The 144179-nt window shown below is 38.5% G+C and overlaps 1 protein-coding gene and 1 pseudogene across 3 annotated transcripts; both read right to left on the reverse strand.

Moving 5' to 3' along the window:
- Positions 1-36954: 36954 nt before the first annotated feature.
- On the reverse strand, positions 36955-115688 carry SLAIN2 (SLAIN motif family member 2). 3 transcript variants are annotated; one of them, XM_032135454.2, is made up of 9 exons: positions 114969-115686; positions 88858-89006; positions 81299-81463; positions 79417-79575; positions 76285-76644; positions 75447-75584; positions 63838-63915; positions 41094-41412; positions 36955-39538 (listed from the first exon to the last, which is right to left on the reverse strand). In XM_032135454.2, the coding sequence occupies exons 1-9, from the start codon at positions 115355-115357 to the stop codon at positions 39472-39474; spliced, it is 1824 nt and encodes a 607-aa protein (XP_031991345.1). In that variant the 5' UTR covers positions 115358-115686; the 3' UTR covers positions 36955-39471. The 3 variants fall into 3 exon arrangements, with proteins under 3 accessions (XP_031991345.1, XP_058286028.1, XP_031991346.1); XM_058430045.1 differs by lacking the exon at positions 41094-41412 and having other exon boundaries at positions 114969-115688; XM_032135455.2 differs by lacking the exon at positions 63838-63915 and having other exon boundaries at positions 114969-115682.
- LOC116456689 (U6 snRNA-associated Sm-like protein LSm2) lies at positions 47178-47786 on the reverse strand (annotated as a pseudogene).
- Positions 115689-144179: the final 28491 nt, after the last annotated feature.

Here is a 144179-nt window from a genome sequence, read left to right on the forward strand (position 1 = left end):
GGAAAATGAAGACTTTTTTAACAGCAGGATTAAAAATCGTTATATAACTTAAATGATTATATGCTGGGGATATGGTTTGGATCTGTGTCTCCAGCCAGATCTTCCTCACTGCAACCTCCACCTCCCAGGTTCAAGTGAATCTCATGCCTTAGCCTCCTGAGTAGCTGGGACTACAGGTACCTGCCACCAGGCCCAGCTAATTTTTGAATATTTTGTAGAGCAGGGTTTCACCATGTTGTCCAGGCTGGTCTCAAACTCCTGGCCTCAGGTGATCCACCCGCCTCGGCCTCCCAAAGTGCTAGGATTACAGGTGTGAGCCACCACACCCAGCCTAAACCTCTTTTCTTCGTAAATTATCCAGTCTCAGATATTTCTTTATAGCAATGCAAGAATGGACTGATACAGCTAGTCAGATTCTGAGTTGAAGCAAGACTTAGACGACTAATAAAAATCAGATATGTTGGAGTGTAGTTGCAGTTTCTCTAAAAAGGCAATATATTAGTCAGAACAGGCTAATTGCTTTAACAAATAGCCCTGAACTCTCAATGGTTTGAGATAGTGGAAGTTTATTTCTCACTCATGTGAAGTCTGGTGTGGATGTTTCTGAGCAGTTCATTGAACAGTTCATCTCCAGGAAAGGACTCAAAAATTTAGTCCCCTACCACTTGTAGCTCCATCATCTTCCCTGTGGGGCTGCCAAGCTCTGAGGGAGTGAACGAGTTAGGGAGGAGGAGGCCTCATAATTGCTTGCCTAAGTCACACGTCGCTTCTGCTCAAATTCCTTTGCTAAGAACGAGTCACCATCTCAGTGACTCCAGGTGTGCTGGAACCTGCTGGTCCCAGCTTCACAGAGTCACTTTTATGCATTTCCTCCCAATTCTACTTTAGTGATGTCATATTGGTGGTTTGAAACTGGCCTTTGTGTGAATATTCACACCATGCAATAGTAGGCAAATTCTACAGATGAGGCCTTTGTTCATCTAGAGAGCCAGGTGTTAAGCATTTACCAACACGCCAGAGTCACAGGGTACCACCTAGGTGCAAGAGGCCTGGGAAAGGGATTTAGCTGTGTGTCTAAGAGGAAGGAATGTATTTGGTGAGTATCTAGTCTCTCTCTATCTCATGAAGTAAATAAGGGAAACAGATAAGGAAAATGAATGAGGATAACTCATTCCATTTGACTTTGGAAATGGTCTCCTTATGTGGTTCTTTGCAAAGGAACATTGCATAGTTTTGGTTATCATGTCTCTATGCCATTTATATTATTTAAAGTCAAGGAAATTGTTTATGAATTGGCTAACCAAAATTATACTGTGTTCGATAAGTAAGATGCCATCTTGTCCATGGGCTTTTCTTCAAAGAGAGTTCTACTCTCTTTTATTTGCAGTTTCTGGTCTTCTCTTCCTCACTCAAAATATTACATCCCTAATGCACTCCCTTAAAATATTTACGGACATTTCCTTCTGATCTTTTAAATAAGTTGAAACATATCAAATCACAGTTTTTGTAGGTAATAAATGTTCACATATCAGCAACTTCATATGGCTCAACCATATATTTTTTTAAAGTCCCATTAGGGAATTACTTTCATGTTATGTCTTATTTGGTAAAGTTTATTGGATCACTTCATGGGGCCACTTATTAGCAATATACATGATCAGAAATTAAAGATTTGTTCTCGTTCTCTCAGTTCAAACCTCTCTAACTTCCTGAAACTTCCAAATGGATTATCTTCACAGTCTCACAAAAATCCCTGCAATGATGAAATTGATCTTTTTAAGAGAGAGACCATGTTTTTGCTGCGAAGGCTACTGGCCATGTGAAAAAGTGTTTTCTCCTTGAGTAAGTGAGGCTGCTTTTCTGTGGCCCTCCCTACCTTTGCCACCATGACAAAGGGAACTTGGAGAATTCTTGGGAACTGCATTGGGACTTTTTGCAAAGCAGTAAGTGATATGTAAAAAGCCGTATTCACTGTGTGGTGGGCTGCAAGGTATGAGTTATGAGTCAGGTGTACCAAAGGGGCACAGAACCCTGCTGGGCAGTCCAAAAGAGCCTTTGCTGCTCTCTCTCCCATTCCATGCTTCTCCTCTTCTCTGTGCTCCCTCTGGTTTCAGGCCATGTTCTCTAGGGTTTTGTGATATGTGGTAATCCCATCCCCAAGATGATGGGGAGTATTATGCTTATCCTACCCCTTCCCAGAGACATAGCATGAGAAAATGGCAAAATCATTCTATTTGCTTTCCCAGGATGATAGCCCTGGGGTCAGAATGGAGGTAAGGTGGGTTACCCTTGGACGGTGTCAAACTCTTTTAAAAGGGGCAACCCTTTAAAAGTGTGCTGAAGTGCGTAGTCAGAAAGGATTGGACATTTTCAAGGCCCCACAGTTAATTATAACTGATGACTCCTGACTAAGGACAGGGGAATAACTTGAACCCAGGTTCAAGGGCTTCTAACTTCAAGTCTAAGATGCATTCTCTGACCTGACTTTGCCTCTTCCAGTGTAGACATTTAGACAGAGTGTTAATTTCTATTAGCCACTGTTTGATACTACATTTAGTTTTAGGGTTTTTGTTTTGTTTTGTTTTTTGTTTTTTGTTTTTTTTTTTGAGACGGAGTTTTGCTCTTGTTGCCCAGGCTTGGGTGTAGTGGTGTGATCTCAGCTCACTGCAACCTCCGCCTTCTGGTTTCAAGCAGTTCTCCTGCCTCAGCCTCCCAAGTAGCTGGGATTACAGGTGCCCGCCACCACACTCAGCTAATTTTTGTATTTTTAGTATAGATGGGGTTTCACCACGTTGGGCAGGCTGATCTCGAACTCCTGGCCTCATGATCTGCCCGCCTTGGCCTCCCAAAGTGTTGGGATTACAGGTGTGAGCCACTGTGCCGGGCCTACATTTAGTTCCTATCATTCTCCAACACACATCCAAGCAAAACACATTTGAGAGGTGTTACTTCACAGTATCCCATGCATTCTTGGTGACTTGTTATTTTTTGTGACTGTTTTCAGTTCTAATAACGTAATGCAAATTATCTGTATCAGAAGTTGTGTTAGTAATTCTAAGGTTTCCCTTTATTTTTATTGTGATTTATTTTCTTCATAATAATTTAATTATCTCAGGAAATATACACGTTATTCCCTGACTTTGGGATTATTACAAAGATGTCTTCATCATTTTTTAAATCACACAAACATGAGCGTTCATTGACCTCTTTGAAACTTCTGACAAACTTTGAATCTGTGACCAAAACCTCACACCATGGTAGACTTTTTATCTATTTCTCTTTGTAATGTGCCTGTGTTTGTTTTATTTTGAGGGTCTTCATCTCTTCACGATGACTTGACTTAATGTCATTTTGAAATGACTCCATCTCTAATATTTTTTTTCTGATAATAATATAGCTACTAAATAATTCTTTTGATTAATATTTTTCATCCTTTTACATTTAATTTTTTAATATTTTTATATTTTAGATGTGTCTCTTGCAAATAACTAATTATTTACCCACTCAATGCTTCTTTGTCTTTTAATTAGAGTATGTTGTCTGTCTGTAAATATATGATTATTGATATACCTGGATTTAAACCTATCATCTTATTTTTTGCTCAACTTGTTATTTTTGTTTCCTTGACTTCCTTTGAATTCATTATTTGATCATTCAATCTCTTGGCCCTCTAGCAATAGTTTAAAAGTATATACTGTATCTCTTTTCTTTTGTTATTTTGTTTATTTATTTTGCTTCTCAGATTCTTTAGTGAAACTCAGACGGTCTATCTGAGACCTTTTTCCTTCTATCTGAAGTATATCCTTTAGAATTTCTTTTGGTGATAAAATGCTGGTGATGAGCTCTAGTTTTGTTTTAATATCTTTTCTTGGCTTCCATGCATTTTTTATTTTTTTTAGAGGCAAGATCTCACTCTTTCACCCAGGTTGACATGCAGTGGCATGATCATAGCTCACTGCAGCCCCAAAATCCTAGGCTCAAGTGATCCTCCTGCCTCTGCCTCCCCAGTAGCTGGAACTACGGGCATGTGCCACCATGCCCAGCTAATTTTTTAACAAATTTTTTGTAGAGATGAGTTCTTACTATGTTGCCAAGTCTGGTCTCGAACTCCTGGCCCCAAGCGATCCTCCTGCTTCAGCCTCCCAAAGTGTTGGGATTACCGGTGTGAGCCACCGTGCCTGGCCAGCTCTCATTCATGGAAGATATTTTCATTGAGTATGGAATTCTAGGTTAGCAGTTGTGATGATCTTTTGATATGTCAAACTGGCTAGTCTACAGACTCCAGTTATTCAATCAAACACTAGGGGTTGCTGTGAAGGGGTTTTGTAAATATGATTAAAGTCCATAATCAGTTGACTTTAAGTAGGGAAGATTATTCTAGATAATCTGCATGGGCATGATTAATAAGTTAAAAGACATCAAGAGCAGAGTTGAAGCTTCCCAGAATAAAGTAGAAATTCTGCCTGTGGATTGTCTCTTTAACCTGTACCCGAGAGTTCCAGCCTGTCCTTCTCACAATTGTGTAAGCTAAGGTCTCTTAATATGTATCTCCTGCTGGTTCTGCTTCTCTGGTTGAACACTGACTGATACAGCAGTTATTTTCTTGCAGCTTATTTAAGACATTATGGCATTGTCATCTGCCTTCCATTATTTCTTTTTTCTTTCTTTCTTTGAGACAGGGTCTTGCTCTGTTGCCCAGGCTGGAGTGGAGCAGCGTGATCTCGGCTCACTGCAACCTCCACCTCCTGGGTTCAAGCGATTCTCCCACCTCAGCCTCCCGAGTAGCTGGGATTACAGACGTGAGCCACTGTGCCTGGCCTGCCTTCCATTATTTCTGTTGAGAACTCAGTTGTCTGTCTAAATGCTTCTACTTTGAAGACATTCTCTCTTTTACTTCCCCTCTGGCTACTTTTAAGACTGTCTCTGTTTTTGTTTCCTCTATGATGTATTCAGGTGTGAAAATCCCAAGCAGCATAAATAAAAATATATTCTGAGCCTTTGGAATCTGTGGATTAGGTATCTCACTTTTTTCTGAGAAATGTTCTGCTATTATCTCTTCAGATATTCTCTCTGCCCCATTCTCTCTCTCATCTCCTTCTGGGATTCCAATCACAAATAGTTAAGACTTTATCTTGATACTTCTCTGCTGTACTTTTTTTTCTTTTTTTTTTCCTTTGAGACAGAGTCTCACTCTATCTCCCAGGCTGGAATGCAATGGTGGCCTCCCAGGTTCAAGTGATTCCTGTGCCTCAGCCTCTTGAGTAGCTGGGATTACAGATGTGACCCACCACGCCCTGCTAATTTTTGTATTTTTAGTAGAGACAGGGTTTCACCATGTTGGCCAGGCTGGTCTCAATTTCTTTACCTCAGGTGATCCACCCACCTCAGCCCCCCAAAGTGTTGGGATTAACGCATGAGCCATCGCTCCCTGTGCTGTATTTTCTATGTTCTCCTGTTACACACTCTGAGTGATTTCTTTTGCTCTATCTTCTAGCTCACTAATTTTCTACTACCAAATATGTCTTTTGAGTTTTTATTTTGGTTGTTGGTATGTGTGTGTGTGAGTGTGTGTGTCTGTGTGTGTTTTAAGAGACAGGGTCTTTCTCCGTCATTCAGGCTGGAGTATAGCAGTGCAATCATAGCTCACTGCAGCCTTGAACTCTCTGGTCTCAAGCAATCTTCTCACCTCAGGCTCCCAAGTAGCTGGGGCTACAAGCACATACCATCATGCCAGCCTTTTTTTTTTTTTTTTTTTTTTTTTGTAAAAATGGGTCTTGCTATGTTGCCCAGGCTGGTCTTGAACTTCTGACCTCAAACAATCCTCCTACCTCAACCTCCCAAAGTGCTGGGATTACAGACGTGAACCACCATACTTGGCTTATTTCTAGAATTTCTATGTTGCTTTTTCTTAAATCTGCTGTATTTAGGATTTCTTAGAGAAATCTTATTTAATGGTCTCTTACAGGGATTTTCTGTATTTAATGGTTTCTTACAGAGATTTTCAAACTTGTCATTTATATAATTTGTGCCTGCTAATTTGAATAGCTGAAATTTAGGTAGTCTCTTTTGTTCTACCAATTTTCATTCATGCTGCCTTGCTTTCTTGTGTGTCTAGTATTTATTGCTTGCTGGTCATTGCCCTTAAGAAAAATTTGGTGGGTCCCCTGGTGCCTAGGATAAATTATTCCTATTTCATAGAGGTTTTGCATTTGTTTCTGCCAAGTGCAAGGGCACACTGGTTGTGGATGGTTTCAACTTGAGATTCTCTGTTCACCCAGGCTATGTTTATCTAGAGTACAAATACTTATGAGGACCAATCTATGCCCATAACTTCTTAGGGATTTGATTCTTTTTTTCTTTCTTTCCTTTCTTTCTTTCTTTCCTTTCTTTCTTTTCTCTTTTTCGTTTTCTTTTCTTTCTCTTTCTTCCTTTTCCTTTTATTTCTTCTTCTTTTCTTTCTCTCTCTTTCTCTCTTCCCTTTCTTTTCTTCTCTTTTTTTCTCTCTCTCTTTTTTCTCTTTTGTTTGTTTTTCCCTGTTCCATTACTACTGGGAAGTAGGAGGAGTTCAGTTCTGTTTATAATTTATTTTATTATGTAGTGTTTTGGTGTTCATTTGACATAGAAAATGTTATCCCCAAGTTTCCTCTTCTTGAGTGGCCCTGGGCCTTGACTCTGTCCTTTTTGCCACATGAGGCTGGGGAACTCAAGACTAAGTGATCAGTGTCAGTAAGCCCCCTTAGAAAGGTTTTGTTGCTCAGATACTTTTTTCCTTGTCTTCCAGGTTCAGGCTTTTCCCACCAAAATGTGGCATGACATGTGGTAATCCTTCCTTGTCTTTTCTTTTTTTTTTTCTTTTTTCTTTTTCTTTTTTTTTTTTTTTTCTTTTGAGACAGGGTCTCGCTCTGTTGCCCAGGCTGGAGTGCAGTGGCACAATCACAGCTCACTGCAGCCTTGACCTCCAAGGCTCAAGTGAGCCTGCCACCTCAGTCTCCCTAGTACCTGAGACTCTAGGTGCCCATCACCATGGTCAGCTAATTTTTGGATGTTTTATTGAGGCAATAATCTCACTATGTTTCCCAGGCTTGACTCCTGGGCTCAAGTGATCCTCCTGCCTTGGCCTCCCAAAGTGCTGGGATTACAGGCATAAGCCACCATGCCCAGACCTTCCTTGCTTTTAATGTGACTTTAAATATATTTTATTCAGTGTTTTAAATATATTTTATTCAGTGTTTTTCATTGTGGAGAAAAGATTGATTCTTAATAATTTCCACTAATGTGAACTGAATTCTTGTTTGTATAGAATGTCACAACACACAACCTCTCTTTCTACTTCCTTTTGGCAATCTAGTTAGCTAGCCCAGTAGTGGAGAATCTCAGACCCACATACTAGATCTGGACTTCATTATTTTGTCCAATAGCCAATGCATTTTCTAAAATTGGCTCCCAGGTGCCCAAACTTCCACCATTAAAATGAACAAATTCAATTATGAGCGCATCTGCAAGCACGTACTGGCAGGAAAATACCATGCAGGGCAGGGTTTCTCTGGAAGCTTCATTCTGAGATAGTTCAGAACTTGCAGAGGTAGATGAAGCGGGTGGGGGACAGAAATAGAACCTGGGCTGAGAGTCAGTTCCCAGCAGGTGATTTTGCTGGTGATAGAGGCAGTTAGAGGGAGCCCTAAATATCCAGAAATTAGATCACGTTAGCTAACTTTAGCTGGTATTGGGGATATTGGTTTCAGTTCAAGCTAGGCTGAACAAGCAGAGGACTTAAGCTTTCTTACACAGAGAATAAGATTTCTTAGAGAGGAGGAATAAGACGCGGTGGGAAAGAGCATGTGGGCATGGTTAAGAGAGCAAAGGATGGGCCTGCAAGTGATATTTGCTGGTGGCAGGGGTGGAATCCTGGGGGAGTATTTTGTAGTGTTTTCAGGAGCAGAGGATCTGGGCTGGAGACTGAGGGTTTGGGTAGGCCAGAACACTTCACCTATATTTCTCTTCTGGCCACTATTCTCATCTGTCAATAGCTTTTCCTGTCGTTTCTGTTATCTACCCACATATGCCTCTTTCTCTGTGGATATAGAAGGGGTGAGTTTTGGTGATGAACCTTAATAATTAGTGTACTCTAGTATCATGCTTCTTATAGTATACGAAAAATTCTGCTGAGAGCTAGAGAAAGCCATAGGATAATGGAACATTCTCTATGAGTTTTGCTTTTGTTTGGAAATTTTGGAAAACAACATCGTTTCTTCATTCAAAGAAACCATGGACTTTACCGCCCTTTACTACCCACTTTCTTTTCTTTTCATTCCATATACCTTTCCAGGGAGACCATATCACCACCAGGGCTTCAAATACCAAATATATGCAGTTACCTCCCTAGCCTACATTTGCAGCCTTGATATATTTCTTGGGTCTAGGCTCTTACATACAATGTACACCTTAAGCTTGGCATCCCCAAAGCTCAGCTGAATATCTTCTTCCCAAAGCACTCATGTTCTTTCCTGCATTCATTCATTCATTAATTCACTCATTCAAATAGCTATTGGGCTGCAGGTACTTCACTAGGCACCATAAAAGAATCATGAGCAAGATTCACATGGCTCCTGCCTTGACAAAGCGTATTATGGTCTAATGAAGTACATGCATGAGGAAAGAAGAACATTTCCAGAATAGAAGAATAGGAGCTCGTGAGTTTCCAGCCTGAAAAGGCCTGTTGAGGGCCTGGAGCAGCATGTTTCTATTTACTTGTAATAGTTTTTAGTTTTTAGAATAGTTTCAGGTTCACAGCAAAACTGAGTGGAAGGTACAGAGATTTCCCATGCATCCTCTGCCCCACACAGGAATAGCCTCCCCGACTATCAACATCCCCCACCAGAGTGGAGGATGTTGCAGTTCAGGAACATACATTGACACAGCATATCACCCAAAGTCCACAGTTGACATTAGGGTTCACTCTTGGTGTTGCATAGTCTATAGGTTTGGATAAATGTATAATGACATGTGTACACCATCATGTTATCATACAGAGTATTTTTACTGTCCTAATAATCCTCTGTCTTCCGCCTATTCATCCTTCCCTACCCCTTAACTCCTGGGAGCAATTGAGATTTTTGCTGTCTCCATATTTTTTGTTTTTTTCCAGAATATAATACAGTTTAACTCACACAGTTGTAGCTGTTTCAGATTAATTCTTTCTTTCAGTAATATGCCTTTAATTTTTCTGTTTATCTTTTCACGCTTGAGAGCCCATTTCTTTTTAGCACTGAATAATATTTCATTACCTGGGTATATTTGCTCATTCACCTACAGAAGGACATCTTGGTTGCTTCCAAGTTTTGGCAATTATGAATAAAGCTGCTATAAGCATCCATGTGCAGGTTTTTATGTGTAGATACGTTTTCAACCCATTTCAGTAAATATCAAAAAGCCCAATCGCTGGACCATATGGTAAGAGTACGTTTAGCTTTGTAAGCAGCTACCAAACTGTCTTCCAAAATGGCTGTAGCATTTTTCATTCCCAACAGCAATGAATGAAAGTTCCTGTTACTCCACACCCTTGTCAGCATTTGATGTTGTCAGTGTTCTGCATCTTGGCCATTCTCATGTGTGTAGTGGTATCTCATTGTTTTAATTTGCATTTCCCTGATGACATATGATGTGGGATGTATATTCATATACTTATTTGACACCTGCGTATCTTCTTTTGTGAGGTATCTGTTAAGGTCTTTGTCCCATTTTTTAATTGGGTTATTTCCCTATAATTATTATTATTATTATTGTTGTTGTTGTTGTTGTTTTCCCACCTTTTATTTTACAGAGGGTACATGTGCAGGGTTGTTACATGGTTAAATTACAGGTCAGGAGGTTTGGTGTACAGACTCCCCTCCTCCCACCCTCCACTCTCAAGTAGAACTAGTATCTGTTGTTCCCTTCTTTGTGTCCATGTGTACTCAATGTTTAGACCTCACTTATACAAGAGAACATGTAGCATTTGGTTTTCTGTTTCTGTGTTAATTTGCTTAGAATAATGGCCTCCAGCTGCATTTATGTTGCTGCAAAGGACATGATTTCATTCTCTTTTATGGCTGCATAGTATTCCACTGTGTATATATACTGTATTTTCTTTATCTAGTCATCTGTTCATGGACACTTAGGTCGATTCCATGTCTTTGCTTTTGTGAATAGTCCCATGATGAACATAGGTCTGCATGTATCTTTATGGTAGAATGCTTTACATTCCTTTAGGTACATACCTCATAATGGGATTGCTGGGTCAAGTGGTAGTTCTGTTTTACATTCTTTGAGAAATCTCTAAAATGCTTTCCACAGTGACTGAACTAGTTTCCATTCCCACCAGCAGTGTGTGTTCCCTTTTCTCCACAACCTTACCAGCATCTGTTAATTTTTGACTTTTTATAATGGCCATTCTGACTGGTGTGAGGTGGTATCTCATTGTGGTTTTGATTTGCATTTCCCTAATGATTAGTGACGTTAAGCATTTTTTTCATATGTTTGTTGGCTGTGTGTATGTCTTCTTTTGAGAAGTGTCTGTTCATGTCCTTTGCCCATTTATTAAATGGGATTATTTTTGTTTAATAATTTGTTTAAGTTCCTTATAGATTCTGGATATTAGACCATTTTCAGATGCATAGTTTGAAAATATTTTCTCCTATTCTATAGGTTGTCTCTTTACTCTGCTGATAGTTTCTTTTGCTGGACAGAAACTCTTCAGTTTAACTAGGTCTCACTTGTCAATTTTTGTTTTTGTTACAATTACTTTTAGAGTCTTTGTCATGAAATCTTTGCCAGGGCTCATATCCAGAATGGTATTTCCAGAATAGCACATTTAAAAAAAGACCTTAACAACAACAACAACAACAAATGTGTGTGTGTGTGTGTGTGTAACGATTAAATATCAAAACACTTGAGACACACACAAAAAAATCCTTTTCATTTCCCCAGAAAGAGTGGGCAAAGAGCTGCATTCAAAGCTACAGTAATAGAATGACAAAAAGACTTTCAGTACCAACCTAAAATATTTGAAGACCATGGAGGAATACCCTCAACATTCTGAGGAGCTATTATTTTGGGGAGAGAATACTATATCCTCTGAACCGTCACTTATATGAATTATGTATGAGTCAGGTTCTCCACAGAAACAGAACCAACAGGATGCATATATAAATATTTATGAGATTTAAGGAACTGTCTCACACAATTAAGGAGGCCAGCATGTCCAAAATCTGCAGGGTGGGCCTGTAGACTGGAGACCCAGGGAAGAGCTAATGCTGCAGTTCAGGTGTGAAAGGCATCCACTGGCCGAATTCCCTTTTGCTCAGGGCAGGTCAGTCTTGTTCTACCCAGGCCTTGAAATGATTGGATGAGGTCCACCCACACTATGAAGGGCAACCTGCTTTACTCAAAATTCACCTATGTAAATGTTCATCTCATCCCAACATCCTCACAGAAATATTCAGAATAATTTTTGACACATATCTGGGCTCTGTGGCCCAGCCAAGTTGCCACATAAAATTAACCATCACAATGGTTAATATTTTTAAACTTTCAAGGAAATTTAAAATATAATATTTATATGTAATTTTATATCATATTTATAAATTTATATTGTAGTTATAATTTATATTATAAATCTGTTATGTAATATATATTTATATTATAAATCTGCTATATAATATATACTTATATTATAAATCTGTTATATAATATATATTTATATTATAAATATGTTATATAATATATATTTATGTTATAAATATGTTATATAATATATTTATAATATAAATATCTTATATAATATATATAATTTATATTATAAATATATACTTATAAATTTATTGTAACTATTATATATATTTTATGTATTTATATTATATATAAATAAAACATTGTATATCTATTATATAGTACATGAATATATATTTTATTTATATATTTATATTATATATAAATATATCCTCTGAACTATCAATTATGAACTGTGTATTAGTCAGGTAATATAATATTTATATTATAATAAACATATTTATTATAATATAATCAGTAAATATAAAAAATTATTACCTAATACACTCATACACAATTGTATATTTAATATTTTAATATAATTATAAATCATATATTTGCTATATTTAATATATAAATATATATTTACTATAATATTTAATATATTAATTATATTAAATATATAATAAATATATAACCTATTAATATTATATATTAATATGTTATATTAATTATAATATATGACAAATTTGTATATAGTTATACATTTATATTTATAATAAATATATAATATTTATATATAATTTAAAAGTATAATATAATCTTCTTAAACTTTCAAGGAAGGCTTCAAAAGTTTACCTCTCATGCATCCTTTCCTGTGAGCCACTTAGGAAGCTTCAGCAAAACCCTGTCTTTTGTGGCAACATGGATGGAGCTAGACGCCATCATCCTTTGCAAAAGAACGCAGGAACAGAAAACCAAAGAAAGAACACAGATCCAGGGAAAGGTTCTAACACAGGTAAGTTTCAGGACATCTACCTAGCAGGCCTAGGAAACCACCCAGGCAGATGGGAGTAGCAGTCGGCCCTGGAGTGGGGAGGAAAGGCAGGGAGGACGGTCCCATGCTTTCTTGGTCTTCTTTGGAAGTCTTTAGGGGATGGTGTGAAAGCACAGGCTCTGGAGCCGGACTTCCTGGATTTCAATCCTGGCTTCACGATTTTGTAGCTAGGTGATACTGGGCACGTGACTCAACCTCCCCGTGGTTCAGTTTCTTCACGTGTAAAATGAGGGAGCTCATTTTTTAGACGATGTTTTGCTTGGAGGTATGGTGGCTCCATGATAGTTAGGATGAACTATGTTATGTTATATGCAGCAACAACCCCCAAAACTCAGGGGCTTAAAAGCACAAAGACATTTTCCTTTCTCCTTCTATATGTCCCTGTGGTTGGATGGAGGGCTTCGCGTTTTTCCACTCAAGGAAGCACGCTGAGGGAAAGCACGCTGAGGGCGGCTCCACCACCTGGAATGACAGTGTTTGCAGAGGGAAGGAAAGGTCAGGAGTCACATACCAGCCCCTGAAGGCTTCTGCCTAGAAATAACATGTCATTTCTGCTCATGTTCCATTGGCTGAGGCAAGAGAATGGCCAGGGATGTTAAGTCCTACCTCATGCTCAGGCGGAAGAGAACCAGAGTCTTGGTGGATGGACACCCTAACCACAGACCCGTAATCCCTCCCACCGCAAAGAAGGGACCATGGCTCTGAAGAAGTGGAGTAGAGCCACTTGGAGGAAGGAACGAGTGGATTCTAGGGGCGGGAGTAAGGAAAAGAACAGGAGAGGGGAAGAGAGCAATGAGTCTAGGGGCAGCGTGTTTTGGATTTGAGAGAGGAGAGAAATGAGAGAGTTCCTGTGAGGAGTGGGAACATGAGAGTGTGAGAGAGGTCTGAGTGGATTTGGGGGAAATTTTGTTAGGTATTGTGACCCATAAACCTCTGTGATGGCTCCTTAAGAAACATTAACAGACTTTTGTCACTTTTCAATGCTTTTTAGAATCAGTTTTATGTTTTTTCCAGATGGAACGCCAGGCTAAGACAAGCCTCAAGGTAGCCTATACACGTGAGTTACCATGAGGACCCAAGTAACTTGCCAAACACTTGGCACTTGAAGCAGGCTTCCCTGGACTCAGTCCCCAGAGCCTCTTCCCCCTTCACCTCCTCTGCTGACAGGGGTTCTTTGGTAGGAGGTGGAGAAGTTCAAATAACACATATTTTTATATTTAAGTATTTTTACTTTATCTAATCCTATTTGATTATATCTTCAGATACTTACAGTTCATTTAGCAAACTCCTAATAGTCAACTTATTCTTTGAATATAGTCTTTTCAAAGTATTTTTATGGTTTCAGAAAGAAATAAGATGGGAATTAGGTTCTAGTCTCAGTTTTTGAAAAAATATTTTTAAATAAACATTTCATTTTGGAGTAATTTAGACTTACAGAATAATTGCAAAGATAGTTCCCATAGTTCAGAGAGTTCCCATATACCCTATATTCATTTTCCCCTAATCTTACATGAATTAGTATTCTATGTTTGTCACAACTAATGAACCAACATTGATATACTTTTATCAACTAAATTTCCAAAGTTGATTCAGATTTCCTTAATTTTTGCCTAATGTTCTTTTTCTGTTCCAGGATCATGCCCAGGACACCACATTACATTTACTTGTCATATATCCTTTTATTTTGATAAATATGCAAATCTCACACTGATTCACTTGTACTGAAAATAGAACAAATTTAATTCAGAGCAAGCTGAGGGAAAGATTTAAAATACTCCAAGTGCAAATTAGTTCAACCATTGTGGAAAGCAGTATGGCAATTCCTCAAAGAGCTAAAAACAGAACCACCATTCCACCCAGCAATCCCATTACTGGGTATATACCGAAAGGAATAGAAATCATTCTACCATAAAGACACAAGCACATGAATGTTTGTTGTAGCACTACTCACAGTAGCAAAGACATGGAATCAACCAAAATGCCCATCAATGACAGACTGGATAAAGAAAATGTGGTACCTATATACCATGGAATACTGTGAAGCCATAAAAATGAGCAAAACCCTGTCTTTTGTGGGAACATGGATGGAGCTAGACACCATCATCCTTTGCAAAAGAACGCAGGAACAGAAAACCAAATACCACATGTTCTCACGTATAAGTGTGAGCTAAATGATGAGAACACATGGACACAAAGAGGGGAACAACAAACACCGGGTCCTACTTGAGGGTGAAGAATGGGAGGAGGAAGAAGATCAGTAAAAATATCTACTGGGTACTAGGTCTAGTACATAAGTGATGAAATAATCTGTACAACAAACCCCCATGACACAAGTTTACAAATATAACAAACCTTCATATGTACCCCTGAACTTAAAACAAAAGTTTAAAACAAACAAACAAATGGAATCAATCCACTTGATGAATGGATAAACAAAATGTGGTATATCCATCCATACCATGGAATATTATTCAGCCATAAAAATGAATGAAGCACTGATAAAGGCTACAACATGGATGAAGCTGGAATATGTTAGGTGAAAGAAGCCAGACACAGAAGGTCACATATTGTATGGTCCCACTTATATGAATTGTCTAGAATTGGCAAATTCATAGAGACAGAAAGTAGATTAGTGATTGCCAGAGCTGGGGGGAGGGGAAATTGGGGAGTGACTCCTTTTGAGTATGGGTTTCTTTTGGGGGTGATGAAAATGTTCTGGAATTAGATAGTCATGATGGTTGCACAACCTTGTGAATACACTACAAACCTCTGAGTTGGATACTTTCAAAAGATAAATTTTATGGTATATGAATTATATCCCAATTTAAGTTAATTTTAAGTCTAAGTTCATGATTATGGTATTTCTGACTTCATAAAAGAAACTGGTAACTCAGTGTGGGTGGAGTAGGCCTTTATATGGTTTTTTACTTGTTTTTTATTGCTCTTGAGAATATTTGGTTAAGCTATGCTAGTGTGAATATGCTTTAAGCACTAGACTAATGCAAAAGACTTCTGTAGAAGACATTGGAACAGTGAATCATTCTATCAACATTTATGATCATCTATTATAGGTCATGCCCTATGCTGGGCATAAGAAACAAAAAGATGAGAATACATGAATTCTTTTAGTGCTCATAGTCTAATGCAAAAGATGAGCAGGTAATTATGGTGCAGAACAAGTGCCGAAGGAGAGGCATGAACAAAATGCTGTGCTCAGAAAATGAAGTGGCACCCAAGGATTCCTTAGGAAGATATGAAATCAGCATACAGGGCTGGTTGAGCTTTTCAAGACCTTAGAGTTAAAAAACAAACTTCGAAGAGCTCACCTGGAAGGGCTGAAAAAGCTGGTGCTGGGAGGTGTAGTGGGGGTGGGAGAGACGGATGTGGAGGTGGTTAATGGGTACAAAAAGTAGAAATAGTGAATAAGGGCCAAGTGCTGTGGCTCACGCCCGCAATCCCAGCACTTTGGGAGGCCGAAGCGGGCGGATCACTTGAGGTCAGGAGTTTGAGACCATCCTGGCCAACACAGTGAAACCCCGTCTCTACTAAAAATACAAAAATTAGCTAGGCCTGGTGGCATGCACCTGTAGTACCAGTTACCAGGGAGGCTGAGGCAGGAGAATCACTTGAACCTGGGAGGTGGAGGTTGCAGTGAGCTGACATTGCCCTACTGCACTAGGGCCTGGGCGACAGAGCAAGACTGTCTCAAAAGTTAAAAAAAAAAAAAACAGTGAATAAGACCTAGAATTGATAGCACAAAAGGGTGACTATAATCAATAATAATTTAATTGTACATTTTAAAATAACTAAAATAGTATAATTGGATTGTAACACAAAGGATAAATGCTTGAGGGGATATCCCATTTATTATGATTATTACACATTGCATCCGTGTATCAAAGTATTTAATGTACCCCAGAAATATATACACCTACTACATGCCCACAAAAATTTAAAAATTAAAAATTAAAATTAAAAAAAGCTAAAAATAAAATAATAAAACACTCCAAGAGAAATCAAGATCTCCCCCTAGTGTTTAGATAAATAATAGCACTTCGACTTTCCAATGTGCTAACGCTGAAGAACAAATCTTCGACTTAAAAAAAATTTGTTTGAATAGGAGTGGTGAGAGAGGGCATCCCTGTCTTGTGCCAGTTTTCAAAGGGAATGCTTCCAGTTTTTGCCCATTCAGTATGATATTGGCTGTGGGTTTGTCATAGATAGCTCTTATTATTTTGAGATGCGTCCCATCAATACCTAATTTATTGAGAGTGTTTAGCATGAAGGGTTGTTGAATTTTGTCAAAGGCCTTTTCTGCATCTATTGAGATAATCATGTGGTTTTTGTCTTTGGTTCTGTTTATATGCTGGATTATGTTTATTGATTTGCGTATGTGGAACCAGCCTTGCATCCCAGGGATGAAGCCCACTTGATCATGGTGGATAAGCTTTTTGATGTGCTGCTGGATTCGCTTTGCCAGTATTTTATTGAGGATTTTTGCATCGATGTTCATCAGGGATATTGGTCTAAAATTCTCTTTTTTTGTTGTGTCTCTGCCAGGCTTTGGTATCAGGATGATGCTGGCCTCATAAAATGAGTTAGGGAGGATTCCCTCTTTTTCTATTGATTGGAATAGTTTCAGAAGGAATGGTACCAGCTCCTCCTTGTACCTCTGGTAGAATTTGGCTGTGAATCCATCTGGTCTTGGACTTTTTTTGGTTGGTACGCTATTAATTATTGCCTCAATTTCAGAGCTTGTTATTGGTCTATTCAGAGATTCAACTTCTTCTTGGTTTAGGTTGTTGGACATTCTGGCCAGGGCAATCAGGCAGGAGAAGAAAATAAAGGGTATTCAATAAGGAAAAGAGGAAGTCAAATTGTACCTGTTGGCAGATGACATGATTGTATATCTAGAAAACCCCATAGTATCAGCCCAAAATCTCCTTAAGCTGATAGACAACTTCAGCAAAGTCTCAGGATACAAAATCAATGTACAAAAATCACAAGCATTCTTATACACCAATAACAGACAAACAGAGAGCCAAATCATGAGTGAACTCCCATTCACAATTGCTTCAAAGAGAATAAAACACCTAGGAGTCCAACTTACAAGGGATGTGAAGGACCTCTTCAAGGAGAACTACAAACCACTGCTCAATGAAATGAAAGAGGATACAAACAAATGGAAGAGCATTCCACGCTCATGGATAGGAAGAATCAATATCGTGAAAATGGCCATACTGCCCAAGGTAATTTATAGATTCAATGCCATCCCCATCAAGCTACCAATGACTTTCTTCACAGAATTGGAAAAAAACTACTTTAAAGTTCATATGGAATCAAAAAAGAGCCCGCACTGCCAAGTCAATCCTAAGCCAAAAGAACAAAGCTAGAGGCATCACGCTACCTGACTTCAAACTATACTACAAGGCTACAGTAACCAAAACAGCATGGTACTGGTACCAAAACAGAGGTAGAGACCAATGGAACAGAACAGAGCTCAGAAATAATACCACACATCTACAGCTATCTGATCTTTGACAAACCTGACAGAAACAAGAAATGGGGAAAGGATTCCCTATTTAATAAATGGTGCTGGGAAAACTGGCTAGCCATATGTAGAAAGCTGAAGCTGGATCCCTTCCTTACACCTTATACAAAAATTAATTTAAGATGGATTAAAGACTTAAATGTTAGACCTAAAACCATAAAAACCCTAGAAGAAAACCTAGGCAAGACCATTCCTGAATGGGCAAGGACTTCATGTCTAAAACACCAAAAGCAATAGCAACAAAAGCCAAAATTGACAAATGGGATCTAATTAAACTAAAGAGCTTCTGCACAGCAAAAGAAACTACCATCAGAGTGAACAGGCAACCTACAGAATGGGACAAAATTTTTGCAATCTACTCATCTGACAAAGGGCTAATATCCAGAATCTACAATGAACTCAAACAAATTTACAAGAAAAAGACAAACAATCCCATCAACAAGTGGGTGAAGGATATGAACAGACACTTCTGAAAAGAAGACATTTATGCAGCCAAAAGACACATGAAAAAATGCTCATCATCACTGGCCATCAGAGGAATGCAAATCAAAACCACAATGAGATACCATCTCACACCAGTTAGAATGGTGATCATTAAAGAGTCAGGAAGCAACAGGTGCTGGAGAGGATGTGGAGAAATAGGAACACTTTTACACGTTGGTGGGACTGTAAACTAGTTCAACCATTGTGGAAGTCAGTGTGGCAATTCCTCAGGGATCTAGAACTAGAAATACCATTTGACCCAGCAATCCCATTACTGGGTATATACCCAAAGGATTATAAATCATGCTGCCATAAAGACACATGCACACGTATGTTTATTGTGGCACTATTCACAATCGCAAAGACTTGGAACCAAGCCAAATGTCCAACAATGATAGACTGGATTAAGAAAATGTGGCACATATACACCATGGAATACTATGCAGCCATAAAAAAGGATGAGTTCATGTCCTTTGTAGGGACATGGATGAAGCTGGAAACCATCATTCTCAGCAAACTTTCGCAAGGACAAAAACCAAACACCGCATGTTCTCACTCATAGGTGGGAATTGAACAATGAGAACACATGGACACAGGAGGGGGAACATCGCACACTGGGGCTTGTTGTGGGGTGGGGGGGAGGGGGGAGGGATAGCATTAGGAGATACACCTAATGTTAAATGACGATTTAATGGGTGCAGCACACCAACATGGCACATGTATACATATGTAACTAACCTGCACGTTGTGCACATGTACCCTAAAACTTAAAGTATAATAAAAATAAATAAATAAAATTTTTTTTGGAAATAAACACCTCAGTTTCAATATCACCAACAGAAAGGGTAGACACAGTCAATTACTAACAAAAATGGCAAACAAATTCAATAGCGAAATGCCCTTGAAGAGAGAGATGGAGTCTCAGACCTGGGAGGTGTTTATGTAAAAAACCTGTGGAGCTGGAGTGCATTAATCAGGATTAAGGAATCTAAAAGATAAGGTATTCAATCTCCATAGATATTAATATTCTAAATGGCTATCTATTAGTTTTGATGAGCAGTATAGTTGGCGACACTTCCCCCCTCCCACTTCTCACTCTCACCTCTGAGTTAACTGGGCATCAGATTTCTGACTACTAAAACCATTGAATGTAGTGAAAAATCAGGAAGTATGCAAAAACAGCCCTGTGAAATAACTATCACAAAGACAGGCAAAAAGAAACTAGGTATCCATGTAGAAATAAACACAGTTATGAATTTACTGACTATTACTACTTAATATGAAATTCTAATAATTTGGATTGATTTGGGTTGGCAGAAAGAAAAGAGCACATTTGTAAAGACAGCTTCAACACCGGATTTCTGGCAGCATGACTGACAACTGGTAGCCAGGGAAGAAATAAATCTACTGAACGCAGAGTATAGTCCTTCAATTTATTGACGAGCCTATATTAACAACATTCACATCATAATCAGCATCTTCTTTTTATGAAAGCATCTGAAAAAGAATTTTATTAAAAATGACTAAAAAATGTTTAAAAGTTTTTGAAAGTTAGCTAAGTTTCTGTGATTTAGTAAATTCATTCATTATTTGGGCAGACCCTGTTGATTGCTAATCCAACATCCATTCCCCCTCTTCTACAGCTAACAGAATTCATTTATTTGGAAAGATAATGAACTCAACTAAATATTTCTCCAGCTTCCTTTCAGCTAGAAGTTGCTTTGTGACAGTTTTGGTCAATAAGATACAAGCAAAAATCTGCTGGGCCCCTTGGGAAGCTTTTGCTTTCCAGACAAAAGGGAACACATACCCTTGGCACTGCCCCATATTCCTGCCTTGAGTAAAGATGTGCTGGCTGGATTCGCAGCAGCGATAATGAACCACAAGGAAACTCTAAGAATGGTGGGGCAGAAAGTTAGGAAGTGCCTGTATCCTCAAAATTATTGTTGAGCACTAAACCAACATCACCAAAAACCTAATATGGACTTCTTCCACACTTGTTTATGCCCCCTGAAAATCAAGTTTTCTGTTACTTTCAACACATTATATACCGACCAATTATTCCTAAATACTCTCTTTAGTATTAATAAAAATAATTAATGTTTATTGAGGCCACCATGTAAAGCTCTTTTAATCCACACAGCACGTCCATTATGTAGATTTTACCATCAAGCTCTTTTTTTCAAGGGTGAAGGAGGGATTCTAAAATGTAATGACGTGAGCTGCTAAGGATCACACAGCTAGTAAGTGGTGGAACAAGGGTTCAATTCAGGTCTGACCCCAGATGTTTTCTTTTTTTTTGAGACGGAGTCTTGTTCTGTCACCCAGGCTGGAGTGCAGTGGCGCGATCTCGGCTCACTGCAAGCTCCGCCTCCCGGGTTCCCGCCATTCTCCTGCCTCAGCCTCTCCGAGTAGCTGGGACTACAGGCGCCCGCCACCACGCCTGGCTAATTTTTTTTTGTATTTTTAGTAGAGATGGGGTTTCACTGTGGTCTTGATCTCCTGACCTCGTGATCCGCCCGCCTCGGCCTCCCCTTCAGATGTTTTCTTATTCACTCTGCCATGCAGTTATAGTATCATTTCCACAACATTGCTGGAAGACTTCCATTTAGAATTTTTGCACATACATTATGTCTTCAGGATCTAGTTTTCTATGTCTTTTGTCTGATATTTTTCTCAAACCTTCACTCAAAAATGAGAATTACAGTATTAGATTGTTTTAGTCCATTTTCACACTGCTATAAAGATACTACCTGAGACTGGGTAATTTATAAACAGAGGTTGAATTGACTCACAGTTCTGCATGGCTGGGGAGGCATCAGGAAACTTACAATCATGGCAAAAGGCAAAGGGGAAGCAGACAACTTCTTCACAAGGCAGCAGGAGAGGGAGAAGTGTGTGGGAAGGAGGAACTGTCAACCACTTATAAAACCATCACATCTCGTGAGAACTCACTGTCATGAGAACAGCATGGGGGAAACTGCCCCCATGATCCAATCACCTTCTACTAGGTCGCTCCCTTGAGGTGTGGGGATTATGGGGATTACAATTAGAGATGAGATTTGCGTGGGACATAGCCAAACCATACCATAGATTTTTGTAGAGCAGGCTGGTCTGATAGCTCTTGGGTTGTTCCAGTGATTTTCTGCATTATAAATACTTTTTTCATCACTCTACTTACCACTTTTCTGTTTCAGTTTATTATATTTCATGGATCTTGCTGGCATACATTTTTATGCTCAAGTCAGTAAATTTGTATTGGTAACTGATATCTAAATGATGATAGACTTTAAAGTTCTAGAAACTTGTAATAACTACCATTAAATGTTAATGAATTTCAAAGATGGCCAAAACCAAATAGAACACTCCAGCGATGATCTCCCACCCACTCCCCCATGGAACACCAAATTGAACAGCTATCCACAAAAAATAGCACCTTTATAAGAACCAAAAATCAGGTGAGTGATCACAGTATCTACTTTTAACATCACATTAAAGAGGCACTGAAGAGGGAGGAAGGACAGTCTTGAATTGCTTACACCATTCATTCCCCATCCCCTGGCAGCAGAGAGAGAATCTCTGTGCTTTGGGGAGGGAGAGCACAGTGACTGTGGGACTTTGCTTTGGAACTTAGTGCTGCCCTGTCACAGCAGAAAGCAACACGGGGCAGAACTCAGCCAGGAACATGGAGGGAGCATTTACACCAGCCCTAGCCAAATTACCTATCCCACAGAATGTGAGTTCCAGCAAGGCCCACCACCGCAATATAAAGTTCTTTGCGGTTCTAAATAAACTTGAAAGGCAGTCTTGGCCACAAGGACTGCAAGTCCTGGTGCTGGACTGGACTTGGAGCCAGTGGATTTGAGGGGCATGGGACCAAGTGAGAAACTAGTCAAGGGCGTGCTTGTGCTACCCCTCCCCCAGCCCCAGGCAGTGCAGCTCTGGGAAAGACTCCTTCCTTCTGCTTGAGGAGAGGGACAAGTAAAAAGGACTTTATCTTAAAACTTGGATACTGGCTCAACCACAGTAGGGCACCAGATATTTATAGACACATCCTGGGCCAGAAGGGAACCTGCTGCCTTGAAGAGAAGGACCTAGTCCTGGTAGGATTAATCACCTGTTGATTAAAGCATCCCTGAATAATCAGCAGTGGTAGCTAGGTAGTACTCACCAGGGAACTTGGGTGAAACTCAGAGATGTTCTGGCTTCAAGTGTGACCTAGCACATTCCCAGCTGTGCTGGCTATGGGGCAAGACATTTTCTGTTTGAGGAAAGGAGAGGGAAGGGTAAAGGGAACTTTGTCTTGCAGCCTGGGTACCAGCTCAGCCACAGTGGTATAGAGCACCATGCAGGCTCCTGGGGTCCCTGATTCTATTCCTTGGCTTCTGGTGACATAGTGGTGCTTGTGTCACCCCCTCCCTCAGCTCCAGGCAGCTCAGGACAGACAGAGAGAGAGACTTATTTGTCTGGGGGGAAGTAAGGCAAGAAAATAAGAGTTTCCGCCTGGTAATCCAGGGAATTCTCCCAGATCTTACCCAAGACCACGAAGGCAGTACCTCTACAAGTCTGCAACAGCCATAGCATTACTGGGCTTGGGGTGTCCCCAATACAGATATGGCTGTAGTGACTAAAGCCTTAGATCACAACACCCAAGTCCTTCAAGTACTTGGAAAGCGTTCCCAAGAAAAACGGTATGAACAAGCCCAGACTGCAAAGACTGTAATAAATACCTAACTCTTCAAAGCCCAGACACCAATGAATATCCACAAGCATTAAGACCAGCCATGACCTCACCAAATGAACTAAGTAAGACACTAGTCACCAATCCTGGAGAGACAGAGATATGTGACATTTCAGACAGACAACTCAAAATAGCTATTTTGAGGAAGCTCAACAAAATTCAAGATAACACAGAGAAAAAATTCAAAATCCTATGAAATAAATTTAACAAAGAGCTTAAGATAATTAAAAAGAATTAAGGAGAAATTCTGGAGTTGAAAAATGCAACTGACATACTGAACAATGTATTAGGGCCTCTTAACAGCAGAATTCATCAAGCAGAAGAAAGAATTGGTGAGCTTGAAGACAGGCTATTGGAAAATACACACAGGAGACAAAAGAAAAAGGAATAACAAAGAATGAAGTATACCTACAAGATCTAGAAAGTAGCCTCAAAAGCACAAATCTAAAAGTTATTGGCTTTAAAGAGGATGTAAAGGGAGAGACTGAGGTAGAAAGTTTATTCAAAGGGATAAAAAGATAAAATTTCCCAAACCGAAAGATACCAATATTCAAGTACAAGAAGGTTATAGAACACCAACCAGATTTAACCAAAATAAGACTATCTCAAGATAGTCAATAACCAAACTCCCACAAGTCAAGGATAAAGAAGATTCTAAAAGCAGCAAGAGAAAAGAAATAGCACACAAGGCCGGGCATGGTGGCTCACACCTGTAATCCCAGCACTTTGGGAGGCCGAGGTGGGCGGATCACGAGGTCAGGAGATCGAGACCATCCTGGCTAACACAGTGAAACCCCGTCTCTACTAAAAATACAAAAAATTAGCTGGGGGAGGTGGCAGGCACCTGTAGTCCCAGCTACTCAGGAGGCTGAGGCAGGAGAACGGCGTGAACCCCGGGGTGGGGTGGAGCCTGAAGTGAGCCGAGATCGCATCACTGCACTCCACCCTGGGCGACAGCGAGACTCTGTCTCAAAAAAAAAAAAAAAAAAAAAAAAAAACGCGAAGGAGCTCTATTATGTCTGGCATCAGTCTTCTCAGCAGAAACCTTACAGGGCAGGAGAGAGTGGCATGACATATTTAAAGTACTGAAGGAAAAAAACCTTTTATTCAAGAATAGTATATCCAGCAATCCTTTCAAACATGATGAAGAAAAAAAGACTTTCCCAGGTAAACAAAAGCTAAGGGATTTCATTAACATCAAATCTATCCTACAAGAAATGCCAATGGGAGTTCTTTAATCAGAAAGAAAAGGATATTAATGAACAATAATAACTCACTGATAATAGTAGGTATACAATTATAACACTGTATAATTGTAGTGTGTAAACTACTCCAATCTTGAGTAGAAAGACTAAAAGATGAACCTATCAAAAATAATAACCACAGCAACTTTTCAAGACATAGACTATGATATAAATAGAAAAAATCTGGCCAGGCATGGTGGCTCATGCCTGTAATCCCAGCACTTTGGGAGGCCAAGGTGGGCAGATCACTTGAGGTCAGGAGTTTGAAATCAGCCTGAGCAACATGGTGAAACCCTGTCTCTACTAAAAATACAAAAATTAGCTGAGTGTGGTGGCGTGCACCTGGAATCCCAGCTACTCAGAAGGCTGAGGCAGGAGAATTATTTGAACCTGGGAGGTAGAGGCTGCAGTGAGCTGAAATCATGCCACTGCACTCCAGCCTGGGTGACAGAGCGAGACTCTGTCTTAAAAAAAAAAAAAGATACAAACAGAAAAAACAAAAAGTTAAAAGCAGGAAGATGAAGTTAAAGTGTGGAGTTTTTATTTGTTTTCTCTCTGCCTGTTAGTTTTTTTGTTTCTGCAGTCAGTGTTAAGTTGCCATCAGGTTAAAATAATGGGCTATATTATTTGCAAGCCTCACGGTAACCTCAAATTTAAAAGTATACAGTAAAGACACAAAAAATAAAAAGCAAGAAATTAAAACATACCACCAGGAAAATCATCTTCATGCAAAGGAAGACAAATAGGAAGGAAAGAAGAGAAGACCAGAAAACAAATAACAAAATGGCAGGGATAAGTCCTTACTTCTGAGTAATAACATTGAATGTAAATGAACTAAACTTCCCAACCAAAAGACATAGACTGGCTGAATGGATTTAAAAACAAACAAACAAACAAAACAAAAAAACAAGACCCTAACAATCTGTTGCTACAAGATACACTTTGCCTATAAAGACACACATAGACAGAAAATAAAGGGATTGGAAAAGATATACCATGCCAATGGAACCCAAAAAAGAGCAGGAGTAGCTATACTTAGACAAAATAGATTTCAAGAAAAAACTATAAAATGAGATAAAGAAGGTCATTATATAATGATAAAGGAGTCGATTCAGCAAGAGGATATAACAATTGTAAATATATATATACCCAACACTAGAGCACCGAGATACATAAAGCAAATATTGTTAGAGCTAAAGAGAGAGAGAGAGAGAAAGATTCTGATACAATAATAGCTGTAGAATTCACCACTCCACTTTCGGTATTGGACCAAAATCATCCAGACAAACTCAACAAAGGAACATCAGATTTAATCTGCACTATAGACCAAGTGGATCTAACAGATATTTAAAGAACATTTCTTCCAGTGGTGGCAGAATGCACATTCTTCTTCTCAGCACATGGATCAATCTCAAGGATAGAAAATGTGTTAGGCCACAAAACACATCTTAAAAATTTCAAGAAAATTGAAATTATATCAAGTATCTTCTCTGATCACAATAAAATAAAACTACCATTATATTTTACCAGTTTTCTGCTTGGAACTTTCAACTGTGCAGGTGGGTGTAGTGGAAAGGGCTTTGTACCTTGACTGTGGGTCAGATCCTGAGTTTGCTACTTGCTAGCCACGTGTTGCCAGGGCAAGTTGTTTGCCCTACAAAAGCCAAAATTTCCCTGTATTAAAATTGGGAAAAATATTAGTATCTACCTCATAGTTTTGAAATTATGCACGTACATGCCCAGCAAACACATGGTAAGCACTTCACAAATTGCTGCTATTGTTAGCATTGTCATCTCAGCTGACCACACCTGTTTAAGACCTTTGCTCTGCTCTCTTTTGGACAATGAAACCAAAATAACTTAAGTCTACAAGAGCAAAATGCTTCAACAAATGAAAATCACTATTACAACCAGGCATTCTTTCTTTCCCTACCAATCCTGGTGATTTGTTCTTGTTTACTCTGTTATCAGGTGGGTTCATCAGCCCTGCAATATAATCATTGCTCCTTTATAAGGAATTCAAAAATCTGTTTGTATGACTTAATACTGAGTCCACTTGGAATGTTCTAAACATTTAAAATAATTTCTTAAATGCTATATTATTAAATGTATCAAACTTTTCCACTCAAACTATTGATTTTTGATTAATTTATTTACCCTAATTAGGAAGTCTATGAAATTGACAATAGGATATTAGTCAAAAATTATTACTTCACATGTCTATGACCAAGGATGCCATCTCAGTCAATTTCCAGAGAAGCTCTATCGTAAAGGCTCATGGGTAAGAATGTCAGTTTCAGTTTTGGTGCTGCTACCCTGAGAAGTTATCCCCTTGTATAAAACATGTCTGAAGACTGGCTTATTTCTTCCAGGTCAAGGAGAGTGTATCTAGTGTTGCTTCTTGATAATGTGGTGGGCTTAATCACTATCAATTTCTTAGTGAAACGTGAGAATGTTTGGGGAAAATAAATTAGGATGTGAATTTAATAATGTAAGTGTTCCTTATTTTATGAAAATTGCACATAGCACAGGTACTGACACACAGAAGATGCTAAATGATAATTGTCAGATGAATACATTTTTATCATTCTTTCCTGATTCTGAGATTTAGACATTTCAAAATCATGTTCTTCTCTCTCAAACATTAGTAACGTTCATCTTCTTCTGGAGATTCACAGATCTCCTTTTGAGGTTTGGTGAGAAGAAAACCTAGGCCTCAATGAAAATTGGTTGCGCTTCAGATTATGGTAGAAACATCTTGGATTTAAAAGAAAAAGCATTAAAAGAACTCTTTCTAGATATCTGGTTTGGTGGCATCTTACAAAAAAAATAAGTAGATACCACCTTTTGTCTAAAAGATGTTTGAAATGTACATATCTTAAGTAGCTGCTGGCCAAATTTCCAACTCTCAAATATAGCATTTTTTCCCCTTCAACTTTCTAAAAGTGTGGGGAAAAAAAGTGTCTACCACAGAAACTTGAGTTTTGTAATTAAAACTGCATTTCATGTTATTTACAAGTAATGAAGATGAAGAAACTCTTATAGAAACACTTTTTGTAAAAGACTAACAGATTTTGCTTACATTTACTTAGTAGTCATAATCTCCTTTATTTCCTGGAAAGCTAATATTTTAACTTGATTATAAAATTACATTATTAGGAGTGGTTTTGTTCTCAGTCCATAGCATAGGGCTGTGCAAAATAAGTTAAACCTACAGAAGCCTTGCTAGCTTGCTGAGAATGAAAATACGTGAAAAAATCTGATATGTATATTAAAAATGTAAATATAAAAATTCTATTTTTAATTTAGTTCTATTTTTAATTCTTTGACAAATCTCCATACTGTTTTCCAAAGAAGTTGAATTAATTTGCATTCCCACCAACAGCGTATAAGCATTCTCTTTCTCGGCAACTTCACCAGCATCTGTTATTTTTTGACTTTTTAATAATAGCCATTCTGACTGGTGTGAGATGGTATCTCATTGTGGTTTTGATTTGCATTTCCCTAATGATTAGTAATGTTGTTTTTTCATGCTCATTGGCCACTTGTATCTATTCTTTTGAGATGTGTCTGTTCATGTCCTTTGCCCACTTTTTAATGGGTTTTTTTTTTTTTTCTTGTTGATTTTAAGTTCCTTATAGATTCTGGATACTTGTCCTTTGTCAGATGCCTAGTTTGCAAATATTTTCTCCCATTCTGTAGATTATCTGTTTACTCTTTTGATAGTTTCTGATGCTGTGCAGAAGCTCTTTAAGTCACATTTGTCAATTTTTGTTTTTGTTGCATTTGCTTTTGAGATCTCAGTCATAAATTCTTTGCCTAAGCCAATGTCCCGAGGAGTTTTTCCTAGGTTTTCTAGGATTTTTATAGTTTGATTCAATCTGGCAGTCCCACTACTGGGTGTCTACTCAAAAGAAATCATTCTCTCAAAAAGATACATGCACTTTTATGTTCATCACAGCACTATTCACAATAACATTTATATTTTAATATATTTCTATTATTTATATTATTAATATAAATTATATATACATAAATGAAATCAACCTAAGTGTCCATCAACAAATGACTGGATAAAGAAAATGTGATACACATACACCACACAATACTACACAGCCATAAAAAATAAAATGTCCTTTGCAGTCACATGGATGCAGCTGGAGGCCATCATCCTAAGTGAATTAACGCAGAAACAGAAAATACTGCATGTTCTCATATATAAGTGGGAGCTAAACAATGGGTACATATGGATAAAAAGATGGGAACAGCAGACATTGGGGATTCCAAAAGGGGAGAGGTTGAAAAACTACCTACTGGATATTATGTTCGCTATTTGGGTGATGGGTTAAATAGAACCCCAAATTCCAGCATTATGCAAGACTCTCATGTAACAAATCTGCGCATGTACCCCCTGAATCTAAAATGAAAGCTGAAATTATATAAATAAGTATATAAGCAAACAAGACACCTTGGCCAGGTGCAGTGGCTCATGCCTGTAATCCTGCAACTGGGGAGATTGAAGTGAGAGAATTGTGAGCCCAGAAGTCCAAGGTTACAGGAGTTATGATCGTGCCACTGCACACCAGCCTGGGTGACAGAACGAGACTAAAAAAAACACACCTTCATCTCATATTTCTATAAACCACCCATCCTTTTGAGGACAAAACCGGCTTAAAAAATAATAAATTCAGTTGCTGCAACTGAGCGTAATATATGGATCTAAACTTTCTGGCAACAGGGACAAAAACGCAAACATGATAAATCACATAGGTCTTGTATCGAAGGAGAGCCCCAGTTCCTCAAAAGAGACAATGATTTTTCCAGATACTGCATTCTAGAAAAAAATTCTCACATGGGCCTTTATATAGGGGATATTGAGTCACATAATGAACAATGCTCCTGATAATTTTACACCAGAGGCAGAAGCAGCTTTTGTTCTTCATAAACCCTTGATAAAGCCAAACGCATATTACAGTAAAATTCATGAAAATGCTTCTTGTGGTGCAAATATAAAACTTATGATGCCATGATGGAGAAGACTGAAACAATGAAGAGTGCATTCACAGACTAGATTGAACTCATTTCATGAAGTAAAACAAGTTTTTTGAGGGGAGCAAGGAAGACAACAGTTATATTTCTCTTTTACTGTTTGAAAAAGCAGTGGGTATACATGTGGATGTGATAAAGAATTCAAACAGGGCTAGGTGGGGTGGGTGTGCGCCCCTAGTCCCAGTTACTCAGGAGGCTGACATGGGAGGATCACTTGAGCCCAGGAGTTCAAGGCTGTAGTGAGCTATGATCATGCTGCACTCCAGCCTGGGCAACAAAAAAAAAAAAAAAAAAAAGAATTAAAATACTCAGGTAAAATGCTGGTTCCTTATCTCCTTACCACTGTTAGCTGTGTCTCCCACTCCCCTCTTCACAGGTAACCAGTTACCTGTTTCTTTTGTATCCCTTCAGAGGCAGTCATTGTTAACAAAGCAAATATGACACACAAACCTTTTTATTCCAAATGGCATTTTGGCACCTTGTTTTTACTTTTCATGATGCATCATGGGTCTTTCCACATCATTACACATAGAGCTATTATATCTTGATCTTGGTAATGGGTGCCTAATATTTCAGTGAATAATGTTTCATAATTTAACCAGTTTCCTATTGAGGGACATTTAAGTCCAGTCTTGTTTGTCCACAAATAATACTATATACATATTCTTATCTACACAAGCACATATGCAGGTACACCTGTAAGATAATTAGAAGTGGAATCAATGGGTCCAAAAAGGTACATTTTTTAAATTTATTTTTTTGTAGAGATGGGGTCTACTATGTTGCCTAAGTTGGTCTCAAACTTCTGGCCTCAAGCAATCCTCCAGCCATGGCCTCTCGAACTTGGGATTATAGGTGTGAGCCACCGTAGCCAGGCCAAAGGTACATCTTAAATTTTGTTAAGTGTTTCAAATTGCTCTCTAAAGAGACTCCCATCAGCAATGCTTTCATTCAGTAAATATTTGTGTGCCTAACATGTGCCAGGCACTGGTCTAGGTATTTGCCAAGAATTGATAAACAAAAATGATCTCTGCTTTCGTGAACCATATATGGTATACATGCATGCAGGTGTGTGTGCCCACATGCAAGGGCATGCACACAAGTGGAGGGAGAAGAGAAAGTTGGCATAATAATGAGTTAATTATATGGGCTGCTAGGAGGTGATAAGTGCTATGGAAAAGAGAGTGTGGTTAAAAAAAAAAAGATTAGAAGCTGGGGGAGGGGCCGAGTCAAACTTTTCACTGAGGTGGTGACACGAGCAGACTTGAAGCAGGTAAGGGATTCAACATATGGCATCTGGGGCAAAGAGCGCCTCAGCAGAGAAAACAGGCAGTGTTTTCTCGTCTGTGGTGGGAATGTGCCTGAGGCCAGGAGCCAGGGAAGCTGAAATGGAGTGGGGTGAGGGAGGAGATAAGGCCAGAGAGGTAAGTGGGGGGGCAATAGACATTCTGGCTTTTACAGGAAATACTTGGTGAGCCCCTGGAGGATTTGAGATGAGGTTTGACATGACTGAATTACATTTTAAAAGGATCACTTGTGGCTGTGTGGGAGTGAGGGTTGAGGCAAGGAAGTGGTTAGAGTCTGGATATATTTTGAAGGTAGAATCAATGAGATTTATTTACAGATTGGTTAGGTGTGTATGGAGAGAGAGGAAGAGAGTGAGTGAGGGAGAAGAGATACCAAGAATAACTCCAAAATTGCTATTAGCTGAGATGAATGAAGCAGGTTTGCAAGATCAGAATTGCGGCTTTGCACAGGTACACTCTGAGCTGTCTGTTTAATATCCAAATGAAGACACTGAGGAGGCAGTTTGGTATATGAGTCTGGAGTCTCCAGACATATAACAAACGGTTTCTAAGCCATGAAACACTGCAAGAGTGTAGACAGAGAGGTGGACCAAGGACTGGGTCCTGGGACACAACAAATTAATAGCTACAACACTAAACTTAAGAAACCCCAGGTGGAACTGATAAGAGAAGAGGTATGAAGGAGAAAGAGGGAGGGAAGGTGACAAAGAGAGACAGATCCAAATACTAACACATGGAATTAAGGGGTTGTCACTTCAGATCCTGCATTCATTAAAAAGGGTTACAAACAACTTTACTAAAAACTCTCTCTCTCTCTCCCTCCCCACAATACCTACAGAACTCCTACAAATGAGTAAAAGAGACACCTCAATATAAAATCAGACAAATGATTTGAAAGAGACTTCACAACAGAGAATATCCAAATGGATGCACTTGGACATTGGAAAACAATACAAATAAGAACCTTTTGAGAGCCCATTTACCATGGATTCCAATAATGCAACTGTTAGATCTTCAATATTGTTGTCAGGTTCCTGAGGCTCTGCTCATTTTTTCAATTTTTTGTCTCTCTGTTCTCCAATTTAATAAATTATATTGCTCTCTTCAACTTCATTGACTCTTCTGCCATCTTCAGTCAGCTGTTGAATCCATCAAATTTAAATACTTTTTTCAGTTCTAAAATTCCTATTTGGTTCTTAAACTTATTTTTTTCTACTCTCCTAAGGACTTCTATCTTTCCATTCATAAGAGTGCTTTATTTCATGTTATAACAGCTGCCTTAAACTTGTTAGTCCAACATCTGGATCATATTGGTGTTGACATCTTTTTTCTTGACAATATATCACATTTTCCTGGTTCTTTGTATGCCAGGTAATTTTAGATTAAATGCTGCACATTCTGAATATTATAATTTAGACTCTAGGTCTTGTTAAAATATTCTGGAGAATGTTGATTTTTGTTTAACAATAAACCCATATAGGTTCATACTGAAAGTTTTCTGCCATCTTCTGTGGCTGTGGTTCCCAGTTGTTTTCAAAGGGTTATATTATATTGGATCAAGCTTATCATGTACTGCTCAGTAATCTGTGTCTTGGCCAGTGGTTTAAATTGTACTTTAGTTCCTAAAGCCTCTAGTGTGCTGCTTTGGGTCTGTCCTGAGGATGTAATCTTAGAGCTTGTACTAATTAACACATACAATAAAGGGATTCCTTCTGCTTTGTTCTCTCTGGTTCCCCCCATCATGCCCTAAGACAGCCCATTCCCCTGTCCTCTGGCCAGAAACAAGGGTTTTTCTTGGAATTTTAGTTCCACCATTATTACTATGGAGTTCCCACAACTCAGGCCACCCTCAGAACAGAGAGTAAATAGAGAAAAATGCAGATGACCTCCAGTCTTCAAGACTGCAAAGGCTCTTTTCCCATTTCCTTTGCCCCGAAAGAGTGCTTCCATCAATTTTAACTGTTGGCACCACTTGCTAGCACAGCTTACCTGAGGGCTTACCCAAGACAAGCCATGAGAGAAAACGTAAAAACCTGGGGATTTCCCGACATTCTCTAGCTTCCAGGAACTCCTTTTTCTGATCTTTTGGGTTTTTCCTCAAAGTTTATCTGCCAGAGGGGCCTCTGTGACAGCTCTTCTGGGTGCTCTCCCTTGGCTCAGCGTAAAGAAAGAAGAGGGGAGAAATGAGTTCACCCTTGTTTGGGTCTTTTCTCCAGGTTTGACTCCGTCTTCAATCCTACTGTTAGCCCCCACCCCACCCCCAGTGTTTTCAGTTGTCTTTTACATTTTGTACAGAATTTTTAGTCAGTGGGAGAGGCTTCAGTGGGCTTATGCCATTTTGACTACACTGAAATCCAAAACTGCATTACTTTAAGAGCTCCAAACTGGAAACACAACTGTCCTTGAATTAGAATGGACAAACTGTGATATATTTATACAACGGCATGTAACAGCAGCAATGAAAATGAACAAATTACAATGACATCAGCGACATGGGTGAATCTCACATTATTTTTGTTTAGTGACTAAGAGAAAATCATTTTTAGCTTTCAAAGAAAAAAATTACCCTCAAAGAAGAAAAAATACAAATTGTATGGTTCTACTTATATAAAGTTGAAAGGTAGGCAAAACTAAATTACATTCATGTGTCGCTTGACACAGATACATCCTGAGAAATGCATTGTTAGGTGATATTACAGTCATGTGTCGCTTGACACACATACATTCTGAGAAATGCATTGTTAGGTGAGTTCACCCTTGTGGGAACATCAGAGTGTACTTACACAAACCTCGATGACTGCCCACTACACACCCAGGCAAAATATAGCCCTAGGCTACAAACCTGTACAGCATGTTGCTACACTAAATATCGTAGGCGAATGTAGCACAATGGTATTTGCATATCTAAACACAGAAAAGGTACATAGAAAGGTACATAGAATGGTAAGCATTTGCATATGTAAACATAGAAAAGGTCGGGAACACAGCACAGAAATCTGTTTTAACAGCCCTTCGGGTAATCAAGTTTAAGAACTCTACTGGAGACTAGCTTAACTCTTTATTTGGTTGTGCCTGTTATTTCTTTAAAGGTAGTTTAAAACTGGCATTGTACTCAATCAATACTGTCAATTCATGGTAGATGGAAGGCGGGGTGGTGGTGGGGGGCATTCAAGTATCAGTAAAGGATACGATATGAAGGACTACAATGACATAGTTTGGTAAAGTTTTAGAATATTTATAAACTCTTTCCAGAACTAAATGGCTTTTTTTTTTGTAGCAGCAGAATCCATCTAAATCATGGTAGTTATGAATTCAGACTTAAGAAAAAGTTACTGTCAAGCATAAATGATTACAATTTTTTTTTTTTTTTGAGACAGAGTCTCGCTCTGTCGCCCAGGCTGGAGTGCAGTGGCGCAATCTCGGCTCACTGCAAGCTCCGCCTCCCGGGTTCAAGCAATTCTCCTGCCTGAGCCTCTCCGAGTAGCTGGGACTACAGGCGCCCGCCACCACGCCCGGCTAAGTTTTTTGTATTTTTAGTAGAGACGGGGTTTCACCTTGGTCTCGATCTCCTGACCTCGTGATCCGCCCGCCTCGGCCTCCCAAAGTGCTGGGATTACAAGCGTGAGCCACCGCGCCCGGCCAATGATTACAATTTTAGAAGGAAAAAGAAACAAAGACATTATCTTCAAATTCAAGTTGCTGACTACCTATTGAATTAAGTACTTTTTCTTCTTTATAATTTATTATATATTTCTCAAATTTCAATATGTATAGAGGCTGGGCGTGGTGACTCATGTCTGTAATCTCAGCACTTTGGGAGGCTGAGGTGGGAGAATCGCGTGAGCCCAGGAGTTCGAGACCATCCTGGGCAAAATAGTGAGACCCCCATCTCTTAAAAAAAAAAAAGTTTTTTTCTTTAGGAAACTAAAAGTCAATAGTCTGTGGAAGTACAACAGCAGGTAAAAAACACAACAGCAGGTACAACAGTGGGTAGATCATATGGAAGTCAGGAGTTTGAGACCAGCCTGACAAACATGGTGAAACCTGGTCTCTACTAAAAATACAAAAATTAGCTGGACATGGTGGCATGCGTCTGTAGTCCCAGCAACTTGGGAGGCTGAGACAGGGAAATTGCTTGAACCTGGGAGGCAGAGGTTGCAGTGAGCCGAGATCATGCCACTGCACTCCACCAGCTTGAGCAACAGAGCAAGATTTGTTTTAAAAAAAAAAGTATAAATTGTAAAAAACCAATTAATGTTATAAACAATACAAACAATCCATGATACTTTTATCAAGAAATATCTAAAATCAGGAATTAAGATAAATGCCAAGCTTTCAATAGCAGTTAATGTATACTTCTGTGCAAAAGCAAACTCATGTCAACATTTTTACATAAGAAACATTTCTTATTTAAAATAAACATTTTCTCAAAAAAAAAAAAGACCTTCTACCCTTCCACTTAACATGTTACAACCATGTTAAGGACAGTACTTCAATATTTCCAGATTATGGGATTGCAGACAACTATCATTTTTCACCTTTATACTTTTTAATATTTTTAGTTTATGTTCTACAGCAATGAATTTCTATTACTTTCGAAATCAGAAGAAACAGATTTTTTTCTTTCTTTTAAAGAGAAAACATTAAGATGACTTAATGTAGATAATTTGTTTCAAACTGGCATTCAGTTAACATAGTTTTAACCAATTTGTATTATAGTAAATAAGGCCAATGAATATAATCAGTTTCATTTTCAGGCTGGTAAAGCAGAGGGCCATTTAGCCACCCAAGACTTATATTTAGGATCATTCAAAATACATTAGTGGTTGAACCTCCATATGGGTTTTTCTGTTGCACTGAGTATGTAACAGGTTTAAACTTATGTATTGATTTATAATACAAATATAGTGACATTTAATTTTAAATGGCTCTTCAAGTTTTTAGACTGGCTTGAGAGAAAAAAACAGAAGGGTGTCTTTTTTCCCTCTCATCAGTATTAATCTAATTGTCACATGTAATATTATTTTAATTGTAATTATTCTAATTGTAACATGTAATTGCAAAGCAAATATCTCCTAAAGGAATATGGAGAACTCATTAAACGGTGTACAATTCTTGATTTTTCCATCCATACAAGGAAAGATGCATGTGATCACCTAAATATTCGCATTTGGTATGAAAATGCAATTAACTGTCCCTCTTGGAAACTCGTAATAGCTTTTTGCTTGTTTTTTTCTAACTAGATATCATATATAGTTATGATCTAGGCAAATGCTAGCTTTTTATAACTAGGTATCAATTCACAGCAGGTGAAAAAGTTCCAAGAACAAATCAAGTTAGAGTAAACTATAAATTTCCTTCAAGTAAAATCCATATATGAAATAACTCTGACAGAGAAATATAAGACATAATCCGACCCCACGAAAACTAAATCTGAAAGGGCAATATGATTTGGGTTTCTGTGTTTAAAGAAAAACTCAACTAAGTAATTTATTAAAACCAAGTTGTAGGCAACTGAGAGGAAAAAAGGAATCTTACCATATCCAGAGATTAATTAAACACTTAAAAAAAGAATATAAATTTAATAATAAACATTATGGTCAGGCTGTTTATTAAGGAGGCAACCACATATACAAGTTCGGCTATAGAAATGTTTGCAAATCAAACGTCATGTGATCTAAAAGGACCATGCGTAACGTCAAAAATGGACACCTGTACATTCAATAAAAAGTTAATTTAAACATACATAGTCTAGATCATTCTAGAGTTATACAAACATCTGGGGCCACATATGTATCTAATTTTCTTTCAAAAAAACTTTTTTTTTTATAAAAGTGATGTATTGAGATAATTGTAAAAAGTATCTGACAATTATGAATGGTCCCCAGTTTTACAAAATGTGATTTCCAGGATACGAAACTGAAAAAAAGTCAACTCTTCAGAGAGTGTTTTATATTGTACAAACAAGTTTTGTAGAAAAATGATCCAGCAAATGCTTGAGTTAAGAATATTTATATTTTCCAATTCTTTACACTTTTATTAACACACTTACAAAAAATAACATTCAAACACTGAAAAAATTAAATAACTTTGGAAGCAGAGCTCATTGTTTTCTGCTTACATATAAGTGACAATTCTGGGCTGTTGGCACAAAATAATCAACATTCATAAAACCCTTACTACTATATATATATCAAACATAAGTTAAAATCATAGGCACTAGTTTATCAAATCCACATTTCTTCTGTAAGACTAACCACAGTAAATCCTTAGATTTTCCCAAACAGAAAAACTGCGATATACAAAGGCTTTCTAGTAAAAAGGCAATTTTTCTCTTTAAGAAACTAAAAGTCAACAGTCTGTGGTAGTACAACAGCAGGTAAAATAATACTTTACCAAACTCAGATCCAAAATGCGTTTTAACAAGTGATGAAATATTTTAATAAAAAAAAAATAGACTTTTTTTTCTGATGCAGCCATTTAAAAACAAAGTTAAATAACCTGAATACTCCTTTTGAAACTGATTATCTAACTTAAAAAATGTAATGTGTTTCACAATAGGTAAAATTCCTTTTAATTATTAGATTGCAGCATATATATTTTTTGAAATGTTGCACTGAAAACTGAGACTTGTTTTGTTTTGTACGTGGTTTTTAAAAGAGACAGTAGCTACTTCTTTCTTTTACTTACTTAGACATGAGATACCCCCCTCCCAAAAGAAGATGCTTTATCTTCCTCTGAAAAGCAACATTTTTCAGTTCATTATCATGTAGAATTCTGGCGCCATCCTTTCCTGACCCACCCCATCACCCTCAAATTCAAAGATAACGTTTCTTCCTTGCATTATACACCAAATACATAGTACTGGCAGTTTAAATCTCCAGCTGCTTGTGCTAAATGAATGACTCTCCACTGGTCAAGCTGACAGACTACCATGGTGTCAGTCATGACAGAATGGAGGTCCTGGTTTTAAGTTTTTATCATTCTCTCAACCTATCAACCTTAATGCTGTCCTGAATATCAAGCCTTCTATTTCTCTCTCCCAATTTCTTTTGCCAACTTACGGAATGTCTTTGATTAACAGGAAATGAACTTATGTTCAAATCTCTAAAAGCTTTTAGATGACCTAAGTGACAATATCTTAGAGCTGTTCAAATTGGGTATTTAAAAACAGACCTCATAATAAAAAATGAGAGGCCTGCTACAGAAGGAAGTTTTACTCTGGTAATAGTCTGATAAAACCGAAATAGCCGATTTCGAGGATATATTAAGAGCCATTAGAGAGCAAGTATTTATCAGGTTAGAGTTATATGTAGTAGGGTTACCAAAAATGCAAAAATTGATGTAAGGCAGAATCTAAGTCAAAAGGAAAAGAATTTTCAATAGGTGTTTTATACAGTTACTCAGTTTAAAGTGGATCAACTTAAGTAGGATTTAGCAGGCTATATTTTCCTACCACATAATAGACCGTTATGCCATGTAATAGCAACAATACAACTGTCATCACCAGAGATTTTGTAGGTTAAGTGCATAGATTTTTTCCCCCTCTCTCTCATTGCATGGTTTTGTTCCAGGTTGCAAGCACTGAGGTGGTGTTGTATCAAGAATAAAGACACACACTACTTGTTCTTTCCTATCATGAAAACCTGCTAATAGAAAAAGATCTCTTAGTTCTGTAAAGATAACAGCATGTGAAGAAGTTGGCTTCAATAGCAAAGGCCATCTTTCCTGAGCCAGGAACTATAAAGTTTAGAAAGATTGTACAACTGATTTTAAGCCCTTTTGGCAATCAAAACAAACACACACAAGTTTGATGTGTCAATGCAACATGATGGATGCATGCTGTAACACTATCTGGTGGTGGTGATATGTGAGCTACATCCAAAACTTAAGATTAAATGACAATTTTTCTAATGAACCTGCAAACATAATTTCTGAAATTCTCCTAAATTTAGTAATGTTTCAAATCTCTAGCCCAGGTTTCTTTCCTCCCACCCCCCAATCTCAATCTGTAGTTTCCTGGTGTACTAGTGAAACACTTTAGATAATTAGTCAGAATATTAGTTCTCATTAACACAAATATTTATTGATACTATTTATACAGTAAATTAGGTTGAATGTGAAGTTTTGGATAGCCTGAATTCGCCATTTTCTTGTGCACAAATAGGCATTTTTCTCATTTACAAATGGGCATTTCTCTTTGGCATCCATTAAGTATTTGCCCAGATATTGGCCTCTGTCAAATATTTTTAAAAAATCAACCTAGTTTCTATTAAACAAAACTAAAAGTGATTCTATGGAGAGTGATTGTATGATTACCAAACACATCTGATGTTAAATGTCATTAAAGTGCTGTTTGATGATCTCTGTCGGTTTGTGCTAATTAAGACAGAGAGGGCTGGGATTTTATAAATCCCAAGAGTCTTATCTGAACAGTCTGCATATAAAAGTTGTTTTTTAGCCTGGTGAAGGGTATCCATGAAGCCGTGGACCTCTGCATTCTTCTTTGCTGGTCAGTAACAGCCATCTTTCCAACTGTCATCTTTCATGCTACCATAGGTTTTAGGAGCTGGCAAGGATCTGTAATAAAGCAATTTTGTAATTAAAATTTGATAAATGTCTTTATGAAACATTACCATACTATCTCACACATATATTAATTACTCTTCAGGTGCCATCACGATCCCATGGAGGCTGTACCAAGGCAAAAGCTCTAAATAGGTACTAGTACAACCTCCCCACACTCTGCATTTTCACAACTTCCAAGTTTTACTGGGCACCAGATGACTTCCCATTTTGTTAACATAGCTATTAGATCAAAGAAAGGAAAAGATGGTCTCACCTTTTCCAAGCACACAGATAACCAACCTTATCATTTACTTATTATTTTGAGAGGCAGAATGACGAATGTGGTATTAGAAGCTCAGTGTCAGCATCACTAGAAAGGCAGTATGATGCAGTGATTAAAAGAGCTCCGAAGTCAGACATACTTGCAACTCATAGTTTTATAAGCTATGTGGCTTTAGGCAAATTACTTAATTCCATTACATTTCAACATCTTCTTTTGAAAAACAGAAATAAGAATACCTACTCATTTAACATTATGAAGATTAAACAAAGCAAGCATTTACTTATTTAGCACAGTGATACTTCCAGTTTAATTATATTTGACACCAAAGTTTACTGATGGCGGTAATCCCATTCTTGAAAGGTTACAGATGCATCATTCCCAACCTGTCTGATTCAGAATCATCTGAAGATTAAGCAAACAAACAACAAACAAAAAAACCAGCACCTGTAATCCCAGCATTCTGGGAGGCTGAGGCAGGCAGATCACTTGAACTGAGGAGCTCCAGACAAGCCTGAGCAACATGGTGAAACCCCATCTCTACAAAAATTAGCCAGGCATGGTGGTGCACGCCTGTAGTCCCAGCTACAGGGGTGCTGAGGTGAGAGGATTGCTTGAGCCTGGGAGGTCAAGGCTGCAGTGAGCCGAGATAGCACCACTGCACTCCAGCCTGGGAGACAGAGCAAGACCCCGTCTCAAAAAAAAAACAAACAAAAACAAAAACAAAACAAAACAAAACAACAACAAAATACCTAGCACACCCACAGATTCTGGGCCTCATACCAGATCCACTAAGTTAGACTCTCTGAAGGTAAAACTTAGACCCTACATTTATATAAATCTCAGATAATTCTGAATTGTAGAATAAGGGTTTGAAAACCATGCTTATAGATTATACTCAGACTTGGTAGCTAGAAGTTTTATCTTAAATATCACTCTATATTCTAATATACCTTTATCATCTTTATTGAATATAATTCTATTCAAAATGAATGAATATCACAATCAAATTGAGTGGCTCTAACAATTTTTTTTCTAGGGGTCCTCTGAGATGCTTACTCATGTCAGGCAACTGGACAAATTTAACCTGAACCAAACTGGTAAAAGTCCCAAATGAGGATTTCTTAAAAACAATGTAGTAATGTTTTATTCAAATGGTACTAGAACTCTGGTGGGAATCCACCATGACTTTCTGTTTACTATCAAACATAGGGATGAAGCTAATTCATTCCAATCTATCCACTTTCAGGTACTCAAGAATGCTGAAACAGAACATCTGCCACTTACCTGCGAACAGGCTGTGCAAGTTTGCTGCGAGGCACTGGTATGCCCCCAGCAGAAGGGGCACTGGGTCTGGGCAAGCCACTTCTCATTGCAGTTGTCCCTGCGGGTCTGGTTAGAGTAGCGCTGTTGATATTGCTGGGAGGATTTGCTGAGACTGTGTTCTGAACCATAGGAGGCCCAGGTGAGGAGGTGGTTTGTGTGAGCTGTGTTATTTCTTGGCTACCAGGAGAACCAGAACCATGGTTACTAAATGCTTTCACTGGTTGCCGAAGAGCCAAAGGAGATGGTGCTGCGGGGGAACGGAATTTGCCTGGAGAAGGTACTGTGGAATGGCAAAGAAAAACCAATTTTTGAGTGGAAATCTGTATATATGAAACCACTGCTTTAAATTACAACTGATGATTGGGCACTAGCACATGTGTATTCAGGAAACTTGACAGCAATGCAAAGAATAAACGCTATTCCTGGGCTACTAAAAGAAAAAAGGTAACTGAGTTCTAAATAACCAAGTACTTAGAGGATTACAACTGTCTTTGACAACAGTATTTTAAATAGGCCAGCTTGGAATCCATAATACCAGAAGAGAAAAGGCGCTGCAGGATTCTGTCTCACTGTAGCAACTAATCTGGGCCACATGTGAACAAACATTCTAGAGGTGAAAAACAGGTTGACTACCCAATTGTTGTCTAGAATTTGAAACATATTTCCCCCGAAAAGAAACATTCACGTAAACAGGTATCAAGTATCTGGAGGCTCTATGTCCAAATCCCATATTATTGACACTGTAACTAAAAATTTAGAAACTAAAAATCATTTTTAAAAAGTGCTTCCATTGCTGTGCTTCACAAAGCACAACATGATGAAAAAACAAACAAAAAGGCAGCCGGGCATGGTGATATGCACTCATAATCCCAGCTACTCAAAGCTGAGGCAGGAGAACTGCCTGAATCAGAGATGCAGAGGCCGCAGTGAGCAGAGATGAAGCCACTGCACTCCGGCCTGGGTGACAGAGCAAGACTCTGTTTCAAAAAGAAAAAAGAAGATCAGGCGCAGTGACTCACACCTGTAATCCCAGCACTTTGGGAGCCTGAGGCGGGCGGATCACCTGAGGTCAGGAGTTCGGGACCTGCCTGGCCAACGTGGTGAAAACCCATCTCTACTAAAAATACAAAACTTGGTCAGGGGTGGTGGTGCGTGCTTGTAGTCCCAGCTACTTGGGAGGCTGAGGCAGGAGAATTGCTTGAATCCAGGAGGCGGAGGTTGCAGTGAGCGGGGATCGCACTACTGCATTCCAGCCTGGGAGACAGAGCGAGACTCTGTCTCAAAAAAAAAAAGGAAAACAGAAAAAAGCTTATGTCCACACAAAGACTTGACTACAACTTTGTAACAGCCAAAGATTGAACAAAGCTCTAATGTCCATCAACAGGTGAATGGATAAACAATTTGTAGCATATCCACACAACAGAATACTGCTCAGCAGTAAAAAGGAGTAAACTACTCATGTATACAAAAAAGATGAATATCAAAAATTTTGCTGAATGAAATGAGTGCCGGCCACAAAACAATCCGAGTGTATACACACACACACACACACACACACACACACACACACACATTGTAGAATGTCGTGTTATAAAGAAATTTGAGGAAAGTCATATCTAATTTATGGTAACAAGAAGCAGAACAAATGTTTGTTGGAAGTTGGGAGCAACCTTGGGAAATTCTACCTAATGTTTAAGAATGAACACAAATTCAACATAATCTCCATCACAAAATAGGAGAGAACATGTCCCAATTCATTTTATGAAGCCAGTATTACCGAGATACCAAAACTAGAAAAGGGCAGTACCAAAAGAGAAAACTTCGGATCAATATTGTTTACAAATATAGATGTAAAAATCCTTAAGAAAATATTAGAAAATAGAATCCAGCAATATATAAATAGATTTATATGCCATGACTAAGTAGGATTTATTCCAAGATGCAAGGTTGGTTCAACATTTGAAAATCAATCAGTGTAATCCACAGTAACAGGATAAAGAAGAAAAATCACAGAATCGTAATAGTGGACTCAAAAAAAGCATCTGACAAAATTCAACAGTCATGAAAAAAGTTCTCCGAAAAATAGAAATAGGGAAGACGAGAAAGAGGAAGAGAGAAGAGGAAGAAAGAAGAAGAAGAGGAGGAGGAAGAGGAAGAGGAAGAAGAGGAAGAAGAGGAAGAGGAAGAAGAGGAAAAGGAAGAAGAGGAAGAAGAGGAAAAAGAAGAAGAGGAAGAGGAGGAAGAAGAAGAGGGAGAAGGGGGAGGGGGAGGGGGAGGGAATAGTAAAAGGCACGGAGGTTAGAAACTGTCCCCATGATTGTCTACACAGAAAATCCCAATGAATCTACACACACACACACACACACACTTCTAGAAATAATAAGTGAATTCAGTAAGGTCACAGAACTGGATAAAAATACAAACACTGATTATGTTTCTATATACCAGCAATGAACATTAGAAATCAAGATTAAAAATACCATACCAATTGCATTGCTCGAAAAGAAAACCACTTACATATAAATCTAATCTCAGTCAATATTTTAAGTTTGCTGTAAAGAGCAAACGAGTAATAAATGTATAAATTGTTAGTAAAAAGTAAAATCTTAAACAAATTGTAAGGCATTCTTATCTGTGGCTTTCTTATCTAAAGAACAGGCCTCTGTTAGCCTGCTACAGATGAGTTTCCTAGAAAGATATTAAACAATGCCACTCAGAACAGTCTCCTAGGCTTTTCCTATAAATTAACTCAAAAGTAAATATTAAGTTATTACCCAAAATGTATTACCCAAATTGATATTGACAAGTTATAATTTCTCTTTACTCTTTTTGAATACCAAGAATTACACTCAAGTCAGACATAATGTGAAGGAGAGCTATCTGCTCTGAGCAAAAATTAGAACTCTGTTTATAAAAATGACATGACTAAGAATCCTAACCTTAGTGTCTAAGTTATCTCCAAATTAGGATGATGGGTAATAGAGAATTTGTATCTTAAAATATTTTTTTCTTTTAATAAGTATTTAATAATTGTGCTGTTTGTTTTCTAATTAAGGTTTCTATAATTCAGGCATGCACTTAACCCTAAAATGAAAAACCTGAATAAATTATACATATCTTTTTAGCTTGATATTCACTGAATATAAAATGTTTTATAAAAATATATCCAACATGTACCTAGCAATACAAAAGTTAGATATTCCAAGTTGTCTTCACAGAGCAGTCTTCCTTCAAACTACAACTTCCCTTAGCTGCATAATTTATAAAAACTATAAATGCCCAGTAAGTATATAGTAATAAAAATAAACACACTGCCAAACACTGGTCATCATGACCAATGGGAAACATCATTTATTAAAACACATATGAATTCCATTATTAACAAATGAAGGACAAAAATATCTCCTTATCAACGCTCCCTTACTATATTGTCATTTCAATTATTCAATGGTCTCTACACTATCAATGATAATCACAATTTACTGACACAGTAAGTATTCAAAAATAAGTTCTGGCTGCTAAAGAACAAAAAGATGAATTAAATATGATTCTCTCACTACAGAGTTAAAGAATCCTTGTAAAAAAATTTATTACTGACCATGTACTCTAACCCTCTCACTTCATGGACAAGGGAAATTACCACAACCACAGAAGTCAACTGAGCAAATAGGAAAGTCAGGATGTCGTGTTATAACTGAACTGAACCCAGGTCTCCTGATTCCCAGATCAGTATTCTTTACCAGGAACCAAAAGAGAAACATCTCTGGGGGTAGAAATTAAAGTGTCATTATCAACATTTTTTTTTTTTTTTTTTTTTTTTTTGAGGCAGAGTCTCGCTCTATCGCCCAGGATGGAGAGCAGTGACACAATCTTGGTTCACTGCAACCTCTGCCTCACAGGTTCAAGCGACTCTCGTGCCTCAGCTTCCCAAGTAGCTGGGACTACAGATGCACGTCACCAGGTCTGGATAATTTTTGTATTTTTTGGTAGAGACGGAGTTTTGCCACGATGGTCAGGCTGGTCTCAACCTCCTGGCCTCTCAAGTGATCTGCCCATCTCAGTCTCCCAAAGTGCTGCGATTACAGGTGAGCCACCGTGCCTGGCCAAAGTGTCATTATCAACACTTTAATTTTCAACCAGACTCAGAAAGTTTGTTTGTGGGATTACTAACCTAGGCAGGTTTTATAAGGTATGACTCCAAAGCATATAAAAATGTCAATTGCTGACAAGTAACCATAAAAAAAAGACATAGAAACCTTTGATTTCTTCTTCCATTAACGTACATGACTATTATTTTTGTAAGCATACAAAAATTTTGTTAGTTATTAGAAAAATGTATTAAACGTAAGAGGCAGAAAATGCCCCGAGAATAGGGCTTCAATATCTTTTCTTCCATAAATACAAAAAGATATATATGAATGCATAAGCTACCAGCAAACATTTACAGCTTAATCTTCCAATTTACTCTAAATAGAAAATAACTTTGGAACTGATCCTCTTCAAGATAATTGCCCCAACCTCAATAATGACTTTTAGAAATAAACTTTTTAAAAAGAAATATTTTTATTCAACTGAAAACCTTAGCCACCCTTTGGGTGCCAAAGCTGAGAGAGAGAGAGAGAGAGGGAGTGTGTGTGTGTGTGTTTGTATGTATATATACAAACATACAATACAGGAACTATTAAGATTCATTAGATATATCCACCCTGGTAGGGGAAGTTTTTAACAAAATAGCCATATTTCCAAAATTAGGGAATTGATTAGGTATCAAAATATATGATATGAAGAGACACATTAGTTTTAGTACACAGTATAAACAGCTGTACATCTATACCTATATAACTTACTGTATTTTAGTTTAATAAATTAACATATAACTAACCTTAGAGTGTCTAGTGAGGAAAGCGGAAAAATGTCAATGTCAAGATTAAGAAACATAATTATGAGGATTCTTGAAAGATGGTACCGGCATTGGTGTAACTTACGAATTTCCTCAACTCTCTCCATAAAAACATACAGAGTAACTAGGAAGGTCAAACCAAAACCCATTTACAACAGCTACAATAAAACCAGGTGATGGAGTATCTCCATGAGCCCCAAAATACAAGTGGGTAGTAAGAAGCCACTGACAACTACAAGACCGTATGAATTATCAGCATCTGTGCAGAAGGAAGCAGAGGAATATCTCGATGTCCTGAAAATTCCAAAACAACCAACAAGTACTCATACAAAAAAAAATGCTGAACAGAAGCTGAACTGGGAGGGATTTGCACACTCCAATAGTGAGTGAGTACAAGAGGTCTACTGTAAGGTCTAAGAGGAACATGAGTGGCTATGAATTCTTAATATTAACCAGCCAAATCCCTCTCCCAGGTAAAACTTCATGCTAAGGAAAAAAACTCAGAAGATAATCCAAATAGAGCAGAACAGGGACATTCCAGATAAAGGAAAATGAAGTCCAGATAAAAGCAGGGAAGAGTTCAAAATGCTGCTAGGACAACTGGATATCCACATACAAAAGAATGAAGTTGGACCCCTATGCTTCACACTATTAAAAAAATTAACTCAAAATGGATCACAGACCTAAATGTAAGAGCTAACCCTATAAAGTTCTTAGAAAAAAACACAGGAGTGTTTGTTTTTTGCATCGTAAATTTTATTCCTGATGTGGTACAGATTTCTTCCATCCCCAAAATGAATCACATGCTGCCCTGGAAAGACCTAGGAAACTCTCCCACCATCTCTAGGGAAGTAGTGAGAAAGGCAGATGCTGAGGACTAGGAAGGCTTTGAAATTTCCCAGCCTAATTATCCTCCCCTTCTCAACAGGGAGAGCTGTTCCCTATTATCCCTTTCATCCAGTCATCCCTTAAACACACACACACACATACACACACACTCACTAGTTAAAACAACAACGACGAAAAAACACCAACGAAACAAAATTGCATCAAGTATTCACGGTCAGGGGTCCTAGGCTGGGACTTGGGGTTATGGGTCAGCAATGGAAGAGGGAAGGGAAGAGGAGGAGGAAGAGGAGGAGCCATCACTGTTTCTGCTATAGGGCTTCCTTCCTTGCTGCATTCTGCAGCAACTTTGTCAACCTTGTCTGCTGGCAACTGCACATATTGAACCACTAAGCCCCGAATGAAGATGTGAGGGTATTTATCAGGGTCTGTAATGCTGATGTTAGTTAATCTGATGTTGAGATACTGATCCACAGAATGGAGGGGTCCACAGATATGCAAGTCATTCTTGAGTTCCAGGTCCACATCCTTGCCCACAGGGATTGAAAAAGGAATAGAAGAGCATGGTCCTGGTGCTGCTGCTGCAGGCCGGTGGGGGAGGAGGGCAGGATACTGCAAGCGGAGCTGGACCTGGGGAAGGGAGGGGCCGCAGAAAGCTCCAAGTACCGAAGGGGAAAGAGCAGCGGATTCGTGTCTGGGAAGAGCAAGTGGGGTAGAGGGGAAGGGACAGGAGTAATGACTAAGGTTAGGCACTGATTTCTTATGACACCATGAGCATGACCCATAAGATCAAAAAAATGATACTTCATCAAAATTAAGAACGTTTGTGCTTCAAAGGATACCATAAAGAAAGTGAAAACTCCACTGAGTAGGAGAAAATATTTACAAATCATGGATCTGATATGGGACTTGAATCCAGAATATATAAAGGAATGTTATTACTCAATTAAAAAAAAAAAAAACTAAAAAAACAGAGACAAAGAATTTGAATAGACATTTCTCCAAAAAAGATATACAAATAGGCAATAAGCATATGAAAAGATGCTCAACATTAGTCATGCAAAATAAAAACCACAACAAGATTCCACTTTACAAAACTTAACCAGAATCGCTAAAATAAAAGACAAGTGTTACTGAGGAGATGGAGAAATTGGAACCCTCATACAGTGCTGCTGACACTGTAAAATGTTGTAGCCACTCTGGAAAAGTTTAGCGGATCCTTAATAGGTTAAACATAAAGCTACCATATGATCCAGTATTTACACTAAGTATATAATCAAGAGAACTAAAACATGTCTGTCCATGTAAACACTTGTGCATGAATGTTCACAGCATTATTATTATTATTATTTTGAGATGGAGTCTTGCTCTGTCGTCCAGGCTGGAGTGCAATGGCACGATCTCAGCTCACTGCAACCTCTGCCTCTCCGGTTCAAGCAATTCTCCTACCTTAGCCTTCCGGGTGGCTGAGATTACAGGCGCCCACCACCACATCCAGCTAATTTTTGTACTTTTAGTAGAGACGAGGTTTCACCATGTTGGCCAGGCTGGTCTCAAACTCCTGACCTCAGGTGATCTGCCCACCTCGGCCTCCCAAAGTGCTGGGATTACAGGCGTGAGCCACCGGGCCTGACCACAGGATTATTCACAATAGACAAAAAGTGGAAACAACTCAAGTATCCACCAAGTGATGAATGGATAAACAAAATGTGGTACATCCACGCAATGGAATATTTGGCAATAAAAAGGAACAAAGTACAGTTTATGTGTCACTTAACGATGGGGCTATGTTCTGAGAAATGAATCGTTAGGCAAGTTTGTCCATGTAGGAACATCAGAGTGTACTTACACAAACCTAAGTCATTTAGGCTACTACACACCTAGGCTATACGGAATAGCTGATTGCAGGGTCGGGGGAGGTGGAGATGGTTAATGGGCACCAAAAAAAATAGAGAAAGACCTACTATTTGATAGCACAACTGGTGACTATAGTCAACAATAACTTAATTGTATATTCTAAAATACCTTAAAGAGTGTAATTGGATTGTCTGTAACACAAAGGATGAATGCTTGAGGGGACGGGGACCTGATTCTCTGTGATGTTATTATGTCACGTTGCTTGCCTGTATCAAAATATCTCATGTGCTCCATAAATACACACACCTACTATGTACACACAAAAAATTTTAAAAAACAGCCTATGGCTCCTAGGCTACAAACCAATACAGCTTGTTACTGTACTGAATACTGTAGGCAACTGTAACACAAGGGCATTTGCATATCCAAACATATCTAAACATAGAAAAAGTACAGTAAAAATGTTATAAAAGACAAAATATGGTACATTTGTATAGGGCACTTGCCATGAATGGAGCTTATAGAACTGAAGTTGAGTGAGTGGTAAGTGAATGTGAAAGTTTGCAGTAGGGTACACCCTACTGCAAACTTCATAAATACTGCACACTTAGGCTACACTAAATTTATTTTTCTTCAATCATAAATTAACCTTAGCTTACTGTAACTATTTTACTTTATAAGCTTTAACTTAAAAACTTCTTGACTCTTTTGTAATAACACATAGCTTGTAACACAAACATGTTGTACAGCTGTCCAAAAATATTTTCTTTCTTTATATCCTTATTCTGCAAGTGTTTTTTAATTTTAAATTTTTATTTTACTTGAAATTTTTTTTTTTTTTTTTTTTTTTTTTTTTTGCTAAAAACTGATAGAAACACACACATGAGCCTGAACCTAAGCCTATACAGGGTTAATCATCAATATCACTATCTTCCACCTCCACATCTTGTCCTACTGGAAGGTCTATGATGTTACTAGGTGACAGAAATTACCACCATTGTATATGCGATCCATTGTTGACTGAAATGTCGTTTTTTTTTGTTTTAGATTTTTTGAGATAGGGTTGTCTTGCTCTGTTGCCCAGGCTGGAAGTGGTGCAATCACACCTCACTGCAGCCTCAACCTCTCAAACTCAAGCAATCCTCCAACCTCAGCCTCCTGAATGGCTGGGACCACAGGTGCATGCCACCATGCCTGGCTATTTTATTTTTTCTGATGTAGTCTCACTATGTTGCCCAGGCTGGTCTCAAACTCCTGGGCTCAAATGATCCTCCTACCTCAGCCTCCCAAAGTGCTGGCATTATAGGCATGAACTACTGTGCCTGGCCCTGAAACTCTGTTACGCAGCAAATGACTATACTGATAACATGCTACAAAATGATGAACTTAGAAAACATTATGCTAAGTAAAAGACGCCAGTCACAAAAGATCATATATTGTATAATTCCATTTATATCAAATGTCCAGCATAGGCAAATCTAGAGACAGGGTAGATGAGTGGGTGCCAGGGGCTGGAAGAAGTGAGGAATGAGGAGTTCTATTAATAAGTATGGTGTTTCTTATGAGGGTGATAAATATCTTCTAAAGTAAGATAGTGGTAATGGTTTCTCCCTCTGTGAATATACTAAAAAACACCAAATAGTACACTTTAAGAAAGGGTAATTTTGAAAGTGGAGAGAGGGAATAAAGGAAAGAAATCTCAGAAAATAAGCAGCCATGTTTCTGAACACTTCCAAATACAAGAGAGAGCTATAGAACCATAAAATTAGTAAGTCTTAAATCAAGCTCTCTACGTGTTTAGAAAAACCAATTTCATGGAAAAATGTGCAACAGAAAAGGACTGAAGTCAAATCGCACATAAAGTTATTACAAGAAAAAAAAAAGAATAAATAAGGAGTAGAGTAACACTTCTACAAGAAGTGAAATCTTACCAGAAATCATGGTAAGAAATCATACACACAGAGATGAAATTATCTAATATTTCACATTTTAAAAACATTTTAATATTGCTACAAGATATGAAAGAATAGCATAAATCAGAGTGAGAAACACTCGGAAATGAGCTGATGGAACTCAGGAAGGAATCAGCTATAAAATGAATCATTTTAAGACGAAGTCTAAGGAGAAACATAAGAGTCAATATACACAATACATCATGTTGTAAGAGAAACAGACAATGAAAACAAACTTTTATAGAAGAAAGAAAAAAATAATTCAAGAGAAGGCAACAAATATAGAAACAAGAAATGAACCTCGAACATGTGCACAACAGGAGTCCCCACAAAAAAGAAAACCAAAGCAAGAGAACAGAATATAAAAAACTATAATTCAATAAAACTTTTCTGAAAAACAAAAAAAGTTTGCTACTCTATAATGAAAGAACATACCCCGAATCTGGGAAAATCAGCTCAGAATGATCAATACTAAGACATATTCTAGTAAATTATTATAAAGAAAAAGAAAATATCCATTGTACATCCAGATAAAAAGACCACATGATTATAACAGAAACAATTCTTTATTCCTGCAGAAGGTGGAGTAATACATTTAAGTTAAAGAAAAAGTGAGCCAAAGATTTCATATCTAGACAATGACTTTCAAGTATGAAAACAAGAGATAAGCTATCATCAACATGCAAAAATTGAAAGAATGAATACTGTTCTCATAATTCCTTAAGGAATCTATTACAGAATAAGCTTCAGACAAGAAAAATGACTGATGAGACAATGACATATAAACTGGCATTAAGCATCAAATATGTATTTAAACGGAGAGCCTAAACTAAATGAGGTATGCGAAGGAGAAAATAGTATGTAACAGGTATGTGACAATGTAGATATAGCTTAACTTTAAAAAAAAAAAAAGAGCATAACCAAAAGTTGTAAAAATTGTTTTCAGTAAACATGCTAATGTTATTCCAAGAACACTTTATGTGAAATATGGGACAAAACAAATTATTATGATATTCTAATTCTATGTGTTCCTAAGAAATAAGATTCTCAGGATGAGAGAATGCTACAAGAGGTTAAATAATTGCCCAGAACCTCTGCATTTAATCTTAAAAAAATATACAAACACAAACGTACACATATGTTTCCTAGCTCTAGTAACTAAAAAGACCTGGAAACAATGACCAACCCAGCAGCAGTAAGTATAGCCAAACACACAGATTTTGGTCTTGAAATACCATTGCCTACCAAAAGCAAGCAGGACTTTTTGGAGAAATGCCTGACTCCAGGTCTCTGGCAAGAAATGCACAAGACCAGCCAATCTTGTCATACCAGTTAGCAAGATGGTATTGAAGACTACTAGAGTTGTGTCAAAAAGACTTGGAAGCCAACTTGTAGAGGCTTCCAGCAAAGTTGGAAAAACATCTAGAATGACCTGAAACGTATTTAAAAATATGTTTCATCTGTAATTTCATAATGAAAAACATTTTTTAAAACTGGCCACCTTTCGGCTGGGCGCGGTGGCTCACGCTTGTAATCCTAGCACTTTGAGAGGCCGAGGCGGGCGGATCACGAGGTCAGGAGATCGAGATCACGGTGAAACCCCGTCTCTACTAAAAATACAAAAAATTAGCCGGGCATGGTGGCGGGCGCCTGTAGTCCCAGCTACTCAGAGAGGCTGAGGCAGGAGAATGGCGTGAACCTGGGAGGCGGAGCTTGCAGTGAGCTGACATTGTGCCACTGCACTCCAGCCTGGGTGACAGAGCGAGACTCCGTCTCAAAAAAAAAAAAAAAAAAAAAAAAAAAAAAAAAAAAAAAAAAAAAAACTGGCCACCTTTGGAAGGTGCCACGTTGTCATTTTTTAATTTTGTAAACTAGTAAATAAAGGGAAAGAACAAATATTTGGTCTGAATTTCCTAAAGAAACTACCACTGGGTGACCAAATAAGGAAAAAATTATCTTTATACAGTACTTTGACAAATAAAAAAAGGAACACTGGAATTAAAATTCCCAATTCTGTAATAACGAATGAATTATGAATCTAGGCATTATACATCAATGACTGCTAACATCATGAAAAGAGGAAACCCCACTTTATGCACCTTTGGATAAAGAAGCACCACTACCTGTGCAAAAAAAAAAAAAAAATAGTTTTGCAAAAAATAGCAAAACAATTTAATTAATTGCCTAGATCCAACTATCACTTTATAGAAAATACAAGGGAACTTGCTAAACAAAGCCATGAAAAAGTAATCAGCAAAATCCAGCCTGTAAGAACCTCTGCAGAACAAATGATCTGGTGGTTTCTTCAAAGAAACAAACAACAAGAGCGAGAGAGAGAAAAGAAATGGAAGAAAACTATAAAGTAAGAGAAACTTAAAAAGACATATCAAAAAGGCAAAACTAGTTTCAAAACGTGGATGATAAAACTATACAAAAAAGGACGTGACTGCTACAAAAGTTCAGAAGAGTAGATACTTTTTGGGGAGGGGTCAAGAGAGGGTTGTGTTTGGAAGCAGACAGGTGGATGATGTCTGAGGTGCCAAGTTCTAGTCTCCTGATACAGATGGTAGTTACAAGGGCGTTTGCCTTGTAAGAATTAATTCAACTGTGTATTGGTTTTCTGATTTCATGTTTTATTTTAAAATAGCAAAGTTTAAAACCGGATTTATAAATCAGCAATCATTATAAATTTATTAATCCCTAAATTATTAGATAAATGCAATACAGCCTATGAAAGAACAAGTAAAGCCCTACAACATCAAGGTTTGGAGAGAAATACTTTAACAAAGTTAATGTATATATAAGTGGAGGGGAAACTAGAAAGGATTTGAAGAGGTATACTAAGCTGTAGTTATACTACTGGAAAAAATGTTTCATGGCAGCAGCATTTTGACTCATCTATAAACATGTGGGCCAGGGAACAATAAAAATATGAGGTTGATTGGACACAGGTGACCTTTAAAGAGTTTTGACTTAGGACTTTCTCAGCAAAGGAAATTGACAGCTGTAATCAAGATTTAACTACAGAGAAAGACAAAGGCCTTAGAAAACCATAAAAACATTATTAAGTCTAAATGTAAAATAAAACCTATAATATTATCATTCCAAAACTGGCATGAAATGGTCTAACAGGAATGTGTGTTTGGAGGGAACCTCAAGAACAGCCTCCATGCTCTTTCTTCTCTCATTCTCCAAATTTTACATATCAAAATCATAGGAGGGGAAACAACTCCTATCATTTTAATTGTTTCTAAGAAGTCTGTGTATGTCAGAAGCTAGTTTTGAACACAACTGTAAGAGGAGAAAGCAAAGAGGGGCTAGAATAGAGAAGCAAAGAGGAAAGGATATAATGAATGTGTCTTGTTTATGATACAGATTCAATAAATACTTGTCAGCTGATAGAAAAGAGAAGACAAATTTGTAATTTTGAATCCTAGGTAATCACAAAATTCTTTCATTCTCCATTTTCAGGTAGTCTAATATCAACAGGCATTTTAAAATCTAATCATTAGAAATGCAAAAGTCGGAGGGTGGGCCAAGATGGTCAACTGGAAGTAGCAGTGGTCTGCAGCTCTCACAGAGAGGAATGAAAAGAGGAAAGAAAGAGTAAGTTTATTCTGCACCTTCAACTGAGGTATCCAGGTTCTTGCACTGGGACTGACTAGGCAAACAGCTTGACTCATGGAGAGCGAGGAAAAGAAGCAGGGTGAGGCAATGGCCCACTTGGATGCAGCATGGAGCCAGAAGAGCCCCCACCACCAGCCAAGAAAAGTGATGAGTGATTGTGCAACCCTGCCCTGACTTGGGAAACCACGCTTCTCCCACGGATCTTTGCAACCCACAGATCAAGAGATTCTCTCACAAGCCCATGCCACCACGGCCTAGGATCCAAAGCACAAAGCTGTGTGGAGGCTCCTCAGAATGGCCACTCAGGCACTCACGGAGACCCAGTAGTTCTGCATACTCCAGTTCCGGGAATTCGTGCAAGGCAGGAGATCCCTCCATGCATTACCCTGGGAAGGGGGCTGAATCCAAGGAACCAGGCAGCAGTGTTCTCTGGGCTCCATTCCCATGGCACCTCACAAGACCCACTGGCTTGGAATTCCAGCCAGCCAGTGGTAGCAGGCTGGAGACTGCCTGACATAGACCGAACTCCTGGGAGGAAGGGTGGCTGCCATCTCTGTGGTTGGAGTCAGCTGTGCTAGCCTGCTGGCTCTGGAAAGTCCAGGTGGTCCAGACCAGGAGTTCCCCACAATGCGGTACAGCTGCTGTGCCAGATCGTGGCCAGACTGCTTCTTTAAGTGGGACCCTAATCCATCCCTCCTCACTGGGCAAGGCCTCCCTGTGAGAATTTCAGCAACTCCAGCCAGGGTTATATGAACAGAACTCTGATGACGGAGTCCCTGGAGGAGGACTCGCTGTCTCTGTGGTTCAGCCAACAGCCTTTCCAGCCTGCTGGCTCTGGAGAGTCAGGGCAGTCTGGACAAAAGGGGTTCCCCCCAGAGCACCACACCTGCTCCACCAAAGGGCAGCCAGACGTCTTCTGTAAGTGGGACCCTGATCCCATTCCTCCCAACTGGCTGAGACCTCCCAACAGGGGTCTCCAGATACCTCGTAAAGGAGTGTTCGCGCCAGCATCAGGTCAGTGTCCCCCAGGGATGGAGCTCCCAGAGGAAGGGGCAGGCTGCCATCTTTGCTGTTCTGCAGCCTTCACTGGTGATACCTCCAGATGCAGGAGAGATTGAGGTGATTAGGATCTGGAATGGACCCCTGGAAAACCACAGCAGCCCTATGGAAGAAGGGCCTGACTGTTAAAAACAGAAAGCAACAACGACATCGACAAAAAGGACCCCACAAAAGCCCCATTCAAAGGTTAGCAACCTCAAAGATCAAAGGTAGATAAGCCCACAAAGATGAGAAAGAATCAAGGCAAAAACACTGAAAACTCAAAAAGCCAGAATGTGTCTTCTCCTCCAAATGACCACAACATCTCTCCGGCAAGGGCACAGAACTGGGCTGAGGCTGAGACAGCTGAATTGACAGAAGTAGGGTTCTGAACTTTGCTGAGCTAAAGGAACATGTTCTAACCCAATGCAAAGAAGCTAAGAATCATGATAAAACAATACCGGAGCTGACAACCAGAATAGCTAGTTTAGAGAGGAACATAACTGACCTGATAGAGCTGAAAAACACAACATGAGAACTTCACAATACAATAACAAGTATCAACGGCTGAACAGACCAAGCGGAGGAAAAAATCTCAGTTTGAAGACTATTTTCTGAAAGAAGACGGGCAGAAAATAATAGAGAAAAAAGAATAAAAAGGAATGAACAAATATGGGATTATGTAAAAAGACCAAAACGATGAATGATTGGGGTACCTGAAAGAGATGGGGAGAACAGAACCAAGTTGGAATGCATACTTCAGGGTATCATCCAGGAAAACTTCCCCAACCTAGCAAGACAAGGCCAATAATCAAATTCAGGAAATCCAGAGAACCCTAGTAAGATACTCCACGAGATCATCGACTCCAAGACACATAATCATCAGATTCTCCAAGGTCGAAATGAAGGAGAAAAAAAAAAAAAATTAAGGGCAGCCAGAGAGAAAGGCCAGGTCACCTACAAAGGGAAGCCCATCAGACTAACAGAGGACCTCTCAGCATAAACCCTACAAGCCAGAAGAGATTGGGGGTCAACATTCAACATTCTTAAAGAAAAGAATTTGTAACCCAGAATTTCATATCTGGCCAAACCAAGCTGCATAAATGAAGGGGAAATAAGATCCTTTTCAGACAAGCAAATGCTGAGGGAATTCATCACCACCAGGTCTGCCTTGCAAGAGCTCCTGAAGGAAGCACTAAATATGGAAAGGAAAAACCGTTACCAGCCACTACAAAAACACACTGAAGTACACAGACCAGTGACCCTGTGAGGTAACCACATAAACAAGTCTGCAAAATAACAAGCTAACATCATGACAGGATCAAATGCCCACATAACAATATTAACTTTAAATGTAAATGGGCTAAATGCCTCAATTAAAAGACACAGAGTGGCAAGCTGGATAAAGAGTCAAGACCCATGCTGTCTTCAAGAGACCCATCTCACATGCAAAGACACATATAGGCTGAAAATAAAGGGATGACGGAAAATTTGCCAAGCAAATGGAAAACAGAAAAAAGCAGGCGTCGCAATCCTACTTTCTGACAAAACAGACTTTAAACCAACAAAGATCGAAAAAGACAAAGAAGGGCATTACATATGGTAAAGGGTTTTTAATTCAACAAGAAGAGCTAACTATCCTAAATATATATGCAACCCAATACAGGAGCACCCAGATTCATAAAGCAAGTTCTTAGAGACCTACAAAGAGACTTAGACTCCCACACAATAATAGTGAGAGATTTTAACACCCCTCTGACAATATTAGACAGAACATCGAAACAGAAAATTAACAAAGACATTAGGACCTGAACTCAGCTCTGGATTAAGTGGACCTGATAGATGTCTACAAAACTCTCCACACAAAAACAACAGAATATACGTGCGTCTGATCACCACACAACACTTACTCTAAAATTGATCACGTAATAGTCCTCTGCAAATGCAAAAGAACTGAAATCGTAACAGTCTCTCAGACCACAGCACAATCAAATTAGAACTCAAGATTAAGAAATCCACTCAAAACCACACAACTACATGGAAAGTGAACAACCTGTTCCTGAAAGGCTCTTGGGTAAACAATGAAATTAAGGCAAAAATCAAGACTTTCTTTGAAACTAATGAGAACAAAGAGACAACATATCAGAATCTCTAGGATGCAGCTAAGGCAATGTTAAGAGGGAAATTTACAGCACTAAATGCTGACATCACAAAGCTAGAAAGATCTCAAATCAACAACCTAACATGACAACTAAAAGAACTAGAGAGCCAGGAGCAAACAAACTCCAAAGCTAGCAGAAGAACTGAAGGAGATAGAGACAAGAAAAACCCTTAAAACAAAACAAAACAAACAAAAAAAATGAATTTAGAAGCTTTTTTTAAAATTAATAAAACAGATAGACTGCTACCTAGAATAATAAAGAAGAAAAGGGACCAGGCACAGTGGCTCACGCCTGTAATCCCAACATTCTGTGAGGCCAAGGTGGGCGATCACTTGAGGACAGGAGTTCAAGACAAGTGTGGCCAACATAGTGAAACCCCGTCTCTACTAAAAATACAAACAAATTAGCTAGGCGTGGTGGCACATGCCTGTAATCCCAGCTATTTGGGTGGCTGAAGCATGAGAACTGTTTGAACCCAGGAGGCAGAGGAGCTTGCAAGTGAGCCAAGATTGTGCCACTGCACTACAGCCTGGGCGACAGAGCAAGACTCTGTCTCAAAAAAAAAAAGAAGAATCAAATAGACACAATCAGAAATTATAAGGAGAATATCACCAGTGACGCAAGAGAAATACAAACAACCATCAGATAATACTATAAACACCTCTATGTACATAAACTAGAAAATCTAGAAGAAATAGATAAATTCCTGGACACATACACCCTCCCAAGACTGAACCAGGAAGAAACTGAATCCCTGAATAAACCAATAATGAGTTCTGAAATTGAAGAGGTAATAAATAGCCTGCCAATCAATGAAAGCCCAATACCAGACAGATTCACAGCTGAATTCTACCAGAGGTACAAAGAATGGCTGGTACAATTTCTACTGAAACTATTTCAAACAACTGAAAAGGAGAGACTCCTCTGTAACTCATTTTATGAGGCCAGCAACATCCTGATACCAAAACCTAGCAGAGATACAACAAAAAAAGAAAACGTCAGGCCAATATCCCTGATGAATGTTGATGCAAAAATCCTCATATAATACTGGCAAACTGAACCCAGCGGCACATCAAAAAGCTCATCCACCAAGATCCAGTTGGCTTTATCCTCGGGATGCAAGGTTGGTTCAACATACGCAAATGAATAAATGTAATTCATCACATAAACAGAACTAAAGACAAAAACCACATGATTATCTCAATAGACACAGAAAACGTCTTCAATAAAATTCAACATCCCCTCACGTTAAAAACTCTCAATATACTATGTATTGAAGGAAATATCTCAAAATAAAAAGAGACACATATGACAAACCCACAGCCAATATCATACCGAATGGGCAAAAGCTTGAAGCATTCCCTTTGAAAAGTGGCACAAGACCATGATGCTCTCTCCCACCACTCCTATTCAACATAGTTTTCAAAGGTCTGGTCAGGGCAATCAGGCAAGAGAAAGAAATAAAGCGTATTCAAACAGGAAGAGAGGAAGTCAAATTATCTTTGTTTGCAGATGACATTAATCTATATCCAGAAAACCCCATCATTTCAGCTCAATAGCTTCTTAAGCTGATAAGCAACTTCAGCCAAGTCCCAAGATACAAAATCAATGTGCAAAAATCACTAGCATTCCTATACACCAAAAACAGGCAAGCAGAGAGCCAAATCATGAATGGTCTCCCATTCACAATGCTACAAAAAGAATAAAATACCTAGGAATACAGCTAACAAGGGAAATGAAGGACCTCTTCAAGGAAAACCATAAACTATTGCTTAAGGAAATCAGAGAAGAAACAAACAAATGGAAAAACATTCCATGATCATGGATAGGAAGAATCAATATCATAATATCATGAAAATGGCCATACTGCCTAAAGTAATTTATGGATTCAATGCTACTCCCATTAAACTACCACTGACACTCTTTACAGAATTAGAAAAAAACTATTTTAAAATTCATATGGAACCAAAAAAGAGCCCCAATAGCCAAGACAATCCTAAAAAAAAGGGCAAAGCTGGAAACATCACGCTACCTGACTTCAAACTATACTACAAGGCTACTGTAACCAAAACGGCATAGTACTGGTACAAGAACAGACAAATGGACCAATGGAACAGAATAGAGAACTCAGAAATAAGACTGCACATCTACAGCCATCTGATCTTTGACAAACCTGACAAAAACAAGCAATGGGGAAAGGATTCCCTACTTAATAAATGGTGCTAGGAGAACGCGCTAGCCATAAGCAGAAAACTGAAACTAGACCCCTTCCTTACACCTTATAAAAAATTTACTCAAGATGGATTAAAGACTTTAATGTAAAACCCCAAACTATAAAAACCCTGGAAGAAAACCTAGGCAATACCATTCAGGACATAGACATGGGCAAAGGTTGCATGATGAAAACACCAAAAGCAATTGCAACAAAAGCAAAAACTGACAAATGGGATCTAATTAAACTAAAAAGCTTCTGCAGAGCAAAAGAAACTATCATCAGAGTGAACAGGCAACCTACAGAATGGGAAAAAATTTTTGCAATCTATCCATCTGACAAAGATCTACTATCCAGAGTCTACAAGGAACTTAAACAAATTTACAAGAAAAAAACAAACAACCCTATTAAAAAGTGGGCAAAGAACATAAACAGACACTTCTCAAAATAAGACATTCGTGGGGCCAACAAACATGAATAAAAGCTCATCATCACTGATCATTAGAGAAGTGCAAATCAAAACCACAATGAGATACCATCTCACACCAGTCAGAATGGCAAGAAACAACAGATGCTGGCTGGCGAGGCTGTGGAGAAAAAGGAACACTTACACTGCTGGTGGGAGTGTAAATTAGTTCAACCATTGTGGAAGACAGCGGGGTGATTCCTCAAAGACCTAAAAGCAGAAATACCTTTTGACCCAGCAATCCCATTACTGGGTATATGCTCAAAGGAATATAAATCATTCTATTATAAAGATGTATGCATGCATGTGTATGTTCACTGTGGCACTATTCACAATAGCAAAGACATGCAATCAACCCAAATACCCACCAATGATAGACTGGATAAAGAAAATGTGGTACATATACACCATGGAATACTATGCAGCCATAAGAAAGAACGAGTTCATATCCTTTGCAGGGACACAGATGGAGTTGGAAGCCATTATTCTCAATAAACTAATGCAGGAACAGAAAACCAAACACCACATATTCTCACTTATAAGTTAGAGCAGAACAGTAAGAGCACATGAACACACTGTGGGGAACACCACACATTGGCGGCTGTCGGGGCGGTGGGGGAAGGGACAGCATCAGGAAGAATAGCTAATGAATGCTGGGCTTAATACCCAGGTGATGGGTTGATCTGTGCAGCAAACCACCATGGCACACATTTACCTATGTAACAAACCTGCACATCCTGCGCATGTACCCCAAAACTTAAAATAAAAATTGAAGGAAAAACAAAAATCTTATCATTAAGGTCTTCTATAAATACTATTTCATCGTATCTCAAAATATAGTGAAAAGAGTATTAAACAATTACCATCATTAATTCCTTAGTTGCCTCTTTCCTTCTAAATAACTATGAACAGGCAAAATATAAATGTTGCTGCCTCTTTCCTTCTTTATTTCCTTCTTAGTTGCCTCTTTCCTTCTGAATACAGAAGAGGCAAGAATTTTCATGTTTGTTGGCCGCATGAATGTCTTCTTTTGAGAAGTGTCTGTTCATGTCCTTTGCCCATTTTTTAATGGGGTGTTTAGAAGGAAAGAGGCAACTAAGAAGGAATTAATATCCTGTTATCTCTGCATTCACTTTGTCTAATTAGTCTTCATTTTTTCCCCCTGGCTTGGTGAGGTCTCTGCCCTATTTACCTCCACTTCACTCAGTGCCCAACAACAGGGAAAGAATAAAATCTTTCCCAAAGCAGTTTAAACAGTCACTTCCATGAAGTCTTAAAAACATAGACTGGACTGTTTTCTTCAGAGTGGGATAGGCTGAAGAAACACAAAAAACTTGCAAAAAGAAAATGCAAAGAACGTGTCCATCCTTTCTTGACTTTAGTAGCATGACTATATTCATTCAACAAATATTTATGGAGTGACTGTGCCAAGCAACACAGTTCTTACTTTCCATTTTCAAACACCTGCTACTACTAAATGCAATTAAAATCAAAGTGACTATATTTCCAATTGTTAAGTCAACTTTTTCCTCCTCCCATGATCCTGTCAGCCCTACGATATATTAGCTTTCTAGAAAATTGTACAGGTTCATCCCCAGGATGAATGAATTGATTTGTGTGCCAATTTATCAGCTGTTGGTCCATGTTTCTTTACTGGACACGTTTAATATGCCAAATATACCTGTGAACAGGTGGCCTCTGTCTCCTGTGTGCCTCACATCCCTACAAGAGAAGAGACTCCTGCCAGTCAATGCAGACCCCTCCCTTTAATGTCTCGATATGAGGGGAAGTCAAAAAATCCATTTTGGCCTTGGATCCAAAAGATATTCTCCATTTCAGCTTCATCAATGATTAAGCTAATATTTTAAATCTTACCTTATATCTGTGTCCATTTCTCAACTGGTTAAAATTTTATAGAGAAGAGGTAGGTAATGATAATGCCCACGTCACAATACCAATCAGAAAATATAAAAGTCTGGATCAAGTTAAATAAGTAAGGGATTAAACAAAACAGAATAGCACACCCCCTGCCCCTCCTCCCCCTTCTTTCCCTTTACTAAGTCAACAAGACAGCTAGAGATGCCAAGAATTCCAGTTCATAACAGTTCCAAGTTTGGGCTTTCCTGTTATGTTATCATAGAGGATAGGTAGTTTGGTGGCTTGCAGTGATAAAAATAATGTAACCCCTATAGGGAAATTTTAAAAATTCAGCTAGAAGTTATGGTTTTCTTAACCTGATCAACAGAGCAACATGAAATCTTCAGGTAAAAATTTTAAGTTAAGTAAACCTACTTAATTCCAAAAAACATTATGAAACAGCTTACAGAGGCAAACAACAAAATTCATATAAGCTTAAAATCTTCTACTCTTTTATTATGGTATAGTGATCTCCTGCCCTAGTTTAGATTCCACAGTGTTTTCAGGTTCATGTTTTTATATGCCTCCCACCCCTAGCCATGGAAGTACTAAAAAATATTGAAAAGTCTCTAAAAAAAAAAAAAAAAAGCCGCCTAAGGTTCCCAAATAAGTCCATAAAAACCCCTTTCTATAATAACCCCTATTAAGTCACCTCCTTTCCCATCAAACATAATCTATCCAGTCTATTATTCACATACCTGACCATGGCACCAAAAAACATTCATACTGGAGGCCCATGGTCAACTTCTGATATTCAAAACATAAACATTCATACATTCTGCTTTTTTATTTGCCTATTTGACTTTCCTTCAAATTCTATTATCTAAAACAATTTCCTTAAATTATACTCAATCCAAGAAATCACTGCAAAAACATTGGCCGTAATAAGTTTGCCAAAACTTCTATTATAGCACTTTTGTAAACATAACCAAATCTTTTTCCAAAAAAATCTAATTTCTTCTTCCTGCGTAATTTTCTTTAGTGCTTTATCTGTTACATATTTTGGTTATTTACTGAGATCTAAAGCTATCAGAAAACCTACATGTTCTGGATAGGAAAAATATTTTTCCTCTGTTTCATACCATTTCCTCTGAGGCCTCTGTTTGTTTTTATTACTATTGGTCTATCCAATCCCACTGTTTTCTCTTAATTCTACTTCCGTCTAGCTGCCCATACATTCAGTGTCTTCAAACCAATATTGGACAGCTTTGATGTCCAACCTTCATATATTTCTTCAACTATTATTCTGAAAGCTACCACTCCATAAACATTCCAGACCTATCAGTCAACCACAACTTGTGATTTAACTTCAACTACCTTCTAACGTGGAAGTGTTCCCATTTTACACAGGTAAGTAAAACTAAAAATCGAAGTCTGAGGAAAAAAAATCAACATACAGAATGTCTGACATTTGGTTCATTTTAAAGCACTTATGAAGTTCAGTTGGCAAAAAGTTGAAATGATGCCCTTTCGTTTTAAGTTGGTAAGAAAAATATATTCTCTATATATCATTTACTCCTTTCAGAAAAGCAACCCAATACATACCTCTGCAGAAAGTATTTCTTCTGGATTTATCCAAGTAACAGAATAAATCCTCATTATTTTATTATTTTTTAAAATAAGACTAAAATGTGCCTTATAGACACCACTGACTCAGTATGCCAAATGGCTTAAGATTTAACTAGATCATTTGCTGAAATTTTAAACTGAATAAGAGGCTGTAGTTACCTCTTTTTGTAGATGAAGTTTGAAGCAACTGTTTGGCTTTGAGGGAAGTGCGAGGCAAATTTTTCAGCCTTTGCGAAGCTGTTGAAAAATAAGGAACTGTAATATTTGCCTGGAAGTACAAGATAAAGGCTATAGCGTCTGTAAACTTGAATGTTTTAATACAAACTTAAAAATTTATCAAAGAACAGAAGATATAAGGTGCAAATATGTTAGAATCCTAGAAGCAAAAGAATTTTAAAGTGATGCTTAGTGCATTAAGTTGGAAAGAAAAGGGGACAGAACATAAACTTTAAAAAGAGTTTCTTATAGATGAGAAAATCTCCAATATGTCAATTGGTCAAAATATCAAAGAGAAAACAAACCACCACAAACATGCTAGGGATACAAAGAATACAAAGATAAAAGTGATGAACACAAGCACACAGTATGAAGTGCAGCACTTGTTCAACGCAAAAAAAGCAGATTTTGGCAAAGCAGTTATTGTTAGATGAATTGCCCTAATGTGAAACCATAATCTGCATACTCAAAAAGGAGAAGAAAACTCAGAACCCAGCAGGTCCTTGGCCAGTCACAATCTAGTAGCTTTAATATGTTCAATATCATCTTGTAGAGTACAACTAATTTTTCACCTCAGACTTTGGATATCTAAGCTGTGCACATATGTATGCAGGTGGGGAGCAAGCACTGTATGGAATGTTGGTGTGGGTTGAGGGGTTTGGAGGAGTCAGACCATCTCTACCTTTTAAAGTTTTCCACAAGGAAAGCTAAGCTTTCTTCCAAACTCCTAATCTATTAACTGCACTGAAACTCAAAATTAGCAGGTAAAGAGCAGCTCAGGGCCATCCAAGATAAAAGTGGTTTCAATTTCCCCAATATACAGTTACTATGGCTCTGACAGACTGATGAGTCTCACATCTACCAGTGTATTTAAGCGGCTCTAAAATATTTTACTCTACTGATTTGAAAGTCAGACTTCATATACCTTTAGTGTTTATGTGCAAAAAAAAGAGAGCTCTCGTCACTCTAAATCTAGCCAGACTGCATAAACGTTATTGGGCTGATAAAAGGATACTTGACATATTATCAGAAAGAATTAAGATTTCTTGGCCAAGTGAGGTGGCTCATGCCTATAATCCTGGCACTTACAGGCCGTTGGGAGGCCAAGGCAGGAAGATTCGCTTGAGCCCAGGAGTTGGAGACCAGCCTGGGCAGCACAGAGAGACTCTGTCTACACACACACACACACACACACACACACACACACACACGCACGCGCGCGCACACCAGGCATGGTGGTGTGCCTGTGGTCCTAGCTATTCAGAAGGCTGAGGTGGGAGGAGTGCTTGAGCCCAGGAGGTTGAGGCTGCAGTGAACTGTGACTGCACCACTGCACTCCATTCAGCATGGTTGATGAAGCAAGGCTCTGCCTTAATTTTTGTATTAATTTTTGTATTTTTAGTAGAGACGGGGTTTCACCATATTGGCCAGGCTGGTCTGGAACTCTTGACCTCAAGTGATCCGCCCGCCTTGGCATCCCGAAGTGCTGGAATTACATGCCTGAGCCACTGCGCCCAGCCAATGGGTTATCTTACTTCTACTGCACAAAAATACAGGTTACTATCAGAGTATTTTTCATCTACATATATATTCATACATGTTTTCAACCATTTATATTTTCATTCATCCACTCACTTGTTCCTGTTTTTTTTTTTTCAGTCATTCAAATAGTTTAGTATCTGCTTTATTCCAGGTACTGTTTTAGGTATAATGTATCCCGTAGGCAACTAGATGGATACAGTCCCTACTCTCATGAAACTAATATTCCAGGAAAGGGGAGATAGACAATGAGGCAGTAAAATATATGGCCTGCCAGATAGTGATAGCTGTTAAAGAGAAAATTAAGCAGAAAAGAGGGACAGGAAGTAGGCAATTTAAGTTGCAATTATAAATAGAGTGATCAGGAAAGATTTCCCTAAGATGACATTTGCATAGAAATCTGAAAAAAGATAGTAAGTAAGCTACGTAGATATGTGGGGAAAGCATTCCAGATAGAGGGAAAAGCAATTGAAAAAGATACTGAGATAGGATCATGCCTTGTATGTTTGAAGAATAGAACGTAGGCCAGTTGTTGGGTGGAATAAATGAGGGCAAAGGTAACCAACTGAACATACACTACAGTCCACATCACAGTCCACACTATTAACCATTAAAAAAAGTTTAATAGGGATTCAATATTAAATAACGTCTATAATGAACTCGTCTGGAAGGATCCTATTTGAATTAATAGCTGTGGTGACTCCAATGGACCCCACCCCTATTTATCCCTCAAGTTTCATGTGTGATTATAATAACAACAGTTATCTACAGACAAGCAAAAACTATGAACTGGGAACCTGAAGAACCAGATTACACACAGAATCAGGCAGTAAACTCTAAATTCACCTGATAAAGAAAGAATGAAATGAACGATTTTCCTAAAATACCACAGTCATATAATGTTACTCAAATAATAAAAATCCAATGTTATTCTGAATTATCTTAATTTGATTAGTTTTCTAAGACAAAATCATTTTTAAATGACAAAGTATAGTAAAGTGAAACTCCGAATCTTTCTAATAATAGAGTTCAGTGTGTTAGCTGTTCGAAAATATTTGCGGTTTAAAACTTTCCTTGGTTATTTTAATATTTATATAATTCCACTTCAGCAATACCTTACTGTGAGAAGCAAAGATGCTAGTGCAAAACAATTACTGTTTCATGCTACCAGTATAATATCTTCCTCCACAAACCGGCTCCTTAAAAAATCTCTTTTCTATTAAAACACCATTTTCCAAGTCATTCTAGCTCAAATTTTTCTTACTTTGAATTCCATTTATTAATCTCTGGTCATTTCTTAAATCTATTGCTTCCTTTACATTCCTGTTGTCTCCTAAATAACCAAATTCAGGCCTTCATCACACCCTATTTCTGGATTCCAATCAGTGTTTTTTGTGGTCTCCCTATAGTTAATCCTTTTCACTCTATTCATGTACATCAAGGGAAGGGTGGTGAAAGTGCTGCTCACTTCCCCAAGAGTAGGCAATAAGTGGGTGTATTGTCTGTAGGCAATTTAGAAACAAAAATAAAACCAAGTTGGTAGGCTTTTTATTATCATCATGCCCCAGCAATAATAAACATCAGTTATAAAAGCACTCCTCCCTGAAAAAAAAGTTGGTCTAAGCTATAAACTGCTGAGTTTTAATAACATATATGTAAGCCTTAAATAAGCACATTTTATAACTTATGCTTTAATACCACACTTCATGTAAGACTTAATTAGGAAAGCTCCCAATTATAGTCTTCTACTTATAGTCTCCCCTGATACAGGTGGATTCGGCTACACATGTTCCTTTCAAGAGAAAGTTGGTAGCAATCTGAAATTATTCAAGATCACTTCAGCAAAGTGTGTGCCTCCAACCCTGTGGTACGATATATTATTATATTTAAGCATATTAGAAATAAACAACAATGGTACAGTGATTTTTAAAGTCAATGAAAGGATTTGGAGTTGCCTCAATTCTGTCATTATATGGGATTTTGAGCTTGTGTTTAAAATATTTGAACTGCGAAGACATTGAAAAACCATTAGACTTGATCCTTCAAAAATAAAGGCATGAAAAGTATGGCAATTTCTGGAATTTACTGGAGAATGGAATTTTAAGAATCTCTGATGGCCGGGCGCAGTGGCTCACGCTTGTAATCCCGGCACTTTGGGAGGCCGAGGCAGGCGGATCATGAGGTCAGGAGATTGAGACCATGGTGAAACCCCGTCTCTACTAAAAATACAAAAAAAAAAAATTAGCCGGGCGTGGTGGCAGGCGCCTGTAGTCCCAGCTACTCGGAGAGGCTGAGGCAGGAGGATGGCGTGAACTCGGGAGGCGGAGCTTGCAGTGAGCTGAGATTGCGCCACTGCACTCCAGCCTGGGCGACAGAGAGAGACTCCGTCTCAAAAAAAAAAAAAAAAAAAAAAAAGAATCTCTGCTGAACTTATCCTTATGCTGAAGATTTTCTGTGTAGCAGTCGCTTCATGAAAAAAACTTTCAAAATTAAAATTTAAAGATAGTGTTCTTCCATCAAGTAAGAGTAGAGACAGATTGATAAATCTGGCTATGATGTACTAAGCCTCAATATCGAAAAATCAATTCTGAAGAAGTTATTCATAAGTTTTCAAAAACGAAAGCTATACGATTCACCACTGTGACAATCAATATATAAAAACATTTTTCCTTTTTTAAAAAAATGATCAACGTAACTTCAAATTATTAACCCATTGTCTTCTTTTGTATTATAATGTTGATTTTATTATTTTTTACTGACAGTTACAAAATACAATTTCAATAGAAGAATATTTTCACTGTCTGCAATTTTTTTCCTGGCCATTAGTACTATAACTAGTTTCATTTCACAATAATTGAAAATGATTTTTTCATATATAGGAGGATGTTAAAAATTAGCTTCTCTGGGTGCTAAATATTGAGTAAGCATAGCCTCTGTGAGTGAAGATTAATTATTGCTAAGTAAAATACCCCATTGTCCCATATCCTCATTTTTGTGTAAATCTTTTATTGCTTACAAGTTTTGATTCAGAGTCATTTGGGAGGCCGAGGTGGAAGGATCACTTAAGATTAGGAGTTCAGGCTGGGCACGGTGGCTCACGCTTGTAATCCCAGCACTTTGGGAGGCCGAGGCGGGCAGATCACGAGGTCAGGAGATCGAGACCATGGTGAAACCCCATCTCTACTAAAAATACAAAAAATTAGCCGGGCGTGGTGGCGGGCGCCTGTAGTCCCAGCTACTCGGAGAGGCTGAGGCAGGAGAATGGCGTGAACCTGGGAGGCGGAGCTTGCAGTGAGCCGAGATCGCGCCACTGACTCCAGCCTGGGTGAGAGAGCGAGACTCCATCTCAAAAAAAAAAAAAAAAGATTAGGAGTTCGAGACCAGCCAACATGGTGAAACTCCGTCTCTACTAAAAATACAAAAAATTAGCCAGGCATGTTGGTGCATGCCTGTAATCCCACCTACTGAGAGGGTGGCTGAGGCAGGGGAATTGCTGGAACCCAGGAGGCGGAGGTTGCAGTGAGCTGCAATCACGCCACCGTGCTCCAGCCTGGGAGACAGAGTCTCAGAAAAAAAAAAAGAAAAGAAAATTCATCCAGATCTCATCATCCTCACTCCCTTCACTGCTGTGTCTTCAGATCTTAATTTCTTGCCTAGATTATGCAGTAATAGCCTAAGTGGTTTCTAGTCTCACCTGACTGAATCTATTCTCCACATTGATATTAGAGTGAACTTTCTAAGAAACCACCTTGATTAAAAGCCAACTATGGCTCCTCCCACTTACAGGATGAAATTCAAACTCCTATGATATTTTAAAACTCCTACAGCCTGTCCTCTCTCTATAGCTATCATTCCTCATGGGATGCTGTACCCGCTCCCTTACCCATCATACACCCTATACTTTAGTTATACAAAACCACTATATTCAGGCTGCCATTCTCAAGACTTTTCATTACTGATCCCACTGTTGGGAAAACCTGTATCTCCTTTCTTTGTTGGGCAACTCATATAAGCTCCTTCTGAGCTGGCTGAGATATCTTTTAATATCTTTCCTGAAAATCCCTTCACACTGCTGAATTTAATGCCTCTCCTCTGTTCCCACAGAGGTTCCTGTCTAACACTCCCTACTACTGGAAGGCGTGGGCTGTCTTATTAACATTTATATTCCCAGTGCTGGAAATACAACATATACCCAATAATATCTACTGAATAATTAAGGAACACATAAGTGACTGACCACTGGATAAAATCCAGAACTCTATACTGAGCATTCAAGGTCCACCACAGTCAGGGTCTAACCCACTGGTTCTCAAACTTGAATGTGCCCCAGAATCAGCTGAGATGCTTCTAAAATATAGAATCTGGGTCCCTATCCCAAGGGCATTAATCAAAATTTCCAGGGGTAAAGGCCAGAAAAACTACGTTTATAAAGTGTCCTTGTGATTAGGTAACTGAGCCAACATCACTGTACTACTTAAATAGATGTTCTACAAATGTTTCATTCATTCTTAGATTAGCACATTACACATATTAATCATGACTTTTTTTTTTGGATACAGGGCCCGCCACCAGCCGGTAATTTTTTGTTTTTTAGTAGAAGGTTTCACCGTGGTCTCGATCTCCTGACCTCGTGATCCGCCCGGGGATTACAAGCGTGAGCCACCGCGCCCAGCAAACATGACTTATTTATTTCAATTTGTGTTTCAAAATTATGTATATTTCAAGTGTGATCTACTAGTGTTTTGGTAGTAAGTGAAATCTGGATGGGAATTCCTTCCTCATTGGTCTCATAACAGGATGGCTATGCATAAGCTGACAACTGCCCTGGACACTCGTCCTTCTTTCTTCAGTAAGAGGTCCAAAGTAGAATGTCGATGCTATATGCATTTTCTCTGGGGTATACTCTGTATTCCATGCAAAAATATCTTCTGTTTGGCTAAATGTAAGCAAATGGATAATATTACACTTAATTATTTTACTCTTCTGTGGTAATTCACAAAATACTTAGAGTTAATCTCAAATCATGGTCTGACAGTCATTCAAGAATGTTTCCCAAGATGCACCCATTTGTAATTAGGTCAGCATGATCTCACCCAAACAATGAGGAAGAGGAAAATAGGAGACTCAGAGAGAAGCTGGGAAAAGGGAGAAATCTGGCCTTGCTTTTACCACTTCCCTAGTTACATGGCCTTGTACAATTCATATAATTTATACGGATCTCTGCTCCCTTTCTATAAAAATAAATGATTTCTGAGGTTTAAATGAAATAATACGCTTAAACATTTACAAACAAATAACAAAATTTGGGTATCATTTTTTAAATCAGTAGATTGTGTTGGGTTTTTCTCCCTTCCCTTATTTCTCAACCAATTATTCCTATGACTTTCTGGAAACTAAACTTTCTGCTAAACCTGTGCTCTAACAGTCTTAGAAAGCAAGACATTAGCTTTTTGAAAAACTGTCTCTCACAAACATTCCTTCCTTTAATTGACAAAACTAAGAAACTGACATGTATCCATGACCTCTGCAATGCTCTGGTTTTCTTAAACTTTTTAAGTTATGTTTTCCAAATATAAAAGTCAAAAATTGGTAATAGTTATAAAAATGAAAATACATTAGAACTCTCATAAATCTCATATTTCAATGCCAGCACCCACAATAATGCAGCCACAGCAAATAAGCATATAAAAATAGTGATTGGCATAGTAACAAGGCAAAAGAAGTGATCCCTTAGGTGGAAGTAACAGCAACCTTGCAAAGTTAAGTTCATGCAGACCAGCAAGTAAGAACCAAAGCTTTACCACTTAAGAGCTGAAAAAATAAATACTTAAAACAAAATGCAACATCTGTTACACTGACAACTGAAGTTTACACAAAAAATACAAAATACCAATTCATGTATAAAGTATATAAAGCTTATTACAATAATTGTACAAATTATATATCAAAATAAGACTATTATGAAAACTATGTATACTAATTTAAAAAATGCTTACATATATATTTTCATGTATCAAATATATACGAAATTTCAAGATAAATCGATAACACTTTTTTCTTCATGTTAACTTTCCACAAAGTTTTAAATATTTTAAAGTAAACTTTACTAAGTTTTAAACTTGCTAATATTTTGAATTTACTACTTTCCAAATACATCTTTGAGAACAGTATAATTGTATACCAAAATAAATATGTGACATTTTAATCATAAGCTTTACTACAGCTACAAATATAAAAATAAACAAGTACATACGATTGAAAAAAAAAAAAAAAACATGGTACCTTACTTTCTCTTCTGCCTATATATTCAAGTACTGAAATACACCATTATGAAACTGCATACATATTTTCCACTTAAAAGTAAATCAATGATTGGAATCCCATTGTGTTTTCCCTACATATATTCCTTAATTATCAACTTCTAGGAAAAAAAGGAAAAGTAATTCACCTACAGAAAAAAAAAAAAATGATAGAGTATCAGCAGGTGATTATAATTACACAATGGTAATTCTACCACTAGAGAAGGCAAGCAACCACTGTGAAGTTTAAGACACAGACAATGCATTATTTCTATTAACATTTTTATCCTAGGTTCCCACCCTTTTCTTTTTTCTTCTGTTTTTGTGAAGAATTATTTTTCATTTCCATAAAGCTCTGACATGCTAGAATAGTTCAAATACAGAGCACGTATGAGGGGACAAGGTAAAGAGGATACAGATATAGCTAGTTTTAGAAAGTATCCGGGATGCTGTTTGGACATGTATCATGTAAAGTTTTGAGAAATTCAGAATGTAACAATTCAAACTAAATATAAAAGCATCTTTGAAAGCCAAGTACAAACATTGTTTTGGATCATCTGTTCATATGCTGTAAAAGCACGGCTTATAATATACATAAGTTTTATTACTTAACCTTCTTAATGATTTACTATTTTTCTTTCCTGTTACATTAAAATTGTGGGTGTTTTTTTTTTTTGCATCAGCCAAATGTGTCAGGGGAAAAAAGAAGCCAGAAACAGGATACTCTCAAGTGTCAAATTAATCTGTATCAGTCACCATTTCAAAGATAAAGCTCAAATTCTATCCTTCCTTTCAAGTGTTTTGTGAATTCCTGTTTTCTATACGATTTATTAGTACTACAGTGAGTATAATGGCACTCTCAATTACAGAGTTCACAATATCATGTAAGACTTGGAGTACTAAGTTTAAAATGTAATTTGCTACAAAAACAGGTTTCAGCATGTATCTAGCTGAATAAATGTGGTTTACAAATCTCTGGGTAACAATTTTCTACAGTGCTTTAAATGTTAGAATTTTAAATCTTAGGAAAAATGGAAATTATATTTCTGGATAAGTTTTATATCATGGTCTAAACCACAGATGTGACAAATCTCACTAGGTGAATTTGGACTCTCACCTAATGAGATCCAGTGCACAAGCTGAATCAACATGGGTTTGAATTCTAACTTGCCGCTTATAAGCTGTATAATCAGAGATAGGTTATTTGGCCATTCGAAGCTTCAATTTCTAATCTGTAAAACGTGGTAATAATCGTACCTCCTTCACAGAATTGTTCTAAGGATTAAATAAGATTATGCATCTAAATGCAGTATAATATAAATTTCTGTTATATAAGTAGTATCATATGCACCTGGTAAATAAGGAAAATTTGTCAATATCATCACAGAAGTCATTTTGATTCAAATATAGTTTTTTCCTAGCTTTTTTTTTTTGTTTTTTTTTTTTTTCAATGGAGTGCAGCAGCATGATCATGGCTCACAGCAGCTTCAGACTCTTGGGCTCAAGCAATCCTCCCACCTCGGCCTCTTAAGTAGCTATAGGCATGTGACCACCATGCCTGGCTAATTAAAAACATTTTTTTTAGAGACGAGGTCTTGTGTTGCTCAGGCTGGTCTCAAACTCCTGCTAGCCTGTTGATTTTTGAGCCACCAAGTAACCACAGCTTAACATGAATATGAAGTCAGCTGAACACAACGGGGCCAAGGAAAAGTGCGAAGAAATTAAATTAGCTGGGCATGGTGGCGCACGCCTGTGGTCCCAGCTACATAGGAGGATCACTTGAGCCCAGGAAGGTGAGGCCGCAGTGAGCCATGATTGTGCCACTGCACTCCAGCCTGGTGACAGAGTGAAACCCTGTCTCAATTAAAAAAAAAAAAAAAAAAAGATGAAAATGAAAAAAGGGTTAAAATACCTTCAAATTTTTAATTGCTTAATAAACAAGTTATAAGTGAACAGTCAACAAACTCGTTTGTATTACTTCTTCATAGCCTTGAGAAAATGAAAGAATATAACACAGCCAACACTTCAACTACTGATAGCAATATGCCACAAGGATCTGAGAGAATATGCATCTATTGTGTACCTACAAGGATCTGAGTGAATAAGCATCCCTTGTGTCCCTACAAGGACCCAAGTGAATATACATCCTTTTTGTCTCACAGCTCATATATGGGACTGATGTGAGCTGTGAAACACATGGGATGAATACTGAGCATTTATAAGATCATAAAAATAACTCTAATCATTTATTTAAAACCGCTTTGACTACATGCTCAAATCTAGTTAAAAAGTAATTTTTTGAAAGTGTTCTATTCCTTTAAAATCAACTTGTACATTAATACACACAATGCCCATTTACTCTGACATTACTACTTCTTGGCTCAGTTTGGCTATTTTGTCCTAGATGTTCTTACTGTATGATTCTCTCTGATCTTTGTCTATGTTGCATATGTTTCCTTAATTCAAGTCTCAACCTTTCCTTTCCATCACATTACCTTCAAATCTTTCTTTAAAAATGAAGTTCTATATCTCCTGGAGTATTAAGATTTAACATGAATTTAACTGTGCTAGTATCGTTATTGTTTTTATTAATGCTTTCTAAGAAAGTTGCTTGGGTTTTCAGTGGTCTGTTCCAGGACTATTCCCTGAACTCCTCATCATCCTATCATTTTTATTGTGTAATACTGCAGAATGTGAGGTTTTTAAGGAATGTGTATTTTGTGCTATAGTAGAAATGCCTGTATGCATTTAACATACTACTTGCCACAAAATAAAAACTCAAGTATTTATTACAAATAATAGCTGAATAAAAATACTGTCACATTCATGGGTTAGTATCCACCCAATGACCAAAACTTACTAACAATTATAATCTACATGTGTTCTTTCTACTATAGTTCTAAAATTCACCTTCTCTGTTTAAGAGTTTCATTTTAACTCTAAGAATTTGCTTTCTGAAAGATAATTTAAAGAGATAAGTCCTGATCAGTTCTTAAAAAGTGATGGTTTCTGGCAATTTATCTCAAATTTTAATCTATGCTATAAGTAGCATTAGGATTATGAATTAATTTGGCATACATATTGATTCAATATTGTATTTTTTCATTAAAATAGCCTTAACAGACACAGAAAATCAAATCAAAACCAGAAATTTTATCTCAACAGACGCAGAAATAAAATGAGATCATCCAAGAGTTCTCCTGGTATACTTTTGTTTTGGAAAGAAAAGAACTTCAACAATCCAACTTTGATAATAGATTTAATATATTGCAGGTTTGAACAATGGATTATTTTGAGTATGATTCTAAAAGTATGTAATAATCAAATAAACTTTAAGGTATTTTTAAAGTGGAGGTTATTAAAGAAAATTTACGTACTAAGGGACATATATTTCTGGATGCTCTACTGATTATTATTTCTAATTCTAGTATCTATAAGCAAAAGCTACACCTACTTTTTTAATAGTTACACTTTGCTTATTTTAAAATTCTGGAGAGACCAGAGTTTTGTACAGACAGATGTACTGGCAGAATCAAGTATCCTACACAGAAAATTTTAAATTGTAATATAACTTTGATTATCATGCAGCAACTAATAAACACTAAATTTTACTACAGCTATGGTTTAAAACGGTTTTTCAGCATAAAACAAATATCTAAAATTTTCATTTCTCTTTAAATAACTGATACATGAAAGCATAAGAAGGATACTTACTGGCTGAAGCCTGAGGTTGCATACGAGGTATTCCTCCATTTGGCACTTGAAAATTTGAGTCACTTCTGCTGCTTTTCACTGAGTCAACTTGTGTATTAGATGTTCGGGACAGGTTTGGAAGACTGCGTCTTAGTTTTTCTGCAACAGAATTTTTAAAAAAATCATATTCTTTCAGATGGAGAAAATCAGAATATTAACTAGCATTCGAAAATCAAATTGTTTATCAAACATTCTGTTTATTTTAGATGAGAAAATAGGAAGGACTTGTCTTATTAAAAAAACAAACAACTCGATCTAGGATCTGTAAGTGGGTAGAACACGAGAACCCTTAAAGATAACCACAAGTTATATATTTAAATCAAAATCTAAATACAGGTAACTTCATAAAACAATAAAGCAAAAACAACATAACCAAGTAAAATGAAATTCACTCTTTTATTTTTGTAATGTTTCACTATTAATAAAATAGTAAACCTGACTAAACTCTTGATTTACTTATCTGAAATACAAAAACTTGGCCAAAATTGTATTACTTTCATAGTGAAATATAAAGGAGACTTTTTCTCTTTTTTTTAATCTAGAAACTTTTTTTTTTTTTGAAAACAGGATCTTGCTCTGTTGCCCAGACTGGAGTGTAATGGTGTGATCACAGCTCACTGTAGCTTTGAACTCCTGGGCTCAACCAATCCTCCAGCCTCAGCCTCCCAAGTCACTAGGACTACAGATGTGCACCACCATTACCAGCTAATTTTGAAAATTTTTTCCTAGAGATGGGGTCTTGCTATGTTGCACAGGCTAGCAGAAACTGTCTAATTATTAGTAAAATCTGCTATTTTACCTTCATTTTTAACATTGCTTGTCTGTAAATCTGTGGGATGGCCTTGAAGTGAAAGGCGAGGTTGCTGTAAGCGGCTAATCATAGGCTGTGGGGACACTCTACTATATTCTATTCCCCGAGCAGGAGACCGTGAACGAGGTGAATTTCTGGGTGACTGCTTAGGTGACGGTCGAGGTGAATTGCGTGGTGATGGTGAAAACCTGTTAACAGCAGGGTATACTGCATGATGCATATTGTCATCTTCATCATCTAAACTTTGTGCATCAAGTTCCTGATCACTAAAAGTACCCCGTCTTGTAGAATTGCAAGATGAACCAGAACTGCGCCGAGACGTGGTCGCTGCATATTCTTGCCGGAGACCTGGCAACAATGAATGTTATTTATTTAAACAACATTTTTAAACATTTAAATATTTTTAAAATTTAAAGTAAAAGATTATCACTGAGAAATTCAAAGAGGGTGTAAAGTGTAAAAGAAAACTCCCTTTCTGCTTTTAGACTTATATAGGCTTATATGCCCATATAAGGAGGCATAAATCACATCTGAAGGTTATTTTTAAACTGAATGAAATCCCATAAACCACTGCCCAATTTCCAGATTTCTTCTTAAAGCTGAAATCTGTCTCACATGGTAGAATCATAAATTTAAAAATATTTCTACCCCTAAGGACAGTAATCTAAATTTGAGACTAATATTAAAGGAATATTGAGGGGAAACAATTACCATCCAACCAGTGGAAAAAGAATACGTATGTGAGTAAATAAAACTCCTTGGATACTTAATTACTGAAATAATCTTACTCATGAAGATGACAAAGTACCAAAGAAACTTCTAGCCCACTTATAGGAATTCAGTACTTGGGCACGAACAAAATCTTGATTGCTTCACTACCCAAGAGACTTCCATTTTTATTGTTTTAAGCTTGTTTTCAAGCTTAAATTCTAAGTCTTCAAGTAAGAATTTTCAAAGAATTCTCCTATATAGCTTGATACCTTCGAAAACACCCAAGCAACCTTGGGAGCCCTTCAAATAGTACAGATGCTTCTAGAACAACAGAAAAAAAGTTGATACATAACATAGTCAATGAAGAAACAAACTGCAATGCAAACGTACAGAATTTAGGTAATATTCTGAGCACATCCTGCTAACTATTAGCACTCCAGTCAAAAAGATCTGTTATAAAGTGGTATTCAAATCCTAAAGTCATGTATTCACACACAGAAAGTGCTATCAACACGGTTCATCAAACTAGTGGATGAGAATCACCCTAGAGTATCTTTAAAACTATAAATTCCTGGAGTCCACTTAGCCCTTCAGTTAGTCTGGGAACCAAAATAGTAACCAACAAGTTACTTAGTGTCTAGTTATAGCCAACATGGCACTAAAGTCACCTAACAAAAGACAACAGACCAATGAAAAGAGCACTGTTAGCAAAGTAAAACCCAGTTCCTGATGTAGGCTCTCCTAACAAGGAGATCCTAAGGAAATCACAATCACTATAGGATCTTGCATTTCTCATCTTAAAAATGAAGGACCTTGACCAGGCAACTGCCCAAATCTGTAGTTCTACATTTCTAATCATTACAAAAGACAATGTTGTAAAAACGAAAATCATCTCTAAGACAAAAAAAAAAAGCTGTAGTTCTCAAGAAGTATCACATATATTTTTATTACTATTTTTACTCACCAGGAAAATAAATATTCACGCACGTGGATGGCTTAGAAAAAATTATTGAAGTAAGACTAAAATTTCTATTGTTACCAAAACACAATACAAACCAAAAGCAAAGAGCTGGTTGAGCTTCTAACAAAATACTAGGATCTAAAACGCCAGGGTTCAAAGAAATGAGAGAACTTGTTCTAAAGTACAGAGTTAGGCAGCATTCTTTATTTTTTCACATCACAATAACCAGCCCCTAACCAGCTGACAATACCACAGTTTCAGTGAGGAGTTAATTAAAATTACAAAAGAAAAGGGTACTCTGCTATTAGGTTGCAGGGCTAAATAAAGCAAGCCCTGAGTCCTTCTATCTTCCTAGGGGAAGCTATATGGAAATGGGAAGTGAATCAGCAGAATAAGAAACACTTTAGTTTCTTAATAAATGCTACAGTTTGATAAAGCTTACTACATATTTAAAGAGAACCTATTATATACACAGACAACAGAAAGTTTTTGAACCGTAGCAATGCTCCATTACCCTCGGCCACCTGTCAAGACTTGTCAAAACATATTTCATTGTAAAGGTTAAAGAGATTGCTTTAGAAAGATTTCTTACTTCATAGTTATGCAGATGGCATCTTCTAATGAAATGCATTGGCAAGAATAACTACCTTCAGATGAGTACCAGGGCAAGTAACCATGAACCCTTTAAAAAGTATTAAAAATTTTGGGAATATGTACATTTTGATGATAAAAGTAGTTATAATTTTTATAGGATTCTCAAAGGTATCTGTGACCTAAACAGTTTTCATGGTTCACTCTGCAAAGCACCATCACATGCTTCATTTAATTTATTGTCACAATTCCAATGTTCTCCTAAAGGTCTTTTTTATAGTTTACACCATGTATTCTCAAGTGAGGACATATTCATTCCCAAGAGGGCAAAAACTGGTTCTTGGGGTGTGAAAAAATTCCTAGATGTCATAATTGTATATGGCCCTCATAGTACTTAAACTTATATAGAGTATATCTTGTGGTATTAAGATTTCATGGGGAGTGTGGGTAAAAAGGAAAAGAAGTTTTTAACAAGGCTCCTTAGGGGAGCAACCGAAAAGAAAAAAAATTGAGAAACGCTGGTTTACACTAAAACACAACGGGTAATAGATAACAATTACAAGAGTAAGTGCCAGTGCACAGTAACATGCAGGGTATGAAAACCAGTCACAGAAGCAGAGCAGCATAAATGCTGTTTTTTGTCCCTCACACAGCATAACTGCTCTATGTAAAAATGGACTCTGAAAACAAGTTGATGAATAAACATGTACATATGTTGACTAAGCCTCTGAAATGTCTACTGCAACATTTCTACTTTCACTATATTACTATCCCCACAATACTTTAAGACATATTTAATATACAACAAAATTATGCAATAGTAAAAAACCTCAACTCTTAACAATTAGAATACTTACTTTCTTCCTGCATCCGGGCTAGAATCTGTACATCAGTTACATCATTTAGCTTATAATTGGATCCAATTGAATCTTCATCTAATTCTGAAGCACTTAACTCACTATCTATAGAGGACTGAGGACTGAGTGGAGGATTTCTGTCTGAGCTTTTCAAGTTACCTTAAAAAAAAAAAAAAGAAAAAAATTCAAACTTTGGTAAAGCAACTATTGAATAAATGCCTGCTGCAACTAACTTGATATTATATCCTTTGATTTAATTCATTCTTGTTCTGCCTTTTCTGCTTAAAAAATTCCCTGAAATTAGAAATTGACCTCATTAAGAAAAATGAGGGCTACTGAGACTCCTTTATATGCTATAGCATAAACATATTTTCATCTAAGTATAACTTATCTATTCTCTTAAGTAACAATTCAATTTTCAACACAGTGCCTGGCAAGTAATTGGTGTTCAATAACTATATGTTAAGGATTTCAACTTGCACAAGATAGCCAATGAAACTGCTCTATAAATAGATGAGTTTATGATGTAGTGTTTTCTTCTCCCGAATTCACAGTCGTTAAGAAACACCATCATTTTTTCCCTCATTTTTCTAAATGAGAAAACTATAATTTGAATAAAATTAGATTCCTTAGAGATTTTAGGAACAAAGACCATGAGGCTTGTTTCTCCTACAGTATGCCACGTTTATAAAACTTCTTTGCCGAATTAGTAATGGGGATCTAAGGATTTCTCTGAAGTTTAGCAGTGAAGCACAAAAGATGGGATGAAAAAAAAAAAAGACTCAATTTATAAAAAGTACTTTATCATTCTAAACCAAAAGGAAGACAGAAAACAGGCCAGAGGAATAAAGAATACACACATCCAAAAAAGTCTAACTTGTTTCTAATGAAATATTTTTATCAGATCATCAACTTTTACTAAATAATGAAATCCCAACACTGTCACTAATATTTCTATTACAGATTTATCTGAAACACTTGTTTTCCAGAATTCTTCACCATAACAGTCAGCTCCAACATGAAAAGCATGTAAGGAGAGCGAGAAGAGTACAAAATAATTAATCTTTATACTATTAGTGAAAGAAGAGCAGAGTGCACATGATAGGAAAAGTACTACAAGGTCAGGCTCAAATAATGACTGAATGAAATTACCTATTTTAAACAAATATTGCAGCTTAAACTTTTTAACATGGTATCATCATAGGTGAAGTAAGTAGCAAGTAACAACCTATATACTACACAAAGAGTAGGATCATTAGGGAGTGCATAGGTCAAAATTTGAGGTGGTTAACCTTATTTTTAAGGAAGTTATAATAATCAGTCGTAACAACAGCTTCAGTGACAATAAGAGTAAATAAATGGGTGAATTCGTGAAGAGTAAGCTACACAGTAACAGCCTCAGAGCAGAACATTCTTTCCCTGGTTTATAGCAATCTGGCCTTCCCACAGCATTTACTGCCCCTCTCACTCTTTTGGTACATTCACCTCTAACCTCATATTATTATTTAGCTGCAGTATCAAAGTTTATTAAAATTCCTATAAAGAGGTTTTAATTCTGTAGTTTTTACAACCCAAGTAGGCTGTTCAGTAAGGACCTATTCATTAAAAGAATCACATTTGTAATCCATTTAATTAAGCCAGACTTACAAACTTTTAGGTACATGATAAAGAAAATTTTACGTATTTAACACACTGGCTTATGTTTATACCCTGGTGCCTAATATAGTAACTGATGCTAAGTTGCTCCTCAATGATATTTTCTTTAACCAGTTAGAAGTTTCATAAATACAATGAACTCGAACTGCAGATGAATATTACCTTCTGATACAGTGCAGTAAGCTAAAAAACATTCCTTAATAGCTCCATATCATTTTCTCCTTACCTGAATTTCCAGGAAGTATAAGCTGTTTGACTATAGGAGGTCGCACTGGGGTTGAGGATGGAGAATTGAAGCCACTGCTGTATGGGCTACTGGCGTTTGGACTGTAAGGACTTGTATAACTCATAGAGTTGAAAGGATTATTATATAAATTCTGCCTCTTGAGAGCTGCATTAATGAGAAGGGGAAAATCAAATTTAGTAACTGAGAAAAAGTTAACATTTCATTTCTAAAGTTTTCCTATTAGAAAACTAAATCATTATTTATCTCAATTTAAATGAAGAAATATTCTTATGGTAGTGGGGGAAAAATATAATAATCCCAACAAATTGTTCCTATTATCTTAAACTGTGTATGCAAATAAAACAGTAGCCACACACCAAACAACAAAAATAATGCAGGAAGAGTAACTCCTAAACAGATTATTGGCCACTTAATTCACTTCTTCTATGTTGGAAAGTTTATTCTTTGATACTTGCTGTATCAATCCTGAGTGACCTTTAAAAATAAATGGAATATAAAAGCATACTTATGTTTTCTCATTTTTCTGTAACAAATGTATTACTTTTTATTTTTAAAAAATATTCTTTGGGCCAGGCACAGTGGCTCATGCCTGTAATCCCAGCACTTTGGGAGGCTGAGGTGGGCAGATCACTTGAGGTCAGGAGTTCGAGACCAGCTTGGCCAACATGGTGAAACCCTGTCTCTACTTAAAAAAAAAAAATTAGCCAGGCATGGTGGTGCATGCTACTTGGGAGGCTGAGGCAGGAAAATCACTTGAACCCAGGAGGCAGAGGTTGCAGTGAGCAGAGATCGTGCCACTGCACTCCAGCCTGGGCGACAGAGTGAGACTCGTCTCGAAAAAATATATATATATTTTTTGTAGAGATGTGGTCTCACTATGTTGCCCAGACTGGTCTCAAACTCCTGGCCTCAAGTGATCCTCCTATCTTGGCCTCCCAAAGTGCTGGGATTACAGGGGTGAGACACTGCACTCAACCTATTACTTTTTTTAAAAGCTATGCAATAAGTTGTTTAAATAGCCTTTTCAAAGTTTGGATTTTTTTTTAAAGCAATACCAACTATTATTAAGCCAGTTTAAGGTCAAGACATGGGAAATCCTTAAAAAAAAAAAAAAGTCAACTTGAATACTTCTGTCAAAAAAAGAAAAAAAAAGGTGCTATGCATGTAAAATTAAATAAATAGTACAACAGTAGGACTGATATCAAATGCATATATTTAAAAAATTAACACTTAAAATACTATTTCTTCCTTCAATCTTCTTTTTTTTTTCTCTCTAAGACAAAGTTTCGCTGTCACCCAGGCTGGAGTGCAGTGGCGTGATTTCGGCTCACTGTAACTTCTGCCTCTTGGGCTCAAGCGATTCTTGTGCCTCAGCCTCCCAAATAGCTGGGAATACAGGCATGTGCCGCCACCACGACTGGCTAATTTTTTGTATTTTTAGTAGAGGCAAGGTTTTGCCATGTCTCCCAGGCTAGTCTCGAACTCCTGAGCTCAGATGATCCGCCTGTCTTGGCCTCCCAAAGTGCTAGGATTACAGGCGTGAGTCACCGTGCCCAGCCCCTTCCTTCATATTCTAATATCCACAGCTTATTCAATATTTATGAGCACTGGAAAGAGCACTTTATACAATATATACAAGAAATAGGATATGGTGCTCTCTCTCTTAAGAGGCTTGCAGCCAAGTTGCACAGGCAGAGACAACAAAGATTGCAAGGCAAAATGAAATGAGTACTATCATAAAGGTGCAAAGGGCAATAGAAAGACAGAGTTAGGAGTAATTCATTACAACTGAGAGAAACTGGGTAAGGCTTTTTGGAAGGATAGGCATTGAAGCAGTCTTGAGAGGATGAGTAGTAACTTGATAGGATGCGGAAAGTAGGTGCTTTACTCAGTATTTATAAGATGAACAAAAGCAGTGTCTCGGAAATGCAGAGCATGCCCAGGTTAAGTGTGATAAAGTACAGGGGAGGGACAAAACAGATAAAACAAGCTGAAGTCAGGTCATGGAAGGCCCGAAACACTAGCTCAGAAGTCTGAAACCTAGTTAGTGGGTTTCTAAACCTATTTAGTAGCAGTGATAAAACTATCAGTGATTTTGATCAAGCATGATATGATCTGATCAGTGTAAGGAGAAAAAATGGCAGAAATCTTGATGCTGAATAAGTTAGACTGAACTAGGTAGTACATGGTGACTAGAAAAAAGGGAAAAAAAAAGAAAAAAGGATAGATATTAAGAACTGGAAAGGATTGCTAAAGAAAAGAAATCAGCTGAATGAAACGTCTGGTTTGCCTACTGGTAGAGTGGTGGTTTTGGGGAAGAGGAACATACATTTTCTGTTTAGTGAGACAATGCAGTAATTTGGACCATGTAGTTTTGTACATAGTCACCATGAGACAAGACGCCGCAAGACAAAACAATATTTTATATATATTTAGTATGCAGTATGTGGCACGATCTTGGAACTATCAACCTGTGGAGAAATACAGTTGCTAAATTCTATCTTTTTCCTCCTCCTTCATCTCCTCTGGAGTTTATTCTCTTTTACTCAATTATTAATCACTATCATTCCAAGTTCTAAGCCTTTTTATCTTCTCACTCTATGCCGTATTCTTTCTCCTAAGGAATCTCAATCATACAACATCAATTATTATCTATATGCTAAACACTCCTCATTATTTACATTTCTAGTCTTGTTTTCCTCTGAGCTTCAGACCTATATACACCACCCATTTAATGTCTCTCCCCTTGGGTATGGCAAATGTATCTAAGTCAACATATCAGATCAACTCATGATCTTTGCACTAACATCCAATTCTCTTACAAGGGTCCCTCTTCCAGAATGATCCCAATATTCATCTTGTTGCAGAAGCTGGCAACTTAGAAACCACTACTGATATTCTTGTCTACCATTTCCTCATATTTGGTTCATTCCTTTTTATTACCATATCTACTATAATTTCCATTCAGCACACATGGCCTAGCTATCATTACCAACCCTCCTCAAAAGCACCCTACATTCACTCTTGCCTCTTTCCAACCTACTTTCCATACTACTACTAGAATAATCTTTCCAAAATAAAATTGATGACGTCATTCCTGTCCACATACACTACACCCTTGCAGAAAACCCTTCGATATTTTTCTAGTGCTCTCAAAGTCCACAATTGGCCGGGTGCCGGTTGCAGTGGCTCACACCTGTAATCCTAGAACTTTGGGAGGCCAAGGCAGGTGGATCACTTGAGCTCAGGAGTTCAAAACCAGCCTGGCCAACATTGTGAAACCTCGTCTCTACTAAAAATACAAAACAAATTAGCTGGGTGTGGTGGCAGGCACCTATAATCCTAGCTACTCAGGAGGCTGAGGCAGGAGAACTGCTTGAACCCGGGAGGCAGAGGTTGCAGTGAGCCAAGATCGCACCACTCCACTCCAGCCTGGGCAACAGACCAAGACTCTGTCTCCAAAAAAAAGAAAAAGAATAAAGTCCACAATCTTTAACATGGCCTATAAGGCTTTACAGAGTCTGGCCCCTATGTATCTTTCTGGCCTTATCTCACATCTCTCCCTTCCTTACTCTTCTCCAGTAACTTCCTCATATATGTCATGCTTCATCCCACATGGAGCCTTTGCACGTGCCTTTCTTTTTATCTGGAATGCTCCACTCCATCTCTTTTTTTTTGAGACGGAGTTTCACTCTTGTTGCCCAGGCTGGAGAGCAATGGTGCGATCTTGGCTCACCACAACCTCCACCTCCGGGGTTCAAGTGATTCTCCTGCCTCAGCCTCCCAAGTAGCTGGGATTATAGGCATGCGCCACCACACCGTTAATTTTGTATTTTTAGTAGAGACAGGGTTTCTCCATGTTGGTCAGGCTGGTCCCGAACTCCCAACCTCAGGTGATCCGCCCACCTTGGCCTCCCAAAGTGCTGGGATTACAGGTGTAAGCCACCATGCCCGGCCCCATCTCTTTCTTACCACACTTAAATTGTTCTGAATCTTAAGGTTTCAGGCCAAACATCATTTCCTAAGGGAAAATTTCTATTTCTCAAAGCACTGTACCTTTATTCCTTTATTATATATATATCACTAAAAAGATTATTTGTAGTACATTTCCCCTACTAGATGATAAACTCCATTAAGTGCCAAGTACAGTCTTCATTTTTCTTTATAATGTACCCCACCTCCACCCTTTTCCCAAAGCCTGATACTTAACAGGTTTGCATTAAAAATTATTTGAATATATGCATGAATGAATGTGATTCAATAGAGGTGATACTAGACACCATATAAACAGATGAAAACACCAAAACAGGGAGAGACATGAGGCAAAAGACAGACCTGAGGCAACCTAAACCTAAAACAGGCAGAGAGGAAGCAAAGGGAATGGGAAGTTATTGATTAACACGGGTACAGAATTTCAGTATGGGATGATGAAAAAGTTTAGTATAGGATGATTAAAAGTTCTTTTCATCTGGATATGATAGTGACAGTTGCACAGTAACGTGAATGTACTTAATGCCACAGGACTGTACATTTTTAAAGGGTGAAAATGGATAATTTTGTATTATATAATTTTATGACAATTTTTAAAAGATGGGCAGAAAAGGAAGAATCTTCAATGAAAACTGAAAAGAGCAGGGAGGGTAAATGAGGGTTAAAAAGACAATATATTATCAAAAAAAACAAGTGAAGAAAATTTTAGGAACGAGTGATAGTGCACTGCAGAGAACCTGAGTGTGAAGGAGTAATAACTGTTCTGCTGCAATACAGCACTTAAGTTCCTAGGAAGCTCTGCCTTACCAAAAATGTGTATTTAAAAAAAAAAACAATCTCCTTGGGAAATGGGGGATTTACAACTACAAAGCTCAAACTTGTAAAAGCCAAATTTTTTTCCTTAAAAAATTTCAAACATATATATTTCAAATATACATTGTATTTATAGCTGTAGCTAGTGTTCTATGAATACAGCTGTAAAATTTAAACAATGTTAAACAGATGCAGTACTTAATTACACCTAGTTATGGCTCAAACTCGTGAACTGCCTCTTACCCACTCCTAATATCCTCCTTGCAGTAAAGCAAAAAGCCACTCACTCGAAATTGTTATTTTTGAGGTGCAGCAGCCTTGCTTTTACCCAAGTCCAAGCTGCTAGTCACCAATTGCTAATAATTCGTACTCCTTAGGACATTTTAAACCAGGGGTTGGTAAAATATAGCCTTCAGGCCAAATGTAGTCCACTACCTGTTTCTGTAAGTAGTTTTACTGGAACACAGCCATGCCCACTCATTTATGTATTGTCTATGGCTGCTTGCATGCTACAAGAGCAAAACTGAGTAACTGCAACAGAGATCTTACAGGCAACAAAGACTAACATTGTTTATTATCTGGCTTTTTGCAGAAAAAGTTTGCCAGAGTTTTATTTATTTGCTTACTGTCTGACTCCTCTTATGAGAATATAAGCTCCAAGAAGTAAGCCATTTTTTGGTCTATTATATTCACTGCCATAACTTCAGTGTTGAGAACAATGCCTAATATAGCAGATTCTCAATACATACTGTTGAATGATGAAAATTCCTAATTAAATTGTAAATTATATTATTTCTAAGGTGGGGTACTGAAAAACAGTTTCTAGGGACATATATATATATATATACTTTTTGTTTGTTTTGTTTTGGCAACAGGGTCTTGCTCTGTCACCCAAGCCGGAGTGCGGTGGTGCAAACATGGCTCACTGCAACAACTTCCTGGGCTCAAGGGATCCTCCTGCCCCAGTCTCCCGACTAGCTGGGACCACAGGCGCACTCCATGCCTGGCTATTTTTACTTTATTTTTTGTAGAGGCGGGGTCTCACTATGTTGCCTAGGCTGGTTCTGAACTCCTGGACTCAAGTGATCCTCCCAAAGTGCTGGGTGTGTGAGCCACCGCACCTAGCCCTCTAGGAATATTCTCAATATATAGTCAGAAAATTTCCATACTTAATGTTCTGTGGCATTAAGTATATTAATGCCAGAAATTGGTCAGAAAATGTCCAGCTATTTAAAATGGTCTACTAGCTTGTCTACATATTTCTAATAATCTCTTATGAATATAACTTAAATCAAGCTCCAGGGTATAATTCAAACAAACAAGCTGATAGTCACACTAAACATTTAAAAAATCACATAAAAGCTATTGCTTTTTCAAAAGTGCTTCTTTGGCCAGGCATGGTGGCTCACACCTGTAATCCCAGCAGACTGGGAGGCTGAGGCAGGCAGATCACCTGAGGTCGGGAGTTCAAGACCAGCCTGGCTAACACGGCAAAATCCCATCTCTACAAAAAAATACAAAAATTAGCCAGGAGTGGTGGTGGGCACCTTAGTCCCCGCTACTCGGGACGCTGAGGCTGCAGTGAGCCAAGATCACACCACTGCACTCCAGCCTGGGCAACAGAGCGAGACTCCATATCAAAAAAAAACCAAAAAACAAAAACAAAAGGGTTCTTTACATAGAGGAAAAGTAATACTTTAGTGTCAAAACTGACCCAGATTCAGAACCTCTGTAATAACATCCTGTAAGTTATTTGCATATAACAACCACTATCCCTTATCGCCAAATAAACTTCATTTTATCACTTTAACTGTCCCCTCTGCTTCTCGTGACCATTTTCAGCTTAAACTCTAACCACAAAGCACATATTGTTTTCTATAATAAAGCCAAAATAAGTAATTTTAAGTACATGGCTGCCAAGTAAATAAAAAGCAGAAAAACAAAAACAAAACTAATCATGCATCCATCTTTTACTACTATCTGAGTGTTTCATAAAACAGACTGAGAGAAATACAAGAAGAAATATTTTTCCTACATTTCTGCCCACACTGGCATGCTACATTAAATGTTATAAATGGCCACAGACACATTTTGTCAGCTTTGTGAATGCTATTAAACAAAAGAGCATAAAAGCAATTTAAACCTAAAATGCCAAATAGTTTTACATAACAAGGGAAATGAATACATTTACTCAGCACTTAACTGTTAGCCAGAAAACACGCTAGGCTCTTTCACATAACACTTAACCCTTAAAATTACCTTTCAAGGTTCATCATTCTTATGAGACAACTGAGCTCACACAAGTCAAATAATGCAGTGACAGAGCAATTAAGGGTTAGAGTGAGAACAAGGTCTCTGTAGTTCTTCACTTGTATCTTTCTACCACACCAGTTTCTCCAAACAGTGGAATGTGAGATGATTTTATACAATAGCAGACATTTTATATTTTAATAGTTATTTAACTTGTATTAGAAAAAAGCTTATACGAAATTCATTGTTTCATGGATATTATTCTTTAGGATGAGGCTAAATAAAAACAAGATTTTTTTAAAAGCTATTAAGTAAATGATAGAACAGGGTTATGTGAACATGGGAAAAACTCTCATGATGGTATGAACAATGAGATTTGAAAAATGATCCAAAGAATTGCTTCCTAAAAACACACTGCTCAACATTTATGGTTTTTGACTAAAGAAAGCAAAGAGATGAATTTACAAGCAAAATTATAGACATACCTGACATAGTTTGATCAAGTTTGTGGATAAGAGATTTTTTAGCACACTCAACATCAGGACTTGGGTAATCCAAAACTTGCCTGCACCAAACTAATGGACTAACCGATTTCTGCATTGGTGTAAGTTTTTTCTTTGGTGATGAATACAGCCTAGAAGAAGACAACAAAAAAACAGAAAATTCCTTATTAAGCACAAGGTTATATAAAACAGGGATCCTTTTGGATCGATTTAAATAGGGGAGAAGGGAGTAAAAGTCATGAAGTATATTTTAAATCACCCACATTTACTTACTGCACAGGAAGAAAATTATAGTAAAACAATCAATATAAATCCAAATTCCAAGTACTAAGTGAACCCAAATGAGGTATTCCTAAAGTAGGTGTTTTACTAAGACTATGAGAAAACACCTGTCTTTCCAACAATTTATTCTGTTTTCAACAGTACTTGACTAACTCCCTAATATAGCCATATTATTAAATCTAGCTAGGAAGCAGAAGAAGGAGCTAAATTCCTTGCTCTCCACCTATTTCCCTTCCCACCACATACAGAAACATCTACCATTAGTGATTCATTCCTTTTAGTTAAGCAGTATCCAATTTGTAGTCCTCTTTTCAAATGACAATGTGTTGGAGAAAAGCAATACTTTAACCCTAAATAACTAAATGTGAATGAATTACTAAACTGCTTCAGTTTCAGAAAAGGACAAGAGACAGTATTTTATAAGCTAATGGGGAAGGTATACAGAAGGGAAAAGTTGAGCAGAAGATACGGAGGTGTGTATATAAATTTTCTACTTCATGTTTCTCAGATTAATCCAGATTATGTCAGTTACTATTAATTTATTTCAAGTGTGACTCCATATGAAAAATGCAAATATTGATTTCTAACCAGGGTGATTTTCAAATTAAGACACTTTAAATGGAATTTATGAAGCAAACAAAATTAGGCTTTGATACTGTATATCTAGTGAAAGGTTTCAATAAGGAGTTAATAATTTCACATTTACATTAATCAAGTTAGTGTAATAACATGAAGTGTTGTTTCACTGTAAATATTTAAATAAATATGTATCTACAGAACTACAATAGACAAACTACTTTTAGTGGCAACAGTACCTTTTCCATCACTTGTCTCTTTTCCCCATCTATAACTTAGGTCTGTCATTCACATGTATTATTTAGTTTTGATCAAGATCATCAAGGCTAACTAATGGGGTAGATGACCATTTCTCTAGTCTACAATCCAAATTCATTTGGACAAAAATAGTGAAATAAAATCTCAATTTATGGAATAACTATCAATTCAAAATGAAATCAATGGGGTTCATTCTCTTTCCAATTTAAATACTGCAAAGATTCTTTAATAAAAATCTCTACCTCAGCAATTACACTTTAAAAATTGTGGTAAATAATACACACTGATATTCTATGTCAGCAAATGTTTAGCAAGGTAAACCTCTATAGATGAATAATAACAATAATAAAACCATTTTATGACATTATCACTACTCTTTCAATATATATATTTTTCCTACACTGACTGGTTTTACATAATTTATCCACATGGCTCACATGTACTAAGTACATAGTTCCCCTACTGCTGGCTATAAAACTCCCTTTTAAAAAGTGCAAAGCAGGGCCGGGTGCAGTAGCTCATGCCTGTAATCCCAGCACTTCAGGAGGCCGAGGCGGGTGGATCACCTGAGGTCAGAAGTTCAAGACCAGCCTGGCCAACATCTCTACTAAAAATACAAACCCCATCTCTACTAAAAACACAAAAATTAGCCGGGTGTGGTGGCGGGCACCCATAATCCCAGCTACTCGGGAGGCCAAGGCACAAGAATCGCTTGAACCCGGGAGGTGGAGGTTGCAGTGAGCCAAGATCACAATCACACCACTGCAGTCCAGCCTGGGCAACAGAGCAACACTGTCAAAAAAAAAAAAAAAAAGCCTCAAAAACATTATGTTCAGTAAATGCATACTGACACATAAGAATCCATTTATATGAAATGTCTAGAAAAGCATATGGAGCAGAAAAGATTTGTGGTTGCCTAGGGCTGGAGGTAGGAATGGGAACGAGGTTTCTTTTTAGGGTGATATAGATGTTCTAAAATTATATGGTAGTGATAATTATGGTAATGGCTTGATCATTGTAAATATACTAAATTCACTAACATATAACAACTTTTATGGTATGTTGATTATAAGCTATGAATAAATTTTATGGTATATAAATTATATCTTGATAAAGCTGTTTTTAAAAAGTTGCAATGTGCGCTGGCATCTTTAAAAATACAGAAACTACTACAAACTAAATGAATACAACAATAATTCAAAACCAACTAAAACATCACAACTGCCCCCCACCCCCAAATCCCATTTCTTTCCTGTTGTTAATAGCATTATAATTCTTTCAGTTATAAAGACTGAAACTTGTAATTTAGGATTGCTCCATCTTATTTTCTACTCTTATCAATAATCTGTCACCAAGACTTGCTGAGCCTACCTTTATAAACTATTTTTTTCTCCCATTCCTGTACTTGCTCCCTTAATTGGGAATACAGAATGCTCCTTCCATTAGCAGATTAAAGCAACTTGTCCATACTTACTCATATCGATGAAAAGGGAGACAATGATTCAGTAAGCCCTGGGTACACCAACTTCCTATATCACTCTAACCTCTTATTTCAGTGTCCCTATGTATTACTACCTGAAGTCTAGAAACAAAGGGCATTGGCCCATATGATATTGGCACAAAATTCCTTGGTCAGGTAACCTTTGGTTGAGGTTTCAAAGTACATACTTCTAAACCTGCCAGAGGACACATGAGCTGAGCTGTATCACATAACTGAATTCACCTTTAGCAGGACAGAGTTGTTTAAGTCTCTCAATTTAAAAGGAAATCCTAAGTAAACTCTCATTACAAATAAACCTATTTGTAATAACAATACATATCATATTCTTTGCTCATTTCTTACAAACACATGGACTTGTTCAAAATAACTATTTTTCCCACTAAAAACATTTTTTTCATTTTGACACTTAAGAATTTCTTAAATCATAAAATATGATTTAATCAAGAGGGACACAATTCTGATGAACACAGCAAGTTTATTTACAGTTCATGCAACCTAAAGCAGGTTGAGATTTAACAAGTTTTTACTTGCTTAAAAAAACAAACATTACTTCATTATCCTATTACTACTAAAATTAAGTCATGGAGGCCCAATGGGGAGCTAAGCCTCCAACTTGGCAAAACAAGCAACTGGGACATCCTATTCAAATGCAGATAGTCAGACTGGATTAAAAAATAAGACACAACGATACGTTGTCTACAAAAGAAACATCTTAGATTCAAATTCATAAATAGGTTGAAAGTAAAAGAATGGGGAAAAAATAAGACCATGGAAAAAGTAACTATAAAAACTGGAGTGGCAATTATTAGACAATAGACTTTAAGATACAAAAAAATTACTAGAAACAAGAAATTACTAGAAACAAAAAGGAAGATACAACATTATAAAGTTAAACATACCTAACAACAGAAATAGAACTGAAAAGAAAAATAAACAATTCAGAAATTTTGTTTTGGGGTTTCAATAGCCGACTCTTAATAATTGAAAAAAGAACTACATGGAGAATCAGAAAGAATACAGAAGACTTCAGCAACACTATCAATCAACTTTACTTAACCATTTATGGGACACTCCATCCAACAGTAACAGAAAACACTCCTTTTAATTGCACATGGAACATTCTCTGGGATAGACCATGGGTTAGGACATAAAACAAGTCTTACTGAATTTTTAAAAACTGAAATTATTTAAAGTATGGTTTCTGACCACAATGGAATTAAATTAGAAATCAGCAACAGAAAGCAATTCAGTAAATACCAAATATTTGGAAATTAAACAACATACTTATAAATAACAAAGGTCAAATAATGTATCACAAGGGAAATCAGAAACTACTGTGAACTGATTAAAAACAAAAACACAACATACCAATATTTATGTGATGACGCTAAAAAAGTGCTTAGAGAAAAATTTGTAATTTCAAACACTTATATTAGGAAAGAAAAGAGGTCTAAAATCAATAATCTAAGCTTGAAAAATTAGAACAAAAACAAATTAAACCCAAAGTAGGCTGGGTGCGGTGGCTCCAGGCTGTAATCCCAGTACTTTGGGAGGCCAAGGCTGGTGGATCACCTGAGGTCAGGAGTTCAAGATCAGCTTGGCCAACGTGGCAAAACCCCATCTCTACTAAAAAATACAAAAATTAGCGGAGTGTGGTGGCGGGCACCTGTAATCCCAGCTACTCAGGAGACTGAGGCAGGCAGAATTGTTTGAACCCGGGAGGTGGAGGTTGCAGTGAACCAAGATCCCGCCACTACACTCCAGCCTGGGCAACAGAGCAAGATTCCGTCTCAAAAAATAAAAATAAATAAATAAATAAACCCAAAGTAGCCAGAAGGAAGGAAATTATAAAAATTAAACTAGAAATCAGTGAAATAGAAAACAGAAAAGTATAGGGGGAAAAAGTGCTTTTCTGTTTTGTTTTTTTTTGTTTGTTTTTTGAGATGGAGTCTTGCTCTGTTGCAATCTCGGGTCACTGCAACCTCCGCTTCCCAGGTTCAAGCTATTCTCCTGCCTCAGCCTCCCATGCAGCTGGGATTACAGGTGCCCGCCACCACGCCCATCTAGTTTTCTGTATTTTTAGTAGAGATGGAGTTTCACCATGTTGGCCAGGCTGGTCTCAAACTCCTGGCTTCAAGTGATTCGTCTGCCTCAGCCTCCCAAAGTACCGGGATTACAGGCGTGAGCCACTGAACTGGGCCTATTTTTTTTTTTAAAGACATAAAAAAATAAATTTTTAAGTGAGATTGACCTAGGAAAAAAGAAAATATAACTTACCAAAAACAAATAGAAGAGAGGACATCACCACAAACACTACAGACATTAAAAGGAATATAAGCGAGTATTATGAACAACCTAATGCCAGTAAAATAGATAAAACAGATTAATTCCTAGGAAACATAAATTACCAAAAAAAAACTCTAAAAACTCAAGAAACAGAACCTGAATAGACTTACAAAAGAGACTGAATTAGAAATTTTAAAACCAGCCTGGCATGGTGGCTCACACCTGTAATCCCAGCACTTTGGGAGGCTGAGGCAGGTGGATCACAAGGTCAGTAGATTGAGACCATCCTGGCTAACACGGTGAAACCCTGTTTCTACTAAAAAAAAAAAACAAAATGTAGCCGGGCATGGTGGCACGTGCCTGTAGCCCCAGCTACTTGGGAGGCTGAGGCAGGAGAATCGCTTGAACCTAGGAGGTAGAGGTTGTAGTGACCCGAGATTGAGCCACTGCACTCCAGCCTGGTTGACACAACAAGACTCTGTCAAAAAATAAATAAATAAATAAATAATAAATTAATTAATTAATTTAAAAACCTTCCCAGAAAGAAAAGTTCAAGTCCACATGTTTTCATGTATTAATTCTATCAAATATTAAGGAAATAATGCCAATACCAATCCTACACAAACTCTTTCAGAAAAACAGACTTAATGGTAAAAGACCAAATACTTTCTCCTAAGACTGGGAACAAGGTAAGGACGTACACTCTCATACTTTTATTAAGTAATATACAGTACAATAAGGCAAGAAAAAAAAAACAAAAACTAAAGGCATCTTGATTGAAAAGAAAGAAGTAAAACAAGGCCGGGCGTGGTGGCTCACGCTTGTAATCCCAGCACTTTGGGAGGCTGAGGTGGGAGGATCATGAGGTCAGGAGATCGAGACCACAGTGAAACCCCATCTCTACTAAAAATACAAAAAATTAGCCGGGCGTGGTGGCGGGCGCCTGTAGTCCCAGCTACTCGGAGAGGCTGAGGCAGGAGAATGGCGTGAACCCGGGAGGCGGAGCTTGCAGTGAGCCGAGATTGCGCCACTGTACTCCAGCCTGGGCGACAGAGCGAGACTCCGCCCCCCCCCAAAAAAAAAAAGAAAAAAAGAAGTAAAACATGTTTAATCGCAGACATGATCCTGCATATAGAAAATCCATTGTAAAACTCTTAAAAAGAAATAAGATAATAAATGTGTTCTGCAAGGTCACAAGACACAAGATCTATAAGCAAAAAACTGTATTTCTAAACACAATAAACAACCTGAATATGAAATAGATACAACAATTTCATTCACAACAGCATCAAAAGGAATAAAATACTCAGGAATAAATTTAACGAATGAAATGCAAGATGTACACTGCAAACTACAAAACACTGCTGAGAGAAATTAAAAGAAGACATGAAGAGATATACCATGTTTATAGATCTGAACACAAGACCGACAAGATGTTAACTCCACCAAACTGACCTTGAGAATCAACATACCCTAGAAACCTCAGCAGGCATATTTAACAGAAACTGACAAGCTGATCCTGAAATTTATATAAAAATGCAAAGGCCAAAGAATGGATAAAACAATTTTGGGGAAAAAAAAATCTTTTTAATTTTGCAAATCTCTGGACTTGCCTGCTCTTCAAATTCATCTTGTACACTGCAGCCAGTGTTTTCTAAAATACAAATCTGACTTTATTAGTATTCTTTTGCTAAAAATTCTGTGCCAGTTTCCCTCTGCCCTTAAGATGGAGTTTTTTTCTAAAAATGATCCCCACAGCTCTTGAGACCTAACCAATGACTTAACTGTTGTGGTTCTTTAGCTTCATTTCTCACCTTCCTCCACCACACAAATTTAAATAGCAGCCATATGGAATTAATTTCTATTCCTGGAAAGCTCAACACTTTTGCTTCTAGGTCATTTGTGCATGTTGTTCCCCTTGCAACAAGTTTCATTCCACTTTTTGCTTACCTCACCCTCCCCTGCTCAACTTCACCCAGCTCTTCTCTATTTTCTACTGGGTATCAGCTTAATTCTTCAGGAAAACCTTCCTGGAACATCTCTAGTAAGACTGTATTAAGTGTCTCCACTATGTACAACATTGATGCAAAATGTTTTAAGAAAGTATCTTTGTAGACATTTAGATTGCCCTGTCAAAAAGGAAATTCTATTCTTTACACCCATTCTAATAAGAGACTATATTTTATTCATTTTTGTCCTGTTTGAATTTTTTGAGTTGGTATTTATAATTTGAAAAGAGACATTTAAAAATGTGTTGGAGGCAATAAAAATGCTACACATGAACTTCACACATTATGCTAAAAGAAGCCAGTCACAAAACATCGCAGATTGTATGATACCATTGATATGGAATGTCTAGAATAGGCAAATCTGAGACAAGTTGATCAGTGGTTGCCTGGGGATGGATGAGGGGGTGGAGAGAAGGAATGGGAAATGACTACTAACGAGTACGGGGTTTCTTTTCGGTATGCTGAAAATACTCTAAAACTAAATTATGGTGATGGTTGTACAATTCTGTGAATATATTAAAAACTACTGAACACTGAAAACCACAGTACACTTTCTTATTTTTTATCTATTTTTTTTTTTTTTTTTTGGAGACAGAGTCTCACTTCGTCACCCAAGCTAGAGTGCAGTGGTACAATCTCGGTTCACAGCAACCTCCGTCTCTCAGGTTCAAGTGATTCTCATGCCTCGGGCTCCCGAGTAGCTGGAATTACAGGCGTGCACACCACCCTGCTGGCTAATGTTTGTATTTTTGGTAGAGACCAGGTTTTCCCAAGTTGGCAGGCTGGTCTCAAACTCCCGACCTCAAGTAATCCACCCACTTCAGCCTCCCAAAGTGCTGGGATTACAAGCATGAGCCACCATGCCCAGCCCACAGTACACTTTAAACATGTGCATTTTATGGTATATAAATAATATCTTGATAAAGCTGTTAAAATGTGATAGGAATAAATTGGCCTTTCAAAATGCCACTTTTTCCCTTAGAGCAATCATTACAAGGGAACTAACCACTATTTTTTTTTTTTTTTTTTTTTTTGAGACGGAGTCTCGCTCTGTCACCCAGGCTGGAGTGCAATGGCGCGATCTCGGCTCACTGCAACCTCCGCCTCCCAGGTTCAAGCGATTCTCCTGCCTCAGCCTCCTGAGTAGCTGGGATTATAGGCGCGCACTACCATGCCCAGCTAATTTTTGTATTTTTAGTAGAGATGGGATTTCATCATGTTGGTCAGGCTGGTCTCGAACTCCTGACCTAATGATCCACCTGCCTCAGCCTCTCAAAGTGCTGGGATTACAGGTGTGAGCCACCGTGCCCGGCCTAATCACTATTAGATACAATTTAAGTATACTGTTGAATACTGAGTTATTAGAAATGTAATTAAGAATAAAGTAATATAAAGCTTACAATAAGAAGTCATATTTTGGCCTATATGTCACACATACCTGTATAATATGGTGATTAAAGACAACTAAGAATATAACTATTTTTTAAGTGTAATAACTTTCAGTGATATGGAAATGTACAAATATAAGAAATGATAATAACCTCCCTTTCTCTACCAAAATTATACTCCAAAATTATTTACAATTTGGAGTACGTCTCTCTAGACTTTTCTTCACATTAATATACTTCTTCACATAGTAGACGTATATTAATAAGTAAATAATGGCGAGAGGAAAGGAGACATGAGTTACTTTACTGAATCTGTGGTAACTGCAGGAATCGCTTTTCATATTGTAGCCAGCTGAAAGTAGGCTACTGAAGCCAAGGACAAAAATGATTTAAATTTAAGATAAAAATAAGTTATATTAAAAGCATTATTGAAATAAATTTCTTTACATGCCAATTTTTTACAGGCTGAGGAAAATAATCAGACTTTTACCACCCCTAAATCATCCCCCTCTACCTATTCACTGAGTAAGGTACATTCAATGCAGAAGAACAGACACTGTCTTCACAATGTTCAATGCACAATCCCCAACACAGACACTTATACATGTTCAAATATTTGGATCTGAATTCACACTGAAAAGCAATATGAAAAGAGATAAAGGGAGGATACCAAAGTAAATTAAAGTGGCCACTTTGAGATTGTAATTTTGTTTCCATTTTAATAATTCTATCATTTAAAAAACTTTAATTAATAAAAGTTTATCTTATTATCTTTAGGCTGGGCGTGGTGGCTCACGCCTGTAATCCCAGCACTTTGGGAGGCTGAGGCAGGCAGATCACCCGATGTCAGGAATTCAAGACCAGCCTGGCCAACATGGTGAAAATCCATCTCTACTAAAAATACAAAAATTAGCCAGGCGTGGCTGCAGGAGCCTGTAATCCCAGCTACTCAGGAGGCTGAGGCAGGAGAATCTCTTGAACCCGGGAGAAGGAGGGTGTAGTGAGCTGAGATTACACCATTGCACTCCAGCCTGGACAACAAGAGCGAAACTCCGCCTCATAAAAAAATACAAGTATCTTTGGTTTTACTCACAAGCAAATATAATTTAATAATTCTAAACCATTAGGATACATTGCTTATAATGCTTTAACAAGCTTTCTTAGTCAATGTAACAGTAATTATTATAATTTATACTGTATCAAATGCTCATTACATGTCAGGCATTGCTTCAGTATTTTAAATATAGTAACTCTTTCAATCTTCATTACAAAATTATAAGATCGGTATTATTATAATCTCCCATTCTACAGATGAGGTCACTGAGACAAGTGAGCTAAGTAACTTGTCCAAGGTGGCACAGCTATTAAATGGCAAAATCAAAATTGCTCCAGAAGCAGTACTCTTAAATATTATACTTTACTGTCTAAAAAGCATTGCTAAAAAAAGAATATAAAAGATTCCTAAGTTAAAGACTTTAATAGGGCCAGGAGTGGTGGCTCACACCTGTAATCCCAATACTGTGGAAGGCTGAGGTGGGAGGATCACTTGAGGCCAGGAGTTCAAGACCAACTTGGGCAACATAGTGAGACACTGTCTCTACAAAAGTTTTTTAAAACATCAGTGGGGCCGGGTGCGGTGGCTCACACCTGTAATCCCAGCCTTTGGGAGGCCGAGTCGGCGGAACACCTGGGGTCGGGAGTACAAGACCAGCCTGACCAACATGGAGAAACCCCATCTCTACTAAAAATGCAAAATTAGCCGGGTGTGGTGGTACATGCCTATAGTCCCAGCTACTCAGGTGGCTAAGGCAGGAGAATCACTTGAACCCGGGAAGTGGAAGTGGAGGCTGCAGTGAGTCGAGATCATGCCACTGCACTCCAGCCTGGGCAACAAGCGCAAAACTCCGTCTTGGGGAAAAAAAAAAAAAAAAAAAATCAGCTGAGCATGGTGGCAGGTGCCTATAGTCCCAGCTACTTGGGACGCTGAGGTGGGAGGACTGCTTGAGCCCAGGAGTTCAAGGCTGCAGTGAGCTATGACTGTGCCACTGCACTCCAGCCTGGGCAACAGAGAGAAACCCTGTCTCTTGAAACAGGAAAAAAAAAAAAAAAAGACTTCAATATAATCATTTTAACAGCCACAATGTTCCCTGCTCTCTTAAGCCTTACCAACTATAAAATATAAGGTTTCAATCAATCCCACCTACTACTACAACCAAAAATCACAATTAAATTGAAGAAAAACATATCCAGTTTAAATATATAGTATCTTTTTTAACTTCTAGATTGTTCATAGTGCTACTTTATTATTATATTTGGCCCATTAGCTAACTAAAAGACATACAATACTGTATTTATATAAATATATATAATATGTTCTTCTGGTTTTTAGAGGAATATTAAAATATCAATAATACTAATAATTATTAGCAAGGCAAACTCATTAATAAGTTTTAGAACAGAGCTATTTTCAAGCACTGAAGTGACATTAGTTGCAGGGTAGAATATATGTGTATATAAACAGTATGTGTGACAAAACACAAAACATGGTGAACCCAAAAAAACAGTGCAAAGCAAGCAAAGTATACTGTAGAAAACCTTTTAAAGAACTTCAAACTTTCAGAAATAGCTATTATGATTCCGTTTTCATTTCATGACTCACTTTATTCCCATTCCACTATGGCATGGTTTTTTTAATTTTAAGAGAATTAAAACAATTTTGATATTCCTTGGAATGTCACTAAACTTGAGGTTGAGAATTAAGTCTTTAAAAAACAAACTTCTAGTGCTGAGCCATAACTATGCACCTGGGCATGCTGGGAAACACTAGTTACAGTGAGACCAACCTAGACTGCATCAATCAGAAACTGAGTTGCTTCTTTTTGAGAGAAGATATCAGGAAGACAGGGAGTCTCAAACTATTCCAGACTCGCAAACTGTGGCAACAGCTGCAATACAGTCTTTATGTATACTAGTACAGATCTTTTTGGCTGCAACTGCATATATAGATAGCAATTACTAACACAAGAAGTTTTTAGTCCATAGAAAACATACATGGGTATATGTATGGATATGTGCATATATAATATATACATATAAACATTACATACATGCATGATCCATGCAGTTTCTTTTAGAGTACTTTGCTTTTTAGTGGCTAAAACAGGATCTTACCCACAGAAACCATGTTAGTTCCTGGCTAAAACGTCATATTTTCAGCAAATTATATATTCTTCAAATCCAAGATAATAATGCAAAGTGCTATAATGACTTTTAATAGTTTGTCAACTTAATGATTTAGGTTTAAAAAATTAACACTTTTTCATACGGTTGATAAAGCATCTACGAATACATTTTCTTGGAAAAGATACAGGAATATAAAGTTTGAACCCACAAAACACTGATAACAAAGGTTTATTAACACAGTAAAGATTTAAAAATTGTCATATCAGAGAATTTTCCATCTGTAGTATTCCTACAGGTTCTAAAATTATTGAGTTATAATAAAATTAAAATATTTTACCAACTTTGTGAAAATATAAACCAGATAAGAATGAGAAAAATATAAATATATGTAATTAGATATAATCTACATTTATATATTTATAAACATATAAAATGTGTATATTAAATACGTGTTTAACCTTAACATTGAAATGCTAAAGAAAGTTTAACAATATTTTTATGTTACATGCCAGAGTAGGAGGTAAGAGAGACGGGTATACTGTATTCTGCTTATACAACTAAAGTTAATATTTAAGAATACCAGGCTAGAAATTCTCTTCCTTTTTTCTTTTGAATTATATATAAAGATAAGAATGGGTATGTGAGGATTCCTGAACTATACTGTATTCTGAGATGGTCAGAAAGCACAAAATACACTTGTGGGGAAGAAGGAACAGTATTATTAGAATTGACATTGTCCTAAAAGAAAACCTAATCTAATCCTCCATTGTTAGAGTTTGTGATTCTGTGTATATATCCAATTTCTATATAATTTTATAACTGTCTTCACATGGGATTCTAAGCTTCTCAAGAACAGGAATGAGAATATTTCACAGTGTCATCCCTTATGCCTCCTCACCCCCAAAGAAAACTTCCTGGTGCACAGTAAAAAAGGAATGCAAGGAAATAAGTATGAAGAATTCATAAAAGAGCATGGCATTTTTTTCCTGAAATATAACAATGAAAATTTTCGGCCAGGTACAGTGGCTCACACCTATAATCCCAGCACTTCAGAAGGCTGAGGCAGGCGGATCACGAGGTCAGGAATTAGAGACCAGCCTGGCCAACATGGCAAAACCCCATCTCTACTAAAAACACAAAAATCAGCCAGGTGTGGTGGCGGTCACCTGTAATCCCTGCAGGAGAATCGCTTGAACTCGGGAGGCGGAGGTTGCAGTGAGCTGAGATGGTGCCACTGCACTCCAGCCTGGGCGACAAGAGCAAGACCCCTTCTCAAAAAAAAAAAAAAGAAAAGAAAATTTTACTTTTTCTTGGTCCTAACCATTTGGTTACCAGCTGTAGATCAACTGAATCAATTTTTTCCTATTTTAATTCATAATCATTTCATTATTTGTTCCTTTCAAAATACCCATAACAGGCTGGGCGCACTGGTTCATGCCTGTAATCCCAGCACTTCGGGAGGCCGAGGTAGGCGGATCATCTGAGGTCAGGATGAGACCAGCCTGGACAACATGGTGAAACCCCATCTCTACTAAAAATACAAAAATTAGCTGGACACGGTGGGTGTCTGTAATCCCAGATACTCAGGAGGCTGAGGCAGGAGAATTGCTTGAACCCGGGCTGCAAAGGTTGCAGTGACCTGAGATTGCTCCACTGCACTCCAGCCTGGGCAACACAGCGAGACTCAGACTGAGGAAAAAAAAAAAAAAAAATACCGTAACAATTAACAAGGATCTCTCTCCCAAGTGACAGTAATCAAATTATCCCAATTTCTGTAAGAGGCTAAGTTTAACCACTCTAATCCCTTAACTTTTTCCCTTTCCCATCAGTTTTTTCTACATCACTTACAACAGTTTAATTACCCAAGCTAGAAGTGATGATTTGAGGGTCTGAAAATGCACATATAGTGTAAAAATGAGCTCTTCTATTCCTTCACTTTATATAGCCCAGGATCTTTTTGTTATTCTATCAACTCTTAAGATACAACTAAATACTTGTTCCTACTATTTTATTCCATGTTTATCAGATAACTTTTTTTTTAATTTGAAAGTTTTTGTTGCTGTTTTGCCATAACCAACTATTGGTTTTTGGACATACATAATTTTCTGATACTTCTGATCTTTCTCCTTGGTGTCAGTCAGAGCTCTAAACTGCTTCTTACATCCATCCCCCAAAAAACCCTCAAAATAGCATCATCTTTTCCAGTCAATAAATGAAAAATTTTGAGCCAATATCGACTGTTTTCTCTCTACATATTCAATTAACATATCCTATTGATTCAGTAATCCTTATTAAATCCATCCCTTCCTTTTCATTTCCACTGACCTTGCTCTAGTCTAGGCCCCATCTCATCAAGTATGGACTGTTACAATAATCTTAACTGTGGCCGGGCACGGTGGCTCACGCTTGTAATCCCAGCACTTTGGGAGGCAGAGGCGGGCGGATCACGAGGTCAGGAGATCGAGACCACGGTGAAACCCCGTCTCTACTAAAAATACAAAAAAAAAATTAGCCAGGCGTGGTAGCAGGCGCCTGTAGTCCCAGCTACTCGGAGAGGCTGAGGCAGGAGAATGGTGTGAACCCGGGAGGCGGAGCTTGCAGTGAGCCGAGATGGAGCCACTGCACTCCAGCCTGGGCGACAGAGCGAGACTCCGTCTCAAAAAAAAAAAAAAAATACAATAATCTTAACTGTTTTCTCCATACCTAGCAGACTTTCATATTTCCAATCTACCTACACTCTACCACTTCACACTCTAAAACACATATCTACATACCACTGTTTCACAGCTTAAAAACTTTCCCATTAGATACACTCCACAGCTTAGTTTTCAAACTCCTGTGTTATCAGATTCAAAACTGTGTCCTTTGATCTTTACTCCAGTAAAAAAAAACCTTCTGTGTTCAGCCAAACTGACCAAATAAATGTTTGTTTCATGCATCGTGGAGAGTTTAACCTATGGATTCTTTGTTCATAGTTATTTTCACTATAAAGGGAAAAAAAAGTTTCCTTTTTTTTAATCCAACCCAGCCTTAACTTTGCCTTTCAAGACTGACCATGAAGTCTTTTTGAAGCTTTCATGAAGCTTTCCAACCATCAAAGTTCTTATGACTATTTCTTACCATTATAGATAGTGCTCCACCTATGGCAGGTACTCAATAAATGTCTGATGATTACTTCTTGGGTGACCATTCATTCCAGTTTCCCCAAGGCAGTTCTAATCTACATCTACTGTTCTGACATCTCATCTGGTTAGTGCTCCATTGACTCTCAAGTAGTGCCCAATCCCTTGACTTATACTTAATTTTCAGAACTACGCCGTATTAGTCAGTTTTCACGCTGCTGATAAAGACATCCCTGAGACTGGGCAATTTACAAAAGAGGTTTAATTGGACTTACAGTTCCACATGGCTGGGGAAACCTCACAATCATGGTGGAAGGCAAGCAGGAGCAAGTCACATCTTACATGGATTGCAGCAGGCAAAGGGAGAATAAGGAAGACACAAAAGCAGAAACCTCTGATAAAACTATCAGGTACTGTGAGAGTTAACTCACTATCTAGAGAACAGGATAGGGGAAGCTGCCCCATGAGTCAATTATCTCCTACCAGGTCCCTCCCACAACACGTGGGGATTATGGGGGTACAATTCAAGATGAGATTTGGGTGGGGACACACAGCCAAACCATATCAAGCACTATTTCTGACTTAGAAAATGTAAATGGAGCAAAGTAACTAGAATACAAAATTTATTACTGCAATACAGTACTAGTTATTTCTGGTCATGTTGACACCATAAGTATCCTTTAATGCAATGGTTCTTAACCTGTGGTAATCTTGCCCCAAAGGAACACCTGGCAATGTCTGGAGACATTTTTGGTTGGCCAGGGATGCTGCTGGACATCCTACAATACACAGGATAGCACCCACAACAAAGAGTTATCTGACCCAAATGTCAAGGTTGCAAAATCCTGCTTTGGGATTATCCTTACAATAACATTAATAAGATCAAAATGACATTTTTAAACAATGTGAATGTTTTTTAAGAGGAACTAAACAATCTTGAAACCAAAATGATATCTATTATTTCCTCCTTAGGTAAATGGCCTAATCTTTAATCATTTAGCTTGATGTGATGTGATGGTTTTCATGCAACATATTATAAGCAGTTGGTATGAAACGGAAAGAGTATTACTGTGGACTCAATAGTTTGGTTTGAATTCAATACTTTGGTTTGAATACTTCAGGGCACAAGAGGTGGACACAAAACTCAGAGGATGTTTTCTAGCCAATAAAGGTAGCTATGACTTATGTTCTCGCCTACATACTATTGCCACACTAACCTCTCCAAAATACCATTTTGTTAAAAGCATTCCAATATTCAAAAACTCTCCTCCTAGATTTCACAGGCCATTCACAGTATGATCTCCAACCCAATGATTCAACTTTCTCACTTGTTCCCTAACAAACATCCCTGTAGTTAAGATCTTCACAGGCCTTTTCTCTACCCTACTCAAATGTATCACTTGCTCTTTTCCCTAAACTTGTTGATTCTCACAGACAGCAAAAATACCTTTCCATCTGTGCCCAAATCCAAAGTCCCAGCTCTCACTTTTAAGCCCATACAAACCTTTCTTCTAGAAAATATTATTGGTTTCAGAGAGAACAGAATTTTATGTTCATTCTGTCTCCTAGCCAAACTCTAAACACCTTGAAAGCTTATGCTCCACTCAGTAATTTAAACAAATATTTATAGAGCAGTTACCACTGGCCAGACATGGTGTTAGACAGAAATCTGAAGAAGAATTAAGATAAAACTAGATTATTATACCTCACATAAAGGTTGTTAGCCTCTTTCACTCACAGGCTGCACTACCATCAAGACTTACGGTGCCTGCTCATCAAGTTCCAAACCTCTAGATTCAGGTTTCTAGGATTCATCAGTTTTCTGGGTTTTGCTTTTTAATCCACTCCAGATCAGTCCTAAGTATAACCAATGGCAAATAAGAGTTTCACTGGGACAGGTCAACACAAGATTCATTATCTCACACTGAGAGGAGAAATGAGCAGGCCCACTCAAAAGATACAAGCATTCACAGCCTAAAATTACTCAAGTACTCTTTCTGTATCTACTAAATAGGTATTAGCAAAAACACACAATTTAGTCTGATTATCACTATAGAATATAGTACCGATTAGGTATTAAATGCATATTAAAAACCTAACTTGAGAGTACCTATTAAATCCCATTCCTCAAGCTTATTGGAGTCAAGGGTCACTTACAGACTAGCTTGGCCCACTCCTGCTTCTCATTCACACTTTTCAAACAAAATAAGCCTCAAGAGCCACACATAATTGATTACTTTCTTACTCTCTCACAGAGAGAGGAGCAGAAGCTCCTGAATGGAGTAGTAGAGGGATGTGTGGGAGAGGAGTTTCAGTCTAGTACACTGCAGAAGTGGGAGATGATTTGATTCATTCTCATGAATTATAAACCTGATTTTTAACTAAATATAACTTCCTTTGTTTTATCTTTCCAAATATTTTCAAAAATTTCATATCTGATACTGTGGTACTACATTATATTGCATCTATTATTCTTCACATTTCAAGGAGATATAATCAATATTTTTTTCTCTAAAGTCTCTAGTTTCTATTTTATTCCATAATGTGAGAACTTTCCCAGATCAAAGTAAACTGTTTTGCAATTTTTGGGCCACTCCTAAAGACCTAGTTTAAAGCCTTCCTCTTAAATAAGCTAGTTTGTCCTAAAGTTGTTCATTTCCTCTGTAACTTCGACCCCAAAACGAAAAGATCACAGAAGATGTAATTTCGAGTAAATGAAAGAGGTGAAATAAGAACTTATTATTACCAAAGCCTTAAAACCTACATTCTTTTACAAATTCATTTTTGCTACTGAAAATTAGCCCAACAGGAGTCACATGCAATGTGCTCTGGCTAGTACAGATAATTACTACAAGGAATAGTGTATTCAGGTAACGCAATCCATTTATATTAAGACACTACTTAATTCTGCTATTTACTGCCCAAATTGCCTTTTTAAAAAAAAGTCAAAATTACACGAATTTATATAGTTATAGATATGTTCCTAGCAGAAGGGTAAGGAGGCAGGGGTCTGCGTAAGTGGAAGTAGAAGGCAAGTAGCCTTTTCGGGCTACCAGGGTATCAGCACCAGGTTCCCTGGGCAATTTGGCATAGGAATTTGAATACAGGGAGGCCCCAAAGATGGGGACTGAGGAGCAGTAGCAACATCAGTGATCCAGAAAGCTCACAGGATGTGAGCTATACAACTTTGGTGTTCCTTATCTGATATTCCTAAAAACCAAAGTTGTGTTTTTCATGAAAACAGACTATATGATTTATTTAGGTAGATCTGATAAATGTTTTAATAGTTACACTTGTGGAATTTAATTTTTGAAATGTAAAGTTAAGAACTTTTTTTTTTTTTTTTTTTTTTGAGACGGAGTCTTGCTCTGTCTCCCGGACTGGAGTGCAGTGGCGCGATCTCGGCTCACTGCAAGCTCCGCCTCCCGGGTTCACGCCATTCTCCTGCCTCAGCCTCCCGAGTAGCTGGGACTACAGGCGCCCACCACCACGCCCGGCTAATTTTTTGTATTTTTTTTAGTAGAGACGGGGTTTCACTGTGGTCTCGATCTCCTGACCTCGTGATCCGCCCGCCTAGGCCTCCCAAAGTGCTGGGATTACAAGCGTGAGCCACCGTGCCCAGCCAGAACATTCTAAGAAGCATTCTAAACCACTTTCGGTCCTAGGTGCTACCCAGTTCAATAAATGGTTTTTTTTGCCCAATTAAATTGTTAAATTTAAAGCAAACAAGAATAATAGATCACAAGATCAAATACATGTCTTGGGTTCCAATTCTATCAAAAATATGCTATAATTGTAGTGTAGTGCTCCACCTATGGCAGTTACTCAAAATAAATGAAACCATATTTATTGAAGCCAAAATTTATCCATCTGTGATATATAATCTTACTACCACTAAGTAACAAGGAAAACTACAAGTAAAAAGGCTTCTAATGTATCATGTTATATTATGATTCCTACATGATCACAGAGTAATAAAACTGACTTAAATTTTATCAATAGGATTTTTTAAATTATAAAAGCAATTCACGTCTTATCAGAAAACTTGGAAATCACAAAAAGTACAAAGAAGTTTAAAACAAAGTGCTTCTGTAATCCTACTAAACAGAGCCATGCCAGTATTTTGGCTAATTTTTAAACTTATTTTAAAAATCAGACGCTACATCTAGACAGTATTTTCTTCTTTAACTCATCATGGGAAGGTATACATTCGATACTGCCATTATTCAGAATCTGTGAAGTATCTCATCTGTAACTGGCATAACGGTCACGTAAGAAATCTGGTCTCATTGTTTTAGTTTTGCCTCATTTTAACCTAACATCACTGATTGATTTCATTTAAATTAATGTCACTGAACTCTTACTATACTGTGGTCCTGTTCAGAAACATAAAGATGAATATGATACTATCCTCCTGCTTAAACTGCTCACAATCTAGACTACACAGACCAAAGCACAAGGTGGTTGTGTTAAATATACTCCAAAAAAGGATATATAAACAGTGATAGGTTAACAATGAAGAGGAAGTAAACCAAGTTAAAAATTCAGGAGAATTTCACAAAGGAAAGAAAATCTGCATTGTGCCTGAAGAATAAGTAAAATTTTGGTAAGAGAAGGAGGAGAAAAAAACGGATGAACATCAAAAGCCAAAGGGCATAAATGTTCTTGAAGGTTCTGGCAAAAGCAAGTAAATCTAGGAAAAAGTTAAATTAGCGCTGGACTGCTGAGGACTTTTAAATACCCTGCTAACTCATTTTTATTCACCAGGCAAGATAATGACTTCTAATGGTTTTCAAAATTCAAACCTACCCTCAAGAAGAAAACAACTGGCCATTACTGAGGATATTCAGAGAAATGTGCCACAGACTTAAAGGGAAAACATTCATGATGCTTCTGCTGCTAAATATCTCCTCACACTTAAGCTTAGCACTCTGTCTTAAAGGTATCCTTTTTTTTTTTGAGACCGTCTTGCTCTGTCGCCCAGGCTGGAGTACAACGGCGCGATCTCAGCTCTCTGCAACCTCCGCCTCCCGGGTTCAGGCAATTCTCCTGCCTCAGCCTCCCAAGTAGCTGGGATTACAGGTGCCCACCACCACGCCCAGCTAATATTTTTGTATTTTTAGTAGAGACAGGGTTTCACCATGTTGACCAGGCTAGTTTCTAACTCCTGGCCTCAAGTGATCTGCCTGCCTTGGCCTCTCAAAGTGTTAGGATTACAGGCGTGAGCCACCATGCCCAGCCTGTCTTGAAGGTATCTTATGCTCCCACACAGATTGCAACAGAATTAAAAGAACACTCAGAATTCACCCAATTCAACTTTTTTCCTTCTTTGTAACATCGCCTGCCACAGGAGCATTCAGCAGTCTTTTGAAGGTTATTTCCAACATTTTTTTAGGGTAGTCCATAACATCCAAAAACAGCTCTATTAAAAAATCCTTCCTTCTACTAAAACAAAATTTGCCTGCCTCTAATTTACACCTATTAGTCTAGTGATGAACAGTTATATAAGTAATAATCCTTATTAGAGTCCTACAAATACTCAAAAAGTTCTCTTCCCCAAGCTAAATATCTATAGGCTAAATAAATCAAGATCAATCGTTCTTCATCAGACTTGACTTTTAGGTTTGGTGTCAATCTCAATTTCACTTTATTAGCTATGTGACTTTGGGTTTAGTTTCTTTTGCTGTAAAATGGGGATAACATGACACATTCTACCACATGGATGTACTGTGAAGACATAATGCTAAATGAAATAAGCTAGACACAAAAAGACAAATATTGTATGATTCTACTTATACAAGCTACCTAGAGTGGTCAAATTCATAGACATAGAAGTAGAATGGTAGTTGCCAGGGGCTGGCATCCATGAGAACAGGGAATTACTGTTTAATGGGTACAGTTTCAGTTGAGGAAGATGAAAAGTCTAGAGACGGATGGTGGTGATGATTGCACAACATTGTGAATGTACTTAATGCCACTGAACTGTAAACTTAAAAATTATTAACATGGTAAATTCTGTTATATTTTACAATAAAAACAATAATAATTACGACTCCAAATTGTACACATTAAATGATTTAACATGTGTAAAGGAGCTGGGCACGATGGCTCATGCCTGTAATCCCAACACTTTGGGAGGGTGAAGCAGGTGGATCACTTGAGCCCAAGAGTTCGAGACCAGCCTGGGCAACATAGTGAGACCCTATCTCTACAAAACATAAAAAATAAATTAGCCAGGCGTGGTGTCACGCGCCTGTGGTCCTAGCTACTCAAGAGGCTGAGGTAAGACAATCACTTGAGCCGGGGACGGGGGGGTATTGAAGCTGCAGTGAGCTGTAGATTATACTCCCACCCCTGGTCCACAGAAAAATTGTCTTCCACGAAACCGGTCCCTGGTGCCAAACAGGTTGCGGACTGCTGTCTTGCAAAATGCTTGGCATATAAAACATGGACACACCACAGTGACTGCAATATACTTTTATCAACCATGGGGCTCTGCTTGGCCAAGTTCTATTTTTTAAGAACTTGCATTATGATGTCTCTCAATGTTCCCAACACTGTGCTGCACACAGGTATTCTAAGTATTTGTTCCATTAAAGGAAAAAATTTAAAGCCATTTTAGAATGACTGGAAAACCACTGCTAACAATGGAATAGAGGGCAAGGCACAGTGGCTCATGCCTGTAATCCTAGCACTTTGGGAGGCTGAAGTGGGCAGATTGCCTGATCCCAGGAGTTCGAAACTAGCCTGGGCAACATGGGAAGACCTTGTCTCTTTAAAAAAAAAAAAAAAAAGGGAAATAGAAAGCTTATTAGATACCTAACTTCTGATTCATCTAACCCACACACATACGCAAACCACATTACTTTGAAGTAACATCTCCTTGGTACAGAAGAGTCTAGAAGACATAAAACTTCCCAAGATGTTAGTATGTTAATCAGTGAATGACTGCCAAACTATTCAGATAAGTGGTGATAATTACACAAATTGCTTTATTAACTTAGGCTTACCAAATTAAATTACAGGCAAATTTTACCAATGGCCCTCTACAAAAAGCATACATAAACAAAGAGGTCATACAATAAATTAACTCTCAGCAGTGAAGAGCCACAAGTGACAAAAAAGTATAAAAACCACATACCTACCTAGCTGAGAATTGAGACATTTATCAACAAAGGTTATTGATGAGAAGTCAGTGTGAATTTGAAGTGTCTTCATAAACCTAAGATAAATTGATCTAGTGAGCCAGAATGTAGCTTAAAATGGGCTTAGGCCTACCACTCCAAATGATGGAAAAGAACAGAAATTTTATCACTAATATCACAGTGAACATGGGCAGGCAAAAGTCTGGATAAAAGGAAATATGGTAACTTCTAAAGAGAAAAATAAGCAGTGTCTAGAAAGTCCAGACCAAACTGATTCCTTGCAAAATTCAAAATTGGATTAAAAAAGTTTGTGAAGAAAGGAAAAGTGAATACATGAAATGCTAGAACATTCATCATGAACAAGTCCAAACAAATCAACTGCAATAGCTATTTTAATAGGTTGGTAATAGTAATGTAGTATTCTTCACTGTAGGTAAGAATCTTGTAGGCAGAGTATAGCTTAATTATAGCAAGGCATTTTACAAAATCTTTCATAATGTCTACACCAAATGTCATATAGGCCTGACGATAATAGATAGAACTAGTAATTATTGAACAACCATGTGTGTTGATTAATGGACTGCTGTTAATCCAGAGTGAGTCTAGCTGACGTGCACACTTGAGTAATTTATTCTGTCAATTTAATATTTTTATCAACAGTTTGAATGAAGACATAGTAGATATGCCTACCAAATACGAAGATGACCAAATAAATCAGAAAGGATACTATTAAATGTTTAAATAAAAACTAACAAAAGGAAATTTAAAAGCCTTATATTTAATCTAAGCACACCTAAAAATATATAAAATAAAAGCCTTATATTTAAGCTAAAAAAAAAATCCATTACACAAAAACTAGGGTTAGGAAGACTCAGTTTAACATCTTATGTATAAAATATATGGGAGAGAAGTTGATACTTCAGGCCCGTATTAAGCATAAGTAACAAAAGTTAAAACTGTCAATGAAGTATTTGGTTAAAAAAAACAGCATTTGGTTCATACCCACCACACTCTCCATCTGATCAAATATCATCTAAAATGCTGGGCACAATTCTGGGAACCATGTATAATGACAATGAGCAACTTAGAGTTAATTAAGAAAAAAATAACCACGGTTGAAGGATCAGAGAATTACATTATCTAAGGAATGATAAAACAAACTGGGATTATTTACTCCGAAGAAGAGAAGGGAATGCTCAGAGTGTGTGGCAGGGAGAAAGGGTCAGCAGGGACACCACAGTAGTCTTCAACTATGTGAAGAGGCCACTCATGTGAAAAGGAGATTATACTTGGAAAAAGCAAAATACTGTGGGATCAGCATAGTCTATGATGTATAAAGACCTGGATTCAAATCCTGGTGCCATCATTTAGTGTGCATTATTTGATGCTTGGAGAGAGATTAGTTTTCTTACCTAGAAAATGATACCTATCTCATCAATGTGTAAAATTAGAGGCAAAAAATATTTATAAGCTGCCTGGCACAGACTGACACACTGTAATGCACAATGATGTTAGTTCTCATCCCTAAACTTTTCTGAGTTATTCCAGAACAGTGTTTTTCAAAGTGAGAATTGCAACTCATTAATGGGTCACAAAATCAGCTTAGCTGGGTAGTAACCAGCATTTTTTTTCTAATGAAACAGAATAGAAATGGGAAATATCCGAGCATATCACTGGTAGTAAAAGTAATCAACATTTTGTGAAACTTTTGCTTCAGTTATTCAGATACATGTGAGTTAAAATGTGTTTCTTATCATGAAGCTGGGTCCAAAAAAAAAAAAAAAGAAGTGTGAAAGTGACTACTGTAGAGCACTGTTTTCTATGTGTGTTCTATAAGATACTAGTTCCTGGGGAGCTCAATTAACTTTAGGACCAAACCATACTCCCTAGAGATTTACTATGTTCAAAACACATTAGCATCTCCAGGAGCCCAGCATTAAAGAAAACTGTTTTTGTTGAACCCAGTTTTTTCCACATTTATTCCATCCCGGAACCCACCCACTTTTTTTCTACATAACACTTACTGACATCTTCAGAACTAGCACTTTATGGCACATACACTCGGGAGGAAACATTCCTGTAGATGAAAAGGAAGGTGCAATAGCTAGAAGTTACAAAAGGCAGATTTTTAGCTTGCTAAGAAAGGAAAAAATATTGACTTTGAATCTTCCTGACACTGACATCCATCCCCTACAACTTTTACCCTAATCACATACCCCAACGCATTTTAAATATGATTTATATTCGACTTTCAGTTCACACAAATCTCAGAAAAAGTATAGGACACCTATAGTATCAAGATATGAAGCCAGGATCAAAGCAGGAAGCAGGAATCATCTGGTCAAAAGAAACTCCTGGAACAGTATTTAAGGAAGACTTGCTTTACCTTAACAAAACTCATGCTCAGGAACCAAAACAGCCAAAGACTTAATCGGCTTCTCCAAGTGAACTCAATGTGTTCTAATAATACATAATCTAAAAGGGGCTGATGGGTGCAGCTAATCCTCATTATTATGAGCATCATTTTATTATCATCACTTGCAAGAGCCATGTGACAATATTTACAGGATTCTGGGTTCTTTTAAAGTGCATACATACCCAAGATTCCTTTGGGAGAATGCAATTTCACATTTATATCAAAAACTGTCACTACCATAGTCAGCTCTAATATTTGATATCACTTGGTAATAAAGGTTTGTCGTCATATACTCAAGAGTAATTCTGTTACTCAAATCTTCCTAACTGGGAGTTACAAATACCTCTGACTCTGCTCTTGTAGCTGTCAAGAGCATAAAATGCCCTTCCCGCTCTTTCCTCACTTTCAGACTCCAAGCCACCTCCTCAAAGTCTGGCCCAACTACTTTGGACTACTATTTTTTTCCCAGTTACTGAGCACTGTCAGTACTCTTTGTTCTATCACTCTTTGGGTAATTCACTGTACACTTTCCAGTTTATTTAACTGCACAAAACTTCGTTCTCAACAAGACTATAACTGCCTTATGAACAGGGATCAACACTTAAGAATCTCCAGAATCCCCTACAACATCATGTAAGAACTGTTTCTTGATTTAAGTAACTAGGCTTAAGAGTAACAAATAGCAGCTTTAGACAGTTTACTGTGTGCCAGATCCAGCGCTAAATGCATACATAATTATCTTACTAAATTTTCATAACTCTATAGAGGTAAGTGCTATTATTTTCTCCATCAAATAGAAGAAGTGAGCCTCAGAGTAACTTGCTCAAGGTCATACTGCTAGTAAGCGGCAAAACCAGGGCCGAATCCAGGAAAGCTCTTAACTACCTCAGAACACTGCAAAGTTCCAGCCCTGCAATACCAGAGTCTATGAATTATTTCGATTTCACTAAGAAGTTTTAATTTCAATAGAGCAGAGACATTTTAGCTAAAAGTTAAAACTTTAAGAAAAATGAATTAAGACAAATAATTGCCCACACACATCTTTATAATAAAACGAGGGGAAAAGCCTCCCATGTCCTATTTATGAAAGCGATATTAAGGTGGGGGGCCACAATTTCATCAAGAAGTGGCTTATGACAATACAGCTTTGGTTTAGATTTTTAAATAGGACCCTTTTTCTCTGCCCCTAGGAGGACGTGGAAATGAAAAATGGATGTGATAACTGTCAATTCAGAGCTCTGCAAAACGCCAGACTCAATTCTTGTGTTAGAAAATAACAGCCAGGGCTCTTGTTCCACCCTTGACTCTTCACACAAAGAGAACCCAAAAAAAAAAAAAAAAAAAAAAGCAGCACCATCCTCTGCCCTCTTCAAAAAAAGTAAGCTTTACCCCACTACCCAAAGGGGAGTGCTGATTCACACGGTCTTCCCATCCCCGCCAGAAATGGGTCCCAAACACCAACCGCTGCATAGACATAGACGACTCTGGTCTGCCCCCGACCCCCACACCTGGTGATACCTTATCAAGCAGACCCCTCTCCTACATCGAAAATGCCCAGGGCCACCATCCGAAAGCCAGTATCTTACACAAAGCAGGATCCCTGCCTACAAAGCAGTTTCCCACCTCCGACTCCTTCCCAGGCGAACAGCCCTTCTCAAGCTGCCCCAACCCACAGACCCCAATAGAGTCCAGCACCCAGAAGGTCCACAATCCAAAGGACAACGAGCTACAACCCTGTTACTTGCGCACGCCTCGAACCCCCAACTCCAGCTGACGTTCCCTCTGCCAAAGAAGAAAACCACAAGTCCCCACCGGAGAGCGGACCCGGCTACACAAAGCGAGGCGCGCGACCAGAGGGACCCTCAGAGGACGCTCTCCGCCCCCGGGCCCGTCCCCGCCCAACTCCGGCCCGACGCCCCGCGCTCACCAGCTCTCCTCCTCCTCCTCCCAGCCTGACAGGCGCTCCAGCTCGTCGGGCCGCAGCGGCTCCACCTCGTCCAGCAAGCCGCCCTCGCCCGCCGCCAGCAAGGAGGTAGCGTCCCGCAGCTCTTCGCTACTCGTCCGCCTCGGGCCCGACCCGGCCCCGCCGCCCGACTTGGCGCTGAGGCCCAAGGGGAAGCCCCGAGGAGACGCCGCGCCGGAGGAGGGAATGGACCCGCCGGCCCGAACCGGGCTGCCGGGCCCGAGGGAGCCGGCGCCCTGCACGGCCCCCGAGCGGCTCCTCAGCTGTTCGTTCTGCTTCTCCAGCTTCTTCACCAGCTCCTGCAGCTTCCGCACCTCCTGGTCCGCGTTCACGTTGGAGTTAACGTCCTCCATCCCGGCCCCGCCGCCGCCGCCGCCGCCTCCGCCTCCGCCGCCCGCTCGCTCTCGCAGCGACAGGGAAACAGCCGGAGGAAAGAGGCGTCGCCGCCGCTCACTCTAGCCGAGGCGCAGGCATGTAGCAGGACCAGGCCCCACCGCCAGGGTCCCCCCACCTCGGGTTCCAAAGCGCCGCTGGCCCCAGCCGAACTGCTTCATCTGCGCCGGCTCCGGGATTGGGGGAGGCGGCGCCAATATCCGGCCCCTGCCGCCATATTCCCTCCGTCCCTCCGCCCCCTGCGGGCCGGCCCAGTCGGTGACCTCAGAGCGTCGGGGATGGACGCGGCCGCCGGCGGGCGCTGAGAGGACCCGGCGCCGGCTCGCGGCGGGGCGGGGCCACGGACGGGGCCTATGGGGCGGGGCCGGTGCTTGAGGGGCGGGGATTAGGCCGGAAGGGGCGTGTCGGCGGATGTGGGACGCGGCTAGGCTGGCTAGGGAGGGTCCCTGCAGGCGGGGAGGCCAGCAGAAGGCTGGCGGCGGGCGGGGCTGAGGTGGCTAACTCGGTCCTCGAGCAGCCTCGCCTGTTGATCTGGGTGTGTGGGGTGTTCTCCACCCCTTACACGGAGTGTGGGACCCGCGGGCCAGTCTCGCCCTTGTTCCTGGCCGGATCTCGAGTGGGCGCTCAGCCCGGCAATGGAGAGACAGTTTACTTCGTTCAGCAAATATTTAATCGATGCCGACTTTTAATTGGAGATTGTCTCGGCTGGCGGGAGCCTCTGAGACTGCTCGTGTCCTGTTTCTTCCCCTGAAAATAAGAAACCCCAGTTTCAGACAGTTAAGAGAGGCCTAAGGTCAAAATAATCATAATTTCTTGAGTGCTTCCTACTGGCCAGACACTGTGCTAAGCACTTCTAAAGGCATTATCTCATCGGTTAAAACATAGTTTTCCCGACTTAAAAGTTTACAGCACACTGGGGCGGAAGCTGGGGATAGTAGACGGCTTCTTTACTCCCTTTCTCCGTTTGTTGACTCACACTCCGCTCTTTGGATCATTTTCTTCGGAAAAAGTTCCTCGTAGTGTGTCTTGACTTTTTTAAAAGTTGGGTCTTAAAAGTACTTGATTGAACACGCCGACAGATACTGAAGAATGCAGAAAATTGTATGAATGTGCAATCTGCCTTTAGAATGTGGCAGCAAACCTAAACAAAACTTAAATGCTTTGTTTTGATCACATTCGTTGGTCTTCAGATGTCAATTGTGAACTGCTTTGGCTTGTGTCTGCAGCTTTTCTTCAGTTGCCGCCTCCACCCTTAGTTTAATAACAGTGATCCAGTCTTGTTACACGTGAGTGTGGACTCATGCCATGACTGACTTCCTTCTACCCTTTAGCTTTTCTAGTGCCATATTCGCCTGCCATCTGATTCCTTTTCTTAAATCCCATACTTTCTCATTCAGGAAACCTCTTCCCGACAATTCCCCAAAGATCTAATTATTCTGCGTATTCTAGAACTACCTGGTCAATAGTTCTCAATAGGCGTTTGCACTTTTTTAAAAATTGGATTTTTTTCTAAGAATTATTTTTCGTTTGTTTTTGTCTGTTTACTTGATTTAAGGAGACGTTCATTTTTGCTTACCATGTCTAGTACACTGACACAGTAGACACTCAATACTTGGTTTGTTGAAATTTAAGTAGACTGTAAGTTCTACTTAAAACCAGGTAGCTATTTATTCGTAGCAAAAAACGTATTTGTGTTAAAAGTTTGCTGGCTAACTATAAGTCGAGTATTTTTCTAGCTATACAGACCTAGTCAAAGGATGTGATTGTTTGCTAACATAATTGTCAAGTAATATATATTATCTGTGTAATGCTCATCTAAATATCACTGCTCTTTCTGACCAGTCTGAACTTGTTGCCAGAGAGTTAAAAATCATGACTACTTCACGTTTAGCAGTTTTCACTTGCATTCAATGCTTTGTAAAATAGATTCCAACTAGTCAGTTTCTGTAAGGAGAACCCTTCAAATATACTCCTTGAAAAGAATAGTTCACCGGACATTATGAAGTTAGCACTAATGTTTGTGGGGCAAGAAGAGCTTGTTTTAGTGTGGAACAATGAATTAAGAATCAGAAAGCCTGATGTCGGGTTCTAGCTGTAGCATAAATGCACTTGACCTTGATCGCTGCTCTCAAATCTCTGGTCCTTAGTTTACTTTAGAATGCGTGAGTTGGAGGATCTCCAGTATCTCTTCCAGGATCAAAAAGTAAAGGATTCTGATGAGTCCTCATGTTTGCAAAACATAAGAGTGAATATACTTAGATATGTAGAGAAGTTCATAGTGGATAGATATACTTGGATTTTTAAATTCTATTGCCTTACTCAATGTCTTACCTTTTTCATTCAATAAATATTGAGTATCTACTATGTGGCAGGCACCAATTTAGGTATTTGGATATTTAATAGGCCTCTTAAGTATCAGACAACATTCAGTTCATACACACACACACACACACACACTGCACAACATATACACACCCTTAAATCTGCTTGTCCTGTAGTCATCACCATTCCAATAAATGACAGGTCTTTTCTTCTAAATGCTCAGACCAAAAACCTTAGGATAATCCCTACTCCTCACTTTCTTTGACCCACCAAATCCAATCTTTAAGCAGGTCATGCTGGCTCCACATTCAAAATATGCTTAATTACTTCCCAGCACCTCCACTGCTACGACTCTAATTCAAGTTGCCATCTTCTCTTTAGATTACAGTGGTACTAGCTGTAATGAGCTATTTCACTTTGCTGCTTTACAGTCTCTTGTGTATATGGCAACCAGATGATCCTTTGTGTAAGACACATCAGGTTACTCTCCTGCTCAGAATCCTCAGAAGCAGCTGGCTTCCCAACATACTTCAAAGTCTTTTCCTGGCCTATAAGGCTCTGGATACTCGGCAACTTCTGCAAGTATCTCATTAACTAACACCCTTCCGCCATCACTCTACCACACCGGCCTTCCTGATTTTCTTCAAACAAGCCAAGCGTGTTTCTACTTAGGAACTTTGCACTTGCTTTTCTATCTGTCTAGGATCTAGTCTTCCTTCACGTTGTCACGTGACTGACTCCCTCACTTCATTCAGGTCTCTACCCAAATAGCACCTAAATTCACTATCCTCATTATGATGATTCTCCATAAAATAGCATCCATATCACTCCCCATCCTCTTAATTCTGTTTCACTTTTCTCAGACACATCTCTCTCTCTTTCTTTCCTTCCTTCCTTTTCTTTTTTTCTTCACTGCCTGTCTCTCCCCAGTAGAACGTGAACTGCACGAGAACAGGGTTCACTGTTACATCTCCAGTGCCTAAAACAGTGCCTACAACAGTGCCTAGTACATGGTAAGTGCTCAATACATGTTTTTTGAATGAGAGAGGTAATGTATTTAGGCTAAGTGAAGCCTCCTAAAAAAGAATTTCAGATAAATATGGTTATTATCTCAAATCACTGAAGTGGAAATTTGTAATTATTTTGAATGGCTGACTTTTAAAATTATATTTTCTCCTTCCAAAAGAGCAACATGTCATACTATATATGTCATCCTCAAAACTAGGTCACTCTCTACCTCCTGAGAGCCAACAGCCCTTAAGAATTGCTGAGAAGAGAGTTTTAAGTTCTCACTGAGAAGCATAAGGACAAGGATATTTCCTTTCTATCCTTAACCTTGCCAGGATCTTCCTCTTTCGGGTTAGCTGTGATACCCTGTCTTCTCTGGTGACTCAGAAGTGTTAGAGCATGTTTTTTAAAGTCACTCTACAAGTGACTTTTATATAGCTACAAGGAGCAGAGCTAGTAGGTGTCTGAAGTATGCATCACAGTTAGCCCAACTAGCTTTTCAAGTGTTGTGTTTTATGATAAGCTTGGTTTGTTGCTGGAAGAAGTAGTTGTTTCTTTTCTAAGCAGGTGTGGCCCATTTTCATAACTTGCTCCTACATGCATGTTAGCTCTTAGTGAAACTCCTGACAAAGTGGAAAATATTACAAACCACTAAAAGTATTTGGAATGAAAAACTGTTACTCAATGGCTTAAAGATATTTAGCCATCCTAAAATCCTAAATCAAGATGTGTGTGTGTGTGTGTGTGTGTGTGTGTGTGTGTGTCTATGTAAGCACATGCTAAAAAGTAGTTTAGAAATTGCTAGACACAGAAATATTTGCATTTCCTTAGAAAATGCTCAGATTCTTTGACAAAACCTTTGCTATCCAATCCATCCATTTTTTAACATAACAGATCATTTCACTAGACAGTCCATCCGTTTAATATTCATAGGTACACATGGTCAGTTATTTTCTACTTACCCTCTTTCATCTATTCCTCACCAGCATCTCTCCTCCAGATGTGCCTCCCTTTGATCTATCAAACGGCCTCTTCTTCACTGTCTTGGTAGAATGCAATTTTACAAAGGAGGCCCAGGAACCTTAAAGGTTAGGTATATAAGAAATTTTGAATTGAATGCTTGGTGGCAAAATGAAGGGGGGCTTTTTAGGGAGATTTTCTGTCTAGAGGGTGGTCCCCTATCACACTGTTGGGGGCATATAGTATATAGATGTAGGGGTGGGTAAGTCCGTGATCAGAGCAGAGGGTGACCAGGTTCTTGAACTGTTAGGAAGCTACCCCAAATGAAACAATACCTTGTCTTCCACCCTTTTTCTGGCAGCAGATGGGAAGATAAGCTCTTAAATAACATTTATTATTTCTTTCTTTTTCTTTAAGTAGTGTATCAGTAGGACAGTGAAGTTGGAAGAGTAGAATATGAACCACTTCTGGAATGTGTTTGATGTTCCAGAGAAACTACTATTCAAAGATGGAAGAAAACTTGGAATAATCCAAATATCCAAGTCAATAAGATAAGTCTCAATAATCTGCCCTAGGATTTAAAATACATTATTCTGAGTATTGACTTAGAGATGCAGTGGAGAGAGTAGATTATACATAGAGACTTGTATCAAGCAAAAGTAAATTAAGCTGCCATTGAGATACTTAAATAATTAGTCTTCTAGGAGGCTGTAGAGAATTCCATTTCTGAGTCTTTGGGAAACTCCTGGAGTATTACTCCGACTGACATCATCAACTATTCAATTTGCCCAAGTATGTCTACAAAGTTACTTTCTATTCATCATCCTTCTTATGTAGACAGTTATATGTGCCCTGGAAGTTTAATTCTATAAATATCCAGGTCTCCAAATTGGCCCAATAATAATAGTAGCTAATAGTTATTAACCACTTTTATGACGTGATAATTCATTTAAAACTCACAATAGTCTTTGGAGGTAGCTGCTATTCTCATCATCATCTCCATTTTACAAACGAAGAAACTGAGATATAGAGAGGTTAAATAATTTCCAATACCATAGCCAGGAAGTAGTGGAGCTGAATTAGACCCAGCTGGTCTGAGTTCAGAATTGCACTTACAATCCCCTTTGGCCCATGAGCATGATGAGTTCTCCATTCTTTTACTTAAAAGAGTATTGATACCTAGTCAGCTACCGTCTGGGGTGGGGACTGAGGGAAAATGTTGAGAACTTAAGCATCGCCTTTGCAATACCATCAACACAATCTTCCTCTAACAGCAAGTTTGCCAGATTTGGTGTCTCAGCAACTCTGGAACCCAGCATTGAAGCAATCAGTTCTTTAGAGAGGGAGGTAGTTCGGCTGGGCACCGTGGCTCATGCCTATAATTCTAGCACTTGGGAGGCCAAGGCAGGTGGATCACCTGAGGTCAGGAGTTCAAGACCAGCCTGGCCAAGATGGCAAAACCCCATCTCTACTAAAAATACAAAAATTAGCCAGGCATGGTGGCGGGTGCCTATAATCCCAGCTACTTGGGAGGCTGAAGCAGAAGAATCACTTGAACATGGGGGGTGGGGGTGGAGGTTGCAGTGAGCCAACATTGTGCCACTTCACTCCAGCCTGGGCATAAAAGTGAAACTCCATCTTGGGGGGAAAAAAAAAGAGAGAGAGGGAGGTAGTTCCTGGACCTCTTGCTCAAAATTTGGCTGTATACTTGGGCAGTAGGCCAGGTACTGGAGAGATAGGTAGGAATGGCTGAAGACCCATCAGTCAGCGGTTTGCTAAAATAAAGCTTCAGCATCTGAACTTCTCATTGGAAAAGTTAGTGAATTAGCCCAGCCTGTAGGAGTTTTATGGGGACAGAAGTTAGCAGAAGGAGTCTTTTACCCAAGGCAGTAATAACACTATAATCAACAAAGCAAGAAGATCTGAGAGTCAGAATTTAGTGGCAAGAGTCCTGGGCCTATACAACAGAGAAGAAAAATTCGAACGGGTCCTGATGTAAGGAAGACTAGAAGCAGACATGAAAAGCCAAAGTATAGAGCCTGGGAAGCAGATGAGAGCCAGGTGTACTGGGTTCAACGCTAGATAACAGGGTGATTCCTTGTGAATGCCAAAACAAAGTGGTTGCAGGCAGCTGCAACTTTTGTTTCTATGCCCTTTGCAAAGGGCATGTGGAAGAAACAGTTGCATTTACGGGTTAGGGATTCTGTGACTTGGCAGGGTTGTGAGTTTCCAGCATTGAGACAAATTGGTAACCAGATCTGCTGGACTAGAGCCCAATCTGCAAAGCTCCCTAATGCAGAAGAGTCCACTGTTGTGTAAACAGATTCTATCTTCCCATAGTTCCTGGCAACCAGATAGCCTTCATCTCACATCTTCACTGTATTCTAGAGAAATGAGGGTAAGGTGTTGGGCAGGGCAGAGTAGAGATGAATAGTTGGGTATGGGACAGGCAGCTCCCTGTTATATCAGTGGGTATGGTTTACCTCACATAGGGCACCTACACGTGAAGAAATGGCCAGCAGAACTGCTTTGTCTGTTGGCATGGTTGTCTTATTGGAGGACTGCATTGTTGGAGGACTGGTTTCCTCTTCCCTACCAGGACAATCCTCCCAAGTTCTCTAAGCTTTTTCTACTGCCTATTTTTGCAGCCCAGGTCAGTTGATCAGGAGGTGTGGCCTTGTATTTGGTCCACCTTGAGTCAGATGCAGCTATCAGTTAGCAGCTCTGCTTACTGAGTATTTTTATACTGGACTCAAATCATGATATGGAATCATTTGTAGACAGCTCATGAGCAAACCACCAAAATTCTGCTGTGCAGTGACAGCAGGGAAGATCACGGTGTTAACTGTAATCATCCTGGTAGGGAGAGGGTATTTATGTACTATAGGACAGATGGAGAGTTTGTACTGCTTTCAGAGGTGGAATTGCAGGCTACCTGGGAGGCAATGAAGTTCCCCAACCTCTCCAAAAGCAAAGATAGAAGACATGCCTTTCTATCTTTTCACCTCTGATGCATTCAAAGCTACATCATAATGTTGCACAAGGTCTCCTTTAAGAGTAGGTGTAGCCTGTTAGAGTCCAGGCAGGGCATATGAACATAGAACAAGTAACTCCTCCTACACTCAGTTGAAAGGCCACAACCTCCACACAGAAGCTGATGTTCTTCCTGAGCACAATGATGTAGTTGCCAGATCTTCCACATGGCTGTATCAATGGGCTGGACTCTGGAGCCTTAGATTTGGGCAAGAACATTTAATCATCCCTTGAAGGGCCACCAGCTAGGATTGTTACCATGAGAGAATATGGGAAGGAGCTATTTAAGAGGATCCAAAATGATGTGCTGGAGGGCTCCAGGCTCATTTTATTGTGTCAGTCTTATTTAAAGGTGTAAGTTTCATCAAGCAGTGACTAATTCAGGGAAAAAGAAAAAAAATAAAGGCATGAGGCTCAAACAATCTTTTAACTGACCTCTAAGCAGGTAATAAATATCACTACTTTTTTTCTTACAGTTTCTTATTTTTTTACCTTTTTTACATTCAACTCTTTAGTCCACTTGAGATTTTTTTCTGGTATGCTATGTGAAACATAAATCACATGGACACTTTTATATGGGGCACTGTCATGTGCAGGATTACAAATACCTGTTGTATTTATTCATTCAGTCATCCATTACCAGTTCAAGGCACATTGTTAGGGACCAGAGATGATAAACATCAAAAAGAATGTGCTCCTTAATTGGTAGCAGCTTATTGTCCATTTAAGAAGATCAGAGGTACATAAATTACTGTATATACAAAGCAGCATGTAAAAAGTACCATGTGAGTGATGCAAACAAGAAAGAATATAAAATATAAGGATAGTTTTGTATTTTTACCTGAAGGCATATTAGGGAACTAGCAGTAGATTCCTACTGCCTGGAATAAGAGTTTTCCCAGAAGTGTCATTTGAGATGGACCTACAGGGATAGGTAGCAATCTTAATCGTGACTTGTTGGATATAACGAACAGAAATCCTCTTGTATCATCTCAATTTAAAAAGGGAGCTATCCACTTATCTTGCTCTAAGAATCCATTCTAAAAGTAAACTGGCTAAAATATATAATGACCTACACACATAGCTATTTTTTATGGTATTACTTGCAATAGCAAAAGACTGAGAACAACCCAAATATTATCAATATGGGACTAGTTTAAAAAACTATGATACATCCACATAATGGAAGACTGTGCATCCATAAAAAGAAAAGAGATGAAGATCTCCGTGTAGCTCCAGGAAAACTGGTTCAAAATGGTGCTTATGGTATACACCTTTAGCGCAAGAAGCAGGAAAGGATATGAAAATGTATACATAAATGCTTATGTTTGTAAAAAGATACAATGGAAAGATAAACCCAAAATCAATAAAAATGTTAAACAAATGAAGAAGGAGGGAAAAGAGTGAAGGGCATAGAAATAGTGCTATGGAGAAAAAAATACATCGAGAAAGGAGGATAGGGAGTGTGGGTGTGGGCAGAATTGCAATTTTATTATTTATTTGTTTTGAAACAAGGCCTTGCTCTGTCACCTAGGCTGGAGTGCAGTGGTGCAATCTCAGCTCACTGCAATCTCTGCCTCCTGGGCTGAAGCAGTCCTCCCACCTCAACCCCCAGAGTGGCTGGAACCACAGGCGCACACCACCGCGCCCAGCTTATTTTTCTATTTTTTGTAGAGATGGAGTTTTGCTGTGTTGCACAGGCTGGTCTCCAACTCCTGGACTCAAGTGATCCACCCGCCTTGGCCTTTCACAGTGCTGGGATTACAGGTATGAGCCATTACTCCTGGCCAAGATTACAATTTTATTTTATTTTTTTGAGAGAGAGTTTCTCTGTGTCACCCAGGCTGGAGTGCTGTGGTGCAATCTCGGCTCACTGCAACCTCTGCCTCCCTGATTCAAGTGATTCTCCTGCCTCAGCCTCCCAAGCAGCTGAGATTACAGGTACCCACCACCAGGCCCAGCTAATTTTTGTTATTTTTGTAGAGACAGGGTTTCACCATATTGGCCAGGCTGGTCTTGAACTCCTGACTTCAAGTAATCCACCCACCCTGGCCTCCCAAAATGCTGAGATTACAGGCGTGAGCCACTGTGCCCGGCCGGGATTGCAATTTTAAATAGGGTGCTCAGGGCAGGCCTCGCCTAAAAGATGATGTTTGAACAAAACTCTGAAGGAGGGTGAGGGAGCCAACCAGGCGGGAAACTGTGGATGAGCATTCCAAGCAGAAGAGCAAGTACAAAGGCCCTGAGGCAATAATGTGCCTGGCTTTAAGGAAAAACAAGGTTGGATGACTAATCTGGAATGAGTGTCAAAGAGCGTGGTGGAAGATGAAGTGAGGTGAGAGAGATGGAGGAAAGATTCCTTACAGCCTGTAGTCAGTTGTGAAAACTGACTTTTACTCCGTATGACATAAGAATAAAAGGCAGGATTTGAGCCGAGGAGTGACAGGACCTGACTTATATTTTGATGGGATCTCTTTTTCTGTTTCTTGCATGTTTGCCATTTGCCCCATTCCCCCTTACTCTATCTCAGAACCTCTGCTTACTCACGTTCTGTGTTCTCTAACATCAGCCTACATGTGGCGTTGGGTTTGGTGTTGTAACAACTGGTGACATTTCAGTTCATGTGACTATTATGACCTAATCACTCAGTCTCTCAGTGTCCCAATTCCAGATTCTTGGGTGACATAATATTAGACTCACATATTATTAGACTAACTAATATTAGCCCACCACGGTACAGCATGCTGAGGCTGGAGTCAGAAGTGAGCAGAATCCTGTAATATTTCCAAGAGGGAATACGGGCAGAGAGGCAATGGTTAGCACATCAACTTCATCAAGTACTTCAAGTATTTTGGGTTCTCAATAAATAAATACATGAGTGAATAAATCTAGCATATTTAGTAAACAACTTATAATCCTACTACTGCTGTAATGCTCAGTAACCACTTCAGAGTAATAGTAATAATAGATGACTTTACACTAAATGATGGCTTTATACTAAAACAGGTTTCTAAAACTATCTGTCGTAAGAACCAATTTTCTTATTTGTATTTCCAAATATTCTCCATAGGAGAATGATGTTTTTGTAAAATATGCTAAAAATGAATTCCTTGACAAAATTAAATTTTAAAAAGATATACAAAATTGAAAAAAATTTTTTTATTATTAGATTCAACAGACAGAAGATTGCTATGTCAAATTGCTCTAGGTTTCTAAATGCTTAGTCTCAATTTCTGTACTTATCACACACCAGTAACAGTTCCATACTTTAAATAGCACTGCACTAAAACTCTCTTATCTAAATAGTAAATTTTATAATAATGATGGTTGATTAATGGCATTTAATATTCTGAATGAACATATTAAAGATTGTGAAGTTTTGTTGTTTTACTTCTCTGACTTTTCTCATTAGATAAGCTAGTGTCTTGCATGTAGATTCTAATGGATATTTGTTATTAAAATATTCCTCTAGCTTAAGAACATATTTTCTCACATGAAAAACAATGTGTAATTTGTTCCACTTAGATTTGCTAGTAGATTGCCGGGCGCGGTAGCTCACGCCTGTAATCCCAGTACTTTGGGAGGCCGAGGTGGGCAGATCACGAGGTCAGGAGATCAAGATTTGCTAGTAGATTAACTCTACTGCTAAATATGACTGAAATCATTTCATTTTCTCTTGGGTTAGAAATGGGAGAAACAAGGAAAAAACAGGGATTATCTTTCTTAAATTTCAGAGACAGACAAAAAAAAGTATTAACACTGATTTAGAGGGAAGGAAGCTTCTAAATACTCATCCTTCACTGAGGTCTAAAATCCTGGTATTGTAACTGAGTTGAGGACCATTTTCTTTTTTTTTTTTTTTTTTTGAGATGGAGTCTCGCTGTCGCCCAGGCTGGAGTGCAGTGGCGCGATCTCGGCTCACTGCAGGCTCCGCCTCCCGTGTTCACGCCATTCTCCTGCCTCAGCCTCCCGAGTAGCTGGGACTACAGGCACCCGCCACCATGCCCGGCTAATGTTTTTGTATTTTTAGTGGAGACGGGGTTGCACCGTGTTAGCCAGGATGGTCTCGATCTCCTGACCTCGTGATCCGCCCGCCTCGGCCTCCCAAAGTGCTGGGATTACAGGCGTGAGCCGCAGCGACCGGCCGAGGACCATTTTCTTAATTTACTAACTATTTAAGTGCTTAATTGCCATGCTAAATTTTCTATAAAGTGAGTTACACTAATTCAAGCCCAATATGTTATGGCTTCAACAACTTAAGACAAATTACATATGAGCAAGTTGTTTGCCCTTAAGCAGGAAAAACATCAAACAATACCCTACTTTCCCCTTTGCTACAGTATCTCTTTAAGGAACAGAAACAGAAAATTAAAAATCAGAGGCCATTAATGAAATTTCAAATTCATCATTTGAATACAATAAACAAATAAATCACTGATTTACTTACAAGCTACCATTCTACAACAATCAGAGAGAAATTATAGAGTAAGTTTATACTGATAGCAGTAAGCCTTGACTAGTGATTCATCTCCTAAGACTCTGTGACTTCATCATCCACAGAATTGTGGCTAACCAGAATTTCAAAAGCAAGTATAAATATAACAAAAATATCTGAAATGGTTATCAAGAGTTCCCAGGGTATTCAATCCCCTTAGTTCTGCCTTAGAATTTTTAAAAAGTATCTGTAAGTGTTCCAATTTTTTTTATTCATACAGAATCAGAATACTTCAGATTCCCTCAAGCAGGAAAAACATCAAACAATACCCTACTTTCCGCTTTGCTACAATATTTCTTTCAGAAACAGAAACAGAAAATAAAAAATGAGAGTCCATGAAAAAATTATTTCAAATTCATCATTGCCAGGAATTAAATTGTTCTCCTTTATATAGATTATTGCGACACATTAATATTGTTTTCAAAATTACCTTTTAGAGTTATCAATGTTTTTCTTAAGAAAAACAATCTAATGGTAAATGTTTTCTAAAATACAAATTAATAAATATTCCCTGAATTCATTTGTAACAAGTGCTAAACTTATTGCCTTAGCCTATATAGAAGGTACCACAGCTCCAGAGATGTTATCTATGGTGGATATCTGTAGTTTTTTTCTGCTTAGCTCTTCTTCCACACCTGCTTGTTAACGGGGAGACATTTCTCCATGGATCTCTTGCATTTCTGCACATCTTGTGATGTGGCACTGGCTACTCTTGTTCTGCAATATCATTTCAGGGATGTTTACACAGCAAACAGTCTTGGAACAGAGATAATTTCTCCCTGTGGAGCAAACAGCAGATTTATTTACTATCCAATATAAAGATAAAGGTAATGTTTCCCTTCTGAGCAAAGGTCAGGTACTTACTGACCATTATAAAGATTTGGGTTCCCTAAGCTCAGAGTTTCTCACTGGTAACACAACCCACTGGGTGTATAAGCCCCACCTGGCTTTCTTCATGTCTCCTTATGGGAACCAGAGCAAATGCTGATACTCTGGCTACTATTGGTATGCATGATACATTGTCCCTTGTCTCTAATACAGAAATCTTGTGTCTTCTGCCACGAAACTAAGGCAGGCTAACTTGATAGCTTGCAAGTAGGGCAAAATCCTTGAGTTCTCTACCTTGCACTAATTCCTGCTTTGAGTTCTTTCCTAAAACATACCTATGCCTTTGCCCTTCAGCTTCTTGGGAGAACCGTGTGTCTGCATATTAAAATCTCTCTTGGGCTGGGCGCTCACACCTGTAATCCCAGCACTTTTGGAGGCTGAGGTAGGCAGATCACAAGGTCAGGAGATCAAGATCATCCTGGCCAACATGGTGAAACCCTGTCTCTACTAAAAATATAAAAATTAGCTGGGAATGGTGGCAAGTGCCTGTAGTCCCAGCTACTCAGGAGGCTGAGGCAGGAGAATTGCTTAAACCCGGGAGGCGGAGGCTGCAGTGAGCCCAGATGGTGCCACTGCACTCCAACCTGGGTGACAGAGCAAGACTCCCTCCAAAAAAAAAAAAAAAAAAAGTCTCTCTTTTATTTAGGCTTAGGTGGTGTTCTGTTACTTATCATCAAAACTGCCCTGATATGGCCAACAAAATCTGTTTCTTTCTGAAAATTGGACAATAGGGGGGAAATATCTGTGTGGTTTTCTAAGTGCTTTCATTCAACAAACATTTGTTGAGCAGCTACAGCATTCCAGGTATTATGCTGGATGCTGGAGCTACAATAGTGAACAGCACATGGTTCATAGAATTTCAATTTTTGTAAGGGAAGTGGTATAAACAATATGTAAACCAATACATAATAGCTGTGAAGAATGGGAAGTGCTATGAAGAAAACAAATCAGGAATGAAGGCAGAGAGTAAAGAGGAAAGCTTTCTTAGAATGAGTGGGGAAGGTGACTTTGAGGGAGTGGCATTTAAACTGAAGTTTGAAGGATGAGAAGGTGAAGGATTGGTACAAATTGAAGAAACAGTGGATGCCAAACTCTTGAGATGGAAAAAGCTTAGGGAATTGTGAAGATTGGGAGAAGAACAAGCATAAGTAAATATAGTAAGTAAGGGGAAGAATGCCATTTGGTGCTGTAGGGAATTAGATGGGGATCAGATTATTCAGGGCCTTACAGACCAAGGTGAAGAGTTTGGATTTATTGTGTGTACAATGAGAAGCTGTTGAAGAGTTTTAAGCACTTGAGTGACAAGACCCAATTTGCAATGAGCTTTGCTTTTGTGTGGAGGATAGACTGGAGGAAAACAAAAGTGGAAGCAGGCCAGTTAAAAGTTTGTTGCTTCGTCCAGGAGAGAGATGATGGTGGCCAAGAATAGGTGGTGGCAAAGGTGAAGTGGGAGAGTTCCCTGATTCCCCCTGCAGAATGTGCGACAGGGGTGTGGCTTGCCCATTCGGTCTCCACCACTGCTCAAACCCCTGACAAGAGGGGGAGCACGCTTATGGGCAGGTGCAGGAATGGGGGCAAGTGCTTTGGGCTCCAGCCCCATGGTAGTGTCTAGGGGTGGGTGCCTGCAGCCTCAGTGTTATAACGCTTTCTTAGCCTTGCCATCTGCAGACAGCTTAAGTGTTAACCAACTCAATGGACCCTCTGCCTTTTTGCAAGAAGGGGACCGGTGTGACAGCTTTCTGTATCCTAAGCTCTTGCCCAACGTCCCAGAAGAATTGGGTCACATGTGGGCTTGAAGGATGAATGCAGAGTTTTATGAAGTGGTGGAGGTGGCTCTCAGTGGCATGGATGGTGAGCTGGAAGGGGAATGGAGTGGGAAGGTGATCTTCCATCCAGAGGCCCAACTCCTCTCTGACCACCCCAGATGAGCTCCTGTTGGAATTCAGATGTTCCTTCTCTTCTCTCTTTCTCTGCCATGGCGTTCATCTGCTTGTGTCCTCATCTCCCCATCTCCTCATCTCCTCATCTGCTTCTGGAGTCTGGGGTTTGGGGTGTACGTGGGTACAGGATAGGGGGGTGTGGCAGGCCAAAAGCCAACTTTCTAGGCATGAAAGCAAAAATGCCTGTTCCCTCTTAGGGCTGCAGGTCTCCAGATTTGAGGGTGGGGCCTTTGCCAGGGAAATGTCCTCCTCTGCCCAGTAGTTCCCTGTCTCGTGTCCATATCAGTGGTGATAGAGAAAGTGGATTCCACGCTGAGGAGACTGGGACCGTGGATATGGGTGAGGGGTGGAGAGGAGAGAGGGTGGCCATCAGGGAGAGTGGTGGGGTGGAAGAGATTTAGGGCTGAAGAAATGAAGAATGCCATTTGGGTCTTTGTTTAGTTTGATCTTTCTGTGCAAGAGTAGATACCCAGTTGGCCATTGGAGATGGAAGCCTAGAGTTAGGTACAAGATTTAAGTTGGAGATATAAATTTGGGGGTCATCAACATATATATGATACATGGTTCCAGAATCTCAATCTCCAGGCTGCTTTCAGTTCACTCTCTCAGGCTTGGTGCTCACCCTCCCAAACCAGGGCATACAGGAACTTCTGAATCTCCTGTAAACCATGCACAGGTCATGAAGAATTAGGAGCACCATCTCAGGCTTTCCCTCAGCCAACAGTACCACCACTACTTTTTTTTTTTTTTTTAACTGTGGCAATTCCATGTTGGTAAATGTCTTACTCCAAGGTGGCCTTCTCAGAGATACCCTCACAGAAAGGAGTTTCTGCTGACATAGGGAGTAGGATTCTGGGTTCTTTCTCAGGATCATATCCTTCCGTGTTCATGCATATAAATGGAAATAATGTTCCCTTCCCACCCACGCGTAAATGTTTATTCCATTTTTAAGACTGTTTTTCTTTTTCTTTCTTTCCTTCTTCTTTTTTTTTTTTTGAGACAGGGTCTTGCACTGTTGCCCTGGCTGGAGTTTAGTGGTGTGAACTTGGCTTACTGCAACCTTAACCTCCTGGGGTCAGGCGATCTCCCACCTCAGCCTCCCAAGTAGGTGGGACCACGGGTGCCTGCCACTACACCTGGCTAATTTTTGAAATTTTTTGTAGAGATGGGGTTTCACCATGCTGCTCAAGCTGGTCTCAAACTCCTGGCCTCAAGCGATCCGCCCACCTTGGCCTCCCAAAATGCTGGGATTATAGGAATGAGCCACCATGCCTGGCCAAGACTGCTTTTTAAAATAGCTTTATTGACATATATTATATACCATAATATTCACCCTTTTAAGTGTATAATTCAATTAGTTTGAGTAAATATACAAAGTTCTGTAATCAACACAGTCACTAAGTTGTAGAATATTTCTGTTGTCCCACCAAATTCTTCACGCTCATTTGCAGTTACTCCTTGTTCCTTCCCAAGCCCTAGGCAACCACTGATCTACTCTTTGCTTCCTCAGATTTGCCTTCTCTAGAAATTTCATGCAAATAGAATCATACAATATGTGGTCTTTTGTGTCTAGCTCCTTTTACTGAGCATGATTTTGAATTTCATTGAAGTTGTAGCATATATCACCATCTCATTCCTCTTTTATTGCTGAATTGTATTCCATTGTGTGGATATACCACATTGTGTTTATCCCTTCTCCTGTCGGTGGCCACTTGGGTTGATTCCATGTTTTGGCTATTATGAAGAATGCTGCAAAAATAACATTCTCATTCACCAATATCACTCAGTTGTTGGAAGAATTACTTAATTTTTTAAATTGTGGGATAAGATGGTATAATTTGGAGTTTTTCCTCTAGTTTCTGATTTCTCAGAAATTTGGTTACACTATATTTATAGCTTTAAGAATAAATTTCATTAGATTTAAATATTATCATAAAATAGACCAGGTGTGCAGTGGCTCACGCCTGTAATCCCAGCACAATGGGAGGCTGAGGCAGGTAGATCACTTGAAGTCAGGAGTTACCAGCCTGGCCAACGTGGTGAAACCCTGTCTCTACTAAAAATACAAAAAATGAGTGGGGTGTAGTGGTGCATGCCTGTAATCTCAGCTACTCGGGAGGCTGAGGCAGGAGAATCACATGAACCCAGGAACCCAGGAGGCGGAGGTTGCAGTGAGTGGAGATAGTGCCACTGCACTCCAGCCTGGGTGACAGAGTGAGGCTCTGTCTCAAAAAAATCTACATCTATATCTATACATAAAAATATATATATAAATATATAGATACTTTAAATATATATATATATACTTTTTTTTTTATTGCAATGTTTTGCTCTTGTCGCCCAGGCTAGAGTGCAGTGGTACGATCTCAGCTTACTGAAACCTCAGCCTCCCTGGAATTACAGGTGCGTGCCACCACGCCCAGCTAATTTTTGTATTTTTAGTAGAGACGGGGGTTTCACTGTGTTGGCCAGGCTGGTCTCAAACTCCTGACCTTGTGATCTTCCTACCTTGGCTTCCCAAAGTGCTGGGATTACAGGCGTGAGCCACTGCACCCGGCCCATAAATTTTATCATAAAATAGTTCAGTCGTACAGAAAGGCATAAGAAGAATAACAACAAACCCATCATGTAGCCACCACAGATCAAGAAATATTCCTTTTCCAGGAGATAACCAGTATCCTGAATTTGTGTTTATCATTCTCAATCATTTATTCGTATGTACTTTTACCAACATGTACACATTCTTATACAATATACATAAAAATGATGGTGCTATGTACTCCTGTTAGTACTTTAGTACTAACTTATTGTAATTTTCACAATAACCATAAGATGTGGAAAATATTATCCCCACTTTACAGATAATAAAATGGAGGCCAATCGAGGTTAGAGACTTGCCTGGGTCTTACTGTTAGTAAATAGTGGGGGCACGTTTGAACCAAGGGAGTCTGACACCAGCACATCTGCATGACTATGCCACACTGTTTCAAATGCTGTTATACTATTATTGGTATTCTTATCCAATCTTCTTTTTCCCTCAGCATTATGTTTTCAAGATTCACCCATGTTAATACATGTAGGCCTAGCTCATTCTTCAGGCTGGAGTGCAGTGGCGCCATCTCGGCTCACTGCAAGCTCTGCCTCCTGGGTTCACGCCATTCTCCTGCCTCAGCCTCCCAAGTAGCTGGGACTACAGGCACCCACTACCATGCCCGGCTAATTTTTTTTTGTATTTTTAGTAGAGACGGGGTTTCACCATGTTAGCCAGGATGATCTCGATCCCCTGACCTCGTGATCCGCCCACCTCGACCTCCCAGCGTCCACCTCGACCTCCCAAAGTGCTGGGATTACAGACGTGAGCCACCGCGCCCGGACAGCTCATTCTTTTTCACTACTGTATGGTATACTCTTCAATAAATAGACCACAATTAATTTGTTCATTCTTCTATTAATAGAACACATAACCAACAATGTTGTAAGTACATACTTGTGTATGTCTCCTTGTGCATCTATGCAAGAGTTTCTCTAGGATATATACTTACAGGTACAATTTCTGGGTTACATGTGCATCTTCAAATTAACTAGATATCCCCAAGCATTCTCTAAAATGGTTACCATTTTAGTTTCAGGAAATAGGTTTGGAAAAAATTCTGCTGTCCATAGTTATCATGTATAAAATAACCAGATACTACAATAAAAGAGAAGAAAATGTAATAAAAGTGACAAAAAATAGAAGCTAAAATAGAATAGCAAAGTAATCAAAATCTGCCATTTATAAATTCTCTTTTAAGTGCATGCAACAGAGGTGAAACACAGCATTTCTCTACTCTCAACTTTCCCTTCCTTCCAAGCAATATTCAACTCTCAGACCTTCCCTGAAGAGTGTGGATGTGATAGATTACTACAAATATTAAAATCTCTGAATTCAATCTGAATTGTCTTAAAGTGGATCTCCCTCACAATTCCACGTTTTATTTGATCCCCTCCTCTTCAAGCATTGCCATAGGTTCCCTACCAGCTTGAAACTTGCTATTTAATTTTCATTCACAATTATGGAGTATTAATGAGCTGAAATGCTCTGTTTCATATAGAGATATAAATACAATATACTGATATAGCTATAGACCTCAAGTAAGGTTTCTCAGCAAAGACCCATGATAGGCCAGGCGCAGGGGCTCATGCCTGTAATCCCAGCACTTTGGGAGGCTGAGGCATGCGGATCACTTGAGGTCAGGAGTTCGAGACCAGCCTGGCCAACATGGTGAAACCCCATTTCTATTAAAAGTATAAAAAATTAGCCAGGCGTAGTGGTTCATGCCTGTAATCTCAGCTACTCGGGAGGCTGAGGTGGAAGAATCGCTTGAACCTGGGAGGTGGAGGTTGCAGTGAGCCAAGATTGCACCACTGTACTCCAGCCTGGGTGACAGAGTGAGACTCCATCTCAAAAAAAAAAAAAAAAAAAAAGGAAAAAGAAAAGAATCATTGGGAAAACTGGAGGAGCAGGCTCAGGAAATCATCAGGAACTGAGGGGACCAGGCAGTCTGGGACTCAGCCAGAGATACCACCAGAACAGTCTGCTTATCTTGGACACTTGCTCTCACCCCTTGACTCTGTTCTCTCTACTGTCACTCCACTGGACGCTGGATATTGCCTCTAGCAACAGAATTAATGCTAAACTATCCTGTTCTTGCTCCTTTGTATCAAAACTCTTAAGTCCTGAGCAGGGAACTTCCAAATGGCTGACCTTAGGTCACATGGTATTTCCCTAGCTGTGAGGAGTCTAGGAGAGCAAGTATCTGCTCTTTCTGGCTTCCTTAGTGGGAGGCAGAATCTGTTTTTTGCCAAACATCATGCAATGGGGCCTTCCCCAATGTATTAGTCAGTTCTGGAACTGCTACAAAGAAATACCTGACACTGGGTAATTTATAAAGAAAAGAGCTTTAATTGGCCATGGTTCTGTAGGCTATACAAGAAACATAGTGGCTTCTGCTTCTGGGGAGGCCTCAAGGAGCTTAGAAGCATGGCAGAAGGCAAAGTGGGAGCATGAGTCTTATGTGGCAGGAGCAGGACCGAGAGAGAGGGAAAGAGAGAGAGAGATAGGAGGTGTTACACACTTCTAAACAAACCGATCTCGTGAGAACGCACTCACTGTACAGTACCAAGAAGGATGTTATGAAACCATTCATAAGAACTCTGCCCCATGATCCAGTCATCTCCCCCAGGGCTCCACCTCCAACACTGGGGATTACAATTGAACATGAGACTTGGGTGGGGACACAGATCCAAACCATATCATCCAAAGAAAACATTTATTTGTATCATTAAGTATTAGGCAGCCATACATGTACAGAACCTCATAGAAGTAATACTAGTCTGAAAGAATGATTAGGAGATGGCCAGTATATCAGTCAGGATAGGATATATTATGCTGCAGTAACAAATGACTCCAACATCTCAGGGGCTTACAGCAATCAAGGTTTATGTCTCATTCATATATATTCCAGATTGCCAATATTTTCATGTTAGGACCCAAGCCGATGAAGCAGCTTCTAGAACATTATTGATCTCATAGCAAGGAAAAAGAAAAACAAACAAAAACCCATAGCAAGTCACATTCTGACTCCTGAAGCTTCTGCTTGGAAGTGATAAACATAACTTCTGCCCACATACTATTGGTCCAAACAAATTATGCGTCCAAACCTGATTTCTGTTGGGCAGAGAAGTATGATATTACCCCAGGGATGGGCAATTAATATTTTTGAAAAAGAATATTTTGAATAGAATACTGCCCTAGTCATTATCAGAGAGGGAGGAAAGTTATGCTAGGTAGTGGGAACGAACAATTTAGAGGCAAGAAATAGAATGGTGTTTGGGCAGTAACTACCGGCAGTTGCTATTAATTAAGCATAATGTACAAGGAAGGAGAAAGGAAAAGATGAAGCAGTAATAACAGGTGGGGAATAAGTCAGGACACCCTTGCTTTCAGGATAAAAAGCTTCACCTCCATTCTGTAGGCAGAAGCATCCTTGAGGGTATTTAAAGGGAGTTTGTGGGGCTGGTGATGGCTACATTTGTGCTTTAGACAGATTACTCGGAGAAGGATGGACTTGAGGGAGATCTGTTAGGAGGCTATTGTGTTTATTCAGGTTGAAGGATGATGACAGCCTGAACTAGAGAACCTAATAGGTGTGGAGAGGTGGTGACAGAGAGGAAGCAGAGTAGCAGGATTTGTTGATTGATCAGATGTGAAGGGTGAGAAAAAAGGAGGGAGGAAGGATGTTCCAAAGTGTCCATCCTCTGCAATCTAATTTCCTTCTCTTTCCTGTCAAACGGTAAGTTTGAATTCCAGCAGCACTGAGGCATCTTATGATTTCAGATCTTTTGTTTCCCTAGACATGTACAACACATGTTTTCCCTAGACAAGGCTAAAGGCCCCCAAGAAGATCAGAATGGCTAAATAGCCCCATCACATACTCATGTAGAAGGAGAGAACTCAGAAGCGAATGTTCTCTCTCAAGTGACAGCCTGATCTCCCTTTTTCATTTACTTCTCCTTTTCATCATACTACTTCTTACTCTGTTTTTTAAGGTGCAATGTTTGGGGCGTGAAAAATGCACTCACACTCATACACAGCCCATGGAAGTGCAAATTACAGCAAGCTTTTTGAAAAACAATAAGGCAATATTCTCCAAGAGCTTAACTGTATTCACAGATTTAGGCCAGATAATTCTAGATCTGGCAATTTAACCTAAGAAAGTAATTATCAATGTGGAAAAATGATTTATGTACATAAATGTTTATTTTGGAAATATTTATAATAAAAACTGAAAACAACCTCCATGTAAAAAAATTGTGCCTTATGAAATTAGACACATCTGTATTTTTATTAATGTTTTAAAAGAATTTTTACATGGAAGAATGCTTATATTATAATGTTAAGAAAAAAACAAGGCTGAGGTGGAGGATCACTTGGAGCCAGGAGTTTGAGACCAGCAAACAGAGTTTGAGACTCTGTCTCTACAAAAAATATTTTAAAAAATTAGCTAGGCATGGTGGCTTGTACCTACAGTCCCAGCTACTCAGGAGGCTGAGGCCGGGAGTTCAAAGAGGCTAAAGTGAGCTGTGATCGTGCCACTGCACTCCAGCCTTGGTGTCAGAGCGAGACTTTGTCTCTCAAAAAAAAGAAAGAAAAAGAAAAACAATATAAAGGTTAATACTCATTATAATGTCAAGTTTATTTTATAAAACCATAGCAAAAACTGGAAAAAATTATATCAGGGGTTGTGATATTATAGGTGATTTTTTGTTTTCTTCATTTTATTTTTCTCAAATTTCTATAATTTAATGATTTCTTTTATAATCAGAAAAAAAGGTTGCTTTTTTTTCCAACCTTACCCCACACCCACCTGTTATATCAACCCAGAGGTGATACAGCAAGATGGTTGACAAAGCAAAATTGTTAAAAGACAAGTACAGGTCAACTCCTGCGTAAATTGCTAGAAAGAGTGCAGCATCAACCTGAGCCACCCATAGAAGCTTAGCAATTAGTTAGTAGCTGATTAATACTGAATTTAATCCCTGCCAGAAGAGGAGAGAAGAGCTGAGCTTTAGACCTTACCCATTAGAGATTAGGATTGGGAGCTAGAGGACAAAGGAGCCCACCATTGAGGCTGAACTGATAGAAATGGCCTCTCACCTTCTCCCACTGCCTCTATCCTTTAATTAAAACAGCCCTGTCACCTGGGTATCATTCTCCCCACTTCGTGGGCCAGGACCAAGGCTTAACTTCCCACGTTCAATTCTTGAACGCTTTGAATAATTACTAGGACGATAACAAGCATGGCTGGGGAAATATGCTGATCTTTACCTATGACTAATAAGGCCCTTAATAATTTTGGTTTTTTTGAGACGGAGTCTTGCTCTGTCGCCCAGGCTGGAGTGCAGTGGCGCGATCTCGGCTCACTGCAAGCTCCGCCTCCCGGGTTCACGCCATTCTCCTGCCTCAGCCTCCCGAGTAGCTGGGACTACAGGCACCCGCCACCACGCCCGGCTAATTTTCTTTTGGATTTTGAGTAGAGACGAGGTTTCACCGTGTTAGCCAGGATGGTCTTGATCTCCTGACCCCGTGATCCGCCTGCCTCGGCCTCCCAAAGTGCTGGGATTACAGGCACGGGCCACTGCGCCCGGCCAACCCTTAATAATTTTTAATAAGTCAAAAAAATTAAAGGGAGAGGGAGAAAGACTATATTAGTTATCTCAACGACATCAGTGATTAGCTAGGCAGTTGTCAAGGTTTTCCTAGTCATGCAATCACATAGAATATAGAGGAAAATGCAGATTTAGGAAAAATTTAGGAGGTAGGATAGTCAGGCCTTGGTGCTTGATCCTATGTGCACACTGCAGGGAAGGCAGGAATCATGAACGACTGGAGATCGTTTGGGGTAGGGAGACTGATATCGTGTGCCTGGAAATTTTAGAGGGGCTGGGGCTGAGGAAGTAAACTGTGGATATGGTGTGGTGGTTTCTGCCAAGGAGATAATTCACTTCATCTGGATATTGATTACCTATGGGGAAAATTAATAGATTAAGGACAATGAAAGACAACTTTCTTACAGAGTAAGGAGAACAAACACAGAAAGAGGAAAGGCTAGAATAAACTCTGTGGTTGAGACCATCCTGGCCAACATGGTGAAACCCTGTCTCTACTAAAAACATAAAAATTAGCTGGGCATGGTGGCAAGTACCTGTAGTCCCAGCTACTTGGGAGGCTGAGACAGGAGAATTGCTTGAACCCAGCAGGCGGAGGTTGCAGTGAGCCGAGATCACACCAGTGTACTCCAGCCTGGCGACAGAGTGAGACTCCATCTCGAAAACAAAACAAAACTCTGTGGTATATGATTACAATTATAGATACTTCTGTGAGCTCATAGTGGTGTTAATATGCAGATATAGAGGATGAAATAGATATAGGAATGGATATATATGTATTCTCTGGCTGTGTTTGGTAAGAGCGTCTGTGAACAGTGGCATCTTTGTGGCGATAAGCACACTTAGTACCCAGATCTTGGTTTTTAAATACCTTACTAAAAGGAACCAAGGCCCATGGAGAAGTCACCAGTTTCAGGACTGTGCCAACGAAAGTATAAGCTGAGTGTGAAACATCTTGCACCAGAAAATAAGAAAGCTCTCAAAGTAGATTTGAACCACATTAAAGGACAAAGGATTCAGACTGAAGGGGATCCCACTTGCCAAATATAAAACAATTTGAGCATGAAAATAAATAACATTAGTAACAGATTATAAGCCATTGAATAAAATAGAATCCATGAACCTCTACTGATACAAAGAAATGAATAAATAAATGGAAAGCTCTTCTTTACAATTTAAGCCAAATAGTTAATGTAGAAGAAATAATAGGCTGGGCATGGTGGCTCATGCCTGTAATCCCAGCACTTTTTGGGAGGCCAAGGAGGGCAGATCACCTGAGGTCAGGAGTTCGAGACCAGCCTGGTCAATATGGTGAAACCCCGTCTCTACTAAAAATCTCAAAAATTAGCCAGGTGTGGTGGCAAGTGCCTGTAATCCCAGCTACTCAGGAGGCTGAGACAGGAGAACTGCTTGAACACGGAAGGTGGTTTCAGTGAGCCTAGATAGAGTCATTGCACTCTAGCCTGGGCAACAAGAGCAAAACTCTGTCTCAAAAAAAAAAAAAGAAATAATGGAATTAGAGAATCACCATTTGATAACAACCATACTAAAATAGGAGGCAAAAACAGCGAGTGAAAGTTTGATGAGAGAAAAGATACTTAACATAGTCTCAAGTATCTCCCCATAAAATGCTTTTTAATTATTTAATAATAGCTAAACATATTTATTTGTAAGATTAACAGTGGACAAACAAAATGATAAAGGTTAATTTACCAGTGATAGGACAAACTGACATTGTGCACCTCCTAATATGATGCACTAACACAGTCTCACTTGTGATAGTCCCAAACTGCAAAATCCTAACTTTAATCATGAAAAAATATCAGACAAACCCAAATTGAAGGCAATATAAATATCTGGCCTTTAAAAATGTCAAGATAATGAAAGACAAGCAAAGCCTGAGGAACTGTCTAGACTGGAGAAGATATGTACGTGACAACTAAATGCTGTGGATAATCCTGGGTTAAGTCCTGGAACACAAAGGAAAGGGGGAAAGGGAAAGAAGATTTTAAACAATTGTGGGTTTTTTGTTTCTTATTTTGTTTTGTTGTATGTTTCCTGTAATGGATACTATTGGGACAGCTGGTAAAATTTGAAAGGGGTCTGTACATTAGATAGCACTATATCCGTGTTAATTTCCTGATTTTGCTGGGTATGCTGAGGTTTTATAGAATAGTGTCTGTGTTTATAAGGCCAGTGGGGCATTATGTCTGCAACTCACTATTAAATGGTTTAGAAATGTATATATATGTATAATATATATAAACTATATATCATATATAATAAAATATATAAATTAATATGTAAATTATATATCTATAAATTATATACAGATCTATAAATTATATAATATAAATTATATATAATATATAAAATTATATAAAATAATACATATGACTTATATATGGCATATATAAATTATACACGTATGATTTAGAGAGAGAGAGAATGGTAAATCGTAATAAGTGGTGAACCCGGGGCCTAGGTGAAGTGTATAAAGGATTTTCTTGTACCATATTTTATAATTTCAAAGTTATCTTTAAAAAGTTAAATAGAGAGCACAAATATTATGTGAAATAATTAAAAATAATAAGACTATATTGAAAAATATATTCTTCAGAAAGATACTGTCGACACAGTATTAGAGATAGATATTGCTGAGGAACTGAATAATGTAAGTGGCTAGGGGAAGCAGCAACTCTCAGAGATGTGTCCCCAGGGGCAACATAGTTCCCCAGCAGATAATGGCTTTTGGGATCCCAGTGACAACATTCTGGTGAGGCTCTAGTCCCTAGTGCCCAGTCCCTTCCTCCAGTGATCCATCAGAAGTAAAAAGAGGAACGCAGCAATGTAACAGAAAACAATACAACATACTACTCAAAAGCCAACAAACACCATCTAGTGGCAAGGAGGTGATTTTCCCCATTTTGCACGTGTTGTCAAATTCAAACTGCATGCGCCAATTTGCATTCCTGACAGCAGAGTGTGAGAGTTGCCAGGGTTCTACATCTTCACTAAGCTTGCTAAGGTCAGACTCACTAAGTTTTCTCATTTTAGTGAGTACAGAATAGTATTTCCTACAAACTGACAGTAAAATTTAGAGGTTTTTGATTCAGTTTTTAAGATTTATTTATTTAGGCAAGGATACTTTATATATGATGCTCTATACTTCCTATTGTATCACATCAAGAGGCACGTAATGTCTGGTTATCCATCAACTGAATGTGGTTCAAATGTGGTTGACCTGATTCATCAATAGATATAGTATTAAGGATCCTTATCTATCTTTCACCTAATGGTTTTAGAAACCACTGATGATTTTTACCTAGATCCATCATTTTGTAAAATATTTCAAAAATAGTCATTTTCTAATTTTATCATTCTTTCTGCATTTATTAACTGTAATTGTTCTATAAAGAACTTTCCCTCATCAACCACTAGGTACCTTGAAGTCCAGCCCACATAAGAAAAGCAGGGCAAGTGATAACTTACATTTATCGATTTTTAGAATAATGATTTGGCGTCTTAGTGTGTTGTGTGTTGCTATAAAGGAATATCTGAGGCTGAGAAATTTATAATGAAAAGAGGTTTGTTTAGCTCACAGTTCTGCAGACTGTACAAGAAGTACAGTACAGGCATCTGCATCGGGTAAGGGCCTTAGGCTGCTTCCATCCATGGTAGAAGGTGAAGGAAACCTGGCGTGTACAGAGATCACATGGTGAGAGAGGAAGCAAGAGAGAAACAGAAGAGATGCCAGGCTCCTTTTAACAATAGGCTCTCATGAGAACTTACTGAGTAAGAACTCACTCCTGGGATAGGGCATTAAACTATTCATGAAGGATCTGCCACTGTGATCCAAACACCACTCATTGGGCCCCGCTTCCAACATAGGGTGTCCAATTTCAACATAAGAGTTAGAGGGAACAGTATTCCAAACTATAGCAGTTAGTATCCTGGCAATTGGTGAACAAAGAGGATTTTTTAAAAAGACTTATTAAGGACTCTGAGATTTTTACACTTTTGATTTCTATTCATTGCAGTCTTTATTCCTTTTCTGTTTCTTTTTTTAAAAATCAATATTATTGGAAGTATAATTAAAATGCAATAAAATGCATTCATTTAGAAACTGTGCAATTGACATCAAAAAGCTTATTCACCATGATCAAGTGGGCTTCATCCCTGGGATGCAAGGCTGGTTCAACATACGCAAATCAATAAACGTAATCCAGCATATAAACAGAACCAACGACAAAAACCACACGATTATCTCAATAGATGCAGAAAAGGCTTTTGATGAAATTCAACAATGCTTCATGCTAAAAACTCTCAATAAATTAGGTATTGATGGGACGTATCTCAAAATAATAAGAGCTATCTATGACAAACCCACAGTGAATATCATACTGAATGGGCAAAACCTGGAAGCATTCCCTTTGAAAACTGGAACAAGACAGGGATGCCCTCTCTCACCACTCCTATTCAACATAGTGTTGGAAGTTCTGGCCAGGGCAATCAGGCAGGAGAAGGAAATAAAGGGTATTCAATTAGGAAAAGAGGAAGTCAAATTGTCCCTGTTTGCAGATGACATGATTGTATATCTAGAAAACCCCATCGTCAGGCCGGGCGCGGTGGCTCACGCTTGTAATCCCAGCACTTTGGGAGGCCGAGGCGGGCGGATCACGAGGTCAAAAGATCGAGACCACGGTGAAACCCCGTCTCTACTAAAAATACAAAAAAAAATTAGCCGGGCGTGGTGGCGGGCGCCTGTAGTCCCAGCTACTCGGAGAGGCTGAGGCAGGAGAATGGCGTGAACCCGGGAGGCGGAGCTTGCAGTGAGCCGAGATTGCGCCACTGCACTCCAGCCTGGGCGACAGAGCGAGACTCCGTCTCAAAAAAAAAAAAAAAAAAAAAAAAAAAAGAAAACCCCATCGTCTCAGCCCAAAATCTCTTTAAGCTGATAGGCAACTTTAGCAAAGTCTCAGGATACAAAATCAATGTGCAAAAATCACAAGCATTCTTATACACCAATAACACACAAACAGAGAGCCAAATCATGAGTGAACTCCCATTCACAATTGCTTCAAAGAGAATAAAATACCTAGGAATCCAACTTACAAGGGATGTGAAAGACTTCTTCAAGGAGAACTATAAACCACTGCTCAATGAAATAAAAGAGGATACAAACAAATGGAAGAACATTCCATGCTCATGGATAGGAAGAATCAATATTGTGAAAATGGCCATACTGCCCAAGGTAATTTATAGATTCAATGCCATCCCCATCAAGCTACCAATGACTTTCTTCATAGAATTGGAAAAAACTACTTTAAAGTTCATATGGAACCAAAAAAGAGCCCGCATTGCCAAGTCAATCCTAAGCCAAAAGAACAAAGCTGGAGGCATCATGCTACTTGACTTCAAACTATACTACAAGGCTACAGTAACCAAAACAGCATGCTACTGGTACCAAAACAGAGATATAGACCAATGGAACAGAACAGAGCCCTCAGAAATAATGCCGCATATCTACAACTATCTGATCTTTGACAAAGCTGACAAAAACAAGAAATGGGGAAAGGATTCCCTGTTTAATAAATTGTGCTGGGAAAACTGGCTAGCCATATGTAGAAAGCTGAAACTGGATCCCTTCCTTACACCTTATACAAAAATTAATTCAAGATGGATTAAAGACTTAAATGTTAGACCTAAAACCATAAAAACCCTAGAAGAAAACCTAGGCAAGACCATTCAAGACATAGGCATGGGCAAGGACTTCATGTCTAAAACACCAAAAGCAATGGCAACAAAAGCCAAAATTGACAAATGGGATCTAATTAAACTAAAGAGCTTCTGCACAGCAAAAGAAACTACCATCAGAGTGAACAGGCAACCTACAGAATGGGAGAAAGTTTTTGTAATCTACTCATC

Source organism: Hylobates moloch, unplaced genomic scaffold (genome assembly GCF_009828535.3).
Source record: "Hylobates moloch isolate HMO894 unplaced genomic scaffold, HMol_V3 SCAFFOLD_17, whole genome shotgun sequence".
Classification (NCBI taxonomy): domain Eukaryota; kingdom Metazoa; phylum Chordata; class Mammalia; order Primates; family Hylobatidae; genus Hylobates; species Hylobates moloch.

Bases quoted from the DNA above. Each gene is read 5' to 3' on its own strand.
- SLAIN2 (XM_032135454.2), bottom strand. From the start codon at position 115,357: ATGGAGGACGTTAACTCCAACGTGAACGCGGACCAGGAGGTGCGGAAG. The intron at 76,645-79,416 runs GTAAGTATTCTA...CATTGTTGCCAG, and splicing joins AGCCCGGATGCAGGAAGAAA to GTCTCCGGCAAGAATATGCA. The intron at 75,585-76,284 runs GTAAAATAGCAG...ATTCTGTTGCAG, and splicing joins AAGCAATGTTAAAAATGAAG to AAAAACTAAGACGCAGTCTT.